General features: G+C 39.5%; 2 protein-coding genes across 2 annotated transcripts; both read left to right on the top strand.

The window, feature by feature from the left end:
* The first annotated feature begins 9,609 nt into the window (after positions 1-9,609).
* LOC114025934 (olfactory receptor 13C7-like) lies at positions 9,610-10,569 on the top strand. The gene has a single exon (XM_027839469.1). It carries the CDS (start codon positions 9,610-9,612, stop codon positions 10,567-10,569), a length of 960 nt encoding a protein of 319 aa, XP_027695270.1.
* A 6,155-nt stretch (positions 10,570-16,724) lies between these two features.
* On the top strand, positions 16,725-80,842 carry LOC114025576 (TBC1 domain family member 2A-like). Its single transcript, XM_027839059.1, has 13 exons — positions 16,725-17,372; positions 21,740-21,887; positions 31,304-31,451; positions 39,653-39,786; positions 45,579-45,772; positions 54,403-54,789; positions 60,662-60,772; positions 63,201-63,388; positions 64,638-65,114; positions 71,292-71,412; positions 74,543-74,728; positions 76,432-76,553; positions 80,272-80,842. Exons 1-13 carry the CDS (start codon positions 16,977-16,979, stop codon positions 80,471-80,473), a joined length of 2,814 nt encoding a protein of 937 aa, XP_027694860.1. The 5' UTR covers positions 16,725-16,976; the 3' UTR covers positions 80,474-80,842.
* The last annotated feature ends 26,808 nt before the right edge of the window (positions 80,843-107,650 follow it).

The following is a 107,650-nucleotide window of genomic DNA, read 5'->3' as shown; positions in this document are numbered from 1 at the left end:
GAGTTTGGAGAAAAATCAACAAAGAAAATCAGTTAGTCAAACATTTATTAAGTGTTTACTATGCGGCAGGCACTGTACTAAGTACCAGGGATACAAAGAAAGGCAAAAACATGATTTCTACCCTCAAAGTGCTCACTTTGAGGGAGTCATTTGTCCATTTGACTGAACCAGGATTCAGCATCGGGTCTCCTGATTCCGAACACAGTGCCCTTTCTCCCACTCCCTATGATGTGCTTGCTACTTCCAGACTTCTCCAGCTCTCTTCTTAAAGAAAAGATACCAAAACCTCCTCCTTCCTAGTTTCGATTTTCTTTAGCATTTCTCATTGAGATGACTATTTTCTATTACTTATGTATCTCTATGAAACAGAGCTGATCAGTCCATGCTTTTACTTTTGTGATTTTTTTGGAGATGGTAATTTCTTAAAGCAGGTAAGATTTTATCACTAGCTGCTTTGGGCAATTTCTCTCCTATGATTTTTCTGGTCATTCCTACTGTTATTCTTGTTGTATTATAGTTATGGGGAATCTAAGTAGCATAATCAGTCAGTCAATAAATAACAAATAGAGAGAGTGCTAGACTTGGACAAGTAATTTAACTTCTTTCTGTTTCAGTTTCCTATTCTATAAAATTGAGCTGATAACACCTACCTCCCAGAGTTGTTATGAGGATAAAATGAGAATATGTGTATATATATGACACTCTGCAAATTTTAAAGTGCTATATAAATGTTAAGTATTATTATTACTCTCTATGTTATTTATATTGGTACATATTCATAAGTGGTTTTCTCCCTCCACCTTCCTTTTCAGTTTAAAAGATTTTGGTTAAAATTAAGACTGCAGAAAAATACATTTTACCAACCCCTGTTTCATGTATTTTATCACTGGTCGAAAGCCCACCATTCCATTATGAAGAGAAAAAATAAGGAATAAATAAGGACCTTCTTTGGGAAATGTAACAACATGGAAATCACCCAAACACCTACTGATCTAATATTAGAAAGTACCCAATACTTATGCAAAGGCATAATAAAGCAGATGATCTCATCCACTGTTATAATTGCTACTTGCTGAACTTTGATAAGGAACAGTTTTGTCTAAAAGGATTGCTTTCACACTTATGAAATTCTCTTCCCCCTGTCTCCTGCCCTTGAAGAGGGAACATGTTCTTATTGTGATAAGAAATCTTTCCATTTGTGTTCCAAATAATTCCCTTTTCTTCATTAACTAATGCCTTTCTTTCTCTCTCTTTCCCACCTCAGTGAAATGCTTTACTTTTCTTTCCTGACTTGCTGCAGAATGATGTTTATTGCTTCTTTACTCCAAGTATTGATTATAAATGATTGATTTATTATAAATGGTTGATTATAATGATTGAATGATTATAAAAACCTAATCTCTACATCAATAATTTGAATTTTCTATAAGTATATAGCATGGTAATATATCTCTTTACTTTCAGTTTAATTTCTTATCTTTGACCCACAGTGATGGGATGGATGGTGCCCTTTGACAATTCTCCAACACCATGTTGTTGCAGACACAGTCACTTTCTCAAATCTGCAGCCTAAAGTTGACCCTATTTTAATTAGTAAATAAATATTATTTACTTTTATAATCAAATGGATTCTGGTAAGCTGACGGGAAAAGAAAACACACTCTGATAGATGTGTTAATTATTTCCTTCCTCTATACACCCCCTCTCCACCAAAAATACTCTTTCTTTCACAGGCTACAAATAAAGATGTTTACTGATTTGGAATTTGTGATAATTCATATAGGACATAGCAGAAGTTTCCTGTCATGCTCTTAACAGTCTTATCAGAGTAAGACAACTTAACTTAACAAGTTCAACTATGCTAACATAATCCTAATTGGATCTTTGGGACATTATCCCAGAAGCATAAAAAGTTCCTAAACTTTATACAATTCAATTCTGAAACTTTAAATCACTTCAGGGACCAAAAACAGTCCCAAAAAACAATGAAAGATTTAAATTGGCTTTTGGACTCAGTGGTCGATCCTTTGATGATTGCATCTGAAATATGGAACGAAATTAAACATTGAGAAGAGCGTGACATGAAGCCTTAACAATGACATGGGATGATTCCTTATTTAATCATTTACAGATCCAATATTATTTCTGCCTTGTAGCAGATTAGCAAATTTTAACTTCTCTCCAACTATTTCACTGAAAAAGGTAAGCGGGAATTTAAAGCAATAGGAATTACAAATTCTAAGTTAATGCAGTCATATTTCTAACATTCAATTCAGGCACAATTAACCTGTGAAGAACATAAACAAGAAAAGTCCAAGGAAATAATAAGTCATGTTTAGAAGTCTGGTGTATGTACCCAGTCATCTAGAAAGTGGTTCACTGTATGAAGAGAGAAAATATATAATTGTGTGGTCCTTTATTAGCCATCTCAAGTCTTGGGGATAATGTTCAAATGTTTTTTAAAAATCTATTAAAATCTACTGTGCTTATAGATTCAGATGATAGATAAGAACATAAGATGATACACAAATGATATTATCATTACATCATAATGACATATCATATCATAATATCATAAATTACATTATTATCATTACTCATTATTGTTATTGTTATTATGTTACCTCTGTGGCACTATTCTTGGAGGACTGGCTCTTTGTTGTCTCAGGCAGTGATGCAAACATGGAAAATCAAGAAAATGATTCCAGTCTTGAGTGTTCTAAACTGTTTATTCTCCCTTAGTATACAAAACTTATTTTATACTTCTATGTTTTAGGGATTTATGTTTTCATTAGTATGGATGTGGCCTCCACCAATGCAATTTACAATGTTGCAACTTAGTAGAGTCTTTAGAATTGCTGAGCTAAATAATCCATCACGTTGCATTCACCCTTGGGCTAAGTTCACCACCACCACCACCACCACCACCACACTTAGTTAAGCAAGTCTTCCAGCAACAGAAAGCCTGTAACCAGGCCCACACTGGGAGCCTCTTGAGGTATTAAAGCTAACCAAAGTTTGTGTTCTGTCTGCATAGACTTAAACACCCTACCATAATGAAGCATCTGAGTAGTATTTTGGTGGGGAACTCACTTAATAAAAATAAAAAAGAAAGCACCATGAATAAGAAACATTTCTTTTTAAAAGGCTAAATCCATGATAATACACAAAAAAAAACAGAATTAAAGAATAATCAATATGGTTTTCCATGCTCAAGTCTATCCCTACTCCAAACCATCCTCTACATAGCCACGAAGTGATTTCCCTAAAGAGCAGTTCTGACTACATCACTACTCTACTCAATAAACTCCAGTAATTTCCGATTATCTCTAAGATCAAATATAAAATCCTGTATTTGGCATTTAAAGCTCTTCACAACCTAGTCTCATCATACCTTTTCTGCCTTATTACACATTATTGTACTCCACATACTCTAGACAAATTGGCCTTCTCTCTGTTTCTCACAAATAACACTCTGTCTCCCATTTCTGAGTCTTTATACTTACGGTCCTCCATGCCTAGTATCATCATCTCCTTCTTCACCCCTTCCTCTTGGAATTCTTGGTTCCCTTCCCACCTTTTACATGAGGATTCATGTGGATACCCTGTATCCATTCACCCACCCATTCCTAGCTGTTAATATCTTTCCCACATGTTACATTTTTGTTTTGGTTTGGTTTTTATGTATTTTGTTTATACCATTATATGTATATCTTGTCTATACCATCAGAATGTAAGCTCCTTGAGGAAAGAGACTGTTTTATTTTTGAATTTGTATCCCTTGTGACTGATATAGTGCCTAGTACATAGTAGGCACTTCACAAATGCATGTCAATTGATTTATTAATAGGGGATTTTCAGCTATATTTAAAACAATAGTGAATATACTGAAGAAACATGAAACACACTGCCAATAGCATTCCTAAGCTACTGGAGAAGATTAAAATGTAATTGGGAAATATAATAAAACATAGACAACATTACATTTTAAAACTAAGTCACTATGCAGCCCCTAGGGATCCTTATGTATAGATTAGTGACCTGTGTTTCTATTTGAGTTTGACAGCACTGCTCTACTGCACAACTGGTTTGTTTATACAGGAATATCAATCATTCCAAGAATAATTTTGTCTAATTAGGTGTGGTACCACACACAAAATAATTTTTGTCTAATTGGGTATGTGATCCCTGCTTCTGGGGAAGCTGAGGGTGATGCTGATGAATCCCTTTCCCTCAGGAGCTCTGAGGAGCAGTAACGCTATAACCAATCAGGTGAGCACACTAAATCTGGCACCAACATGGTGAGTCCCAGGAAGTAGGGGGCCACCTAAGCAGGCTGCCTAAACATAGATGAAGTGGCCAGGTCAGAAACGAAATAGGTCAAAGCTTCTGTGTGGATCAGCAGTGGGATTAGGCCCACGAATGGCTGTAGCCCTTCTAGTCTGGGGAACATAAGGAGGTCTGTCTCAAAAAATAAAAATAATTTTTTTAAAAATTTTGTCTAAAATATTCCAAACACAAGTGCTTTCTTATGATTATATTATACTGAAAATAAGCAATTGTCAGAGTAAATTTTTTATTATTTTTGTTTTATTTGAGGGGGAGTTGTTTTGTTACTTATTTTTGCTTTTGTTTTTTGTTTGTTTGTTTGTTTTGGGTTATAATGGACTTTGATCACATTTATTTGAGAAACAGTTTTACCTGTTGGGTATCTCTCCATGGTGCTGGAGTTATACCATGTTGAATAATAGTGTGTCTTCAAAAAGACATTATTATCAAGAAAGAAATTACAAACAAAAATAGACACTCCTAGCAATAATGATGAAAATAACTACCTCTGAGAATATTTATTGTCATATTGATTTGTTCTTCTATTTATGTCCCCCTCCAGTCCCACCAACCTGGAAAGGCTTGAATGTTAAGTATAGAGATGGATATTTGTCTTCTATCCATAGACCACCCTAGCTAAGTGAAAATAAAGGCTCAATACCAGAAGGTTTGTCACCTGGAGATAATATGCATATGATATATGTGATATATACCTCACCTGGAGATAATATGCATATGATATATGTGATATATACCATCCATACTAAACAGACAGAGAGATAGACATATAGATCATCTTTTTTGTCCCTTGCTACTCCCGAAGAGCATCTATTACAGCATTAAGGGGTTATAATATATGTTTAGGGAGAGAATGCCCACAATGATAAAATCATGGATATTTTTAAGTACTTCAATATGGATTGGTTAAGTGACAGCCTTGTAATAATATATTTTGCTTAATATAATGAAGATGAAAATCTTAAAAATTCCCCATCTAGATTAATATTTACATAGTGTTTTTCTTTTTTACAAAGAACTTTTGCATTCCTTACCTCACTTGCTTTTTACAATAGCCCCTAGGTGGTCAGGATACAAATCATTATCCCTACTTTTCAACTCTTAAGACAGCTATTTATGGACATGATCTAACTAATAAATAAATCTTCTGTCTTCCCAGTACAAGTATCTAAGACATGATGGAGAACCATCCACAATTTGTCTCGTCTCATTAACCACTTCTGTTGAATCATAAGGGCATAGTGGAAACAATAAAGCATTGATAAGGATTACAGAATTTCTGTCACATATCTCTCATCCCCAAACTCTCTAATGTTCTCTCTAAGACCTCAGATAATTCATAGCATATCTAGCACGTAAAACATTTTCAGGAAATATATAACACAGGAATAGATACAAACAGGGAAAGCCATTATGGAACGCCATATCTGGAGGGAAAATTAAAGCAGTAAGAAATTAATAAGTACTGAAGATAAAAAAAAACAAATACTACAGAGCATGTAATATTTTTAACTGGTGATTGAAGGCAAGATGTTCAAAGAAAATAGCATATGTAGGAAGTGAACGATTTTTTAAGAGGTTGATTCCAAGAATGAGTTTCAGATTTATGAACCATAGTTTCAAATTCAGGAATGATGGGTTCTTGACCATGAATGGATTTCACCTAACAATAACTGATAAAAATTATTTGCTTGGAGGCTCGAAAATCTAATCAAATAACTTTAAATGGAAAAGGAAGGGGTGGGGACCCTGGAAAGTAGAGGTGGATTTCTTAAAGATTCATTCTGATGAGTTCAGTAGCTGTCATCAGAATGGACATGGGCAGTCACTTTGCAACTAACACAGTGAGATAGAGAAGAAGCACAGGACCCACAATCAAAGGAGACATCACAGCAAAATGGAGGTAAGAACTCTTACCACTTTCTTTGGTTTGAATATGATAATCATCTAGGTTATTTCTTCTGCAGATAGAATAATTTCTGATAGCATTTATTATTTACCCAGAACAACTTTCACATTTTCATAGAGGTTAATACACCCAATCCATTCTTAAGTGCACACAGGTGTACATGCTTGTGGGCTAGGAAAGAGGGAGATGCCTCTTCACTGTAGATTTATTGTGCAATTGATGAAAGAGAAGAGCCCTCTTTCTGAGTACTGTATTTAGGTCCCAGAGTTTGCCATTATAACAATGCCTGTTGACTAACTTGTTTAGTCTTGCTTGATAAGTCAAGAATAGTTATGTCCTTAAGACCCAGTCACAAACAAGTTAGTATTTATCAGTCAACTAACAACATCACTGAGTTCCTATGGTGTAGAGAAACTGTTCCTAGCCACTAGAGGAAAACATACAAACAAAATAAGCAGTAGATGTCACCCTTTCCCTCAAAGAGATAAAAATTATCTGTGAGTGTAGAAAGGACCAACTCCAAAGTGAACTCTACCAGGACGTATATAACTTATATTTCTGGACATCTGTAGTCTAATTTTGATGTGAAGAAAGTGGTAAGGGACTTTTAGAGTGATTGAACATAAGTGCAATTAATCTGAGAACAGAAGTGGGAAGGACAGGATGGAGGAATTGGTGAAGGACTTTTAACACTGTTGATTAGATGTTGAGATATGATTCACATTAACTTGAAGCCATCAATGAAAGAGCAGAACCATTAGTTAATATGAGGTGAACAAACTTTGCCCTAGGATGCCAGAATCAGCAGGACCAAGAAGAGAGACTGCACATTTTTCCCAGAGCATTGCTCCATACCTTGCAATCATCTACCATCCATGTACTATGCGGGACAAATGTCTCCCATTTCCTTATCTAGCCCCTGGCCACCCCTCTAACAAGGGTCCTGTCTCTTTCATGCACCTATCTAGGACTATTTTACTAGTATGCCAAAATGACTGTACCCTAATAGCAAGGATGGCTTACATTAGGCCACCAGAACTAAGAACCCATGCAATATGGTTTACCTACAATCAGCAGCATTGTAGGCACATACCAGCCTCCTCAGTAACAGTCTCCAAGTCTGTGTCTCTCTTTCCGCCAATTAATTTTGCCCCAAGTAGCCCAATTTCTAGTCATTGCTCTGTCAAGGGGAACATCATGATAAAAGCAATGTTAGATGAAAATATTTTTGTGGCTAAAAGATTGTTTGGAATTGGCAATATTGAGGCTGACTCAAAAGCTGTCATATCAGGGTAGGCAAGAAATGGTTAGAGTCTGACCTAGATTAGGGTTGGGAAAATTGAGGCCTGAGAGAATAAAAATTATGTGTGGTAATTGGGAAGGAGTGAAGTGGTGAATGTCTAGGGGGGGGAGGGGAAAGAACATGATTACCAACTCCACTTTAGACATTAGATTTTAGATATTAGAAGCATATTTGAGAAATATAGTACTGAAGGGAATGTAAGGGTCAGGTTTGGATAAGTAGACTGCTAGAGTCATTAGTAACAAGGAATGGTTCAACACTTTAGAAATAATTATTTCCTAAGGGATCAAAAGTTGAGAGAGGAGAGAAGAAAGAGATTCCTGACATAGTTAAAGGCAATTAGACAAAAAGGAGTCAGAGAGAACCAGAAGTGGGTAGTGTCACAGGCATCTCTAGCATATGACACTGTTGACCACTCTCTCCTTGACATTCTTTTCCCTTTGCTTCTGACTGGGTTCTCTTCTGATTCTACCCCTATAAGATGACTTCTCCATCCTTATGATTAGTTGATCTTCCTCTTCCCATATGAAGAATATGAGTGCCCCTAAGACCTTGTCCTTGTACTTATTTTCTTTACCTATATTCTCATCTACTCCTATAGCTTCAATCACCATCTCTATATAGATGACTTTCAAATTTATATACCTAACCCCGATCTCTCTTTGAGTTCCAAACATGTAATTCCAAGTGTCTTTTAAACACCTGAATACCCTTCTAGCACCTCAAAATCAACATGTCCCAAATTCAGCCTTTTCATCTTCCCCAAAAAAATGCCTCTCTTCCTATCTTCTCTATTTATAATGATTACACCACTATCCTCACAGTTCTGTAGACTCAAAACCTCAGAATTATCCATAGCTCTTCCATCTCACTAATACCCAGAGTCACCAAATCCAGCTAATTCTCCCTCCATAATACCTTTCAAACCTGCTCCCTCATCACTTACTTTGCCACCACCATGCTTTATTCATCTTTCTTTCTCCAGCATCTTCCATCTCTAAACCATCCTTTCTATAAGCTTCCAAAATAACCATCCTTATATATAAGTCTGACCATGTCATTTCCCTGCTGGAAAATATTTAGTGGTTTTCTGTTACCTATAGGATAAAATACAAAAGTCCTTAGCTTGGCATTTAAGACCCTACATAATGCAGATCCAATTTACCTTTCTAGTCCTGTTTCACTCCACTTTATCCTTCACATAATCTGCATTTCACCCATATTTTTCCTCACCCTGTCCCAACACGAAACATTTATAGAGATCATCCCCTATTCCTTAAATTTTCTCCCTCCACATCTCTATCTACTTGAAATCCTTGTCTTCTTCAAGTTTCAACTCAAGTACCACATCCTCTGTGAAAATCTAGAGTACACCACCCCCAACTAAAATTAATCTTACTATCTTCAAATTTTCTTTGCTTTGATCTCTCCTTGTCTTTATTACATTCCACTTCACATGATATTGGTCTGCATATTGGTTGTATATTATTTGTATATTTTGGCATTTGTTAGATTCTTGTGGGAAAGGACTGGGTTGTGAATTCCAAATTGAGAATTCATTCACTCCTCATGTCTACCTTACAGAATATCTTCCTACAAAGCTCAGCTCAAGTGCCACTATCTTATCCTGATCCTCAAGTTGCTCCCCAAGTAACTTTGGATTCCTTATATATTCATAGGCATATACATATATATAAGAATATATATGTGTATATATATATATATGTAAAATCTGCTTATCTGGGCTTATGCTGTTTTCTCCTAATAGAATGTATGTTCCTTGATAGGCACTATTTCATCTTTGGTTTTGTATCCTCAGCACCTAGCACTGTTCCTGGAACAAAGTAGGCATTTAATAAATGTCAATTGAATGAATGAGCTATTTTTCTGTTATCTATTGGCTTTATACTTTAAAAAGTTAGGGAAAACGGTAAATATAGACCCAGAAACTTCAACCTTCATCCAATTATAAAACAGTGGTGATACTGTAATTTTTAAAGAATGATATGCTTTGTGTTCTGAATTCTTGCAGGTGACAAACAGGAAATAAATGGAAGGAGTGAATCACAGCACCTATGTTACAAGATTTGTTCTCCTAGGACTTTCTGCCCATCCAAAGCTAGAGAAAAGTTTCTTTGTGCTAATCTTAGTTATGTACTTGGTAATCCTTCTGGGCAATGGTATCCTCATCGTGGTAACTATCTATGACACCCACCTCCACACACCCATGTACTTCTTCCTTGGCAACCTCTCCTTCCTGGACGTTTGCTACACATCCTCTTCTGTCCCTCTAATTCTAGACAGTTTCCTCACCCCACAGAAAACCATTTCCTTCTCTGGCTGTACAGTGCAAATGTTTCTGTCCTTTGCTATGGGAGCAACTGAGTGCGTCCTCCTGAGCATGATGGCATTTGACCGCTATGTGGCTATCTGCAACCCCCTGAGATATCCCATCATCATGAGCAAGGCTGCCTATGTGCCAATGGCAATGGGATCTTGGATAGCAGGAGCTGTCAACTCAGTTGTGCAGACATCTCTTGCAATGCAATTGCCTTTTTGTGGGGACAATGTCATCAATCATTTCACTTGTGAAATTCTAGCTGTCCTCAAATTGGCCTGTGCAGATATCATAACCAATGTGATTAGCATGGTAGTGGCAAATATGATTTTTCTAGTTATGCCAGTTCTATTCATTTTTGTTTCCTATGTTTTCATTATTTCCACCATTCTCAGGATCCCTTCTTCAGAAGGAAAACGCAAAGCTTTCTCCACCTGCTCTGCCCACCTGACGGTGGTGATTATATTCTATGGGACCATCCTCTTCATGTACACAAAACCTAAGTCCAAAGATTCTTTTGGAGCAGATAAACAACAAATAGCAGACAAGCTCATCTCCCTGTTCTATGGTGTGGTTACTCCCATGCTCAATCCCTTGATCTACAGTCTGAGGAACAAGGATGTGAAAACAGCTGTGAAAAATATGTTAACTCAAAAGTTCTTCACTGAATGAATATCATCAGATCACCGAACAAGAGAACTAGAAAGAACGTTAGAGGTCAACTAGTCCAACACACATCACCCCACCATTGATTTTTTTTTTAACAGAGGAAGAAATGAACTTGGAATAAGGGTTAGGGCAAAGGCTTTGGCACCTTGCTCCAAATCACATCATAACCAATTTGTAACAGATTCTGAACTGGAACATTAAAGATGTTTAAAAACAAAAACAAGTTCCTTGCAAGTAAGAGTTGTCTCATTCGTTGCATTTGTATCCTCAGCATCTAGTATACTGCCTGGCACATAACAGGTACTTAGTAAAGACTTGTTAATTGATTGATTTATATCTGAGACTCCAAAAAGAAAGAATTTGATATATTATTTCCCAAAAAGTTTTTATTATGCCCAACTAGAACGTAAAATAATACCATCCTTTCAAAATCCTTTACCTAGGTCACAAGAATTAGTTATAACCCATAACAAGTAGCATTTGTGCAAAATATTTGGTAGCTAAAGAGTCACATAACATCTGATTGCAGATGTTAAGTTTATGTTATTTTTTAACTCTTCTTTAGAGTAAAAAATAGTATTTTTAAAAGGAATTCCCCTAGAATGATGTTCTCTAATCAGTCACTATCTTTTTCTAGGTCAGGGGTTGGGGAGCCTGTGGCTTTGAGGCCACATATGACCTTCTAGGTCCTTGGGTGCAGCCTTTTGACCGAGTCCAACTTTTACAGAACAAATCCTTTTATTATAAGGATCTGTTCTGTGAAGTTTGGATTCAGTCAAAGGGCTGCACTTGAGGACCTAGAGGGCCACATGTGGCCTCGAGGTCACAGGTTCCCCACCTCTGTTCTAGGTGTTCTTGAGAAACTGTTACCAAACTTTTTCATTTACTTCCTACTGATATTTAACTCTGAAATTTTCAACTCCTTTTATTCATTTCCCTGACCCACATCCTTATATGTTTATAGGGCTTTGGAAAATGAGAAAGCCAGCAATAAAAAAAAGAAGGGAAGAGAAAATAGAAAAGGAGTGGGGAAATTGCCTTTTATATCTCCTGATTCTATCTCTATTCAGACTAGACAGGAAAGCCATGAGGCAGAAAATAGAAAATAGAAAAGGGGAAAATGGAGAGTCTGGTGGACACAATGTGTGCTCTTCCTTTAAAAAAAAAAAAGCAAATTTATTGATGTATTTTGTATTCATATTACAAATACTTACTGATTACCCCCACACTTGTGTAACAAAGTAAAACAATTAATCAAAATTAAGAACACAGTGAGTTCATATGAAAATGCATGAAGCCTTCCACATCTGTCATATCAGAGTCACACTTGAATCTCTATTTAAAAAAACACTTTTTTTATTATTATTTTTAGGCAATTGGGGTTAAGTGACTTGCCCAGGGTCACACAACTAGTAAGTGTCAAATGTTTAGTCTGAGGCCGGATTTGAACTTAGGTCCTCCTGACTTCAGGGCTGGTGCTCCATTCACTGCGCCGCCTAGCTGCCCCAAAATACGCTTAGTTTGATGAACAGAAATATTTTTCTCTCTATTCCTCTCCTACCTCACTCTATGGGGAAGAAAAAAACAAATTATCCTAACAAACATACATAACGAAGCAAAATAAATTCCTTCATTGCCTGTATGCATGTGTGCGTGGGAGTAAAGAGGTTTCAGACTGCATACCAAACTGAAGGTCTATAAAGCTGCTGTGCTGACTTGACTGTTACATGCCTGTGAAATTTGGACAGTCTGTCAGCACCAGAAAATTGAACCATTCCCACTTGAATTATCTTAGGAAGATTCTGAAGATTACTTGGCAAGATAAGATATCAGACATTACTGCAGAGGGAACAACTCTGAGGGGCTGGCCACATATCCCAAATGCCAAACTCACACTTACCCAAAAGACTTTTATGGAGAACTCACACAAGCAAGCATTCCCATGATGGTCAGAAAAAGCTGTACATGGACACTCTTAAGGCCACTTTGAAGAACTTTGGTATCAACTGTGAAACATGTGAAATGCTGACACAGGATCTCCCAGCATGGCGTGCCTGCATCAAATAAGGTGCTATATTCTATGAGCAAAGCAGAATCATAGAAGCACAATGGAAACACGAGATGTGCAAATCTAGAGATATCTCCATCCCAAATGTTCCAATGAACTACTTGTGCCCAAACTGGGGTAGAGCCTTCCAAACTCACATTGGACTGTTAAGTCACTGCTGAACACACTGTACCCTAACCTCAATATGATGATGTCATTGGTCTTCTTTGAAATCAAAGGATGAACATGTGTGTATGTATGTATGTATATATGCATGTATGTATGTATGTGTGTATGTATGTATATCTGTCTCATCCTCCTAAAACTATCACCTTACTACCAGGTGGGAAAGTTTCATCATCAGTCTCCTGGAATCACAGGTGGTTATTGTATTAGTCATAGTTCTTACAACTTTCAAAAGCTATTTATCTTTACAGTGTTGTTGTTATTGTACAGTTTTGCTGGTTCTTTTCATTTAATTCTTTATCAGTTCACAGAAGTCTTCAAAATTATTTGTTTTATGACATTATGCTATAACATGAATTGTTCTGATTCTACTTACTTCACTCTGCATCAATTCATACAGGTCTTTCTATGTCTCCTTGAAATCATATTATTTCCTCAGTTCTTATGGTACATTAGTACCCCCATCACATTCACCTACCACAACTTGCTCAGTCATTCCTCAATTGATGGGCATTCAACTTTAGTTTCCAAATTTTTGCCACCATAAAAAGAGCTATGATAAATATTTCTGCATGTCTAGGGTGAAATTTAGCAAGAAGGTAAACTGAGGTAATTTTTTGCACAAGATAACATTTATTAACAGGGGCATGCTGCCTGTGAATAAATGAGTCAATTGGCTTGCCTCCATTTATGCCAAAGACCCTGACCTGATGGAAAGTTCCCCTTTTATAGGTTTTGGGGAGTACAGAACAAAGAACAGAACATGTGACATCACGGAATTAGGAATAATATAATGGGTTACAAAGCTGAGGTGCAGGAAACAACATGATTGATTAGAAATTTGGTAATGGAGACTAGCAACAATTCCCTCCTTCCTTCCCCATGACTAAGAAGTGCTCATTGCTCAGATCCACCTCCGAGATTACTGATAATGCCCCAGACTTCTGGACATCAAAGCAGAGATCCTCCAAGAATAGCTTTGTGGTGGATTTATTTCCTCAATGTCTGGCTCATAGCAGGAGCTTAATAAATTCTTGTTGATTGATTGATTGGCTACACAGGTGCAGTTCCAGATATGTCCACGAGGTGACAACAAAGGATATTATAAAAGTGTCTGTTTGAATTGACCAAATGATTCAGTCATTAAAACAAATTTTTTTTAATGAAAGATTATGCATGGCACTGTGGGGACTCTATTCCTCTCTTTGAGGAAAGTACAATCTGAATTCTCAGATAAGATAGGGACATGTGAAATAAGTGAATGATTAAATTGTATATTTTTGTCATGGTCAAACCAAGCATTTTTTCAAATTGACCATCTATTAAGTCCGAGACGTTGTCATGGGGAGTGTCATGGAGATACAAAAATATAAAACAAATACCTACATTCAAGGGACATACAACCAAGTTGCGGGGTTAAAATACAGAGAAGTAAAGGGGATTTAAATAGAATTTTTAGCACTGGAAGGGACGTTAAAGACTGGAGTTCTTCTGATCCAATCTCCTCCCTTTCCATGAAGAAAGTGAGAATCTGAAAAGGAAAGTGACTAATTCTATATCACACATGGTTAGAGGAAGAACAGATTCTAGACTCCAGGTCTGAACATGATCTGGAATTGTTAAGAAACTGGTTAACTGCTGGAGTTTCATATAGGTTAAAGACAGCACTATGAAATACTGTATTAGTTATTTTTGTTGCTGTTGTTCAGTCATTTCAGTCATGCCCAACTCTTCATGACCCCATTTGGGGTTTTCTCGGCAATATTAGTTATTACTGTATTTCTAATCCTTCTGTTACATGGTAAGCCCCTGAAGGGCAGGGAACCTGTCATTTTTCTTCTTTCCATCTCTAATACCTAATTTAGGACCTTACATTTAATCTACACTTTGTGTTGAAATGAACTGGGATCAGACTAGAAACATAGGTTGGTTATAAAGGACCTGGAATGCCAAACTAAGAAACTTAAACTTCACCCCTTAAACAGTGAGTAATCATTGAACAATTCTGGGCAGGGTAGAGACATGGTCAGACTTGTGTATTAGGAAGATTAGTCTAGCAGCTATGTGAGTGAATTGAAGCAGAAAGAGACCAGTTATAGACAGGAAGCTATTACAATCATCTAGCCAGGTAGTGGTCACAAAATAAATGTTTGTGTAGGGGAATTAGTGGACTGCAAACTCACTGAGACAACTGTGTGACATTTCAACATTTGAAGTATCTTCCAACTCAATCTTGGCAGTTATGAGGCCCAGTGAATAGAGTGCCAGGCCTGGAGTAAGGAAAACTTATCTTCCTGAGTTCAAATCGGGCCTCAGATATTTCCTAGATGTGTGACCCCCGGGGCAAAGTGATTAACCCTGTTTGCCTTTGTTTCCTCATCTGTAAAAATGAGCTGGAGAAGGAAATGGCAAACCACCGCAGCTTCTTTTCTAAGAAAACCCCAAATGGGGTCATAACTGAACAACTGAACAATCAATGCAAACACATTGCAACATCTCTATAATTTCTTAGTTTTCAAGAGTTACTGTGGTCAAAAAATTCATCAACCAAGCTGAATTTTACGGGATATGAATGTAAGTCTTGGGAGATAATAATGGCAGCTGTCATTACAAAGTGCTTTAGTGTATAAAATGTTTTTATATGTTATTTGAGTCTTCTAAAAAATTCGTGTTGAAATAGATACTTTTGAGACTCATTTCACAGATGAGGAAACGAGAGGTTAAGTGACTTGCACATAATCAAACACACCACTATTGTCAGAAATAAGATTTGAACCTAGGTTTTCCTGATTCCAAAAGTGGAACTTTCTTTATTCTTTCTACCACTGTAAACTCCTTGAGAAGTGATAAACCTCTCCAAACTTAGCTAGGCTGGTGCTCAGACAAATTTACCCGGGGGAAGGGGGGGTTCAATTAACCTGACAGCTTCCTTCAAATTGTGGAGAGGGATTGTTCAACTTGGCCACGGCAGGAAAAGAACTAGGAGCCTGCCCACCAAATTGCAAAGAAGCAGATTTCAGACTGATTTGATTTTCAGCTGCCTTTGATGTACTGTCTCCAACCCAATGTAAACTCTTCGAGGGGACGGCTTTTTTTTAATTTTATTTAGATTCTCACTTAGCATAGTACCCCGTAAAGGGCAAAAGCTTAATAAACGTTTTACCTAATCTGAGGTAAGGAAAAACTTCCTAACCACCACAGCCCTCCAAAGCGGAAGGTGGCTCCTTTGGGGCGGGTGGGCTGCCTGGCCCCCGCGGGGTCTTCGAGGGGATCCGTGTTCGGATACAGGCTGGATTAATCCTCCTCCCCTAGTCCTACGACCCCGCAAATTTGTGAAATGGGGCAGTGGTTTCTCAAAGTCGCGGCTGCAACAAGATTACGACACTCTCCTGGGCCAGCCGCAGCTCCCCCTTCTCAAGGGCCGGCCACGCCCGACCGGATTAAAGGCATGCACCTCCCCAGGTCAGTCACAAGGGAAGGAGCCGCAGGTGCCCACGTGGACTCCGGAATGTTCCCCACCGAGGAAGCCGCGGCCCTGCGGACGGGGCGTGGAAAGGGACAATATTCCTTTTCTACGTTTTGTGTTCCTTCCCTTTGCGAAAAAAGGTGCGGAGAATTCGGAGTGGGAGTTGGGGGGGAGGAAGGGAGGGAGGTAAAACCGGTAAGCACCGCCCCCAGAGGGGGCTGGAAGACAGTCTCGCTTCCCTACTTCAAGTCGGCTCCTATTGGAGGAGCCGCGCGCCAGCCGCGAAGATGGCGTGGCTGCCGGCCGGAAGAGGGCGTGGCCAGGCACGCCTGGGACAGGGGAGGGGTGGGTCCGGGCAGGTTGGAGGCGGAGCCTCGCGGGGGGCGCGGCAGTCGGTGGAGCCGCGGTCGGGGTGCGCTCAGGGTTGGGGGTGAGCTTGGTGGTCTCGCAGTTGCGGCGACGGGTCCGAGGCGTCCTTCTGCGGTCCCGCTCCGCCCTGGGCCCTGTCCATCTCAGGTCACCCCGAAGCCTCCCCCCGAGCGGCGGGTCTGCGCGGGACGCCCCAACCCCCTACCTATCGGGGAAGCCCCGCCTCCGCTCCGCTGCGAGCCCCGAGGGCTAGCGGTGAATGAAGCTTGGCTCCCCGGGCGGTTCTTGGGTTCCCCCCGGCCCAGGAAAGGAGGCTGCTCCCCCTGCTTCATTAACCCCGAGATGGAGGAGGAAACCCCGAGGGAGGAAACTCCCGGCGATACTCCCTCCGAACCTGCGAGCGGGGATGACCCCAGCCCCGCGGCCGAGAAAGGTGCGGCGTCCCCGGAGGGCTCGGAGGCTGAGCTGCCCAAGCCCGGAAAAGAAGCCAGGGGCCGGGCCGCCGAGAAGCTCTGCGGGTATTTGCTTAAATTCGGAGGCAAAGGACCCATCAAGGGCTGGAAATCCCGCTGGTTCTTCTACGACGAGAAAAAGTGCCACTTGTATTACTCCAGGACTGCCCAGGATGCTAACCCCCTGGGGAGTATCGACCTTTCCACTGCTACCCTTGATTGCAGAGTGGAAGCCGAGGAGGGCACTTTTGAGATCAAAACTCCAAGTCGAGTTTTTACCTTGAAGGTAAATAGAACTGTTTTTCCTTGCTATTAGCTTGCCTTCGAGTCCTGGGTAAAATTCCACATTCAGCTGTAAGCTGTATCACCCCTTTAATTCTAGTGCCTTCCCTCTGTTGTTTACTTAGAATGTATACCTTATATGGCTTGTTTGTACCTCAATCCATAAACATTTATTAAGCGCCTACTATGAACGTAGTGGTTTGCGCGTTGTCTCCCCCATTAGACTGGGCTCCTTGGGAACTGGGGCTCTCTTTTACAGCTTTCTTTGTATCCACGGCTGTTAGCTACGGGTTTGGCACTTGGTACTTAATAACCGTTTATTGACTGATCTTGGATGTTCTGTAAAATTTGGCCTTGGGCATATGATAAAATCCGTGTCGTAGGTCAAACTTTTTACTTTTTTGAAAGGTTTGTTAACTAGAAGACTGTGCCTTTCTCTTTCTAATTAAAAGTGAGATCTTGTGGAGAAAAGGGATGGAGGTTTTTTAATCTTATCAGAAATTGGGATTCTAGTTCTTTTCTGTCTTCCTGCATTTTGTCCCTCTAGGAATGGGTGCTTCCTCTTGAGAGCCTGTGGGGAACCAAAGCTTGTTAGAGCCTTAGATTTCTTTGACTGATGGTTGTCACCGTATTTGATGTTGATTGCTTTTTCTAAACCTTCTCTGCTGCTGTTGTTTAATTTGCATAATGTCCTTCCTGGGAATAATCTGAGGAATAGTCATAGAAAGTTTGACCTACTAGGGTAGGGTGTGGTGCCTTAGGCTAAAGTGTTCAAAACTGTCATACTGAGTAAGAGGAGGCACAGATTACCTAGAACTAGGACACTAAGCACCCTCTTTAGATTGATTATTAAGTGGTACTTCAGAGTAAAGAAGTCTTGGTAACTCACATTTGTAGAGGCATTAAGGTGTACAAAGTATCCTGTGAGATGGTAGTACAAACTATAATTATTCAATAAAAATTTTTATGAGTACTTCTTCCACATATAACTTCTGTACGTTGTAATAATATTATAATATCACTATAATAATAATCTTCAAAGAGTGGCAAGGGGTGAACAATTCAGCTCCCTATTGTCAACCTTGTGATAAACCTTTTAGAAACTTATCTGGGCTGCTTCTCGGACAACAAACTTTCAGTCTGCCCCTATGCCCTGAATTCAAAGTCTTTACAGTTTGGTTTAGTACATAGCAAAGCTTGGGCTTCATTGGCTTAGCTTTCAAGAATGCTGGTTCAAGTTTAATGCTGATGTCTTCCTTACATTGATTATCTCAATTTACCCTATATATTTCTTGTTTGTACATAGTTATTTACATGATACCTTAGACAGGGACTGTTTTGTCTCTCTATCTCCATCTCCAGTAGAAGATGCATGACCGATACATAATAGGTGCTTATTAAGTGATTATTGACTGGCTCACTGGCTCACTGGCATACAATGATGAGACATCAGAGTAGGATCTCAAAAATATCATCTGAATATTATAGATAAAGCTCAGATTGTGTCTTTCCTAGAAAATGATGGAGTTTGAACCTAGGTCTTTTGATTATAGACAGTGCTGAGAATCACAATATCCAGGACTCTACTGTCCAGAATGGTAGTTCCACTGTGAACCCTGGTCATGGGATCATAAATTTAGAACTGAAAGAGACCTTAGAAGTTATCTAGTGTAGTCTAAACTCTCTCATTTTACAGAGGAGAAACCAAGGGTCAGAGTTAAATAATTTGCAAAAGGTCTCAACACCAGAGTGAGTTTCTGATCCCAGGTCTTTTGACAAGAGTAAATCCAACATTCTTTCTACTTTATCCATACTGCCTTGTGCTCAGTTCTGGGTACAATACTTCAGCAATCAATTAAACAAACATTTAAATACCAGGCTATGTTCAAGGCCCGGGACTGACTATATAATTTCCCCAGTCAAAAACCTTTCATGGTTTTCCATTTTCTATAGGATGAAATACAAAATTCTTGGCCTGGCATTTAAGGCCCTCTACGTTATAACTCTCATCCACTTTTCCAGCCTCATTTTATGCTACTCCCCATCACAAAACTTATACTCCATTTAAACTGGAGTGGAAAGACTACTTCTTCTGGAAATAGAGAACATGGGCTCAAATCCCACCTCTCAGACATTTTCTGCTTGTATGACCTTGAGCATGTCACTGAAGTTCTCTGGCCCTCAGTTTCCTCCTCTCTTAAATGAAGGCATTGGACTAGATTGCCCCAGATTTCCTTCCAGCTCGAGATCTGTGATCCTGTACTCATTCCTTCACTAACACAAACCAGTCCCCATGCACTTCTTCCTTAACTCTGCTTCTTAGGTTCATTATTTTTTTTTTTCTCAAGGAGGCAATTGGGGTTGAGTGACTTGCCCAGGATCACACAGCTAGTAAGTGTCAAGTGTCTGGTCCGAGCCCGGATTTAAACTCAGGTCCTCCTGACTCCTCTGTCCACTGTGCCACCTAGCTGCCCCCATTATCTTCTTTCAAGGTTCCACTTGGATGCCAACTCCTCTGTAAAGCCTTCGATATCCCTCCCCATCTCCACCCCCCGCAAAAGACTTATGAATGCTTTTTTCCACTTTCCATTGTATTGATGGAATAAATCCTAATAAAGCTGCCCCCAGCCCCAGTATTCTGACTTCCTTATGGGCCTCACTGAACAACAGGCATGGCCTGATGTAACCACACAGTCTAGCTTTAACCACACCACAGGTCCCCAGATTCAATCATAGGCCCCACTGAACAGCAGGCCCACTGCCCCTACCTAGCCACTGGCCCCCCTCAATATCCTAACTTCCTCATCTATGCCTCACTGCTCACTAGAACAACAGGTGTGTCCATGTGATGGGATCTCAGCTGCTGTCTCTAGTTAGCCACTGCCCCCATACCCATTCCCTGTATTTCCCATAGAAACAGCAGGTGTGTCCATGAACTCGACCACAACCATGTCATCTAATCTCAGACAGGACCCCAGTAGTCAGCTAATCAGAAAGCAGCACCACCAGTATGCCAGAGCAGGATGTGTTCCCCAAAACAATAGAAGAGACTTTCCCCAAATAGGCACCTGTGCAGTAATAGCAAAAGCTGTCCTTTAGGTGAACTTATAATGTAGAGAGGCTTATTATAATATCATTATCATATGTTAATGCCCCCCAGTGGGTTTTTCCTCTATGCATTGTGGGTAATCAAGTGTGTAGTTCCACTGAGGCTGGGACCCCTCCCCCATTACTTAATCACTTAACAAACCCCTCCTACCATTTTAATATTCATCATTTCTATTGTGTCATCAGCATCATTACACTATAAATTTGCCTGTGTTGTCTTACTAAGTTGCGGGTTCCTCTTGGAACTGAACCCGTTGGAGGTTTCATTCCCAATAAATGCCTGTACTTGTTTTGGAGGTGGTCTGACTGAATTCTTTGAGACAGTCCCACCACAGCAACCTCAACAATATGAAATCTATTGGTGAACATGTTGTCTCCTTCCAGTAGAATGTAATCTCAGGATGACAGAGACTGTTTGGTTTTGTTCTTTGTGCTACTAGTGTCAACCTAGCAGAGTGCCAGGATATGGGGAAGGAAAAGGGAAAGGGGAGGAATGCACACATACTATCTTGTAGTTACATAGCTTGGACTCTGTGCCCCATCCTCAGCTTCAGAGCATGTGACATTTCAGAACTTTATGTCTTACATTGACAAAGAAAAGCCATCACTTAACCAGTCAATTTTATAAGGACTATCTGAACTAAAAAGATTTGATATGTAAGTAATGTTTATATCTGAATCTTAAATTCTGTGAAAGAGAAAGTTTTCCATTCCTGGTAATTCTTGCATATTTTGTGTATCTCCCCAATTTCTTTTTTTGGGGGGCTGGCAGGGGCTGAAGCAATTGGGGTTAAGAAGTGACTTGCCCAGGGTCACCCAACTAGTAAATGGAAAGTATCTAAGGCCAGATTTGAACTCAGGTCCTCCTGACTCCAGGGCCAGTGCTCTATCTACTGCACCACCTACCTGCCTCTCCCTACTCTTTTTAAACATAAAATGTTAGTTCTGGCAATTCTTCAGTTGACTGGAATCTAAGCAGAAACCCTCCATTTCATACCTGTGTGACCTTGGGCAGGTCATTTAACTTTCTGGGCTTCAGTTTCTTTGTCTGTTAAAGGCTGGGATTGAACCAGCTATTCTCTGAGGTCCCTTCCAACTCCACCCCTATGATTTTTATGTTGGAATTTGAGCTATCCTGAAAAAAGGTAGTTACCATACCTTTCTCCCTTTCTTACTCCTTCCTTTAAAAAATGTAGAGATAAAACAAGAACCAACTTGCTTTACAGGAATCAAGTATTAAATCTAATTTTTGTGACTTCTTAGGCTGTCAACAAACAAACCATGATGTACTGGTTGCAGCAGCTTCAGTGGAAGCGTTGGGAGTATAACAACAGTCAGCCTGGAATCCTGGTCTCAGGGGTCACTGATGAAGCTTTGCCTGGAAATGCCTCTCCCCTGCACATCACACTAGGTATCAAAAGATAATTTTCCTTCTGTTGTGAGCCCTTGTCTTTTTACTACATTCTGCAGTTGTACTCTTTAATTGTGTTGTCGTTATGAAAATACTAGGAATTAGGAGAACTCTTGGCAGAAGAAACAGTGCCTACATTTTAAATCAAGTCAAGTCAACAAGCATTTGTTAGGTTTCTACTATAGCACTGGGATTACAAAAAAAAAAAGCAAACATAGCCCCTGCCTTCAAGGAGCTTACATTCTAATGGGAGAGACAACATGCAAATAACTATGTACAAACAAGATACATATAGGATAAATTGGAGACAGTCTAAGAGGGAAGACACTAGCATTAAGGGAAACTAGGAAAGGCTTCTTTCAGAAGGGACAATTTTAGCTGAAACTTGAAGGAAGCCAGGAGGCAGAAGTGAGGAAGGAAGGTGTATCAGACACGGAGACAGCCGTTGAAATTGTACAGAGTCCAGAGAATGAATGTCTTGTGCAAGGAGCAGCAAGGAGGTCAATTTCACCAGCTCATAATCCAATCTAATAAATGTGTATTAGTTGCCTACTATATGATAGGCACTGTGCTATACTCTACAGTTAATAAAAAGATAGTCTCTGTCCTCAAGGGGAGTATAATCTAATGGGAAGGAGAAAACAGAAAAGGAAGCAGGAAGGGGAAGAAGGAGATTTAGGGATCTCTTATTTTATGGAAAGCAGTAAGTAGATTCAGAGTGGTGTGAGTATCAAGTCCATAGCGAAGTCTGAGGGCTGAGAGGTAGTATCAATCAAGGCTTGAGTTAGCAGTGTGGTGATGAGATTAGAGGAGATGCTCTTAACATAGGAGGGGCATCTTGCTGAAACCAGGCAGAGTAGTAGAGGCAAGATGGCAGAACTCATAATAAACATGTAAATTGTATGAAGACTGGAAAGATAGGAAGGGGGCCAGGTTATGAAAGGCTTTAAAAGTCAAACAGAAGATTTATATTTGATCCTGGAGCTAATAGGGAGTCACTAAAGTTTATTGAATTAGAAGGTGGTAGCATATCACTTTAGCAGCTGAGTAGAGGGTGGATTGGTGTGGGGGGGAGGCTTGAGGCAGAGAAAACAATCAGAGGGCTATTGCAGTAGTCCAGCTGTGAGATGGAGCATCAGAGGAGAGAAGAGGCCTTATGTGAGAGATGCTACAAAGGTAGAATCAATGGGCCTTACTACTGAAGTCATCCTCTAAGTTGGTGAGAGGACATCCCCTTCCAATATGCAACAGGTTTATTAGAAAGGATAGCATCTTATCATACTCTTTGTAGAATGTGGTACATTCCGCAACAGAGCAAAGCTAACTGGCATTTATTTATAAGGACCAGCCTATGACCTTGGCATCTTTACCACCGTATTCTAGACTATTAAGAGTTTATGGATTAGAAAGGGGAAAGAAAGCATTGTTATTAACTGTTGGAGTGACAAAGTCATAGTTCCCTATATAATATTATCTTGACACTGTCAGTTTGCCCCTTGACCCATTGCTGTGTATTTAATTTTATCTTTCTGAGCTTTATAGCCATCTAGAATTAGTTGTGATTTTTCTCATTAATAAAATTGTATCTCTTTAACTCACTAGTTTGAGGCCCATCCCAGTTCATGAAATATTAGTTATTTAATGAAATGAAGGAAGTCTCAAGTCAACAAATATTTATCAAGCATTTACAATGTGCCAGACAGTGTGCTAAGCTCTGGGGAATACAAAGAAAGGCAGAAACTTATCCCTCCCTTTAAGGAGCTCACAGTATAACAGAGGAGCTCAAAATCTAATGTAGAATCATCCTTTCCCAATAGTAATTACTTTTAATTATATGTAATGAAATAATATTAAAATTACTTCATGTATGCAATTCATTAATGAATGACAATATCAATAAACATAGACATATTTAACTACCTAGAGTATTTTGACTATATTCAATGTCACATCTCATAACTTCTTAGACTCTCGGTATTACAGTAGTTGACCACTCTTCACTTATCTGGAAACTCAAGTCTTACTCCAGTTCAATCCAGATACTGATGAAAGTCTCTTAAAAATCTTTTTCAATATTTCTGTTTAATATTAGTCATTTCTTTGTCTTTTCTTCATTAATCACAGTCTTTCCAAAGTACATTGTACCTGCCAGTTCTTCAGATATTCTTCCTAGGATTCACTTCATAAAATTTCTATAAAACATGTCACAATGGGTGTTTCACATCATCTTCCTCTACATTCTTCACAGATTCCTCATAGATCATAGGTCAGAAATAAAACACACACCAATTGCCAGTAGAAACATCCCCCTTGCTTCTGTACTTTTAAAGAGACTTTTAATCTCCATAGCCTCTGAGAAATAGGTATCAGAAACAAGAGTTACACTAACAAATCTCTTATTATATACATATGGTTTTTTTAAATTTCCCTTAGCAAAAATAGAACATCTTCACTTATTCTATCTTCTTTTCTGGCCTATTACTTTTAAGTTGCCTATCATAAACCCAACAAAGAAGCCCTCCACAGTTTAACACAGAAGCTGGAAAAATTTTCTCACATCTATGTGAGAGTAAATCCCTTCTCCATGGTTCTTACATTCTTAGTTCTTACAAGAAGTATAGGAACCCTCCTAAGGGAAAAAGATATTCCAGCTCTAACAACAGAATGATACTGGACATATTATTTGTACCATGAAAGAGAATGTTCAGATAACAACATGTTATACTTATATACCTTTTTAAAATTGAGAGCCTCAGAAAGATGTACAACTTATTTCAATAGCAATAATCATGTACTTTTTATGCAAAGGGAAATTAAAATACAAAGAAATATAAATACCTTGTCCACAGTCATATAGTAAGCTAGTACAAAAGAGTTCTCAAACCCAAGTCAGTTTAAAAGCTTTTTAAGCCTTTAATTTAAGCCTATAATTAATATATTATATTTATATATGGATTTATTTTCAAAATGATTTATATATATTATCTCATTTGATACCCATAGTGTCTTTGTGAAATAGGTGAGCAAATGTTACCTCTATTTTGTAGCTAGGAAAGAGTCCAGTGCCTTAACTTTTCTAAGCCTAAGCAGATACAGCTGGAAGTACTTGATCTACCACTGGCACATAAGTCTAGGTTTTCTGACTTGACAGGCAGTACTTCTTCTAATGTGTCCACTCCTCTCATGTGGGGTTTCTACCCATGGTACAGAGTCTAGCTGCTTGATACCTGAGATGTCTGTCATATGCAAAGATGATGATGCTGCCCCATCATCAGTTGCTTTGAAGTAGCCCTGGTGAATTTGTGGTGACCTGTTTGTTCTCTCTTCCTAAACCCTTTGTGATGAAAAGTAAACATTAGTGAGATAAAAGAAGTAGCTGGGGTTAGAGGTTCAGAGTGTGGCACTGCAGCAGAGCAAAGCCAAGTGGCATTTCTAAGGACCAACCTTCTATGAAATCACTGTCAGCTTCTAATGTCCTTGAGCTGCATACATATTTGTATTTGTGCACCTTAATTCGACTCAAGGATCTTCTTACACATACGCAGGTTGACTGCATTTCCATTTGTGTAGCTCCTGCCTGCATCTCCCCCTTCGCTCAGCTAGATCGCTTAGTTGCTATGCCCAACCTCAACCTAGTACGTGCTCCGGGCTATTTCTGATGCTCACAGCAGCAGTCTTTTGGCAGCTTTTCACTGTTGCCATAAGGCCACAGTGTAATGGCATACAAATGAAAATGCTTTACAAGTTTTCACAGTTTTCAATAAATGCTGAAAACTAATTAGGGCCTCCTGACCTCAAGTGGAAAGATAAAAGAAACCTGCAAGGAAGTGTATCACCCTTTGTCTGAATTTAATTTGAAATAGGTTTTTAAAAAAACCACTTTCATGACCTTTATACAACTACTGGAAAAATGTATATGCAGTTAAACTCTTAAAACTATTTCCTGTTATGACTAAATCCAACTCACTTGAAAATTAGAAGAGAAAACTTTGTAGCTGTGTAGTATTAAATTGGTATTTAGAGCAAAAAGTCATCTAATTTTTTTGTTGGAAATCTTTCTGAAGTTTTAAATCCCTAGAGACTCATTAATAAAGATCCTTTTTACTAAAATGTCTCCCTTCCCCCATTTCCTTAACTGCCTTCTGTCCTATATTTCCAAACCTGGTTTCATTGATGTTTGCATAATGAGTTGGAGCAATTTCAGCTGATTAGAATCAGACTGGTGACAACAAGAAATCCTTGAGATAACTGAATTCCTATGTGACTTGTACTGGAAACTGACTAACCAGAAGAATCAGAATATTCTTAGTTTTCCCACTCCTTTTTCTACTTTGTTTTAACCCATACCCTTAATTTTATGTGGTATTTTACTTAGAACATCCTCATATAATTGATGTTCTATTATACAATCTCTGCACAGTATAAAGAGAGCCTATACTCTATGTTGCTTTGTCTCTTTAAGCCTGTTCATAATTATAAAACATACATTTAAGGCTTTAGAACATGTGCACAATCCCTTTTAATCTTACTTTGCATTATAACATAAAGGCATGGATCCTTTCGTTCCTCCCTGTCTCCCATGGGTCATACTCTAATACTTCATCTTGGTATGGAGGTGACACAGGGCTCTTGGCAGCCCTGCAGCAGATCACAGATTCTGTCACATCCTAAAGCTATACCACTTCAGGTATAGGTCTGGGGACAAATTAGGACAGCTAGTATCACAAGTGTCAATTAAACCCTGGTCTGCCCGCCTCCAGAATGTAGCACTCTCTCCACTAGAGCAAGAATCCCCTCTTCAGCTCCCTAACAAGTGGCTCTCCTGTACCCACTTAAAGACTTCAGATACATGGGATCTCATTTACCTTCTGAGGCTGCCCATTCCACTTTTGGTCAGTTCTGACTGTTAGAATTTTTCCTTATTTCAAGCAAAAATATGCCTCTCTAATTGTACTGCTTGTTCTCGTTCTGATCTCTAGAGCCAAATAAAACAATTCTAATCTCTTTTCCCCATGACTGCCCTTCATATATTTGAAGGCAGCTATGTCTCCCGTTAAGTCTACTTAGGAATGGAGTCAGCATGTGATGAGTGGAACAAACAAGGACCTAGAGGAGGGGAAAGCTTGGAGCATGTGTGATCTGGAAAGGTTTCATGAAGGAAGTGGAATTTGAGTGGTTATGCAATTATGGGGAATTAGTGAGATTGTCAGCTCTTACAAGTATGATACTGTGAATCTCACACACACACACACACACACACCTCTTACACTTACATATAATATATATTATATATGTATATATATACCTATACCTTATATTCAGTTCACTTAGCTTTCCAAAAACATTTTCTTCCTATAGCATAGTATCTTGAATACTTTCTTATTGCTGCTATTTAGTCCCCTTTGGGTGGATCCCCATTCATTTGCACTTAAATTGTATGTTGGCATATCTCAAGTACATACTTTCAATCTCCTGCAACTAGGAATTTATACCACTTACTTCATCTTTTTTACCTGTTTCTGGGCAAAAAAGTCATTTCCATATTTTCTTCTCTTCTCTGTATCTTGCTGTACCTCTAAGATTTATGTTGAATTTCAGGTGCCTCTATGTCATGCATGTATAAATATTCCACTGACAGTTAGGAATCAGGGGCTAGAGCTGAGAGAGAGAGAGAGAGTTCGCAGTTTAAAATAAAAGTATGTGAATCATCTACATAGGTTGAAAAATGACAATAATAATAATAACCGAAGCCATTGGAATAGATGTGATCAATGAAAGAAAGACAAGAGGTTAAGAATAAAACCTTGAGAAAATGTTTAGATAAGCTCCTTGAGATCAGGAACACTCAGCATCTCAGCACAGTAACATAACATATTGGGCATCTAATAAATGTTTGTTAAGTGAATATTGAAATGTAGGATGTGAAAGAAGGAATAATAGCCAGATGAACAGAAAGAAGCAATTACCAAAAACTTAAGGGGTTAAAGGGAGTAAAGTGAGGGAAACAAGGGGTTTGGAGGTCTTCCAGGTTCTGGTAGTAGGTTTTTACTAGAATCAGGTTTTGGGGTACTTCTAGGGGGTGCTATCAAATTTTGAATGTAATCTTAATAACAAAGAGTTCCTTCTCACCATCTATCATTTCATTCCACAGGTGTTGGATTCCTAGAGTAGTAGATATGGAGGAATGTGAAAGTATATCTAGAAGCCAGATGCATCTACTGTGCCAGTAAACATTTAGTGTCAATTAGAGTAGATCAGATGGGGGCAGAGATAAACCAGCCCTCATATTTGGTAAAATATTATCTGGTTTAGGGAAGTACTGGAAATAGAATAATTTTTTTTTCAGAAATACCATGATGATAACAGGAGAAAGTGGGAGATAAACTCCTCAATTCCTGACAGCTTATGATGAGACTCAAGGAACTTTACAGTTTTGCAGACAGTGCTAGAGATGAGCTAGGACAGTTCACAGGAGCTATTTGGGGAGATTGTGGAAGAAAATGGATTTTATGTGATTAATGGGAGTAAGACCATGACTTTAGCTTCCAAGGTACTAGAAACATGGTTGATCAGTGAAGATTCCATGGACGAATCGTAGATCTGCAACTGGAAAGGACTTAGAGATCATGTGGCCCAATCCCCTCATTTTATAGATGAAGAATCTGACCCAGAGAGTTTACGTGACTTGCCCACGGTTACTCAAATGTTGAGGAGCAGAACCAGTATTTGAGCCAGGCCTTGAAGTATGGATAGTATTTCAGAAGTCGTAAGTAGGAAAAGGGCACCCCAAGCAGAGGGTACAGAAGGAGCACTGAGGCAGTAAGTAGTGTCTGGAAGAATATAAAAGGGACAACAAGTAGTAGTTTTTCTATAGCTTAGTGTATATAAAGGGTAGTCAGAAGACTGGAAATGCAGAGAGGCATTTTTTTATGAGGATTATGAAGATTATGAAGAGCTTTGACTGACAGCCTAAAAATTTTGATTTTATTTGGTAACTAGCATGAGAAGCCATTGATGGAATTGAATGGTCAAGGAAAGAGGGGTGTGTGTGTGTGTGTGTGTGTGTGTGTGTGTTAAGATTGGGGAAACCTGAGCATTGCTGTGGTAAGATGAGAAGGAGTCAGTAGAAAGGGGGAGATTCAAGATGCAAAAAAAAAAAAAAAAAAGATGATTGATTGATAAAGCAGGAGGAAGCAGTAAAGGATAAATGCATAAGTGAAGGAGTTGGCCTTGCCAAAAAGTAGGGTCACCTCTTCCTCTGAAACTGGAGGAAGGAAAGCGGAAAAAAGGTGAAATTACTTAGGAGTTTTAAGGATATCACAAAAGATGACTGTGATCTCAGTAAGGGAAAATTATGTCATTGACTGAGCATAAAGGGTAGAGAGAAATTGCAGGCTTGAGAAGAGATTGAAAGAGATTTAGACCAAATGTGAGAATTTAGACTGTGAACTGATAAGAATAAAATAAAAGGATTTCTGAGTAACAGTGAGTGTGCAGTTGAGGTTAAAGTGTCCAGCATCTTTCCCGCAAAACCTCCTCCTCTGCCGCACTTCCTTTTTTCTGTCAAGAACACCACCATCTTCCCAGTCTCACACCCATATTTCATCTTAGGTTCCTCACTCACACTTACCCAACACGTCCAGTCTCTTGCCAAGCCTTGTTGTTTCTACCTTCACAACAAATCATAAAAATCCTTTCTTTGTGCTCATGTAGCCACCGCCCTGGTACGGATCCTCATCACCCCACACCTGGACTGCTGCAGCAGCCTGCTGCTTGGTATCCCTGCAACAAGTCTCTTCCCACTCCAGTCCATCTCACGACTGCCAAAGTGATTTTCCTAAAGCACATCTGACTGTGCCCCCCAAGTATGTGATAAAATCTAGTGGTTCCCTATTATTTCCAGGATCAAATATGAAATCCTTTGGCTTTTTTTTTGCTTAGGCAATCAAGGTTAAGTGACTTGCCCAAGGTCACACAGCTAGTAAGTGTTAAGTGTCTGAGGCTTGATTTGAACTCAGGTCCTCCTGACCCCAAGGCCGGAGCTCTATTCACTGCACCACCTGGCTGCCCCCTTTTGTTTGGCTTTTAAGGCCCTTCACAAACTGATCCCTTCCTACCTTTCCATTCTTCTCACAGTTGAATGCCCTCCACTTAGTCAACCATCCAGCTATACTATCCTTCTTCCTGTTCCTTGCACATGCCACTCCTCTCAACTCAGAACCTTTTTCTGGTTGTCTCTTGTGCTTGGAATGCTTTCCTTCCTCATCTCCACTTCCTGGCTTCCCCAGCTTCCTTCAGGATTCAGCTGAAATCCCAGCTTCTGCCAAAGGTCTTTCTTGGTCCCCTCTCCACCCCTCATGCCTCCTCTCTCTAGTCAGTCATGCCTTCCCTTTGAGATTATCTCCCATTTACACTGTATATATCTGGCGTGTACATAGTTTGTTTGCATGTTTTCTCCCCCAGTGCTATGTGAGCTTCTTGTGTTTACCTTTTTATTGTTGTTGTACCCCCAGTTCTTAGCTCAGTGTAAATAATAAATACTTGTTGACTGACAAATTTATAATAAATGAAGTTGGGTCAATTTTGAGATCTTATCTATCAACACTCAGCGGCAAAATCCAGGAAATCAAATGAAGGGGGTAAACCAGAGTTGAAGATTAGCTGCATAGGGATCAAAGAAGGTGAGAGGGACAATATAGTCTAAATTTATCACTAGGGCATTTTTGAAGTAGCTGGCCATTATTAGGTTAAGACTGTTCAGGAAGGGGATAAGTAAAGCCAAGAGGGAGGTGAAGGGAGAGGGATAGACTGGGAAAAGTTGGATTAGAGATGAGGAGGAGGGCAAGGAGTGGGTTTAGTGTGAGGGAGTTGGAGTGGTAGAGGGATAGGAGATTGTTACCTAAGGAATTTTTGAATTCAGGATTTTGGAGCATATAGTGCCACATAATGGTCAGGTCTAAAGAGTAGCTCTGCTGGTGTGTGGCTGTAGTAGAGTAGAGATAGAGCTCTTTGAAAGAGGTCAGCTAGTTTGAAGTGTAATTCCCATGAATTTTGAATTATGGGAGAATGATAGCCAGGGTAGGGAGGAGAAGAGAATTGTGAACTGGGAGCCAAAGTCATTGAGGAAAGTCAGAAAGGTAGCTATAGTTCTGAGGATTGGGGGATGTGATCTGATGGCATAAACTTTGAAGAAAGAAGCATTGTTGAGGCATGGTAGCAGTTTGGAGGTATCAGTGGGGAGCAGAGTATCCAGACCCCTGCTTCTGGCCTTGTGAATCAGAAGGAATAGGTGGATGGACAGCCTCTCAAAGGAAAGCCAGACAGATAAAAATAAGATTCAACATGAATCTAAACATGAGCTTTTCGAAGCACTGTAACATTGGGTCCATTTGTTTCACTTTTCTTTTGTTCTCTAGAATTAGATAATGCAGAAACTGATGAATTTTTCTGCCCTGTGAAAACACCAACTGGACTAGTAGGCATAGCAGCTGCTTCTCAACCTGTTCCAGAGATGCCCACTACCCTCCCGAATATTTCTCTCAAACACCTAGGAACTGAAATACAGTAAGTGTTTAGGGAATTGGGATAACTAATCTATAGATTGGTACCTTTCTTATCATTTGAAACACTCCTCCTCCAGCTCTCTCCTCCAGTAACACCCTATGGCTTACTGAAAGAAGTTTAAGCTCCTTAGACTGGGTTTGCCACAATTTAGATCTAACCTGCTCTTTCAGCCTCTCTCACACTGCTTTGTTTTATCCACCCCCTGTTCCAACAGTACTAACTACCAGAGTGCCTAGTACATAGTACCTTGCTTGCTGACCATCTGCCATTCCTTGAACACACCCTTCATTCACCCACTTCTTTGTCATTGTTCCCATGATTCCCTTCACCTGGAATTGTTGTCTCCCCCATTCTAGCTCTGTTTGTTTTACATGTCCTTCGTGCCATCTTGTTCGATACCATCTTCTCCATGATGTTTTCACTTACCCTCCCTTAACCAGAAGGAACTTTTGCTAAAATACCATAACACTTTCTACCTCTCTTACTTCACCTAACATGTATTTGTATTTATTTGTGCGTGTTTTACCTCCACTGATAGACTATAAGCTCCATGAGGGCAGAGACGACGTCTTTTTTTATCTCCCATAGCAACAAGCATATGATAGATACTTAATAAACATTTATCTGAGTGGACAAATTTATAACTTGGTAGTGCAAAGGAAGAAGGAAATGACAAACCACTCCAGTATCTTTGCCAAGAAAACATCCCGACAGAGTTGTGAAGAGTTGGACATGACTGAAAAACTGAACAGCAACAAGAAGTGTAATGCCAAGAGTGCTGGACATGGGATTAAGAAGATGTAGATTTGATAAAATATCAGATACTGACTTACAATAAGAACATGAACAAAACAATGTCTCTGAGATTCCTGTTTCCTCATCTGTAAAATGGAGATAATAGTACCTGTAGTACTCACCTTACAGGTTCTTGTGAGGATCAAATGAGATAGTTGGCCAAAGTCATATGGCAAACCTTACAATGTTTCGTGTGACAGCTAGGAATACTGTATAAAATAGAAAATAATTATAGCACCTTGTGTGGCTTAGTCGGTGAGCCAAGAGGCCTGTGTGCTGATCCTGGCTCTGCTACTAACCAGCTGTGTGCACAAAACTGTGCTGACTGGGCACACTTCACAGTTATGTTACATCATCCTAACTGGGCCCCCACTGCTCCTCTGTAATCAGTTTGTTCTCTCACTGTCCGCAATGGATGTTCCATTCTTGTCCCTCACCCTCTCAGCTTAAGGAGCTGACTCACATTTCACCAGAAACATTGAGTCCATTTCCTGAGAGCTTCCTCTTCTCCCCTTCTGCTTGCTTCGCATCACTCAGACATACTCCCCCACAGTCTGTCTTTAACCCACCTCATATGAAGAGGTGATCCTTTTTTTTTTCCCCAGACAAACCTCTCTAGGTACATCCTTCATCCATGCCATTGCCTCCCATCTTTTCCAGTGGGTTGTCTTCTCTATCATTCCCACACTCTAGTCTTCAGTCTCTTCCCTGTGTACTGGCTCCTTTCCTGCTTTCCTGCCACCTACAAATACACCCATATTGCCTCCATCCTTAGAAAACCCTCTCTTGATCCTACCATCCCATCTTCTCCTCTTCTCTGCTAAATTCCTTTAAAAAGCCACTACACTGGATGCCTCCACTTGTCTCACTGTCTTCTAAACCCCCAGCAATCTGACTTCTGACCTCAACCGAAACTGCTTTCTCAAAGTTACCTATGGTCTAACTGCCAAATCTAATGACCTTTTCTTAATCCTCAGTAGAACAAAACTTGGCCTTTACAGGCTCTTTTACAAGTTGTCTCCCATCTACTTTTTCTTAAATGTAACAACAGAAGTAACTATGCAGTGACCCTCTGATGATAAGCAGGCAGAGCAAAAAACAGAGAGATCCATAGAGGAATTCCCTGTGAATAGTGAGGTCTTCAAGACGCTTCTGTCTGTAAATGACCTTATATTGTTTGCATCAAGCTCTGAAACACTGCAGAGTCTCTTAAGAAGAGATCTGAAATTACTCAAAGGAGTTTGGCCTACCCATCCAAACAGAAAAGACCAAATGTGGGTGGAGAATGTCTTCCAAATTTCAACATGCATCTGAATGGACACCCACAGACCTTGTCCAACAGCATCTATATCTGACAATACAAATGAGCAATGAGTTCGGCCCAGAGTTGAAAAGAAGGAGAGCTGGCTAGATTGTTTGTGGAAGGGTAAAAAGTACTTTTACTGACTCTGAGCTTCTCCAGAAAGCAAAGATCCTTTTTTTCAGTATAAATACTTTACTGGTGCTACTTTGTGACAGCAAGACTTAGAACACCACTGCTTCCAAAGAACTAAACAATGATGAAGAAGGAAGAAGAAAAAAAGAAGATAATGACAAAAAGTGAATATGGAGTGGTCACCTGGTAAGAGTGAGAAATAATGGTGGATGGCGAGAATACTTGTGGTATCCTCTTTATGTTAAGAGAAATCGAAGAAGGACTCAGACATAATTTGATGGACTCTTACAGGGAGGATTCACAAGCATGGCTTGTGATTTGTGTTGTTGGAAAGAACTCTCAAGTCAATAGGTCATAGATTGGTTTGAATTTGACATTAATTCTACTATAACAGTTTGCATTTATATAAACATTTTATGAAATGAAGCTATTAAACATAGTTTATAAGAATTGTAATTTGAGGGACAGCTAGGTGGTATAGTAGATAGAGCTCCGCCCTTGGAATCAGGAGGACCTGAGTTCAAATCCAGCCTCAGACACTTGAAACTTACCAGCTGTGTGACCCTGGGCAAGTCACTTAACCCCAATTGCCTCACCAAAAAAAAAAAAACCCAAAGCAAAAACTGTAATTTGAGTAAGGCAGTTAGGTGGTACAGTGGATAGAGCATTGTGTCTAGAGTCAGGAAGACCTGAGTTCAAGTGCGGCATCAGACATTTACTAGCTATGTGACCCTGGGCAAGTCCCTTATCTCTATTTACCTCAGTTTCCTCGTCTGCACAATGAGCTAGAGAAGGAAATGGCAAACTACTTCAGTATCTTTGCTAAGACGACCCCAAATGGGATCATGAAGAGTCAGACACAACTGAAACAACTGAACAATAGCAAATTTGAGTAAATGTTTTAATTTGGCTTGAAATTCCATCTGAGTCTTGTGTTTTCATTTTTCATGAAATGAACTTTTTATCCTTTTCAGCAAAATGACTGTATTAGTCCTGCACTAAAGTGATTCATTGTGGTGTGAAAGTGAGCTTGCATTCTTAAAGGCTAAATGGGCAGAATTCCTATCAAGATGGCAAGGCTCTGAATAAAGGCCTATCAATGCAATCATAATAGCTAATAGCAATGATAGCAATAAAATAATAGCTAGCTCTTATATAGCACTTTACAGTTTGTAAAGCACTTTAAAAATATTATCTTATTTAATCTTCACCATATCCATGAAAGGTAAGTGCTGTTAATATCCCCATTTTACAGATAAGGAAACAGACATAGCCATAGGCTAAGTGACTTGCTCAGAACATACATACAGCTTCTAAGCTTGTATGATCCTGGGGATTTGAACTCACCTCTTCCTGACTACAAGTCCAGAGTTCTTTCCACTGTGCAACCAGCCTACCAAGCTTACTAGTAAAGATGTTCATCACCAAAGGGTTGGTTTCCAAATGCTTTTATTTTGGCTACATCATTCATTAAACCACCTACTAAGTTGTAGAGGGGTTGTGAGCTACATTAGTAGAAGGAATGTTGACAAAGATGAAATCATGGACTCCCAAAGAAGTATATGGTTCCTTCTCCCTCTTTTCCACTTAGTGCTATTCTTTGAGGAATCTGCCATCTCTTGGCTGGCATTAAGCCTACTCTCAGAGCCCTTGCAAAGCTCAAAATAATCAAGAAAGGAACCAAAAAGTTCATTGGACACAAGCCAGATCTGGTATGTCAAGATCACGATGAACTTGGGTAAACCAAGAGTCAGGAGTGTAAAGTTAATTGAAGAGCCAGTTCTTAATGCCCAGTGTTAGTTATGGAATCAATAAGATGACAAAACATATGCCACCCAGCTAGTCAGGAAATTTTCTTTTGGTCAGAGCTAGAAATGGCTCCTGATACCCAACCAGTCTTACTATGAGGAGATTGCTCAGTGTTTCTTCTAAAGTCACTGGGGAGAGAGCACTCGATGGGCCATCACAGTCAGCAGTCCCACATGTTAGTGCCATAAAGAAAAGGAATGATCTGCTTTATACATATTTGTTTGTATTAAATAAAGCCTCAAACTACAAAAAAAATAGTACATTACTAACCATCAATTTTTTCTTAAATTTAATGTCTCCAGTCAGACCATTTCCAATTAGACGATGTTTTTCAATTAACATCCCCTGTCATCAAAGCAGAGGAGTTCTGTTTTGAACTTGTTGAATTTGAGGTGCTTTTGGGACATCCAGAAGGAGCTATCTAGGAGGTAGCTGGATATTCAAGACCAGAACTCAAGAGAACAGACATCATTATGCTATGCTCACATGGGTTAAATTGATATGCCGAAGGTGTGATACAGCATACAGTGGCAGAGACAAAAGTGGAATCCTAATCTTGTTCTTTATTACATCATTCTAAAAGTTCGTCCTGTTTTTAATTAAATTGATAGCTTTTGCTGATGTAGACATTTCAGTGAATTGTTCATCAGTACAGCTTTCTCTGTAGTCTAATGATTCTTTTATGTTCTTTCATAACTACATGTAAAATGATGATTAATGCCAAAAGATCTTGTTTAAGTAAATCCAGCCAGGGTTACTAAGACATTTTAAAAGTGGAACTGATAAAATTAAAACATAGATCAAGAAAAGGAAGGAAATCTTTGGAGATAAAGGCAGTCACCTCCTTCTAAAGCCATTTATAGTAAGCTACAGGAAATTTGGGGCAAGAACGTAAAGGCTAAAATGCTCAGGATTTTGCAGAAATAAGAGCACTTTGTGCTCTTGCCCATATTTCCAGAGTATGTAGCTAAGCAAGAACTTATTGATTGATAAGTTTCAGCAATCTTACTATGTACATACACACAGAGACACTGCCAGGCAAACAGTCATGAATTCACACATTTATACACACAGAGTTCATAGTTAGCAAGGACAGTGTTCTTTAAGAAAATATAAAATAAAAAAATGATTAATGGAGTTGAAACCCCAGATAAATGAGGAAATGGTGAGAGATCCTAAGTGCTCTCAATGAATTACATCACCAAACCTTAGATAAACTGCAACCCAGGATGCTGAAAGAGCTTGAAAATATGATTCCTGAGCCATTGTTGTTGCTGAAATTATGGAGGGGGAGCCCTTGTGGAAGGGAATAAGCATTTATGTAGCACTTCTATGTCCCAGGCATTGCGCTAAGCACTTTACAGATATTATCTCCTTTGATCCTCACAGCAGCCTTACAAGGTAGGTGCTATCATTATCCCCATTTTACAGTTGAGGAAACTGAAGCAAACAGAAGTTAAATGACTTGCTCAGGGGCACAGAATTAGTAAGTGAAGCTGGATTTGAACTCAGGTCTTCCTGACTCCAGGCCCAGCACTACCTAACTGTCTCATAACATACATTATCATAGGAAGGTTTCATAGGATCATAGTTCTCAAGCTGGAAGGGACATCAAAGGCCATGTGATCTAACCCCTCATCCTCCAGATGAAGAAACTGAGCCCCAGAGAGATTGAGACTTGTCCAGGTTCACAGAGGTAGGATTTCAATAAAAAGGGGAATAGCAACTACTATCCAGAATGGTTTCATCAGGAACCAGTTCATCAAGAAAAGATGTGATCAGCTGGAGAGCATCCAGAAGAAGGCAAATTAGGGAAGGTCTCAACTTCATGCCATGTGACGATCAAGAGAAAAAACTGGTCGTTTAGCTTGAAGAAGAGAAGGTAGGGGTTGGGGTCATAGGGAGAAAGCATGATAGCTGTCATCAGATATTTGATGTGGCCTCTTGTGGAAGAGGGAACTGATTTACTCTGCTCTGCTTTGGAGTGCTGAACTATAGACTTGAAACTAGGTCTTTCTTATTCCAAGGCCGGTTCTCTAGGTTTTATGCCTGACTAATTTAAAATTAGAACTGTCCAAAAGTAAAACAGTCTGCCTAGAAGTAGGGAGTTCCTATCAGTAGAGGTCTTTAGGCAGAAGCTGGATTAAGATTTGTCAGGGATATTTTAAAGGGAAATTATCTTCAGTTGTAGATTGGACTAGGTTACCGCTGACAACCCTTCCAGCTCCGAGATTGTGTGATTACACCAGAGCTGTGCTCACATAGGTTGCTAGTCCTTGATGGTATCATGATGAAATGGACAGATTGAAGAATGCTCAACACTTTCTGTTGTGTGGTGGAACTTTCCAAAATAAATCAACATCAACATATTAGCCATGTCTGAAAACATATAGCTCTTTACATACTTCCCCACCATTTCTCTAGTAAGAGGCATTAAACATACATGACCATCAATCAATTGGTAACTGCCAGTTGTTTTCTTAGTCCTTAGTCCTTCTCTCTGCTTTGGTTCATGTAAGCCTTAATTTGTTCTGAATTCCTCGTATTCTTCATTTCTTACTGTGCAGTAAGATCTATTATACTTATACAGCACATTTGTTCAGTCATCCCTCTGGTTGATGGGCACCCATTTTCTTTCTTCTACCTCTTGGCTGCTACAAAAAAATGCTGCTATAAATATTTTTGAACATATGAGGCCTTTCTCTTAGTCTTAGACCTCCTTGATCTAGTGGTGCCATCACGAGGTGAAAGAGGATATACAAAGTTTAGTGACTTTCTTGAATCTAATTGGTATTTTTCAGACACCTTTCATATAATCTAGCAAATATTATTAGCACAGTCATACTTTTCCTACATTTCTTCTTATTTCAGTGGGATTGGACTTTAATTTGCTCTTGCAGTTACCTATTACATCAACATAATAAGCCATTTCAGTTATTCAGATAGCTATAATAGCTTATTAATGACAATAGCACACATATAGTGTTTTAATGTTTACACTTTCTCTCGTTTGTACTTCATAGTAACACCATAAGGTATGTGATACAGATGTTTTACTTAAGAGGATATTACAGCTCACAGGATTTAAATGACCTATCCAGGGATCACACCACTAATGAGCATGAGTAATGAGATTATAAATCCATTGCTCATTGATTCATTAATGTAGCAATTGTTTTTATTTTACTGTTCTATTATTACTAAAATTGTTGACCTGTTTTTCAATAAATCATAGGTAGCAAAGTACAGAAAACAACTTTTTTTTTAAGAGAATTCAGATCTGTGGGTTCATCAATGTAGGAAAATCCTGGTGTGGAAAATCTTTCCACCAATGATGCAGTTTGTCCTTTCATCCTTAACTAAGAGTATTAGTTTGCTTGGACATTAAGAGGTTAAGTGATTTGCCCATGTTCAGACGGATAGTGTGCATCAGGTCCTTCCCCTTCCGATCCATCCTCCACTCAGCTACCAAAGCATTTGTCGGACCACATCAGCCCTTACTCAGTGAGTTCCAGTGACTCCTTATTACCTCCAGCATCAAATTTAAAGCTTTTTACACCCTGAACCCTTCTTACTTTACAGACATAACACTTCACTTTAAATCCCCATTACATCACTTTACTCTGAGCACTCTGTGGTCCATCTACACTGGCCTCCTTGCAGTACCTTATGTTAGCTGTGCCCTATGCCTGGAATGCTCTTAATCCTCACCTCCAACTCTTATGCTCCTGGACTTTCTTTAAGACTCAGCTCAGATGCCACCTTCAGCTGGGGGGGGAGCCTTTCCCAGTCCCCTAAGCTACTATAGCTTTGCCTTCTAATATTACCTTTCACCTTTTCTGCATGTATCCCAAATATACCTATTTGTTTACATATTGTCTTGCCCATTAGAGTATAAGTTCCTTGAGAGCAAGGGACTGTTTTTGCTTTCTTTGTACCCCAGTGCTTTGCTCAGTACTCGCATATAGTAAGTACTTAGTAAATGCATGTTGACTGAGTAAAAGTGCCTTTCCATATTGATACTGTCTTTTTCTTTCACACATTTTTAAAAATATTTTTTGAATATCTACTCTATTTGTTGCATTGTTTGTTCCTACACTCAAGGATCTTGGTTAAGTTTGAGACTCACTTCACTTTCCCTTTGTTATCGTTTTGTTTCCAGAAACACAATGCATAACATCTGTAGCAACAAGCAGTCCAGGGGAAATGGCCATGTTTCCCAAGGGACTGAATCCCAGAAGTTTGGGGAAAATCAGAATGAGGAACAACATTTACAAGCAGACCCAGGACTTGCTGGTAACTCATCTCTATAACTTTCTTTTATGTGTCTGTTTCTTACCTATTTAGGTTATAAACAACACAACTTACTTTACCAGCATTATCTGGTAGTGGGTCCAAGGCAACCCACAATCAATCCATCAACAAGCAATTATTCAGGCCTTACTATATGCCAGGCATTGTGCTAAGGGCAGGGTGTACATAAAACATGACCTGTTGTGCACTTTTAGAGAACTCAAGATTTGCTTTGTTGGAACTCAGGGGGCGGAGCCAAGATGGTGGAGTGAAAGCAGTGACTTGCTTGAGCTCTCCCCCAAATCCCTCCAAATACTTGTAAAAAAAAAATGGCTCTAAACAAATTCTAAAGCAGTAGAGCCCACAAAAAGACAGAGTGAAATAAATTTCCAGCCCAAGACAACCTGGATGGCTGATCGGGAAGGTATATCATGCCGGGCTGGGAGAGGAGTGCAGTTTGGTGTGGGCACGAAGGTCGCAGCGAACCTGGAGCAGGCCTCAGAGGACTGAATCGCGGACAGCTGAGATGGTTTCCAGACTTCTCAACCCACGAACGCCAAAGACAACTCAGAAGGTCGGTGGAAAAAGTCTGTGACTGCGGTGAGAGGAGAAGCTGGGTCTCAGCCCCAAGTCCCCAGCGCTGGCCACGGCTGCCTCCTGAGCTTCTGGCCCACAGACTGAGGGGCAGTCGAGTAGCTGATCAGAGAGGGATTGCAGGTATCTCTTTGCTAGTGCTGAGGCAGGAATCTCTTGCTGTGCCCATGCTTGGATCTGGGTCACAGTTCTGAGGGGCGATTGTAGGGTAAGGATGAGTGCTGGAGTGGTGGAGCTTGTTCTATCTGTGGAGAGGAAACACCTCGCCCTGTATCATCCACCTTGGAAGAACTGAAAACTTACAGGTCCCTAGAAGTATCTCTTGAAACAGCTGTACAAACCCCCAAAGCTTGGGACAGTACACTCTCCACATTGGAAGCAGACTTTTACCTTAACAAAGAGTTTAAAACTCAAGTAATTGGCCAGGGATCATGAGTAAGCAGCGCAAAAAGAGTCAGACTATATTATCTTACTTTGGTGACAAAGAAGATCAAAACATACAACCAGAAGAAGACAACAAAGTCAAAGCTCCTATATCCAAAACCTCTAAGAAAAATATGAATCAGTCCCAGGCCTTGGAAGAGCGCAAAAGGGATTTTGAGAAGCAAGTAAGAGAAGTAGAGGAAAAAAATGGGAAGAGAAATGAGAGTGATGCAAGAAAATCACAAAAAACAAGTCAACAGCTTGCTAAAGGAGACCCAAAAAAATACTGAAGAAAATAACACCTTAAAAAATAGCCTAACCCAAATGGCAAAAGAAGTCCAAAAAGCCAATGAGGAGAAGAATGCCCTAAAAAGCAAAATTGGCCAAATGGAAAAGGAAGTCCAAAAGATTAGTGAAGAAAATACTTCCTTAAAAATTAGAATAGAGCAATTGGAAGCTAGTGACTTTATGAGAAATCAAGACATTGTAAAACAAATCCAAAAGAATGAAAAATTAGAAAACAATGTGAAATTTCTTGTTGGAAAAACAACTGACCTGGAAAATAGATCCAGGAGAGAGAATTTAAAAATTATTGGACTATCTGAAAGCCATGATTGAAAAAAGAGCCTAGACATCATCTTTCAAGAAATGATCAAGGAAAACTGCCCTGATATTTTAGAACCCGAGGGCAAAATAGAAATGGAAAAAATCCACCAATCTCCTCCTGAAAGAGATCCCCAAAGGAAAACTCCTAGGAATATTGTAGCCAAATTCCAGAGTTCCCAGGTCAAGGAGAAAATATTACAAGCAGCCAGAAAGAAACAATTCAAGTATTGTGGAAACACAATCAGGATAACACAAGATTTAGCAGCTTCTACATTAAGGGACCGCAGGGCATGGAATATAATATTCTGGAGGGCAAAGGAGATAGGATTACAACCAAGAATCACGTACCCAGCAAAACTGAGTATAATCCTTCAGGGTAAAAAATGGTCATTCAGTGAAATAGAGGACTTTCAAGCATTGTTGACGAAACGACCAGAGCTGAATAGAAAATCTGACTTTCCAATATAAGACTCAAGTGGAACATGAAGAGGTAAACAGGAAAGAGAAGTCATAAGAGACTTATTAAGGTTGAACTGTTTACATTCCTATATGGAAAGATGATATTTGTAACTCATGAGACCTTTGTCACTATTAGGGTAGTTGGAGGGAAAAAATTATTTGTATGTATGTATGTATATAGATAGATAGATAGATAGAGGGCACAGGGTAAGTTGAAGATGAAGGGGTCATATCTGGAGAATAAAATTAAGGGGTGAGAGAGGATTATACTAGGAGAAGGATAGGGAGAGGTAGAACAGGGTAAATTATCTCACAAAAAAAAAACAGAAAAGAAAAGGCTTTTATAGTGGAGGGGAAACGGGGGAAGGTGAGAGGGAATGAGTGAATCTTATTCTCATAGGATTTGACTTAAGGAGGGAATAACATACACACTCAATTGGATGTGGAAATCTGTCTCACTCTATAGGAAAATGGGGGGAAGGGGACAAGAGAGTAGGGGGATGATAGAAAGGAGGGCAGATTGGGAAAGGGAGTAATCAGAAGCAAACACTTCTGAGGAGGGACAGGGTCAAAAGAAAGAATAGAATAAATGGGCGGGCAGGATAGGATTAAGGGAAATAGAGTTAGCTTTTCACAGCATGTCTACTATGGAAGTGTTTTGCATAATTGTGCAGGTATAACCTATATTGAGTTGCTTGCCTTTTCAATGAGGGTGGGTGGAGGAAGGGACAAAATTTGGAACCCAAAGTTTTAAAAATACATGTTTAAAAAAAAATGCTTTCACATGCAACAGGGAAATAAGAAATACAGGAAATGGGGTGCAGAAATCTATCCCGCCCTACAGGAAAATAGAAGGGGAAGGGGATAAGAGAAGGGTGGGAGAGATAGAAGGGAAGGCAGACTAGGGGAAGGGGTATTTAGAATGCATGCCATCTTGGGGTGGGGAGAGGGTGAGATGGGGTGAAAATTTGGAACTCAAAATCTTGTGGAAGTAAATGTTGAAAACTAAAAATAAATAAATTTATTAACAAAAAAAAGAAATTAAAAAAAAAGATTTGCTTTGTTGTTAATCAGTTAAGAAACAGCTCAGTTTTTTTCTGTCAGTCTCCCAGGTTACTTTGGACTCTGTCCAAAAGATCTCAATGTGGTTTATTGTTATTATTTTAAATAGAATTTTGTTTTTTCCAATTACATGTAAGATAGTTTTTGACATTCATTTTTTATGAGATTTTGAGTTGCAAATTTTTCTTCTTCCCTCAGTGTATTTTTAATAATCATCAAGGTTAGTTAAATCCTTTATTTGGATATTAAGAAAAGAATAAAGAGTGCTCTTTTCAGGGAGATGGAGTGATTTAAAATGAGATTTATTTGAAGATAGGGAGATGAACTGAGTGACTTTTATGTATCTATTGAAGTCCAAAGATTTAATGACTTATTAGTCAGAATGTGGGTTACTGAGACCCTTCAGTAGAGGTAAGAGGGCTTAGTTTACTTCATTTTATTCTATTCATTTTTTTTTTATTGTGAGGCTGAGCCGCCCTATTTCTCCCAGACTTGAAGTACACTGGCTACTCTTGGTCCCCATTATGCTACTGATCACAGAAGCTTTAACCTACTCCATTTCTGCCTTGAGACTATTCACCCCTCTCCAGTGGTTCCCCATATTAGTGCCTCACTTAGTGGGGACACCTGATTGGCTTTAGCTCTACTATAGCTCAGAACTCCTAAGCACAAGCAACCCATCAGCCTCAGACTCCCCAGCAGCAGAGATTATAGGTGTGCACTACCATGCCCAGCAGGTGTATAACAGTTTTAAGCTTAAAATAAAACTGAGGGTAAGATAAAGACTGTTGAGGTTATATAAGGTCCTAGACATCACAGAAAAACCTTTGACACGTGGGTTCTATTGCCTATGTTATAGAGAAATTTCAGTGCTTCCAGGATCTTAATAGCGTTTATAAACATTGATTCATTCACCATCCTAATACCCAAGGGGAGTTTAGATCCATTTCTTTCTCAGTGAGATCACTAGCTGCCTCTCAGATAACAGTTTATATATAAGAAGACTATGATCAAATACATAGCATTTATAATCATTATTAAAGGAAAGTTACTAGATAGTCATGTTACATCTCCAGCCTGATTTCATAATATCCTCGCCCGCAATTTTCTTGCCCACGTGGCCTGACAAGAGAGTTCTTCAGAGTGCTTGGTACATAGTAGGGTCCTATTAAATACCTGTGGATTGATCACCTGATCGATTGTGTACTTTTGCAGTCCAAGAGATAGCAACAACAGGAGTGGGGTAGAACAGAGTACACAGAAGAGGTAGACGCATGCTTGTCCATATGGCCAGAGAGCAGGGGTTTAGAACTGTGGTCTTAAGTCTGTGAAAGGAAGAAAGATTTCCTAAGCAGCATGTGCCCAGAATGTAGCCTTCTGGCAGAGAAGGAAGATTTCTTGGGCAATGCCAGTTTGGGGAGTAGCCTCAAGAATGAGCTTCCCTTTTAACAGAAAAAGTTAAGCCAAACCAGCTGACAAAATGACCATGCTTGACGATGAATACAACATTCTACGTCAGTAGTCTCTTAGTTGTCTAAGGAAAGGAGGGAGGTACTTGTCCTCAGTCTCTTCTCCAAGTCCAAGATTGGCCATGACAGTTTGCCCCACAAGGTGGTCTTGTATCTATTTTACATGTGTTATTTTGTGCCTGTATATCCGTGCCTATGTCTCTCCATGAGTAGGAAAGTACCTTTCACAAGGACAGAGTTCAAACAAAGGATAGAAGCAGATCACAGAACACAAAATGGACAGTTTTGATACATAAAATTAAAAAGTTAAATTTTTAAGGTGATTTTGTGTATCACAGAGGTGAGAGGGACATTAAAGATTATTTAGTGCAGCCTCTTCATTCTAGAAATGAAGACACTGAGCCCCACAGGTAGGAAATGATTTGCCCCAGCCCCATAGATACTTTTTAAGGTCACTGTCATTGAGAATGACAACCTCCTTTCACATGAAACACTGATTGGTAAAATACCATAGCAGACAAGATTTTGGTCTAATTTATGAGTCTAAAAAAATACGGTTTTTTTATGTTCTTATGAATATGTTTTAATCACGCAGTAGTAGAGGTCAGCTTGACTCTTTGAGATTACACTTAACGTTTAACAGTTTTTCAGATAGTTTTTCAAAACCGCAGAAATTCTGTTTGGCTTGCAAATTTTACGTTTCTCATATTTTTCAGTCTTCCCTTCTCTTTTCTTCTCATTTCCAGCTTTTCCTTCCCTCTATATGATTAGATAAAGAAACTGTCAGATCTGTCTAAAGCAGATATATACATGGGTCCCTGCACAGACTCATATGAACCTAGGAGACTTTTTTTTTTTTAAATAGAGAGGCAGAGACTTTTTTAGCCTTTTAAATTTACTGGCATTATGTTTAGCTTTTGAAAATAAAAGTCTTTTTGTTGAGTGTTCAGTGAAGATAGAGAATATCTGGTTACTATCTTTCACTCAATCTTTTATATATGAGAATACTGTGATTAAGTCAGTCCTGGGGCTTTTCACAAATAAAATCATCCCAATTACTTCAGTCCTTCCTTCTTAGTATCTGACATTTCAAATAATCTGTTACCTTTCCTTAACCTCATAACAGATTTTCTGCTTTACCCTAATAATATTGCTAACTTCTGAATTTCCCCTCTTCAACAGGAAAAGAAATAGAGGAATATTCAAGATCTACACAGAAGTTGGGTCTGACAGCAAATTTCATTCAGAAAGCCAGAAAGCAGAACAGTAACTTCCATATCTTTACTGAAGGCCTATGTGAAAAACATGTTCAGGAAAAAGTTGGGGCCCTTCAGCAGCAGGTTCTGACTCTTACAGAGGATTTAAAGTCTCAAAAGGTAAGTATTGGCTCCATAAATGTCTTCTGGTATATTTATCACCTTTTAACTTGGTCACCAACAAGTAAGTTCATTACAACAATTTGGGAAGAACAATCATCCCTTTCCCTTGTCTCTTTCTTTGCCTAGAATTCTGTCTCTTGTCTCCATACATATTGAATTCCTACCCAGCCTTTATAACCCAGTTCCAAGGCGATCATTTCCATGAAGACTATATTGTTTTTCTTCCCAGTCAGTTCTGACTTTCCCTCACATAACTTTATTTTGTAACCATCTAACTCACATCTTGCTTGGAAGGTTATAATAGTGCCATGTATAATATATTACAATTAATGGTGTCTCTGTTCTATCTCCTGGCCAGACTTTAAGTTACATGAAGACAGTGACTGTTTGTTCATACTGAGTATCTTCTTTATCACCTAGCACAATGCTTTGTGTACTGGGGGCACTTAGTAAATATTTATCCCATGAATGAATGAATTCATCCAAATGGAGAAGGAAATCATTCTAAATTATTTTAAAATCTGATTTCTAGAATATTTGAAAAATTATGGAGTGTGTTAATAGTTTTAGGAATATGCAGTTAATCAATCACCAAGTATTTATTAAACACCAACTTTGTGCCAGGCACTGTGAGAGATGCTGGGAAGACAAATGCATTAAACTAAACAATCCCTACTCAAAAGGAGATTATATTCTAATGAAGGAGAACTTAACTAAAAGGTGTTGTCAAGGAGAGGTACTTTTCAGGAACTGCTTTAATAAGCAAAGCAGCCTTATATCCTTATAGAAACCCCTGATGCAATAATACCTGGGATATTGCTTACAGCTCTAATCACCAACCTGCAAGAGAATCATAACAGAACTAGGAAAGAAAGCAACTTAAAAAGGTCAAAGTATCCTAATAAGATTGTGATATTTTCACCGTGAAAAAAGAAAAGTAGAGTTGTAAGTGTAGCATGTAAAAATCACAAAGGTACAGGGACAGACTTCTCCATCAAATCTTGGAATTTGAGAACTAGGGGCAACTCCTTGGAAACTGAAGGAAGTAGTTTTAAGACAAAAACATCTGTGAGTAGAGAGTCAGTAATTTTTTTTCTAATTTTCATAAAATGTACCTCTATTATTCCATTTTCTACATATTCTCATTGCTAAGTGTGAATATGTAATGCTCATAGTTTCTGCAAAGTAAAGTTGACTTCGGTTCACTTCAGTTTTCTTCTCCCTCTGCCAAAGTCTCCTCCCAGAGCCTCAGTGTGGCCTGAAGGTTCTCACAGCATCTGACTGTGGAGTGTTACTCATCTTTACAATATAAAGCTGGCCTCAACTAATTTTGTATGTCTGAAGACATGCTTACATTAAGTATGTTTTTCACAACTTCTCATCTGCTACAAAGCCAGTAATAGATAGATGGAAATTGTTATCTCCAAGGTAATATACAGGCTGAAGATGAAAATAGTTCAACACACAGAGATCTTAGGTAAATTAATGGTGATTTACATGTAGCATGTTGTGAAGGGAAAATTATATCCCAAACAAGACAAAATACTGGATAGTCCATGGGGTCCAACTCAATTTAGCATTTCTTGTGTTTATATGTAAAAATTCTTTGTAATTAGCATATCACCCTTGTATTGTCAATAAGTGCTCATAAAATGCTTGAAATTTTTTTCTCTTAACTAGGTAAGCATATCTCATTTATATTATTATTTTTCTTAAATCTTTTTTTATAGATTATTCAAAAATATGCTTTAATGCTAGCCTAAATGTGTCTAAATTGTCACAGACTCTGACAGTGATGGAGTCCGAAACTTTGCATGAGGGAAATTTGCCTGGCCTCAGAGCATACAGAGAGATCACTAATATAATAAAGGAATCACCTGCTCTCTTTACACTCTGTCTAAAATGCTAGAAAAAAATCTGTGTTGTGAACTGAGTAACAGTGCTGCATTCCAGCAAGTACTAAGTCCTATGGCAAGTGCTCAGAATAAAAAGACAAAAATAGGAGTCCCTGCCTTTGAGGTTCTTACCTTTTCCTGAAGGGAATACCCCATACATCGACAATAACTGGAAAGAGAAGGGAATCACTAGCAACTGGAGGGCCAAAACAAGCTTCCTCTAAGAGGTGGCTAGCCCTCGTGAACCTTGTGTAGAGCAGGGATTCCAGGGACAGGGAATGGAACAGTCAGATTGGACAAAGGCCTGGAGGCAGGAGATGAAATACTAATAAGGGGAACGGCAAGTAGACCAGTTGGGCAGAACAGTGTGCACAAGGGACAGTTGTATGAAATAAGGCTGAAAAGATATGGTGCAAGCCATACCTCCTCTATACCTTTGTCTTCTAAAAAAAATACCATTTGTTATGTGACATGACTGTCTGAGAAGAGGAAGGTAAGGAATACTGGGGGAAACTGGTGATATAAAAAACAAATGATATCAATAAAAACTTATTTTAAAAAAGGTGCTGTTTGGCAGATGAGGAGCAAGATTGAGGGGAAAAAAGCTGAGGAGTACACTTTTGGACATGTTAGATTTGAGGTACGGACATCCTGTTGAGATGGTCAAAAAGTAGATGGAAGCAGAGAATTATGGAGAAGGTTTGGGGGTATCTTCGTAGGGGTGATCATTGAAATAGGAACAGAAGGCCAGAGACCAAATGAGTGTTATATGCAAATCAAGTTACACCTCACTGCATCTAAAGATGTTAAATAGCTGAGGAGAGAAAACTAAAAAGAAGACACAGTGGCTTTTATGCTACCTGTGGCAGCCGGTGGAACAAGGGATGGAATGCTGGGCCTAAAGACAGGAAAGACCTGAGTTCAAGTTCTGCCTTAGACACTTACCTGTGACCCTAGGCAAGTCAAAACCTCTGCCTCAGTTTCCTTATCTGTAAAATGAGGATAATACTCGCCCTTACCTCCCAAGCTTGTTGTGAGGATAAAATGAGATATTTATAAAGTACTTTGCAAACCTTTAGCGCTATTGTTGCTGTTAGCATCATTATCATCATCTCAGAGCTCTTTTTCTTCTACCACGTCAGGGGAAAGGAACAAAGAAATGAAGACCATTGTTTTAATTAGTGGTTAAATTAGGGGGTTTTGTTTTGTTTCTAAGAAGTATACTATGCCTGTGGTATCCAGGCTGATTTGAGGAGGAGTTTGAAGTTTATGAAAACAGTTAGTAGCTCTTGCAATAATCAGGTCAGAGGTAATAAAGACCTAAACAGTCCTTGCCTGGTCAGAATATAGCCTGAATTCAAATTTGCCAGCCTTATTATTTGATATTGAATTGGACTTGTTCCATGGTCATTTCATGTATGTATGTGTTACTTCCGACACAAAACTATCAGCTTTTCAAGATAAAGAAATTATTGTTGTTCAGTCGTTTCAGTTGTGTCCAACTCTTCATGACCCCATTTGGGATTTTCCTGGCAAAGATACTGGAGTGGTTTGCCATTTCCTTCTCCAGCTCATTTTACAGATGAGGAAACAGGCAAACTAAGTTAAGTGACTTGCCCAGGATCAAATAGAGAGTGAATGTCTGTGACTAGATTTGAACTCAGGTCTTCCTGACTCCAGGCCCAGCATTCTATCCACTGTGCCACCTAGCTATCCCTTAGAAATAACTTGTGCTCCAAGTAGACACTCAATAAATGCTCATTGAACAAATGAATTCTTGTTATATGACTAGCGTTTTCTATATCAAGAATCTGACAGTACATTGGCTACTGTAGACATTTTTAATGATAATGCTAAAAAGGAACAGACTTCTCTGGAGTCCAGTGGATACAAAGTTGATGTTTTTAATACGAATACTCAAATCACCAAGAGAATAGAAATCATACCTGTCCCTGACTTCCATCTGTTTAGGCATATGGAAAGCTTTTGTGGTTCTATTGGACATATGTCAACTGAAGGAAATAATTAAACCAACCACGTATGCTGCCTAGAGAAAAAACATGAATTAACATATGGTTCAGGATATGGATCATCCAGTTATAATGTAGTTCATTGGAGACTACATCTGTTAGGAAATAAGATGAGGTAGTCACTCAGTCTTATTACATTGACATAGTACTTTCAAAGTCATGATTCAGTTGCCTGCTCTACCCTACATAGACAAATGAAATTCAGGATTTCTAGGAATGTATGTTACAGGAGTTCTCTATATTGCATTCAAATCAGGGATGTTTGTAAGTGAATTTGCCCTCAAAGTGATATACGCTTCACGGACAGGAACTGGATATCCTAGATTGTATTACACAACTAATCTTTGTTCCTTTTTTCTTTTAATTTTGTTCTCTCTACTGAAATAACTTGAAAAACTGTCATTTTTTATCATACACAGAGATCTGCATATTTCTGTAATATATGTGTGGTATTTTAACAGTTGACTACCTTCTAGCATGGGCATTTTCCCCCAGTCCTTCCTGTAAATTAATTGACTTTGAGTAAATGATTTGAAGTCAGAGTACTTTGGTTCAAATCCTGCCCCATTCACCTATGTGACCTTCAGCCAGTTTCTTTACTTCTCTTGGGCTTCGATTTTCTCATGTGTAAAAAAAGTCCAACTTGGACGAGGTGAACTCTCAGCCTCATACCTCTAAATCTGTGCTCCTTTAATCCTATAAAAATACTGAACAGTGTTTTTCACTCAAACTTTTTTCTGTCTTGGTAATGTATATTTTTATATCAGTAATTTTTTAAGGTTAGAGCATTTATTTTCATTTTAAAACTCTAAACTGAATACCTTTAGGAGACATTCCTTCTTCTTTATTTCCTTTTGCATGCTCTTGTTGAGAGCTCAGATTTGTTTTAAATTAAATCAGAAAATAAGAAGCTACTAAACGGTTACATTTTTAGAATTTTTTAGCTGCATAGGGCATTTTTCCCAAGATTCCTTCTGTGGCATCAGATGTTACCTGCTTATTGTGTTTAGAGGAGGGACTCTGAAATAGTCTGCTTTCTGCCAGTTCTTGCTATGAGGCAAGCACAAATTTGCCTCTGCAAGGCTTATTCAAACTCTGGGCTTAGCTAAGGGACCAAATATCTTTTCTTAATGAATTCCTTTTCCTGCCATATTCTGATTGACAGTACTATTTCAGGATCTGCTGGAAGTTTAATCACTGTCGGCGTGCCAGTAAAAAGAGTAACAAAAACAAACAAGTCCTTACCAAGCATAAAAACAAACATTCTTACCCTGATTTTTATTGAGTTCAGAAGATTTTGAGGGTGGTGAAACTGCCACCTAATCAGATTGCTTCAGTTACTAGGAAACTGTGACCAGAATTTACACATTACCAAGCCATATAAGATGACAAAGCTGCCCTTTCCATTTCCTGAATAAGAGGTTCTCCAGAATTATATTTAAAGTAGGAAACTTAAAGTTCTTGTTTTGTGTAATTAACTCTCGTGGTAGGAAAAGGATATGGTCCTCCTAATTCTTAGGACCCTTAGGAATTCAGGTCTCCCCTGATTTACAGTCCAACATTCTGTCCTGTATTTCACAGTCAGGTGATAACAACTACACAGAACTCTAGTCCCAACTTGGCAGTACTTAAGATTCAGTCAGCCTTAAAGATCTCTAAGAAAGGATATTTCTGCCATTTTTTTTCGTTACAATACTTTACATACTATGTCCTGGTCTCAGTGCTCTGACATTGCACTGGTTGTCGCTGCTGCGCCCAAGAAACCGCAATCAGGATCTCACAAGCCCTAGACTGTGATATTCCAAAAGGCAAAAGAGATGGGTGTACAACCAAGAGTAACTGACCTATGAACCCCAGTATAAGGGCGAGGGACATTTCGTGGACTAGTGAGAGGACTTATAATCATTTCTGTTTAAAAAAAAAAGAAGAAAACCTGTGTTTTAAAGAACTTTAAAGTACAGACTCACGAGTCAAGAGAAACTAAGAAAGCTGTATGTATTTGCACAAAAGGCTACATGATGATATAGTGCTAACATTTAAAAGGGAGAGAAGAAGCAAATATCCCTTCAGACCCTTAATGTCTTCAAAGGGGTAATGGGGGAATTAAATAAGAAAAATGTAAAAAAAAGAAAAGAAAAGAAAGAAAAAACAGGGTTTGGTTTTTTATTTCTCTTGGTTTTTAATGGAGAAGGGGAGGTAAAGATGATACCCAGAAAAACAGCACCATTGAAATATTTTTTTTTAATTCTCAGAAGAGAGTAGAACAAAGTTAAGAAGGAAGCACAAATAAGGAGAACAGTTTTGTTTTTGTTTTTTTCCTTTTAAGGCAGTTGGGGTTAAGTGACTTGCCCAGTGTCACACAGCTAGTATGTGTCAAGTGTCTGAGGGGATATTTGCTTCTTCTCTCCCTTTTAAATGTTAGCACTATATCATCATGTAGCCTTTTGTGCAAATTAATACAACTTTCTTAGTTTCTCTTGACTCTTGAGTCTGTACTTTAAAGTTCTTTAAAACACAGGTTTTCTATTTTTTTTAAACAGAAATGATTATAAGTCCTCTCACTAGTCTTCCTGACTCCAGGGCCAGTGCTCTATCCACTGTACCACCTAGCTGCCTCTAAGGAGAACAGTTTTGAAAGTAATATGTAGAACTTACTATATACTTTTTATTTTAAAGCAGACAGCATGAAATGGAAATTCACAGTATTATATAGAACCTTGTTCTTCTAGATATATGGAAATGTTCCTTTTTAATGTTTAAATTCAGAATAAAAAGGTTTTTTAAATATATTGAAATTAATGTGGTAATTTAAATTAGGTAGCTGGTCATATTTTCTTCCAGGACTATACAGTTTTAGGGACTTAAAGACCTAGACCTAGAAAAAGTTTATCTGGGATATTCAGTGCTTAGCCTTCATGGAGAGAACAATGGGGAAGTATTTCTATCTTAACAGGCTAGAAATAGTACCTGGCTAGGAAATAAAAGGAAGTAATCAGATATTTCTAAACTGACAATTTTTAATTAAACCTTAATTAAGGATTGGTTAACTTTAAATCAAATAGGTTACAAAGATGTTTAATGACATGTATCCTACCTTCAAGGAGCTTATACTCTAATTGGGAAAATAAGGATAGAGCCAAGTTAAAGAGTAGACTTGTGATTTCATTTATAAAGGGAACTTCCAGATGAGGAAACTCCTTCTATCAGTGCAGGTAGGCACCTTTTCTTCACTTTATTTTTAGGCTAAGAGAGTTGCCTACAGCACCAAGAGATTAAGTGATTTGTCCAGGGCAGTAAAGTTGATGTGTCAGAGGTGGCCTTTGGAATCCCCATCTACCAGGGTCTGAAGTGAGCTCTCTATCCACTATACCACTAAGATACACAGCAAAAACAATTAACAATGCAAGGTAGCATATACGAAGTGCCAAATAAATGGTACAGAAAATTCATGCTTTAGAAATTCAGAAGAGGTTATTATGACTATGGGCTGGGGTACTGAGAGGGGGCTTCATGAAGGAGATTAGTCTTAATCTGTTCCCTAAAGATAAATGGAATCCATAGAGGACAATGGAAGGCATTCCAAGCAAAGGAAACGTGAGAAAGAGGCATGAGTTTTTATATTCGGGAGAGGTAAGTAGCACAAATAACTCTCCTAATCTCTTCTTTGGTGTTCATTAAGACCCTCAGTAATCTGGTACTCTTTATACAAATATATATATTTATGTTTACATATATATGTGTGTGTTTTCAGCCAGTCAATAATATCATGTCTACCTTCCCTGCCATTTCTTCTTTGTTAGCTGGTTCATTTAGTCATGGCTCTTTCACTAACTAGCTATGAAGTCCTCATTTCAATCAGTGAGTGAGCCACATAATTTTTGATGGACTCAGTTTCTTCATTTGTAAGTAATCTCTGACATCCTATCAAGCTCTGAAGTCCTGTGACAGTGACTTAAACAATCATCTAGCTCATTTCTCTGACTACAGAGTTTTTCAAACTAACTGCAACTGATAACAGTGAAATAGGAGAAATATTTACTGGTCAGAAAGTTCTGGTAAGGAGATGGAGGGAAGGTGGAACTTGAGTAGGAGAACTGTCTCTTCCATTACACTGTGGGCTCCTTGAGAACAGAGGCGGTTTTGTTTTTTTTTCTCCGTATACCCGACATAGCACAGTGCTTCATACATAGTAATTGCTTAATAAGTGCTTGCTGCCTTCTTTTAAAAACATATTAGATGGCTAGATTTCTCTATTTTATTTTTAATTTTATTTTAATTTTCATTTTAATCTAATATTTTTAACTTTTAATTTATTTTTTTAATTTTATGTTTATTTTTAATATAACCAGTGAGAGTCATCTTGAGATGAGTAACCATTTACTGATTGAAATTAGATATTTCAGAAATGGACTTGAGCACAGGGGAGAAAAATAAGGACTTAATTGATAGAATTGGGGAATAGGGTGGGAATTGGACTATAAGACATGAGTGTTATATGAGGTCCAGGTTCTGAGCAAAGCCTAGGTCAAGGCTGACTAGATCCTTATCTCCTGAGCAACTGGTTTCTAATTCCTCATGTTTCCTGTGCAGCTCCAGTTTTATTTTCATGCCCCCTACCTTGTCTGGATTGGGGCGGGGGGGTTATGGCAGAAGACGATTAACAAGAGGTTTGATTTGATTTGAATTTTTTTTTACCTGTCAGGAACTTGTGAAGATTCTGCATAAAGCTCTTGAAGCAGCCCAGCAGGAAAAACGGGCCTGTAGCACATACCTCACAGCCACTGAAGATAGAGACCGTCTTGAGCTGGTTCGGCACAAAGTGAGACAAATTGCTGAGCTGAGAAAGCATGTGGAGAGCCTCCAACAGGACAAGAAAGCCCTTGAGGATACTCTGGGCCTGAGGGAGGAGCACATTAAGGAACTCCAACAGCATGTGCAGCTGTTAATGGACAAGAACCATGCCAAGCAACAGGTTATCTTCAAGCTGATGGAGAAAGTGACCAAGAATTTCATGGACCCCTCAAAGGCAGCCGATGGGCTGGACTCTGGGACCTTCCTAAATCCTCATGAAAAGGTTGAGCATTTGAAGGTATGTAGAACTGCCTTACAACCCAACTACAACAGTCCCCAGCATTTCCCAGCCTGTCATATTCAATTTGCCCCATTAGTTTTTTTTACTGATCACAGATACAATGTGATGATTCCTGGATATTCTTGGGTTATATATTAAATACAGTAAAGCATCAGCTAATTCACATCTCTTAGAGAGTGAATTATTCTCAATAACTGAGTTTTTCAAGTAGTTAAAGACCTTTTCTTTAAATGGAGAAACTTTTTTATTAGCTTTTTAAAAAATCTTTCTAAAATCTACTGTATATTTCCCTGCCTTCTTAGAATATACTTAGAACTTATTAAAAAAAAAAAAAAGAGGGGCAGCTAGGTGGTACAGTGGATAGAGCGCTTGCCCTGGAGTCAGGAAGACCTGAGTTCAAATCTGACCTCATACACTTGACACTTAGTAGCTGTGTGATCCTGGGCAAGTCACTTAACCCCATTGCCTAGTGCCCCCTCCTCCCCCAAAAGAAAACTTATAAAAAGGAATATACTGCACAGAATTTTTTTTTCTAAATTAAAATATAGTGACTATTGTGAACTTCAGTTATTATACCATGTGATAAAAATGGCTTGAATGTTAGCTTTTCCCTGTATATAGGGTGTCCCAAAGGTCCTAGGGCAGTTTTAAGGTTTAGTATCTTAAAACTGTCCTAGAACCTTTGGGGCACCCCTGTATGATGAATGTTTCCCCACACTACTAAACTCCACTGACTGGCAATGTTCATGTCACATTGATGTACTTTGGGGCTCACTGTTTACCCCTGGATGGAGAAAGTTTGAGAGGAGGAAGTTTAATATGAAAAGAAGTTTGTTAATGATAGAAATGGATCCCAGAAGACAAAATGACAAGGAAGGACAGAGTAGCATAGGAAGGGAAGGGCAGAGATGGATGGGGCTAGAATGCAGGGGGTGGTAGGCAAAAGGAGTTTTTGCCTAGGAAGACGGTAATGGAATCACATGGATAAGAATAGGAGGAAATGGGGTTTACTAGCAGAGTATCATTTGACTCAAGCTCCCACCCTTAAAGGTCCTGTGATCTTTCAAACACCAACCAAGGAGGAAAATTAGATTAGGTTTCTGAATTGGTAAATACTGGGTGATTGGGCATATGGGAACGTGACTAAACCCAGCATCAGTTCCTTAGTCACTACAACACCCTCCCAGTGTCTGAGCAAGAGTCAGAACAGAACTTTCTAGCTCCTGAATACAGTGAAGAGTCCAGAGAATAGGTGCTGGGGCAAGAGGCTTGGTGGGAGAGGATGGGTATCCCTGTCTGCTTGGGTGTGCGCTGATAATGGAGGATGTTGTTGCAGTGACTGAGGTCAAGAGTAGGTATAGCCTCCACCCCTGGCAATATAGTCACTGAGGAAGGAAGAGGCCTTCATACTAATCCCCTGAGCACCCACTCAGTGATAACCAAAGGCAGCAGAGTAGCAGCACTGGGAGAAGAATGGGGTGGTGCAATGGGAGACATACTGACCCTGGAGTTCCAATTTTAGCTCTGGAGCTCTGCCATAAGGTTACCCATATGCAGGGATGTACTTATAAATGTTTAACAACCGGCGGGGGGCAGGGGGAGTTATGCACAACACACTTTAAGTTTAATCTGCATTCTTAACATTTTCTCAATCACATTCTTAAGTATAGGCAGTCAACCAAACAATAAACCAAGCACTGATTTGTAGCATTGGTTGATTTCCAAGGTGTAAATATTTACACTGAAAATTTAACAATTGACTCTCACAAGTTGGTCCAAGCCAGTTCCAGCATAACCCTTCCCAAATGGCCTTAGTCAAGTGATGTCACCTTTTTAGCCCTTATTTTTAAGTCAGAACCTGGATTCAAATCCTACCCTCTGACACTCTCTGTGTGACCTTGGACAAGTCACCCAACCTCCCTGGGCCTATCTATAAAATGAGAAAGTTGTACTAGATGAACTTGGAGCTTTGATTCTAAGATGGCTTTACTTTGGCCACTTAACGGGCTTCTTGTTGTGGAGGGGATTCTTATTCAATGGGGTCGGATTATTGTCTGATTATCCCTTCCCACTCTGAGATTCTGTAAGCTGTGGTTCCTGGTTCCCACCTGTGGCCATGCTCAATTACCACTGTATATGATTATCAGCATGTATGACCTCCAGTGCTGATCTCATCCCTCTTGTTTTTCTTCTTTCCTATCTCTTCTGTTTCCTGTAACTTCTCCTGTGCTTCTCAGCTTTCATGTAAGAAGCCTGGCTTTTTATAGACATCAGCAGCCAATCAGAATACTCCTTTCCTTCTGCCCAGAAAACCAACCAATCACAAGAGCATCAGGTATAATAAGGATCTTCAAGTCTCTAAGGGTTCTCTAGAGTTGCCTCTTAGCTGCTCGACAAGTTTTTTCGGTGGAGTGTTGCTGGGAGAAGGAGGGGAAACTATTATATTATAGAAGGCTGAGGATTCCAAGGATGCTGATCCCTGGTTATTCAAATTTTTACTATTTGAACAGGTAGCCCATGACTCTGAATAAAACCATGCATGCAAACAAGACCCTACACCTGCCATTGTGGGAAGTGAATGAGAAAATATGAAGCTTTGAAAGACTCAGGGACCTCAAAAAGGGAGAAAGGAAAGCATGGGATGGAATGGAGGAGGAAAAGGCATGAAGCTGATCCCAGAAGACTTCCAGAAAGGGCTGGCCTGATTATGGAGTAGGCCTTTTGTTTAAAAGTATCCTCCAACAGCAAGTTAGGGTTTAAAGTTACAGTTAGAAATTTTGCCATTTTTCAGACTTTAGTCTCTTATTGTAACAGATAGCCATGAAAAGACCCAGATGTCTGAATTTGCTTAAGTACGAACCTCTGTACTTCATAATTAAGGTCACCTAGTTAAGCAAAATCTTCTCTTCCTTTGGCTGTTGGAGATGGCATTTTAAAAGTAGCCAACTAGCCAGCTCTCGCTCTGCCTCAGGGATCTCTGGGAAATAATTAAAGGAAATAGACTTTGTGTGGAATCTAAAACGTTACCACCACCACCACCACCACCACCACCACCACCACCACCACCACCACCACCACCACCACCACCACCGCCACCCCCCCCCCATTCATTCATCCACTGAACAATTGATTTGTTAATCAGTAATTTGTGTGGAATACTGAGCACGGTATTCAACTATCCAATATGCAAAGATAAGATCCTTTTGATCCTATCAGTCTTCTGTCCCACTGGGCCTTTTGGGAAGCTTGATCTGTTTCCTAAAGTCTCTCCCTTGCTTTGAGCCTCCTCTCAGCAGTGAAGAATATAAATGGTAGGCGGGAAATAGACAAAGCGGCAAGTTTCTCACAAGCCCCACCCTCACCCTGATCCCTTCACCTTCTTATATCATCACTTCCCCAGAATTCTATTTCTACTCCTTGTGGTTGTATGGACCGTTAGAACAAGAAAAACATGACTATTTATGCTAGATATAATAAAAGCAGTTGTGCAAACTATTTCTGGGTAAGTCGTCACCAACTTCATGACACTTCAGGTCATGGTGGTAGTGATGATTGTTATTATTGCGCCTTGAATTATCATTCAGAGATATAGAGTCAAAGTTCCCATACAAATAATGACCAAGCTTGAGGCTTAGCTTATAAAAATCTGACATAAGGCATTGTACTTTTATAATAAACGCAGTCCGTTTTGGTTTGGAGCTTCAAGCAAATCTGATGGTTAGTATTGGAACCAAGTTTCAGCAGATATCAACATTGGAAGAGCTCACTGGTTTTTTAGCCATCTCAGGTTTGTAAACTCTTTGAAAGTATTCCCGTCAGATAATTTGAAGTAAAACCTTTTTTCCAATAGTGAAACTTGCAGTAGAACCTTTCTAGCAACATAGGTTTTCAGTGGATAACTGAAAGTGACTTAAAATAGACTTCAAAATAATAGAAGTGAAACCTAAAATATATTAGTAAAAAAAATTCCCCAAACCTTTCAAACACTTGAAAATTAAAATATATCCATTTCATCAGGTCCTTTTACCTGTTCTCTTACATTCTTTCCTGAGCAGGTATTTAAGAGCAAAGACCAATACATGTAACATTCTATTCCAGTAACCTTTAATTTAGTTTAAGAATAGGCTGAACCCTCCCCTTTCAAAAGCATCTTTTAGGAAGATAACAGAGCAACTGTTCCCACTATTTTCAAGAATCTTTTGACATAGTTCTTCTCTTACTGCTTAGAGACTTGCTCTTTAACAGTGGTCAATAACCAAATGGCACTGCTTCTCCTAAGATACTGTCTAAGGCAGAGACATCCTTACGGGACAGTGAAGACTACTTGTGACCTCATTTCAGCCTTCCAAAAAAATCTTTCCCCTCCTACTGATTGATGCCTGAGATTTCATTGCTAGAATTTCTTTTTTTTTTTTTTTTTTTTTACATTAAGCCTTTGATCTCTGTTAAATGCAAATATTTCTGGGAGGGCATGACATTTGCCATCACTTATAAGTTTGGGTTTATAAGCCTAGCTTTATAAAGGCTCTTCTTTTCTTAGGCACCATACCATGCAGTTAAGGCAGGCAGCAGCCTCAGGGTAAATAATAGAAAGGAGATTTAAGGGAATTACCTTGGGACCTGCTTTTGGCCCTAGGCAGTTGCACATTGTTATCAGTGGCTAGGATGAAGACAGAGATGGCCTGCTTAACCCTTTTGCAATTGATGCAAAGCTGGCAAGGAGAGCTAACTTGGTGGAATGGTAGTCAGGATCCAAAAGGAGTGCTAGATCAAACAATAACAGGGACAGATGTAAAGTCCTACATTTGGGTTTAAAAAGAATCATTGCCTAAGTATAGATTGGCAAAGGAATGACACAATAATAATTCATTTCAAAATGATCTGGAGTTCTTAGTGGATTGCAAACTCAGTATGAATCAGCAGTACAAATTGGCATTGGTCATGCTCTTAATGCAGCCAAAGATCATATCATCTCCTGGGGTTGCCTTGTACTTCTGATTCGTACTGAGTTTGCAATCCACAAAAATATTGTCAGTCAATTTGTTAAGAATTTGTTAAGTGCCTACTGTGAACCAGGCACCATGTTAAGCCTTGGGAACGTAAAGAAAGAACCTGATGGTTCTAATGGGAGAAGTAGTAGAAATTCTACAACCCTGTATTTAGGTCAGGGAACCTGAATTCAAATCCTGGTTTCATTACTGCATATGACACGATTTTGGGAAGTCACTTTAGGCCTCAGTGCCTGTTCTGTAAAATTAAGGGATTGAATTAGAAGCTATCTATAATCCCTTCTAAGCTGTAGTTTTATGAGTAAGGTATTCCACACTTTAAAACAATATTTATAGATGTACATGAGAGAAAGCATTGAACAACACTTGTTGATTTAACTTAAGTGAAGATAATCAAGATTTAACAATTTAAATACTAGTATTATGGCTAAGTAAGTTGTCATCCAAATCAGTGATTTTTAAGGAAATTGATTTTTTTGTGAATTGGAAATTCAAAGAGTTCATTAGCCTCTAACAAATCCAAAAGAAAACTACAAATATAGTTGATGAGAGATTGTCAGCTGATTAGTTTAGAACGGGGTGAGGAACCCGTGGCCTTAAAGGGGAAAGGGGAAAAAAAAAGCTTTACCTTATAACAAGAAACAGCAAAAAGTTCAGAGACTGGGATGATGACAATGTTTTGGGCTGGGCATTAAACGTAATGTTAGTGAGCTTAATTACTACTGAACTAAAGAGTGAGGAGTTTGTTAAAAAGGTGACAAACCTTTAAAAAATTGGGATATGGTATCAGAGTTTGACTGTCCATGTGGTTGTTAGATATTTACAGCTTCATTAAATAGCCAAAACACCTTTCCTTCCAGGATGACATAGAAGCCTATAGGACCCAGAACCAGTTCCTGAACTCTGAAATCCACCAGGTCACAAAGATATGGAGAAATGCTGCTGAGAAGGAGAAAGTCCTTTTGATGAAAGTAAGAGTAACATAGTCCTCCAGGCAGCTTCCAATTGTCCTGTCACCCTAAGAGCCTCCCTCTGTTCCTGAGCTGCGATTGATCCTTCCCCTTCAGTAATATCCTCGCCTTCCCCCTTGCTTTCCAGATCACCTTGCAAAGTTTGCCTGCGTTCTCTGTTCCGTTGCTACAGCTTTCTCTTTGATTCCTAAAAACTACTCACTGCAAAATTCTAACATTAGAGGGCGTCATATAGATGATGAGACAGCAAAGGAGACAGAGAAGAAGCAGTCAGACTGATAGGAGAAGAACCGGGAAAGAATCAGGGAACAGAAACTTAGAAAGGAGAAAGTGTCCAGGAAAAGACTTTGCTCAGCGGTGTCTGAGGCCAGAGAGACCTCGACGTGGGAATCTCTTGTGCCGAACTATGAATGCATGTGTCTAGGGTTTTACTTTGTTGTTGCTGTTGTTGTTTTGCTTAGTAGGAGGAATGGTAAGGGTATATTAATTTTTTATAACTTAATGAAAGCCAAGGAGTTTGATAACATAAATTTGTAGTTTTTAAAGTCAGCATCATTGTGTAACTTCCTTCAGCTCCATTGAGCAGTATGGCAGTAGGTTTGATCAAGGCCAAAATTAGAGGTAATTCAGGGCTAGAATCTTGCAAGAAATGAGCAACTTTGGGACAAAGGACTGAAGAGAAAAGCATAGAGATGAATTTGTTAATTATAGGGTCAAGATTGGCAAAGAAAGAAAGTGAAGTCAAAGCAGTGGCAATGGGGGCAGCTAGGTCGCGCAGTGGATAAAGCACCGGCCCTAGAGTCAGGAGGACCTGAGTTCAAAACCAGCCTCAGACACTTGACACTTACTAGCTGTGTGACCCTGGGCAAGTCAATTAACCCTATGGCCTAGCCAAAAAAACAAAACAAAGCAGTGGCAATGGCCTGAGAACATCCTGAGGGATTGAGGGATAAGATGTAGTGAGGGGGAAAGTAGTTTTAGGAGGATTAAGATATAGAGAAAGAGGAATGTCAGAGTTTTTGTTTTGTCTTGTTTTTTATTAGGAAAGTAGAACATTTATGGGTAATGGTGAAATCCAGACTGTGACTGTATCCACATGTGGGATTGAGATGGAGTAGAGCAGTGTCATGGGATTTGAGGAAATTGAGAAACTAAGAGATGAGGGTGCTTGTGAAAGCATCAGCGTGAATGTTAGAGGCCTCTAGTGAAGAGCAGGCATTGAGGTGGAGAGGAAAAAGTTAGCCAAAGGCTGAACTCCTTGAGAAAGGAGGGAGAATCACTTGGGTGCCAGTAGACAATATCTGCCATGATCTGTATAAAATGGAAAAAAAAAGTTTTAATGGATTTTCACTGATATCTTTTGTTTTTACATCACCTAGCCGTAAATTTTAATAATATTTTTAATTAAAATGTTAATTATCTCAACAGGACTTCAGTGACAATAGACAAAGGCAGTCCAGGAAAGGCCGAGTACAGGAACTAAAGTGCAGAGGATCTCTTTTGCCTCCATCAAAAACAAAATCTGCTGTCTGACTTTTAAAGCCCTTCATAATCTGGCCCCCTGCTACCTTTGCAGTTTTCTTACACCTTCCTCTCTACCTTGTATACTGCATTCCAGGGACTCAGGCCCCCTTGCCGCTCCTTTCACGAGGTACTCCTTCTAACTCCAGGCGTTTTCACGAATTTCCCTCCTTGCCTTCAGCTCTGTTGCTGCTCATCTCCACCTCTGGGCTTCCCTGGCTTCCTTCAAGACTCAGCTCAAATCCCACCTTCTGCAAGAAGTCTTTCCCAGCCCCTCTGTGATTATCTGCAGCTTATACTGTGGATATATCTTGTTTGTTATATAGTTGTTTGTATGTTGTTTCCCCCATTAGATTGTGAGGACCTTCAAGCAGTTAATGCTTGTTGATTTAACTTGAGTGAAGATAATCAAGAAAATTTAACAATATTTAGATATTAGTGTTATGGCTAGGTAAGTTGTCATCCAAATCAGTAATTTTAAGGAAATTGATATTTTTGTGAATTGAGAATTCAAAGAATTCATTAGTCTCTAACAAATCCAAAGAAAACTACAAGTATAGTTGATGAGAGATATTCAGCTGGTTAGTTTAGAACAGGGGTGGGGAGCCTGTGGCCTTCTAGGTCCTGAAGTGTGGCCTTTGGACTGAATTCAAATTTTACAAAACCAATTTGGATTTGGTCAGAAGGCCGCACTTCAGGACCGAGAAGGTCACAGGTTCCCCACGCCTGGTTTAGAAAATTGATAACATGTAGCCTACTATCAGAGCACATTTTAACATAGTACTGGAGTGTTGGGTTAAGAAGCAAACTACTTGAGGTTTGCAGTTGCCTATTTTTGATCTGAACTCCAAATACAACACCCCTGACCTTCCTTTTGCATAATCTCCTTTGTCACCTTCCCCTCCAGTGTGCGTATCTCCAAGCAAAGAATTGTCAAATTGAAAGCAAATACCTCACTGTATTGCGGAAGCTACAGGACACATTGCCCAGTGAGGACAGTGAATATGGGGAGATGTTAAAGAAACTGGTTCATGAAGCTCTACAGTGGGATGTAAAGGAAGGAGCAGCAGACTCCATGAAATTGAATCCTATCAGGTGAGGAGGTTTGCCTGTGAGAGTTGTACTCTGCTCCTACCTGTCTTTGTATCTTGGAAATCCCTTTGGTCCTTTACTGACTAATTCTACACAACAAATGAGACAAATCCTACCCCAAGACCCGAGGTAGGCTTTGACGAAGGCAGACTTTTCAGTGGTAGAATCTAGGTAGAATCTAGGAAATCTTATTTGAAGAGCTCCTCAGCCTCTGCCTAACAAATAAACCTGGAAGAAAATAATAGTACAGAAGCCAGAGGAGTTAGTGTTAGGGATGGGCTGAGGATAGAACTTGACAGAGAACTAGTATTAGCCGCTGCCCTTCCATATCTAAGATTGAAGGTGTCAAATGGATAGATATTAGAACTCTAATAATATACCCAGAAGTGTTATCAGTGGCATCTGATCTAGTATTAAAAAGAATTTCACAGCAATACATTTTTTTTTCTAAAGATAAGCAGAAATTTATTGGACATGGTTAGTAGATATACATATTGTAGGGCACGTGTCAAGCAAAAGACAGGCCTGGCCTCTGATTTGAATTTTAGCCAGGTTCAGGGTCCTAATCTTTTCCATAAGCCCTGGGTTGGCAACACTGCCCATAGGGAAGCAGTGAGGTACAATGGAATGATCCCTGGCTCTGGACTCCCATCTCCCCTCTGACACTGCCTATGGGACATGGATACATCACCTTCCCTCTGTGAGCTTGAGTTTTCTCATCTGCAAAATGAAAAGGTTGGACTTCAAGGTTTCTGAGGGCTCTTCCAGCTCTGGATCTGTGATCCTATAGGCAATGAAAGAGCTCCCTGTAGCCTCTGATAATAATACTGTATGTTGAGATAGGATTGCATGTAAACCTGGAGAACCATAGATCTGAAAGAAATCTTAGAACACAGAACACTGAGTCTTAGAAATGGAAGGAACTATAGAATGTCAAAATTAGAGAGATCCTTGGAGATCATCTCATCCAGCCCACTTATTCTACAGAGAAAGAAATGAAGGCTGTAATAAGAATTCCACTACCCTCTACATAACCTTTAGTGATAAGTCCATGGGCACAGACAATTAATAAATGTATTTGTTCCTTGTCTGGCCCTGAAGACAAGCTTGGATATGGAAGTAGGACTAGTTGCGCTCCTAAGCCATGAAAATCATTGAGTTAAAGTTCTTCTGTTCTTTGTCTTTTGAAATATCTGTGAATATAGTCCTACCTCTATAATGATACACTGCCAACTTTGTGTCTTCTTGACAGTGAATATGATGACTACGGATTCATGACTGTCCCTGATTATGAAGTTGAGGACTTAAAACTTCTGGCAAAAATCCAGGCTCTAGAGATAAGATCTAATAATCTCTTGAACCATGAGGCAGTAGAGAAACCCCTCCGTGAGAAATGGAATAGTATTGGAGAACTTATGCCATCTGCAGACCTGAAGCATCTGATCCGGAGTGGCATTCCTCCTGAGCACCGCCAGCGGGTCTGGAAGTGGATGATAAGCCTCCGGGTCAGGCCTATCCAAGCACCTAACCATTATGACTTACTGCTCAAAAAGTGTGAAACCATGGAGCACCCAGCCTTTCGGCAGATTGAGCTAGACTTGAATCGCACCTTAATTAACAACAAGCACTTTACAAGCCCCTCTTCTAAATTTATCTCCAAACTCCGGAGAATACTACTTGCATTCTCCTGGCAGAACCCTACCATTGGCTATTGTCAAGGGCTGAACAGGTGAGCTTATTTGCCCACAAATACTGGTAAGCCCCAAAACACACAGCTCTGTTGAGTTGTACTACTTGGTGCCTCAATTCATAAAAATGTGAAAAATTAATAAGTGCTTTTAATAAGAACTCTGAATTCTGACCGATAGTGACTTGAGGGCCTTCACAGTCTCTAGGCATTCTCAACATCTTTTGTGTGACTCAAGAATCCTACTAATTAAGGGCAGCTAGGTGGCGCAGTGGATAGAGCACAGGCCCTGAAGTCGGGAGGACCTGAGTTCAAATCCGGCCCCAGACCAAACACTTGACATGTACTAGCTGTGTGACCTTAGTCAAGTCACTTAACCCCGATTGCCTCACAAAAAAAAAAAAAAAAGAATCCTACTAATTATCTCAAGGAAGTTTGCAAAATTTTTCTCCAGACAGAATTAGCTTAAAATCATTAGCTTCAAAATTAGCTTTAAAATTTGATATGCCATTCAAGGGTTTTCATAAGAAGGATGCCATGCATCAAAATAAAAGGATTATCATAGTTCCCAAAGTTCATCACTATACTGGATGGAGTAATTACTTCTTTTCATGGTGTATGCTTCAAGGAAGCAAAATGCAGAGATGAGTGATCTTTGTTCTACAACCTTAGGTGGTCATGAGGCAGCATTGTACAGTGGGCAGAATCTTGGACTGGAAATCAGAAGACCTAGCTTGGAATACCACTTAAAACATCTTAATACCACCGCTACTTAATAGCTATATACTCATGGGCAAATCATTTTACTGTCAACTTCTGTTTCCTAATCTTTGAAATCAGATTATTAACATCTGTAGAATCTATTTCATAGAGTGGTTGTGAGACTCGATACAGAAAGTGCTTTATAAAACTTAAAGCAATATATAATTGTCTGTAATAAGTCTCAGTTGGATTAAACTTGATCTGTTTGGGTTTTTTTTTTTTTCATGTCACTAATCTTACTGCTGAAATTTTTCAACTTAGTAAGTCTTCCTGAAGGCTTAGGTAACTGTTGATAGGACTTCATACTTCGTTAGGATAAAAATATCCTGACCAGTTTTTCTTTCTCTCCCTCTATTGTCTAGTGGGTTGAAACTAATTGTATGATTCTCTTTCTTAAACTTGAATGTGGAAGGGAATTTAGGAATCATAAAACCTAACCTTGTTATACAGATGAGGAAAATGAGATCCAGAGAAACAGTGACTTACCCAGTTCAGCAACCCAATTAAATCAACCAGTATTTGTTGAAGACCAGCTCCGCGCCCAGCACAGTTAGGTGCTTTGAAGTGCTGCAGAAGAAGCATGTGATGCAGTCCTTACGTCCAGGACCATATTATAGCATTGGGGGAAAAAAAAGATTAAGAGATGTGAAGCAATTAGAGAACAGCATGAAATAGTAGATAATGGTGTTCATGTAACCAGGTTTCAAAATGGGCATAGATTTAGATCTGGAAAGTCCCTTAGAAGTCATCAGATCCAACCCCCTAATTTTACAAATGAGGGAACTGTAGGCTAGAGAGGGAAAGTGATTTGCCCAGGAGAACTCAAGTAGATCAGAGCCTAAGCTGCCTAGTTCAGCACTCTATCTAGTGTATCATGTATCAAGTTCTGTAAATGGTCTTTTGGCAGGAGGAAGGGGCAGGGGTAGGGCATTGATGTTGACCCTGGTCAACATCATCTAGGTAGTACAGTAGATAGAGGCCTCAACTTGGAATCAGAAAGACCTGAATTCAAATCCTGCCTCTGGCCTTTAATAGCTCTTTGACCCTAGGAAGTCATTTAATGTCTCTCAGCCTCAGTTTCCTCGTCTGTAAAAGTGGGGATAATAATAGCAGCTACCTCACAGAGTTATTGTGAGCATCAAATGAGGTAATATGTAAAGCACTATGTAAATAATCATTATTTTTATTGTCATTACCACAGTTATTGGAGAAGGTTTTGTGGCAAAGGTGGGGTTCAAGATTGACCTTTTAAAAATAGGTAGGATTGGCAAAAGATGGGGAAGGACATTCTGTAAAAGAAAAACAGCATAAACGAAGCTACAAAAAGCAAGAAATAAACACGTAAAATATAAGGACAGTGAGGGCATTAGTCTGACCTGCAGCAGAGGTTTTATGTTGAAGAATAAAGTAAAATAAGGTCGACTAGAAAAGGTAGGGCCAGATGATAGAAGCCTTGAGTGCCAGGCTAACGTATGTAACTTTGATCCAGTGAGTATTCACTGTAGCCATTAACAGCAAAGAAAACACCCCTCTACAGAGGGGTGGAGAACTGGCGGTAGTGAGCCCAGTTAAAAGCCAGTCCAGACATAAGCTCATAGACATAAGTCCTAGACAAGACAGGGTATTGGCAGTGGATGTGGGGAATAAGAGACAAATTGGCAGGTGGTGGATGGCAGGGCTTGCCAACTGGAGAGACTATGAGGGTCCCTCCCAAGCTTTTGAGCTTGGTGATAATGGTGACAGAAAAAAAGGAAATTGCAAAGGATTTCAGCCTACTATGATTCTCTTTTGTGGAAAGTAAGAAAGGATTGTTACTCTTTTGCCAGAGATTTGAATTCGTTAATACTTATAAGGGCTCTTTTTTATCTGCTTCCTTTGGCAAGAATTGTTTTGTTTATTAGATTTGGAATTACTCAGTTTGCCTTCCTTACCCAGTAAGTTCAAATTATAAATTTAGTTGGCATGGCCCAGGAAAGCTCTGTCTAAGGAGATGGCTCATATTTGTTATCTTATCATTTTCCACTATAGTCTACTATATGGTTCCAGAAGTAATAAAGAAATAGGATAGATTCTTCTTGCACTCAGTCATTCAGTAAGTATTTATTGCTTGCCTGCAATTCACAGTGTTTCTCTTTCTTCAGAAAAGAGGTAGAGGCAACAGCAGGGCAAAAATTTTAAAAGTTGTAAAAAGCAAAAATAAAAGTGAGAATAATGGAAAGTGACACAAGTTTATATCCAGATTTTATGCTGCTCTATGTAGTTTTCCAAATTATATTTTCACTTTAATTTTCTGTACAGATATAGACAATTCTTATTTAAGTATTCATAATAACACTTTAATAGAGTAGTTTTTAAATAGAAAAAAAAAACATGTTCCAGTATGGGAACATATTAATTATCTTGGAGACAACAGTTATTCGTGCCTGGAATAAAGCTGCTCTTTGGGTGGATAGTAGTGTAACTGGCACCACCTAGTGGCCGCTACCAGAATCATTCACTTAGGATTTCAAAGCTGACTTCCTTGGTCTTTTGAGGATGGAGGGGTAGGGTAGGGAGTAATAGCTAATATACATCATCTTCATTATAATAACTAACATTATATAGCCCCTGCTTTGTGCCAGGCATTGTGCTAAGTGCTTTACATATATTATCTCATTTGATATCCCCAATTTACAGTTGATGAAACAGAGGCAAATAGAGCTTATGTGACTTGCCCAAGGTCACCCAGCTAATGTCTAAAACCTGATTTGAACTCAGCTCCAGGCCTGCACTGCACCACCTCACTGCCTAGTTTCAAGTGTCCCATGTCCAAGGCTGCTTTTTGGCCATCATTTGCATATATAGCACCTTTGTTCTTTTTCACTTGTGGTCTGTTAACAATCACTGATGAGTGGATTTGCTTCCATCACACCTTCAGTCTCCTAGTGCCTTACACACCTGCTCCCTTGACCAGGATTCCTCTGCTGGGAAACTGCCTTTGTTATCAGCTCTGAGACAGTTGCAGAATAGTGGCAGTGTGATCTTTTTTTCCTCTTGCTTTGTCTGTAGCCCCATCTCTCTTGGAAAGTTTCCTGTGTAAATCTCAAACTCTTAGCCCGTTATATATACCTTAAAGGCAGTATTATGTAATAGAAGGTGTATTGGAAGTAGACTCAATCCCAGTACTGCCACTAGCTATCTTTGTGGCCTCAGTTTCATGTCTGTAAAATTGAGAGGTTGGATTAGATGATCTTTAATGTAAATGTAAAATAAAGTCAAGGAAGCTGCATGATACAGTGGAAAGCGTGCTGTTTTTGGAATCAGAGGACTCAAGTTCAAATTCATGGTCTGCTGCTTGATACCTTTGTGACCTTAGGCCAACCATTTAATCTCTCTGAACCTTATCTTCCTCTGTAAAATGAAAGAGTTGACAAACTTGATGGTCTCTAAGGTTCTTCATAGCCCATAATCTACAATTATATGATCCTACCCTTTAACCCCCAAATTCTAAGGGAATAAGGAAATAATAGGAAACTGACAAATCCTTTCCTGAAATCCAGGTGCACTGTGTCTATGGCATCCTTCTGATTTGCTGTTTGTAGGATTTTAGATCCTATGATCTATATAGATATGGCCAAAAGAGAGGCCCCTGGAGACTTGAAATCATTTCAATCATCTAGTAAATAAACATGCATTCTTGTGCTCTCTTGCTATCTCTTCACCATCATTGGACTTCAATTCCCTTTTTACTCTTATTTATTCCCTTTTGAATCAGGGAACCATTCCCCTCAGCTGAACACGACAGAAACAAACTAGGTTGTAAGTAGTTTGACTTTCTCCTTCTCATCTGTTAACATTACAATTTCATCCAAGCGGTTGGTCTGCCCTTTCCACTTCCTAATTACTCCCAATGGAGTTCTATATCTTTTTTTTTCTATTCTTAGGAGTTTTACAAGCCTTAGCTCACTTTGGCTTTTAATCTCCCTGACCCTGTTTTTACAGGTTACGGCTACTGTCTTGTACTCATCCTAGGTTATGTACTACCACTTCCCCTGTTTAGCATGTTTTAAAAAATATAAATTATCACTAGAAGAATTAAGAATTGTCTCATTTTCCTCCAAAACTAAACATCCTAGTCAGGTTTACACTGGCAGAAATCTGCAGATATCTCTGTAGTCAATTTTCCAAACTTGCCAAGTAGTTTTGACCAAAAAAAGTTTTTTTCTTGTTTTTGACTTAAATTGCCTGGAGATACATATATATATATATATATATATATATATGTTTATTTATGTGAATAGATATATATAAACCTTCGTTTGACTTTGGTTATATATTTCTGGCCTCCAAAACAGTTACCACAAACCTATAGTGCACAAATACTAAACAATGAGTAAAGTGTCCCTATCATTTTCCAAGTAACCCCTGGTCAGAGACCAGCTTAAGAGTGTTAACCCTATATAGAAATCTATCCTGCCCAACAGGAAAATTGAAGGGGAAGGGGATAAGAGAAGGGGGAGAGAGATGGAAAGGAGGACAGATTAGGAGAAGGGGTATTCAGAATGCATGACATCTTGGAGTGGGGGGAGGAACAAGATGGGGACAAAATTTTGAAATCAAAATCTTGTGGAAGTGAATGTTGAAAACTAAAAATAAATTATTTTTAAAAAAAGAAATGGAGACTGAGAGAGATTAAGTGATTTGCCTTGCTTAGAGAAATGGAAAGTATCTAAGGTAGGATTTGATCCCAGGCAGTCCATGTTTCCTCTTACTGAAGTTTTCCTAAATCTTGTGGGAGATGATGTGAATACAAAAATCTTGGAAAGTGCTTATGTGGGTCTATTTGGCAAACAGATAATGTAGACATAGAAACATGAATCAGAGATGATCTGGTGTAACACAAAAGCACTGATCATGGAGCTGGAAGACCAGAGATCTAGGCCTTTCTCCACCATTTACTAGCAATGTGACCTTGAGAAGACTACCTCACCTAAATAAATTTCAGTTCTTTCCTTTTCATTACCCAACTCCAGTGGAATCATGGGGGAAAAAATGCTTTGTAAACTCTAAAGAAATATGGGACAGCTAAGTGGTATAGTAGAGTGTAGGCTTCAGTCAGGAAGACCTGAATTTAAGTCCCGCCTCAAATACTGCCCATCTGATTGACCCTGGCAAGTCAATTATCCTCTCGTCCCTCAGTTTCATCATCAATAAAACAAGGATAGTAATAATAATTCATAGGGCTATTTTGAAGGTCAAATGAATTAACATGTGTAAAGCAACTTGAAAACATTAAAGCACTATATAAGTTTTTTTTAAAAAGAGTGTTAACCCTAACAATGCTGCATAACCAGGGCATAACTAACATTTTCTCCTTTTTTTGCCCAAAGGAAAGTGACCTCTTTTGCTCCAGATTGTATCCTGGGGACCACTGCTTTTATTTTTAACATACAGTATCTGTGTTTTGTCATGATATAGATTGGCAGCCATTGCCCTGTTGATTCTAGAAGAGGAAGAAAGCGCTTTCTGGTGCCTAGTTTGTATTGTTGAGACCATAATGCCTGCGGAATACTACAGTAAAACGTTAATAGCATCTCAGGTGAGTAAGGAGGTCTTAATGATGCATATTCAACTGAAACTGAACAGGTAAATTGTTCTACCTTTCTTGTTTGGGACCACAGAGTATTGGACACGGCAGGCCCTTTAGTCCTCTGCAGTATCCTTGGCTTTGGAAATTGTGTCCTCAGGCATCTGCCTCCAGTAGGAATCTATATCATTTGCCCCAGAGACTTCCCAAAACCCTCCCCAGGTCTCTCAGACAAAAGGTAGTGGTTATTAGGACTTGCTAGAAAAGATATGGGGCGCTAGGTGATGCCATAGTGCACAGAGCTCTGGGCTGGAGTCTAGAAGGTTCATCTTTCTGAGTTTAAATCTGGCCTCAGACACTCATTGCTGGGCAAGTCACTTAACCCTGTTTGCCTCAGTTTCCTCATCTGTAAAATGAGCTGGAGAAGGAAATGGCAAACCTCTCCAGTGTCTTTACCAAGAAAACCCCAAATGGGGTCACAAAGAGTCAGACACAGATGAAAATGACTGAACAACAACTGAAAAGATATGAAACATTTGGGGAAAAGGGGAGGATTGACATATATATACAAAAAGCATCACCAATTCAAAGTCAAATTGAAGTAATATTTTAAAGAGTAATCCCACTAAAAATCATTTACTGTAAGCAACTGAAATAGACCTCCTCTGTAGGAGAAGACAGATTGATCCAGAAAATCCAACTGCCATCTCTTACTGCTCACTAACCAAGAGACTTCTGGTTAGAAGTTAGAAAATGGTAAGGAAAAGAATGGCTGAGCTCCATCAGTAAAGAGACATAGGACACTTGGTGCTGTTGCCCCCCCTTTTTTCACTCGAGAGATGTGAATTTCCCTGCATTTCTAGAGAATGGGGTGAGGTAGAGAGAAGGATCCATAAATACCTGCCTCAGCTAGAAGGAAAACAAACTTGATTTTTACCTACAGGCTTTGATTTTATGATAGAAATTTCCTAAATCTCAGAAGTCAGTTATCCAACACATCACCCAGTACTCTCAAAAATTGGTTTAAAAAAAAAAGATCCAAAAGATCTCTGACACCATAGAAAGGACCATTGACTAACTTTTCAAAAGATTTTAGTCTATTAAATTATTTTCTTTGATCCTGATAACTACTGATACAGTAGTTAGCATAGATATTACATTCCCCATTTTACAGATGAAGAAACTGAGGGTTGAAAAGCTTACGTGATTGCTCCAAGGTTATGCAGATAGAAGCAAGTGGTCAATGCAGTCCTGAAACCCCATCTTCTGACCCAAGAACAGTGCTCCTTCTACTGCTGTCTTGTCTTGTGGTTCTCTCTCACCTCTTTCTCTGTGTATCTCTCCATACCTCTCACTCATTCCCCCTCACCTTCTTTTATCTGATACCCTTTCATTTTCCTTCTCTGTAATTCAAACCACTCATAAATTTAAAGTTTTATATTTTTCTCCCAAAAAAATGTGTTGACTTTTATTTTTGTGTTATGTATAATTGATTTTTTTCTCCTATGGGCCATTCGCCCTCAGTGGAAAAAGATATAGAGACTTCAGTTTTCAACCTATCTATTCCTTTGCCATCTGCCTATTTCATAGGTTAGTATGAGCATTAAAAAATTACTGCTTGAACTCCACAAGTGAATGGCCTGAAAAGCCATATGAAAATGCAAAATTCACCTAAACTACTAAATTCCCATAGATCAGGTATTCTGTTTTGTTTATCTTCCTGATCACACTGGACCTAGCTCATCCCCGAGCATTTCTGTGGGAGTTCAATGAATGTTTATTGGATGAATATACTGTGCACCAATCTGTAAATAAATGAGCATCAATAGTCCCTCACAAAAAGAAATAACAGACAGAATACAGAAGTGCTAAATGTTACATGGCTCATCTAATATAATAAAAACTGTTCTGTTCTGTTCCAGTTTTTTGTTAGTGACTTGTACAGAAACACAGGTGGCATGCTTATTAGATCTGGAAATGTCCTGAAGCTGCAAGAGGTTCCTAATGCATTGGATGATTCCATAGAGATCCAAAGAGATCTCACTGGCCCTGGAACTAGCAGCTGAATATGTAACATGAAATTTAATAGGAGTAAATGTGGAGTCTCATCCTTGGGTTCACAAAATAACCATAGCTGAATAAGCTGGAGGACACATGATAGATCACAGTTGGGGGAAATAAAAGGAACATTGGGATTTTAATGGGCAAGCACTCTCCGTGTGCAACAACACATGGGCACATAGAAACTGTCTATAAAGGGGTCAGAGTGCAAGTGTAGAGGGGTTGTTATGTCAGGATACTTCTTTCTTCTTATTTCAAAAGGTTTTATTGAGGTGACTGCTCCCTCTAGAGGTGCATGGAGACATGCCTTGGTAGGGGATCCTTTTTTCAATGTGGAGGCCATGAAGTTCAGCATCTGGGAGCCAACCTTCTGTCCTCACTATATTTAACTAGTCTGGTCCTCGAGTGACAAATACATTCTCCATCATCAGACCTTGATTCAAATCATTTTCAGCCTGGCTAGGACCTTCTAGAACTTGTACCCTAGTCACATGGTCTTTAAGAGCCTCCATACTAAAGAGATGTCAGAGGAGGATATTAGCGAGAAAGAAGGACCTAGTAGTTATGAATGCTATGCATAGATTGTGAAATCTTAACACCACTAGGAGTCTTCAGGGATAACCCTACATATTCATTTGGCCTAGGCTACATGTCCTAATTGACAATCAATTAAAGCTGACCCTGACATCTTAACACTAAGTTGTTTGGTCTCTGACATCTGATATGTCCTACAGTACATACGGCCAACAGTTGGATTACCTCACCGTTTCAGCTAACCAAAAACCTTCCTGTTTTCAAAAGCTTCCCTTTAGAAAGCTAAATAACCAGACATATCTAAAAAAAATAATAAACTCACTGCTTTGGAAGTCCATTCATCCAGCAGGCACATTGCCTGTGCACAAAGGGAAGTTTCTGCTTTGGGTAGGTGTTATCACCTCTGAAGAGCCTGCCTGCTCTGAGATATTGTGATTCTTTGAAGAGCCTACTGTGAATTCTGAACACCATCAAAGGAACAATACAGCTAGCAGGGCCTTTCCTGGGTTATGAGAGACAAGTAACATAGCTTTTTGGTTCACTCCAGGTAGATCAAAGGGTTCTCCAAGATTTTTTATCAGAGAAGCTTCCTAGGTTGATGGCCCACTTGGAGCAGCACAAAATCGACCTGTCACTGATCACCTTCAACTGGTTCCTTGTGATTTTTGTGGACAGCCTTATCAGCGACATATTGCTCAGAGTCTGGGATGCCTTCCTGTATGAAGGAATTAAGGTAGGAGTTGCTCTCCCTTGCCAGCTCTGGCTTTAGGGGTTTCCTCAATCCAGTGAGCAATAATGACAGAATTATTTCATTCATTCCCTGGTCTAGTGCCTGCTCACTTCATCCTGTACTTGTTTTCCCTAGAAACTATTTCTAAGAAGTATTTTATGTGCCAACTGGTATGACTTATTTCATAAAGCAACTGAATTTTCCCTGTTCTGCATTCCACTGATATAGCAAGAAAGCCATTCCACTATTCCTAAAAGCCAGATATATTCAGTTTTCCCTGAATTGACCAGGTGAAAGAAAGTATGAAGATTAGGCAACTAGCATTCTTTCTTACCTGCAAGGGCCTGCAAGAGTACCTTTAAAATGATAGATGAAACAAGACAGTGTTCTTTTCCATGGGGTCAGTGCTCTGAATAGACTGAACAGGCAGCCATCTTCGTGTTATGAGGTGATGGATTCTCCATTGCCCTAGAATGCTATCATTTTCTGCTTGCTGTGGTTTTGCTCTGTTTCTAGCCTGCAGTTCCCACACCATTAAGTTACTTGTCTGAATTAGGCCCCGAAGGAGGGAACACTATCCACTGAGTTATCTAGTAGAAGAGAACAGGGAAGATCCTTGGAGAAAGTAGTATCCCTCTATCCTTTCATTAGCATATGTTAGTTTCTTAGTCTTGTTAATTGCCAACTTATTATAACATGGAGAGTCAATTCCCAAAGATGAGATAGACACAGGACAAGGAAAGGCAAGCATCACCTCAGTCTTGAGCTCTGAAAGGATGGAGCATGAGGTTCTGCCCAGATAATAGAAGCAGATGGAGTGACCCGAGGCTGTGCCTGTAGCCAGAGGGGACAGCAGGAGAGCATTGAACCAGGAAGATCTCACTGGCCAATGGGTGTCTAAGGAATGATCTGTGGGAGGCAGAAAGGGAGAGAAGAAAAATTTTAGCTCTCCTTTCTTCTCCCCCCCAAAATCCTGAGCTCACCTGCTCAAAGTAAATGGGGTTTTGACCCTTAGTGTCATATTTTCCTGGCTGTGTCTTATAATAGTTAGAAAAGTAATAGCTCACGTTTGTATATATAATAGCTAGCATTTATATAGTGCTTTAAGGTTTTCAAAGCTCTTTACAAATATTATCTCATTTTATCCAGCATTTCAAATATAGATTTCCTAGTTACAAAATGTTTTCTTCACTTTCCACACCACCCTTGTAAATAGGTAGTACAAGAGTTATTTTACAGATGAGAAAACTGAGGCTCAGAAAGGTAAGTAATGGATGTCAGAGCCAGAACTTAAACCTGAGTCTTAAAAACGCGTCTAGTGCTTGTTTTCCCCACCAGACAGTGGTACTAAGGTTAACTGAAAGGACTAAAGAAGATGCATCAAAGGAAAGAGTTTATTTTTAAAGCTGACTTATGGCCTTTGATCTAGCTATTTTCAGCTCATCTCTTTGGCTTCCTTAACCCAAAGAAATGATATTGTGGGGACCTAGGCTGTTTGGAAGGGGAGATTTAAAGCCAAGGGAAGCCTTTAGAGATCTTCTTGTCACTCCACTCAGGCAGTTTCTTCTCCGTATCTATGTAGTGCCTATCTGTGGCCTAGTAGGTACAACTTGCTTACAAAGCCATACATAAGATTGTTCTATTAAGTATTTCCCTGTACTTGTATGTCACTGATATTTCCTAAGACACATTTGAACCCATTTCAGGTGATATTCCGATATGCCCTTGCCATATTTAAGTACAATGAAGAAGCAATACTAAGGATCCACGACACTCTTGAGATCTACCAGTATCTTCGATTCTTCACCAAAACAATATGCAATGGCCGGTAAGGACTTTAATGTTAATATTTAGATAAGTATTTGTCAGACACCTGCTCTGAGCCCAGCACTGTGCTGGGAGCTATGGGCAGCCCCAAATATATCCCTGCCCCTAAAGAGTTTCCTTTGTAGTTGGAAACACAAGAGTTTAAAAAAAAAAAACGTGAAACAAGAAATATAGGTGCTGAAAACACATGTGCTAAAATATCATGGTGTAGTTTATGAGTGCTGTAGTTTGGGGAAATTTGGAACCAGATTTTGGAGAGCCAAGAAAGTCAGAAGCTGAAGCTTAGCCTCAATTAATCTGCTTTGCTAAAGATAGTTTAGATTTTATGTCATAGGAAATTGGGAGCCATTATAGGCTCTTGAGCAGGCCAATGGCACGTGAAATGAAAGTGATATGCAATATTGATTGAAGGGATTAGAGACTACAGTCAATATCCAGGCCTTCCATAAACCATTCCAACCAATTAGTGTGTACCTTCCCTTTACATCAGTGATAAAATGGCCACGAGAACCTCTAAGACTAGATAAAGAATGGGTCTATATGCCCACAGTCAGACTCTGCCCACCAAAGACAACAACCATTTTTTTTAAATTAAGGACCCTAAGAATGGCTGGCTAAGTGACTCCTTCCTGTCCAAAAACGTTGTGTTCAAACAACTTTATAACCTCCCTCATGTTGCCCCAAGGCCCAGAAAGAGCCTGTGAGGTATGAGCCTTCAGAGTTCATAAAAGCAGGCCACTGGGCAAATGAGATTTGAAAGGAAGTCTTTTAGACACACTGATGTATTGTTGTAAGCAGATCTGTGAATTGGTCCAACCATTCTGGAAAAAAATTGGGAATTATGTTTTAAAAATGACTAAAATGTCCATACACTATGACACAGGAATCCCACTGCTAATCACATACCTCAAGACAGCCAAAATAGAAAGGTCCAATACATGCCAAAATATTTATAACAGCATTCTTTGCATTAGCAAAGTACTGGAAACAAAGTCGATGCCCATCATTTGGAGAACGGCTACAAAAATTTTGGTACATGAATGTGATGGGATATGACTGCAACCTAAGAAGCTATAAATGTGAATGAAGAATACAGAGAGGCAAGCAAAGATTTGATGAATGAATGCAACGTAAAGTAAGCAGAACCAGAAAGGCAGTAAACTGAATGACCACAACAATGTTAACATAAAATTAACAAAAAAGTTAGAATTGAACACTGCGATTAATAATGACTAGGCCGGACCTCCAAGATGAGAAAGGAGAATACACACCTTTCTTTGCTGGAGTTGGGTTTAGGAGGAGTGTGGGGAGGCTGCTATAGCTATGGAACATTACATAGATGGTTGACCTTGATTGATGTATTTAGTTTTGCTGAACTGACTTTTTCCCCCTTTGTTTTAAAGGGTGACTGGGGGAAGGAGGGAGAAGAATATATTGGAAATAAAATGAAGGTGATGTTCTTTATACAGAGCATTCTGCCTGCATCTCTGTGCTCTTTGCATAGTCCTCTCCCCACCCCCATATCTGGACTCTCCTCCCTCCTCTCCCCAATCTGGCTCCTCCAGAAGCTCAGCTTAAGAGCTGTCTCCTATATGAGGCCATTTCTGATTTCCACCACACACACACACACACACACACACACACACACACACACACACACACACACACACACACACACACACACACACACACACACACACACCAATCTTTCAGTATCTACCCTCAAAAAAACTACTCCTGATTCTCCCCCTGGCAGCTGTTGGTGCATACCCTGAAAAATCTACTTTGTGTTTACCTTCTATCAGCATGGCATAGCAAATAGAATACTGGCCTCAAAGCCAGGAAAATCTGGCTTCACGCCCCACATACTGTGTGAGTCTGGGCAAATCCTGTAACCTCTCAGCACTATAGGCAATTGTGGACATGTAAATTGTAGCAGACATGCCAACCTGCACTGGGAAAAGACATTTCCTCACCTGGGAGTTTTCTGTCCCGGTGAAGTCACGGGTGCAGGCCTTATCCCCAGGCCTAGTAGCTCCTTATAGGGACAAACTATTTCTCCTGCTAGAATCTGAGCTGCTGGAGGTCACTGACTAGTTCACTTTTGTCTTCGTATATCCTGGACCTAACACAGTGCCTCTGTGTGCTGTGGTTGCTAAAAAAGCCGGTGCATAGCCTTGGACCACAGGTTCTGAACTGTAGTTACAGAATTTGTTCTTCAAGTGTTTCTGCAGCCCCAATCTCTCTCCTGACTTCTAGTGTTGCATCCCCTACCTCCAGTGTCCCATAGACCGGGGCTTCTTGAACTCTTTCCATTCCAACCCCTTCAGTGCTTCTTAAACTCACTGTGTCCAAAACTGAACTCATCATCTTTCCCCCAAAACTCTCCTTTCTTCTTAATGTCTCTGTAACTGTCAAGGACATTACATCCTAAGTATTATCCTCCACTCTTCACTCCCACCCCTACATCTAAACTGTTGCTAAGTCTTATCAGTTGTCCCTTTGTAACATCTCTCACACATGTCCCTCTTCTCTCGTCTGCCACCGTCACCACCCCAGTGAAGGTCCTCGTCACCTTGACGATTGCCATAGCCTGCTGCGTGGTCTTCCTTTCTTGACTCCCCCAACCCTCATCCAGTTCATCCTCTACCCAGCTACCAAAGTTATCTTCCTAAAGTACAGATCTGACCATGTCACCCTTCCCCACCTATTTAATAAACTGCAGAGGCTCCCTATTACCTCCACGATCAAATGTAAAATGCTCTGTTTGACTTTTAAACCCCTTCCAACCTTTCCAGTCTTCTTACACTTTACTTTCCTCATCTGCTGTGATCCAGTGAGCTCTTTGCTGATCCTTGAACAAGCCACTCTTATCTCCTGACTCTGGGAATCTTCACGGGCTGTGCCCCACACTTGGAGAGCTCTCTCCTCTTCTCTGCCTCCTGGATTCCATCAAGTCTCAGCAGAAATCCCACTGTCTGCAAGAAATCTTACCCAGTCCTCCTTAATGTTAGTGCTCTTCTTCTGAGACTATCCCAAATTTTTCCTGTATTTATCTTGTTTGTACATAGTTGTACCACCACCACTACCAACACTACCACCATCACCATCACTACCACTGCTGCCACCACCACTACCACCTGGAATGTGAGGTCCTCGAGGGCAGGGGCTGTTTTTGCCTTTCTTTGTATCCCCAGCACTTAGCACAATGCCTGATACATAGTAGTCACTTAATAAATGCTCATTGACCAACTGACTGGAGAAACTTTCCAGAAAGTTCTTTAATGTTCATTTCATGGCATGAAAGCTATAAGCTTGTTTAGACTAATGATCAGTCACAAAGCTCTGCTGAAAAAGACCCACTCCATTCCTTCTGTTTGTGCCAGGCTGGTCTGCCATTGCATTTTCCAGCTTTCTATGTTGACGCCCACCTTGTTAGGGGCTGTGCTTCAGGGAACATCTGTGTAGGGAGAAGTGTCCACACCTGAGTTCACACTACAACCCAAAACAATCTACATACAGTGAGAGTCTAACATGTCATGGTTGATGTTTAATGAAGGTGTTCATCCTGTCACGAGTTTTATTAATTTGTTAGCACAAGCTTAAGTGATTTCCTTTTGTTTACCATCACCATTCATATGAAAAATGTTCAGACCTTGTCCTGTCTTTTCAGATTGGCTAACTAATCAGTCTTACCCCTCCCTCTCTCTTCTCCACAGTAAACTGATGAATATTGCTTTCAATGACATGAACCCCTTTCCCATGAAGCAACTCAGAAATCGGCGGGCCATGCACAGGGAAAAGCTGGAGACTGAAATGCAGGAGCTGGAGCACATCAAAGCAGAATTCCTGAAAGAGAGGTCCTTGCAGGGAAGCAAGTCACTGGAAGGCTGTGTAAGTGAGGATGAGGAAGAGGCCTAGCTAGAGCTCCCTGATCCACTCATCTTCTGCCTTGGCGGTTTGGGGAATTGTCAGGTTGTTTGGGTTTTTGCCTTTTTCTTTCTCAAAGCTCTCTATGATTTTCTAACCAAAAATGCATCTAAAAAGGAGTAAATAGCACCAAAGGAGGGATGAGGATGAGACCTTTCAAATCCAGGGGGATTTCTGGAAAGATTATCTCCCATGTGGCCCAGCCCTGTGTTTGCTGCAGCCCTCTCTTTTCTGCCTCCCTCTTACCTCAGTTTCATCCTCCTCAGCCCCAGTGGAGCAGCTGCTACTACTCACAGGTTGTTGTTTGTCCTTCATTCTGGAAGAGGACCATGACATCAGGGAGATGATAGTATGAATTGCAAGTAAATTAGATTTAAGTGAAGGAGGGCTGTGCAAAGTCACCAGCCTCACTTTCTCCTCTGGAGCCATCTGAGTCCATTGGCCAGATGTGGATCAGGACTGGAGATGGCCCGGATGCAGTGGGAGACCTTGGCCTTTTTTTAGCTAATGCCTTTGCCAGGTCTCAGTGTGTCTGTGGCAACACCCATTCAGTGATTAAGGCTAGATTGGAGATTAGGCAATAAAAGAGAGGAGACAGCCAAGAATGACACTATGGGTACTAACTTGGGCATCCTAGAGGACCATGGTTTTTAAAGAGCTATAAATAAATGCTAGCTGTTATTATTGTACCTTGCAATTGTTATTGTTTTAAACTAGTAGACCTGCTTTCATCATCCAGTTAAGCATGTGTCCTGGCTTCATCTCCCTATGTTTACTCAATACCCAGAGTAGAGATACCAGGAAATACCACCTTACTGAAGCCCTGTCTTAACTGTACTCTTGTTCCATGCCCACTTCTGAGGACTTGAAAGTGATGTGGGCTTTGTGGGAGACAGTGTGTTCAATGACAGGTAAAGCATGTCTTCCCCCCTCCCCCCTTCAGCTACAAAGTTATTTTTAATGTGAAATGAAAGGATTTTATACATTTGTCCTTATGCAAAGCTAGTCAGGTAACCTGCTTGTTACATCTACTATGATATGTCTGTTTTGATTTTTGCAGTTTAAAAGCTTCAAGTGATGGTTAAACAATCCCTTGCCTTCTTAAAAACTGATTTCTCTTTGGAGAGGAGAAATACGAGCTGATTTGCAGTTACATGTTTAATAAAGAAGCCCACCTAATGCACACAGCTCACCAGAATGAAACTGGATGATAGATTTTATTTGAAAATATTGCTACTTCAGTTTTCCTTTTTCTCTGTCCAGGAAAGGTCACTGTGAAATTGTTGGCTGGGATATGTTTTCTGCTCCCTTCAAGTAATATCAAAATCATACTAATGATCTATGTTCAGAATATTGTGGCCCAAATCTCTCAATCTAGTCCATATTGCTCCTCTTAGCCAAGACATTGTTACAGTCCATTCTAGTCATGAAGCTAAGCCATTGACTATAGGAGCCAGAGTCTCCTTTGCTAAGTATTTTCTTAGGTTGGAAGGGAAATGGGGTGTGGTGAGGAGGGAGAGGGGATTAGCATCACATATCAGAACCAGGAAATAGTCAGTTGTCTATAGTTCTCCATCCAGACTGGCTTCTCACTCCTGGCTGTTCTATAACTTCACCCTCAGAGGCAGATGAATGCTTGAGTGTACCCCAAGCATCTTCTGTTGCTTGGGAGCTTTTAGGCACAGTTGAACTTTCCAGGAAATGATTCATTTGAAAAGCCCCTCCTGTCTAAGTATTCACTGACCTATTGCTCTCATTACACTTAAGAGCATTATAGGAATTGGGGTACCCTCTTCGGGAAGAGTCATACATGGCAGACACTGATCACACTGATTCAATCAGTAGAGACCCCCCCCCACACACACACACCCTTACCTTTGTGGGCAGCATACTACCAGTGGAAAAACTCCCAGGGGCAGGCATAAGACCTTGAGGAGATTGCTTCACCTCTGAGCCTCAGTTAAATGTTCTGTTCAGTCTGGTAAATGGGGTTAACAATGCTGCCCTGCCTACCTCACAGGGTTGTTGTGAGGAACAGATGAAATGACAGATGCACACCATAACTAGAGTGTTTGTGATGCAGCCGAGGGCCTGGCTAGTTAAGAATGGTTTGGCTGATATTTTGCCCTCCTAACCCATCCACCTAAAACAAAAATTAGAGAAACTTATCCTGACTTTCTTACCTCCCTAGGTAAGGTGGGCTTGTGTTCTCTAATTGTTGAACTGACTCTGCCTATAGATTCTCATAGAATCGCTGGTAAATTTGTCTCTGGAATTCCCAATGCACTTTGTAATCTTGAGCTGAAAAACTCAGTAACAGCACAAAGTACCCAGGATATGATGTAACCATTGGAAAGTCTCACAAAGAACTGGCAAGAGCCTCGTGAGGTGGCAGTGGAATTTTTTATTCCAGTAAATCACTTGAACATATAAATCGATGCATGTAGTCTAGAGACTTCTGATACTTATTTTCTGCAGAACAGACTTACAGAGAGACAGCAAGTGGGTCATGCATAGACCATTTGTTGCCAAAAAGTAGAATGCTTTCCCCAGAATTTGGAAGCAACTTCCAGTATTAAAAAATAAACTGTGCAATGTGACCTTCTACATACTATAAAATCATAGGCCCGAAAGGGTCTTTTAAAGGTTCTCTTGTTCTGTCCATAGGTAAGACTGCACAGAAATTATCTTAGATGGAGTATTTCTGAAAAATTAAAAAGATATTTTACTCTGGCTTAAAACAGTACTCATATAATAATGATTATTAATTTATCTGTCAATCACTTAAGTGTCTATGGAGCACTATAATACATTCTGGGGAGAATACAAATATAATGGAAATTTTTATGATAAAATACATCATATCTCCTGGTTAAATTTTAAGTGCATCCAGTCAGGGATTTTGTCCTATTTAATCTTTGTATCTTCACCAGCACCTGGAATAGTCCTCTTCACAGAGTAGAAATATAATAATTATTTGTTTAGGTTGAAGGTATAGCTCCTATCTTCCAAATGGAGCTCACGTTCTAGCTGAGGTATGTCATAGGCTCACAAACGTACACTAACCATATAATAGTTAATCAGCAAGTACAAATGTAGAAAAAAATATACATTTATTACTTCTTCAAAAAATCTGTAATTTTATCATTATGGGCACTCTCTTCATTAACATGGATTAACCCTTCCTTCCACGTTGAGTTGCTAATATCAAGAAAAGCCCTCGGCCAGCCTTTTGGGGATGTATCTCTGCACTTAGTGAGCCTTGGCCTAGGACATTAATCCATCACCAGCTCCATTCGGATTCAAGGATTTTCTAGCTTTGTAGGAGCTGCCAAGCTATGTGGAGGATACCTTTTTCTTTGACTCTATTTTTGTATTTAGCAGACTTAAAGAAAACCATTCACGTGTTCGATGTTTTAAAAACTGATTTGTGTATAGCTCTTTACACCAAATGTTTACATTACACATTAGAGTTTAAAAGTGGGGAGTTACAGTATTTATATCACAAAATAAATAAAGCATAGCAATTGTTTTCATGATCCCTTGTGTTTATATTCACCACAAACAATGATAAAGTACCTTGTAAAATAAAATGGAACATATTTTGTGACAATTCTACTATTAAAAATAACTCTTCAATTTATTTTATTTTGCATGTGAGGTAAACTGTTCTTTTTTATACTGCTGTGTCTCCTGGAAATTCTGCCTAGTGGTGTTATATGGCCGTGCCCATCCTGCCTTTTGGAGATCTCAGCAGTAATGATGCAAAGGGGAACAATCGCTCTTCAGCCATACTTTTGGAAAATGTAGCTGTGAGATTAACTCTTGTGCTTGGATGTATCCATCTCAAGGCATCATATTTGAAGGGTTGCTCAACAAGTACTGGATGGACGAGGTTTTCTCTCTGCCCAGCTAGAGGCTGAACATCAGTCTCCAAGATGGTTGTAGGGCAAGTTTCTGTCAATCAGCGCTGCCCTCCAGTAAAACTTGGACGTGCTGGAGTCACAAGCATAGGGAAACACAGGAGTCAGTTCCTGTCACAACCAAGGAGCAGGCTGAGCACTAGGACCTCTGGTGGGTTGCTTGTAGTTTTTAGCTACAAGTGTTCTAATTCCTCATAATTTGATTGGTGGTTTTAATATTTTTCCATTGGTGATCTGTCCTATTCCAGGGTTCACACAATGCTTGTCGTTTACTACATCATACTGCACAAGTGCTTAGCTTATTGAAAAACGACTTAGTCAAAACTACTCAGTCACAAAATGGAGTTAATTATCCTAACTACACCTCCTCATCTTTAAAAGATTCCTTCCCCAATTCTCATTGTTGTGGGGTAGCTGGAAAAAAGAAGTGATTGTTTGAAATTCTTCAAGGAGGTATTTAGGGATATCACAGAGTAGGACCCGTATCTGCTATGAGAGATTGTTGGAGGCCACCTGTGTGCTGAGTGGCCCAGAGCAGAGATGAGGAAGTAGAATTTAATCAAATGAGATAGTATTTGTAAAGTACTTAGCATGGTACCTGGCACATGTTAAGTTCTATATAAATACTTCTTTAAAAAAGAAAAAAGGTGCAATGAATGTTTTAGCAGAAGATCAAAAAGCAGGAAACAGGAGGACCCCCACCACCACCACAGTCTTCTCTCCACTCACATAGCCACCAACCCAGTTCAGACCCTCATGTAACTTCCTGGACAATTTGCAGTCATGTTCTATTTGGGGACCCTACTTCCACCCTCGCCACTCCAAGCCGTCCTCCACACAGCTGCCAAGTGATGTTGTAAAGCACAGTTCAGACTTGTCACTCCACTGCTCAGGAAGCTCAAAGGGCCCCCTCTTGCCTCTTGAATAAAACCTTAAGTCCTCTGTTTGGCTTTTAAAATTTTTCTCTTTTTCAATGAATTTAATGAACAATAAACATGAATGTATCAATATATAAACAAAAAGAATTATATGTGAAATAGTTTTTTTCAAGTATATATCAAATATATTGTGGTTGTGGTTTGTCCTTCCTTCTCAAAGAGGACCATGGCATCAGGAAAATGATGCCATGACTTGCAAGTGAATTGGATTTAAGTGAGGCAGGGCTGTGCAAAGTCACCAGCCTCATGTTCTCCTCTGGAGCCATCTGAGTCCAGTGGCCAGATGTGGATCAGGACAACTGGAGATGGCCCAGGATGCAGTGGGAGACCTTGGCCTTTTTAAGCTAAGTTCTTTCTGAATTCTCACTTTGATTGAGGCAACACCCATTCAGTGATTAGGACTATTTAAGAAGTGAGCCAAGAAATGACCCCATTAATCAAAAAAAAAAAAAAATCAAACTGGGAAGGGAAGACCCTCAGGGTTTCTGGCCAAAAGAGAAACAATTACTATTTACATTCACTCTGAGCCATCTGGCCCAATTAGTAACCATTAATTGGTGCTTGGGTGGAGCCCTATAGTTGGCCAATTAATTCAACCCAGAGTGAATTGCGTTTAAGGCATGGTCTTTAAGAAAGAAATCTAGCCAGTAAACCCCAAGATACCTAGGTAGGTTTCAGTCTTCAAAATTTACCTTCCTTTGAGCAGAGCACCCTCAGGTGAGGGCATTGAAGTATATCAGGAGAACCCTGGGAAGCCGAAATTTGGGCAGTGGGGTTGTGGGCAGTGGTCAACATAGACGTTTCCTTGGTCCAGAGACCTCATTGCTTAGAGAAAGAACAGATGTAATTCCTATATTAATATCCATTCCCTATTCCCTGGATTGCCATGGCTGCTTCCAGGCCAAAGTAGCTCCTACCTCAACCCTGATCCTGAAGCTTAATGAGGTCAGTGCCTCCTTGCCAGATCTCAAGATGGCCAGCAATCCCAGCCAGTCTAGCTGCCTGTTGCCTGATCCCTGACTCATACTTGCAGATCAGCTTCTGAATCCTGTTTCATGATTCCAGTACAATTGACCATGTGTGACCCCTTCAACTTGATATAGTTAACAGTTCCTGCTTTTCTCACTGAATACACTTTAAAGTGATGCTGTAAATTCAGAAGAGCCTTGACTGCCCTAAGCATATACTATATAACAAGAGGGTTCTATTGATATCTAAAAAGTAAATTTTATAAATATCTTTTATCTTCATGTCAGTCATTTTCCCCAAAATACTCCCCCATAAAACCATCCCTTATGACAAAGAAAAATAGTTAAACAAAAACATTCAACAAGGAAACTACGTCTGGCAATGTATACAACATTTAGACCTAGTGGTCCCCCAACTTCTCTGCATAAAGGACAAGATAGCCTTCATTATCTGTTCTCCAGGACAACTTGGTTTTCCACTTCCTTTTAATTTAGGTCATTGTGGTCATTGTGTATGGTTTTTGGTTCTACCTTCATTTTGCATTTATTGGTTCATACAAATCTACCCATGTATTTTCTCAGTTCTTTTTTGACATTTCTTACGACACAATAACATTCTATTACATACCACATTACATTCTATTAGGTACCACCTTTATACAGCCATTCCCCAATTGATGGGTACCTACTTTGTTTCCTGATAGTTAGGTGGCACAATCAGAGCACTGGTCCTGGAGTCAGGAAAACCTGAGTTCAAATCCAGCCTCAGAAATTTACTAGCTGTGTGACCCTGGGCAAGTCGCTTAACTTTTCTCTGCCTTAGTTTCCTTAACTATAAAATAGGAATAATAATAGCACCTGCTTCCTAGGGTTATGCTAGCAATTCATTGTTACTATCATCCTTATCAGAGAGGGAGGATGTACCATATTTCACCGCATACTCATCACAGATTTTATTGCAATTTTTTTTGCAAAAAAGTGGGGTGCAACCATTATGTGAAGCTTTTAAAAATTTGTGCCAGTATTACTTCAAAATCATTTATTACTAAACTGTCTTTGGTATAAGATTAGGATGCACAGAATATACATTTAAATGAATATATATTTAAATTGAATACTGACAGTGTATGTGCACTGAGAATTCTAGGCTCACAGTTCACAGTGTGTGAGAGATAAACACGTATCCATATACCACTAGTGAATACGTTGCTCTTATGTTTATCTCTTAAGCAATGTGACGAACAGAATTATACTATGCAACGATTATATGATGAAAAGTTATAAACCAATTTTTGGACTGAAAAAATAGGGTGCAACGATTATGCAGTGGTGATGATTATGTGGTGAAATATGGTATAAAGTTCTAGACCTGGTTTCTTCCCTAATTAGCTCTATGAACGTCAACAAATCACTTTCCCTTTTGGCATTAACAGTTTCCTGGTTTATTAAATGGGGGATCATTGATTTGAGCACTTACTATTGCAAAGAGCATTATACTAGGAACTATGGAGATAAAAAGATGATTTATTTTTTTTCCTCAAGAAACTCATAGCCTAGTAGGGAGGATACAACTCAGGACTAGATATGGTATGTGGTGTATTGGTAAATATTTAACAACTGGTTCTCCAAAAAAAAATTATACCCTACACATTTTTCAGTTTTTTGATCTATATTATTAATGTTTTCTCTGTCACTTTCTGATGATTTGCTGATTTTTCAAGATGAAATGCTTATACTGAAATTTTAATGATTTGCTCTTGTGAGTCAGCTCAAGCTGGCTCCAACATACGCCTGCCAGTACACAAATAAATATTATACAAGATTTATATACTGCTTTGGGGCAGCTAGGTGAGTTCAAATCTGACTTCAGACACCTAATAGCTATGTGACCCTGCCAAGTCACTTAACCTTGTTTGCCTCAGTTTCCTCATCTGTAAAATGAACTGGAGAAGAAAATGATAAACCACTCCAGAACCTTTGCTCAAAAAATGCCAAATGGGGTCATGAAGAGTCAGACACAACTGGACAACAAGAAGTGACTTGCCCAGGGTCACATGGATAGAAAGTGTCAGAGGCCAGATTTGAAATTGAATGTTCCTGGCTCCAAGCCCAGGGCTCAAATCTACTATATCGCCTAACAACACTTCTGGCTGGGGCAAGATATGGAGATTCAGCCTTTAAAAAATAAATAAATAAAGACAAAGGGAAATTTCCCATAGAGACAAAAATTATTTGCTGAAGTCCCTTTTGTAGCAGCAAAGAACTGGAAAAAGAAAAGTGGTTGTCTGCAGATTGAATCAACAAATTGCTATATTATTGCACTGGAAGAAATTATGACTATGAAGAATTCAGAGAAACTTAAGAAAACCAGCATGAGCTAATGAAGGGAGAAGTAACAAGAAAAGAGAAACAATTTGCATAATGGCCTCCATAATGTGAAGGAAAACAACATTGGAAGACCAGAATGTTCATAAGGGCAATGTGATTGTTCCCTTCTTTGTTAAATTTAACATACATAGCTGTGTGAGCCTGGGCAAGTCACTTAACCCCATTGCCTAGCCAAAAAAAATTAACATACACTTAACCTGGATGTAACAGAAGTTCATATGTAATCATCCTTTTTTGCTCATCTTTGTATAGTGGAATGTGTGTGCTTGTTGGCAATTGTTAAGTTCATAACAGAAAAAAAAATTTAGGGGGAAAAAATGCTTCAGAACTCTGCACAATTCAGTGACTGTTCGTGACTTAAAGAAGATTCAGAGCAGAGAAGGCCCCTGCCTCTCAACAGAGAATGGTGAACCATGGGTGCACAATGAGTCCTATGCTGCCAGATGTAGCCAGTGGATGGATTTGTTTTCCTTAGCTATAAATCTTTGTTACAAAGAAAGGTTGTGCTAGGGGAGGCAATATTCTTGGAAAATGACAACAATATTTAAAGAAAAAAAACCAGCAATGAAACATTTTTTTAATATTTCACAGATACCATTACAGCACTCAGTCTTTCAGTTTAAATATATGACTTCACATTCCAGTCATACATGGACTTTATTATGTCTTTTATGATGATTCTTGCATTTTTGCCCACCAAACATACACTGACAGTAACTATGTGAAATATAGATGTGTGCATCAAACCCATATATATGTATATACATCTCGCCTATGAATGTATAATCTTGAGGATTAACACAGTTCCTTGCACACTACTGTTGTTCAGTCATTCAGTCATATCCGACTCTTTGTGACTCCATTTGGGGTTTTCTTGGGAAAGATACTGAAGTAGTTTGCCATTTCCTTCTCCAGTGAATTAAGGCAAACAGAGGTTAAGTGACTTTTCCAGAGTCACACAGCTAGTGAATGTCTGAGGCTGGATTTGAACTTGAGTCTTCCTGACTCCAGGCCCAGTGTTCCATGCACTGAGACACCTAGTTGACTCCTCGTGCCATACACATAGAAAGTACTTAATAAATGTTGATTGAGACTGTAATAAAATGAGTTGTTGATACTGATAAGCCATTGAGGCCTAGTGGTTAGTTTTAAAAGTTGATTAAACACAAACTTTAAAAACCCAACAATCTTTGGACTAAAATTAATGATTTGTTGAATGAGTGTAGGAGAGAGGAGCAAAACAAATAAATGTTAGCCCATGACCTGCAATAAATTCAGCTGGAGTAAGGCCCAAAGAACACCAGATGGCATTTCACTCACGCTAATAAAAATGGAAAATGAGTTACTGCGGCGCTGGCATTGAACATTGTTGGCCATTACTGAGCTCTTCTGTCATTCGTGCCTATTATTAACACTGATGGGTCTGGACTCCCTGAAGGAAATGCAGGGAAAGAGATGCTCCATAAGACTCACCTTGGCACTGGAGAGTCTCAGCTTTAATGAGCACCTATATATCCGTTCTATGTGTCTATGCTGTGCTGGATAGTGGCAGCTGAGCAAAGTTAGCTCCAGGGTCACATTGTTTAAAGAATCCCCCTCAGAACAGAAGCTTCTTGAAGGCAGGGTCAACTTCATTCTTGTCTTGGCATCCCCAGCACTTAGACCAGTGCCATACGCATTGCTGTTATTGTTGTTCAGTCGTTTCAGTTGTGTCTGACTCTTCATGACCCCACTTGGGATTTTCTTGGCAAAGATACTGGAGGGGTTTGCCATTTCCTTCTCCAGCTCATTTTACAGATAAGGAAACTGAGGCTAACAGAGTTAAGTGACTTGCCCAGGGTCGCACAGCTAGTAAGTGTCTGAGGCCAGATTTGAACTCAGGAAGATGAGTCTTCCTGAATCCAGGACCATCACGCTATCTACTGAGCCACCTACCTGCCCCTGCCTTACATATAGTAGCCACTTAAATATATGTTTGTTAAATCGAACTAAATCTTTATAAACACATCAGCAGCAACGTCATAGTATTTATCTATTATTTTAAAGTCTACAAAGCACTTTACAAATATTTCTTCACTTTTTTCCTCACAATAATCCTAGGAGGTAGTTGCTATCCCCTTTTTACAGATGAGGAAACTGAAGTAGACAAAGGTTTAAGTGACTTGCCCAGGGTTTGAGGCTGGATTTGAACTCAGGTCTTCAGACTCCAGGTCCAGTGCTCTTTCCACAGAGCCACCTAACTGCCAAATGAGAAACACTGGATGAAGTGATCTTTTAGTGGCCTTTTGTTCCACCTCATAAAACACTTTAAAAAAAAAATAATCAACAAACAGTAAGCAAAGTAAAATCCTATTCTCTACACCTTCCAATCGTGTGACTGCAAGCTACAGAAAATACTATTTCCACTGAATTGGGGTCCTGGAGAAAGGAACACAACCTCAGTAACTGGGCCCACTCCGTATATGTGGGATGTAATCTCATTTCGGCTCTTCTTGCTGTAAGGCAATCCTTTTATTGTTGTTGTTGTTGTTGTTGAGTTGTGTCTGACTCTTTGTGACTCCATGGACCATAGCACGCCAATACTGTCCATGGGGTTTTCTTGGCAAAGGTACTGGAGTAGGTTGCCATTTCCTTCTCTGGTAGATTAAGGTAAACAGAGGTTAAGTGATTTGCCCAGGGTCACACAGCTAGTAAGTATCTGAGGTCAAATTTGAACTCAGGTCTTCCTGACTCCAGGCCAAGGGCTCTGTCCACGGAGGCATCCAGCTGCCCCAAGGCAATACTTTTACTGTCCCCTAATTGACTTTCCACATGCCGGACAGCTAACCCCTCTCGCCTCCCACACCAACCTTCTTTCCTTTTCCTCTGCTGGAGACCTGAAGAATTAGAAGCACTTTTCCCAATACTCCCCTTTTCTCTCCTTTGAAAACATGGGCCTTTTCTCCAAGGCCAGTCCAATTTGAACCCTTGATCATATCTCCTCCCATTTCCTCCAGGTCCTTGCCCCAGCCCCTTCAATTTCTTCCTCTAATCGTCCCCTTCTCCCTATCTACTGATTGCTTGTTTGCGACCTACAAATATACCCAGTATCCCCTATTCTTGAAAAACTTCCACTCGGCGGTATCTCAAGCTTTTCCATAATATCATTCCTCCTTTTCATAACAATTCTTAGGAAGGCTTCATTCCTTGCCTCTATTTTTCTCTCACTTCTCAACCTCTTGTAATCTGGCTCAGCTGTGGGAGGTTCTGGAGAATACAAAAATGAAAATGAAACAGTCCTTGTCCTCAAGGAGCTTACGTTCAAAGATGTGATAGAGATATGACTATGGATATAGACATGGATGCAGATATAGATATGGATGTGGATATAGGTATAGATATGGATATAGAAATGGAAATGGATATGGATGTGGATACAGATATAGATATGGATGTAGAAATGGGTATAGATATGAATATGGATATGGGTACAGATATAGAAATGGGTATAGATATGAATATAGATATGGATGTGGATATAGAGATAGAGATATGACAAATAAAGACACGGTGATTTAGCAGAGGAACCACTAGAAACTAGGAAGAATCAGAAAAAGCCTGATGTAGATGATGACATTTGAGCCGAACTCTGAAAGAAACTAGGGAGGTAACTAGGTGTCTTAGGGGATAAAGGGCTGGGCCTAGGGTCAGGAAAACCTGAGTTCAAATCCAGCCTCAGACACTTACTAGCTGTGTGACCCTGGGCAAGTCACTTAACCTCTGTTTACCTTAATTCAATGAAGAAGGAAATGGCAAACCATTCTAGTATCTTCGCCAAGAAAATGCCATAGACAGAATGGGCCTGTTATGGTCCACTGGGGTCATGAAGAGTCAGACAGGAATGAACAATCATAAAGACAACAAAGGGATTCTAGGAAGCACAGAGGAGGAGAGAGTGCATTTCAGGTATGCAGAGTAGTCTGGCCCAAGGGACAAAAATGGGAGATGGAATGTCCTGTGTGAGGAATAGTCAGAAGGCCAGCTGTACTAGACTGTAGAATACATGAAGAGGAGTAATATCTGATAAGGATGGGAAATCGGGTTAGAGCCAGGTTGTGATGGGCTTTAAATATCCTGCCAGACAGAGGAGTTTGTGTTTGACCTGAGAGGTTAATAAGGAGACACTGGGGTTTCTTGAGCAGGAGAGTGACCTGGTCAGATCTATGCCTTAGTAATAGCCCTTTGACAGTTGTGTAGAGGATAGATTAGAGAAAGAAGATTTAGAACTGGGAAGGGCCTTAGAAGCCACCTAGTCTAATGCCTTCATTTTAGAAAGGAGGAAACATAACCCTACAGAGGTTATATGAACAAAGTGTCTGCAGCCATTTAGTTCAATTGTTTAAAGAGAAGTAATGTCATGTGAGTCAGAAAGACCCAAGTTCAAATCCTGCCTTAAACACTTACTAGCTGTGTGACCCTGGGCAAGTCATTTACCCTGTTTGCTTCACTTTCCTCATCTATTAAAGAACTGGAGAAGGAAATGGCAAATCACTCCAATATCTTTGCCAAGGAAACCCCAAATGGGGTCACGGAGATGGACATGATTGAATGACTCAACAGCATCATGTAAGGAAGACCTTTGTCACTCAGGAAGACCTGAATTCAAATCCTTCCTCAGACACTTACTAGCTGTGTGACCCTGGGCAAGTCACTTAACTTTGTCTTGGAAGCAGTTTGGTGGCTCAGCGGATAGAGTACTGGGCCTAGAGTAGGGAAGATCTAAGTTCAAATTCAGCCTCAGACGTGTAGTAGCTATGTGACCCTGGACAAGTCACTTAATTTTGTTTGCCTTAATCCACTGGAAAAGGAAATGGCAAACTGCTCTAGTATTATTGCCAAGAAAACCCCATACAGTATCACAAAGAGTCGGACGTGACTGAACAATTGAACAATAAGAAGTGTTACGTAGGAGAAGAAAAATGAACTGGGTTTAATCCTGGCTCTGACACTCAATTGTATGCCTTTGAATATGACACTTCACTTTGACTCTCAGTTTTTCCATCTGTATAATGGTAACAATACCTACTTTAGCTACCTTACAGGGTTGTTGCAGGGATCACAATTGATCATGTATGTAAAAGTACTTCGTAAATAGTAAAGGGCTCTTATTATTAGATTATTAGGTAGTGACGCTAATGAGGCCACACAAAAGGTTTGAGGTCCCATAGACTGTTAACCCCTTTGTTTAATCTCCAGACCCCAGATCACATGTTCTCCTCTGGCATGACAGCAGAACAATTTTGGTACCATGCAAAGGGTTAATGGCACAATTAGATTTTTAAAAGCTAAATTCAACTGAGGGAAGTAGGGCAAGAAATTCCAAGACACATGGTCTCATCAGGAAGATGCTCTGGGACATTGGCCTGTGGAGGGAGGCAGAGACCTTAGGACAATAACGTGAGAGGCAAAGAACCCAGGACATTCAGAGGCGATTGCTGGACAAAGGAGGAGCTCATCTGGAATGCTTAAAAAAAAAAAATGCCAGCACTATCAGAATCCTTTAAATTGTCCTGGGGGCAAAAGCCTTGATCTCTCCTACCCTAGTTATAGCTCTGCTGGACTGTCAGCTGGTCAGTCAACAAGCATTTCCTGAAACTGTGCTAAGCCCAAAAAAAGGTAAAAACAAAAATAGTCCCTGCCCTCAAGGAACTTACATTCTAATGGGAGAGACAACAGTAAATAACTAGACACATATAAGATGTATACAGGGTAAAGAGAAGGTAATCTAAAAGGAGGAGGCATTAAAAGAGAGGCCTAAAAAAGGTGTCCTAGAGAAGGTGGGCATTGAGCTGTCTTGAAGGATGCTAAAAAACTAAAAAAAAGGAGGTATGAGGCAGAACATTCCAAGCATGAGTGACAAATATGATTTATTGTTTCCTAGCCCAATATCCCAAACAAGGGGTGGGTGCTGCCTGGAAGAGAACCCACTTGTCCTTCCCTACCTTTTCTGCCTTGGGTTGTATGAGGGAAGAGGTGGGGCCGTGTCAACAGAAGAAAAGGTAAAATCTTATTAAAATTGGAATCATAGCCAAGATAGCCACAGATCAACAAATGTCTTGAGGGTGAGGAGCAGCTTATCCTAGCCCTAGCCAGAGGTTCCAGACTAAATAGGCACCAGAATAAGGCTTAGGTTACAAAGTAACAAGGAAAATAACAGGGGGCAGAGCCCAAAATTGAAAGGCAGAGATTACTGAGCTATGGCCGCCTTCAACATTGGATTTCTCATTCACCTGCACAAAAGCTCAGCCTTTTAAGTTGGTGGGTACTGTGCTAGACATATCTCTCCATCCCTTTCAACAGCTGTTATTGGAGAGAAGGGCAAATACTTTGATCCCCAAGGAGGACAGAACCAAAGAGCATGGGTGGGTCATACCTATAGTCAAGTGAACAAGAATTTTTTTTTTTAAGTGAAAAAACTGCTCTTTGATCTCCATTTAGAGTCTCTCAGTTCTTTATCTGGATGTGCATAGCATTTTCCCTCTTGAGTCCTTTGTACTTGTCTTGGATGATTGTGTTGCTGAGAAGAACTAAGTCATTCATAGTTGATCATCATACAGTGTTGCTGTTACTGTGTACAATGTTTTGCTGGTTCTTCTCATTTCACTTTGCATCAGTTCATATAAGTGTTTCCACGTTTTTCTGAAACCATCCGGCTCATCGTTTATTGTAGCACAATAGTATTCCATTACATTCATATACCACAACTTGTTCAACCATTCCCCAACTGATGGGTATCCCCTCAAATTCCAATATTTTGCCAGCATGAAAAGAGCCGCTGTAAATATTTTTGCACATGTAGGTCATAAAAAAGGTTCCCTGTTTTATGGTTCCCTATTAGGTCTATTTTTTTAAAGCTTCCCTACTAGGTCTGTATTCCAAAGAGATCATAAAAAAGGTTCCCTCCCTAGTAGTGGTATTGCTTTGGTTGCTCTTTGGGCATATGAACAAGCATTTATTAAGCACCTCCTATATGCCAGGCACCATGCCAAGCACTGGGGATACAGAGAAAAGTAAACAGTCCCTGACCTCAAGGAGTTTGCAATCTAATGGGGGAGATGACATGTAAACAACTATGTACAAACAGTACATACAGCAAAAATTGGAGGTGATCTTCAGGGAAGGCACTAGCATCAATGGAGGCCTAGAAGAATCTTCCCATTCCACCAAACTGGAAAAATTACTCAAAACACATTTTGCACCATATTGATAATGGGTACATATTATCATTCCACTACATTATTATTAACCAAGGAACCCTGAAACTCAAGACAAGCCCTTCTGTAGGACTCAGTTTCCTCAGCTGCAAAATGAAGGGTTCAAATCATTGGTCTTTAAGGTCTGTTCCAGTTTTCATGAGCTATAATTCTATGACAGCACATTAGGTCCTAAAAATAGCAAGGTAACGCTTGGTTTTCTCAAGATATTTTACATTTCTGGTGTTAGCTCACTGCCCCTTTATAGGTCTAGATTTGCAAAGTTGGCATGTGTGAGGCTATTTCCCCATTGGAGCTACACCTGCAATTAGGATAAACTTCCACTATGTGAGCTGTGGTACCTGAGTCATCATCATATGGCCTAAAGGGTTGTTTCCCAAAAATGTGATTGAGTCTAATATTCTATAGCACATTTCTCCCAATTATGCTGTTTCTCTCAGGAGGAAAAATAACCCTTTCCTGAAATGAATTACTAATATTACCTACTCACTAATTACCAGTATTATCATTCATCAAAATATCCATCATTTCATTGATATAAGTACCCCTTCCACTAACCCAGATCTCAGACCTCTCTACCAGAGGTTCTTAATCCTTTTGGTATTAGGGACTGAAAGTCTAGTGAAGTCTCTGGAATAAATTCTCAGAATAAATGTTCTTAAATGCCTAAAACAAAATAGACAGGATTGCAAAGAAGATCAATTATAATGAAATAAAATTATATATCTATATCTATATATCTATATGTGTATGTGTATATACTATATATATATTTTTTTATTTAAATATACAGACCCCCCCCCAATTAAGAACTTCTGACTTAGAGAGTATCTATTTTTTTAAGGGCACGCCCATTCTTCAAAGCCAAGTTAGCCTGATTCCATCAACCTTTTAGAAAACTTCTTTAGGCCTGGTACAAAGATGACCTCTAATGCTTCCAAACTTGATGAGGAAATTCAGTTATACTTTCTTCCTAGCCCTTGCTAAACCCTCTCTACTAGATACTCTCTCTGTGTCTCTTTGCATGAGAGGGAAACTGGCTTTTTGCCCCACATATAGGGGGAGAAGAGATCAAGAGTCACTTTATCTCTCAGCCTCAGTTTTCTCCTCTTTAAATGAGGGTGCTACCCCACCTGCCCCCACAGAAATAAAAGCTGAAGAGATTTTAGGCTATGTTGAGACACATAGTGCTCAGAATGAAAAAGGTATGTCTGCACTGCCCAGGTCAGAAAGAGCACCTGGATTACTGTGTTCACTGGGTGCCACATTTTAGAAGGATATTGACAAACCAGGGTACACTCAGAAGAAGGTAATGAGGATATCGAGGAGATCCCAAACCAAACACCACGAGCATCAACGAACAGAATATTTTGCCTGAGGAAGAAAAGGCTTAGGGGCAGAGGTCTGATGGTCAGTATTTAACAACCAGTTCTCTGAAAATGCATGACACACTTTTAAGTTTAATCTGCATTTTTAACTTTTTCTCCATCACTTTCTTAGGTGGAAGAAATCAACAAAACAATCAACGAAGCCCAGATTTCTAGCATTGACCAAATTCCATGGTGTAAATGCTCATGTTGAAAATTTAACAATCAGCTCTCCGGAAGCCAGAATGAGCTGGCTCAAGCACACCCCTTGCTAAAAGGGGACATGACAGCTAACTTCAAAAATCTGAAGGGTTCTAGTATTCGGGATATGTGGGGCCTTTCAGCCTCTTAGAACTTCAGTCTCTTCATCAGTAAAATGAAAAGGTTTGCCTAACTGATGGCTTCTAAGGTCATGAGTCTTGTCCTACTTATCCCACATGGCTTTTGGGAGCCTTAAATTAGATGAGGATCAAATTAAATTCATACACGTGAAAGTACTTTGAAAGTACTTCATAATGCCTGATACAAAATTAAGGTATTATTATAGCTAACTTAATTACTATTGACGATAATAATAAAAATAGTAACAACCACAACATGCAGGCTTCCTTGCAGTTTTATAGCCTGACTTCTGACAGAGAACACTAACATAGTCTTATTTTTTTCTTAAAGGACCTGAGACCTTTTTTCCTTCAGAATATTTAAAAGACCAACTCAACCAGTATATAGCTTTCAGCCATACTGATATGATTGTTTTTCATAGGGTTTTTGTAGGGGCAAGGGTGGGGAGAGGCAGAAGCAAAAGCTAGTATCAGAAAAAGGGGTTCAGAAAGAAGCATGTTGATGTTGCCCCCAACCCAGCAGGCAAGATGTCTGGGTTGGAGCCCTCTTTTTACCCTTCTTCTGACTACTCTGTACAGTAGCGCAATGAGAGAGACATTGCCTGAGCACCTTGGGTCCTGGGAAGGGGCAGAAGTGAACGATGAGGAGGATATTAGGTGATAATTGACAGAAGACAAAGAGACTTTCTGATTTTTTTTTCTCTTTGGGTCCCAGAAAAGGTGTTTTCTAAAATGGAAAGTGTTTTCTTGTTTTCACATGAAAGCTCTTTATATGAGGCACTATTATTTTTTAAATAGGGTCATGTGTCCATTACAATAATTTTTTTCTAAACTTATATCACTTTATGGGAGGGAGGGAGGGAGAGAGGGAGGGAGGATAACTGGAAAAAAAATTTTTTTTAATTTTGAAGTGATTTATTTTAAATTACCTCAGAAGTCAAGTGGTTAGCCACACAAAAACCCCACAATACAGAGTAAGACATAAATATGAACCAAACTCCTAGTGTACAATGTAAAATGCATCTTCACATCCTTTAATGAAAATACTAATTTGTGTCCACTCCATCGATGAAAGGAATTGATGGAGTTGAGAATGCAAGAGACACAAGGTCAAGGCAAGCAGAATAGGTATCTAAATGTGTTCAGATAAGCATTCCTCCTAACTTTAGTTCAATTTTAAGCTTTAATACAGTGCCCCCATAAATGTGTGACATTTGGTGTTTTTTGATATATACTGATTGCTAGTAGAACATATTGATTATCCTTATTATTTAACTTCATTTTGCTAGAAATGAGACGGTAGATGTGCCTCTGGGACAGACTGTGTCAAAGTAGGAGGAAATAAGAGGCCTTCCCTCTTAGCCAAAGCCTCTTTTCTCCATCACCAATTGATGACTTGACAGTAGGCCTCAATAAAGGGTAACATGAATTGGCAGCATGGGGTACTATAAGTATGATTTGATTTATGTACAAAAAGTTGATGAGGTAAAATTGAGGAAGACCTTTTCTGACTCTTACTCAGAACTTTAAAATATCAACATTGTGGACAAAGAGTTTTCCATTGCCCTGGAATGAGTATGCAATATTTGGGAATTCCATTCAATTCAACATTGGCAGCAGGTGGTGCTGGAGAGCTAGGCTGCCAGTCATTCACTTTGGAGCCATTGGAAAGACTGAACCATGTTTGTAAAACTCATCCCCTCTCCACTTTTCATGAGTGGAGCTTCCCAATAGCTCACTCTCCTTTAGGGGCCTAGCTCCCCTTTCTAAGGAACTCACCTGTAGGGACACACGGCTAATTTTGCAAAACCTGGCAAAATTACTAATGTCAGCAAAAAAAGATAGTGAAAAGATGATGTTCACTTTGCTTCCTGGAAGCCTACTAATTTCACTAATTTGCAATTATTTTTAGGAGTATTTGAATCCTGAATGTAAATGCCAGGCTTGTAACAAGGGTGGGGAACCTGTAGCCTTGAGGCCACATGTGGCCCTCTAGGTCCTCAAGTGTGGCCCTTTGACTGAATCCAAACTTCACAGAATAAATCCCCTTAATAAAAGGATTTGTTCTGTAAAACTTGGACTCAGTCAAAAAGCCACACTTGAGGACCTAGAACGCCACATAGGGCCTTGAGGCCGCAGGTTCCCCACCCCTGGCCCATTCTCCCACTTTGTCTGAACTCTCAGGTTAACTCCTGTTGGTCAAAGATTTTGTCTCACTGGAATAAAGAATGTGTTCTCTGTCTGTGTCTGTCTCTCCTTTCCCCCCTCTCTGTCTCTGTCTCTGTCTCTCTCTCTCTCTCTTTTCTTTCTCCCTCTTTCTCTCTCCGTCTCCCTTTCTCAGTCTCTGTCTCCCTCCTCTCCTCTCTCTGTCTCTCTTCTTTCTGTGTGTCTCACTTTAAGACAAGTAAAATGTACACACAGCTGAGCATTTCTGGTCAATAGGTTTTATAGCATGTAAATGAAATTCAAATTGAAAACAATAGATAAGGAACAAACAAAAAAAAAAGCTTGTCTACCTGGCTAACCAGAAAAGGGACAAGTGATTTTACAAGAAAGAGGAAGGGTCATTGGATCAGCCCAGTCTTTTTGGCCAGCTAATGGTTATAGTGAAGGCAAAGAGTAGGTTTAGGATGAGCAAGAGAGTAGTAGAGCTGAAACTGACCTTAGAGATTATATGTTAAATGGAGTTCAGTTACCAGAGGGAGGGAAAAAGCATTTATTAAACAGCTACAATGAGCCAGCCACTGTGCTGATTGCTTTAGAAATATTATCTCATTTGGCTTTCACAACAACCCTAGGGAGTAGGTGCTCTTATTTTCATCCCTATTTTGAAGTTGAGGAAACTGAGGCAGAGAGAGGTGACTTGCCCAGGGTCACAAAGCCCATAAGTGTCTGAGGCCAGCTTTAAACTGAGGTCTTCTTGACACAAGGCCTAGTATTCTATCCAATATGCCACCTCTCTGCCTCTAAGCAACATAGTAAAAGGGAGAGAACATGGGAGCCAGAAGGCATCATGGTCCTGTGGAAAGAATGGTGGGTCTAGAATCAGTAGAACTGAATTTGAATTTCAGCACCGCTACCCACTACCTGTGTGAGTCTAGGTGAGCTAGATGACCTCTGGTCCTCATTTTCCACATCTCTAAAACAAGAGATTGGACTGGATGATACCGAAGGTCCCTTTTAGCTCTAAAACTCTATGATGCTTATGGGGCTTTGACAGGCAGACGGGGAAGAGAGCAGATCTTGGAGTCAGAAACAAGGCCTCTGACCCATGTGGCTGTGTGACCCTTATCTTGCTCAGAACAATGCCATCAAACCATTTTCTAACCATGTCCAAATCATCTTCATCCTCCTCTCACCAGAACTCATACTCTGCCCCTGGGACTCTAAGTGAGTTTTTGCCTCCTCTCCTATCTCTCTCCTTTATGTGTTCCCTCAGTAGAACATAAGTTACTTGAGATCAAAACTTACTTGTATTTGTATTCGTATTCTCAGCCCTTAGCAAGTGCCTGTCACATACTAAGTTCTGAATAAATACTTTTTCATTCATTCATTAATTCACTTAATCTCTCAGTACTCCCCAGGTAACTAACTATATGAATTGCAGAACAGGTGCTCATTTGTATTGGTAGAGGTGGGAGTGTTGAGAGTTCCCACCACTAATGAAATTGCATGTTGTTTCTCTCCCCCCACCCCAACCCATTTCCCCCCTCCCAGGGGACTTCAGGTGAAAGGATTTTCTAGGAGACCTTAGGTTTTTGCTAATGGTGGTTTTTTGCTGGTTTCATATACAATCTCCTTTTTCTATTCTTCCTTGTACAAGGAAATGTCCATTTTGTGGATGTCTGTCAAGTTCAAAAAATTAAAATTAAAATCCTGTAAAAAAATATCTCTAGTGAGGTGAAACCCATCACTCCTTAAAGAAGCCCATTCCACTTATGGATAGCTCTGATTGTTAGAAAATTTATCTTGAAAGTGGGATTGTTGAGTATCCTGGCAGATGAGTTCAAGAGGACTTTTAGAACAAGGCCCTTGCTAGGGTGCCTTTTTACTGACTAATCTCCCACTGGCCTTTGAGAATACCTTCCTAGACTAGCCTTTTATCCTAAAATAAAAATGCAAGATAGGCTTTCCTTTCTAATTTGACAACCAAACTGGATTACATAGAAGGCTGTCCCTATTGATTAGATGGACACTGTCCAGAGACCAAATACAGGCCTGGAAACCAGGAAGCAATTTTTGCACTAGGACTAAATAAGTTCTATAGAAGAATACCTGAGGTTCTGGTTTTTCTAAGGGCGCTTCTACATAGGTCAGTGTTGTATAAGGAAATAAAGAGAAAATAATTTGAGAGAGAAAAAAAAAGTGAGAATGGGTGGCCACACGATCTCCACTAGGAGAATGGGATCAAATCTTATAGGGTATTTTGGAGCAGATTATTGAACAGTATATTTTTGGATAGATTATTATACAAATAGTTGGCGAGCATGTAGATAAGAAACAGATGATTGCTAGTAGTCAGCACAAGTTTCCAAAGAACAAATCATGTTAAACTGAACTGATTTCTAAGGTTACTTTTGGTTCTAAAATAATAAAATTCTGCCATGGAATGATTTTTACAAATAAGGTTAACTGAACTTATTGACCAAGGGATTGACGTAGACACATATGCCTGAATTTCAGCAAGACTTTTGACAAAGTCTCTATTGGGAGGTTTAAAAAAATGTTTCAAATAGTTAATTTCATAAATACAGAAGTCAGGAGACTTAACCTAATGGTAGTTCAGGTGAATAAGATCTGGTGGTTTTTACCACAAGCTTAAAACTAAGCTTCTTCTAATCTTCTTTAGAGATAATATAAGCAAAAGATTTAGGGAGCAAGAGTGTAGAGAAAGAAGGCTAAGAATAGAATCTTGAGGATCACCAACATTAAGAAGTGAGGAAGAGGAAGAGGAGTCAGTCAGGGAAATGGAGGAGGAGGAGAAGAAGAAGAAACTGGAGAGGGTGAAAACATAGATGCCAAGAGCCACTAGGGGCTGGGAGGGGCAGGAGGAGATTGATCAACCATGTCAAATACTGCAGAAAGGTGGAGAATGACTGAGGAAAGGATATTGGACTGATAGGAAGGCCATTGGTAACCTTTGAGTGATAGAGACAGAGCATTAGCAAGGAGAGAAGAGAGAAAAAAATTTGTGATGGATGGGGATCATTGTCAAATCCTCACTGCAGTCTGGATAGCATCATTATCCTTTGGAGTGGTAACATCAGAGACATTTTTCAATCACCAATTGTCTTCTCAGACTCTTCCTCTCTAGGCTTCTCTTTTGACTCTCTGGACTGTCATGGCACTATATATATTACATAGAATATTTTTGTGTTTTTCTGATACTTATGTAGGACGTAGTATCTAGAGAGGGAGACTGAGGTTTTTCATTGGCCAGTTTAAAGTGACAAGACAAATGGAACTTTTCTGCTCTCAGATATGGAAAGTGACAACAGTATTGTAGGGATAGAGAACAATAACCTTGCTTCCTTAGCTTACCTTTTGTTCTGATTCAAATTCATGAGCACACGAAGCCAAAGACGGTCTTTGGAAAATCTAACTTTAAATTAGTTGTCTGTAATGAGGGCTCTGATGCCCACTCCCCCTGTGGTGACTAAGGCCCATCAACAATAAAGAAGTATCAAGGAGATCTGGCCATTCTTTTCACCTCTCTCACCTAGGTTTCCTGTGTGAAGATACCTGATTTTCCCAGTTATGAATGCCTGGTGATTCCTTAATTTCCTTTCTGCCATGCCTACTTTGTGCACATGGTATATCCCCCAATAGGAATACTTGAATCCTTGAGGTTATGGACTGTTTGGTTTTTGTGCTTACATGCCCAGCATTTAATACATGCTTTTTGAATTTAATTAAATAAGCTTATAGGATTCATTTCTATTATGTATTACTCAGATGTTTTCTAGCAAGTTTTTACTAACTGGGTTTAATTAGGTCATTTTACCTCTCTGAGATTTAGTTCAATGAAGGAGACAAATTAGAATATCTCTTGCTGTTCAGTTGTTTCTTAGTCGTGTCTGATTCTTTGTGACCCCATTTGGGGTTTTCTTGGAAAAGACACTGGAGTGAAAAGACACTGAAAATGGTTTGCCATTTTCTTCTCCAGCTTATTTTAAAGATGAGGAAACTGAGGCAAACAGGGTTAAGTGACTTGCCTAGGGTCACACAGCTAGTAAGTGTCTAAAGCCAGATTTGAACTCGTGAAAATGAGTCTTCCTGACTCCAGGCCTAGTACTCTATCCACTGTGCCACCTAGCTTTCTAAGGTCTTTTTAATCACTAATATGCTATTAAATCAGACCTTCTGTAATCTACAATCTTTTCTCCAACCTTTATGTTATTCCCATTCCCTATAACTCAAGCAGCAAGAGTGTAAGACTTGAGAATTCCAACCAGTGCATGATTAGCCATAATTCCAGAGAACTGATGATGAAACATGCTAACCAAACAGTCTGGGTATTTGTTTTACTTGACTATGCATATTTGTTAAGAAAAAAAATGGGGGGGGGCTTTCTCTCTCTCTCTCTCTCTCTCTCTTTCTTTTTTATTCTCTTTTTCCTTTTCCAAGGGAAGAAGAATAAAGGGAGAATAATTATAGGGTGATTAAAAAAAGAAAGAAAAGAGGGCAATCAAGGTATCTTTTGTTAAGAATGCAAAGAACAGAAGGAAGGACAGAATAAAGCACAGACAAGTAGGACAATTTTGAACACTACAAGTTGAATTTACTTAAAAAGAAAAGCAAGCTATTCATAACAGACATCTGCAATTTCATGTATAATTCTCATTTTTGTTCTACTATGTAGATGAAAATGGACATTTTATTTGGTGCTCATTAAATACAGAATTAATTTTTTAAGCAAGATTATGATGAGAGATATGTATTTAAACACATTGAGTCAGTTGCCTTTCTCTCCATTTCATTCTTATAGCACTTAACTCCCAACACAATTCTGGGAATGTGGTAGGAGCTTGATAAAGGTTTATTGAATTAAATGCTTATTGAATCAGTCCCCTTGCTTGACCTGAAATAGAATGGAGAGAATGAACATGAGTTTGCATGGGGATTCTTGTTTGAATGATCCAACAGTCTGAAAAGTTTATGTGAAACTGCGAGCTCAATGTTAGCCAACAGTGTGACATTTAGCTATGTTAAAGAGGCAAGGCATGGCAGAAAAAGAGAGATGATGGTCCCTTTGTGGACTTTGCTCTGTCATATCATATCTCATATAATCTGGACAGCACATCTTAGGATGGACACTGAGAAGTTGCAAAGGTTCCAAAGGAAGATGATCAGAATAATAAGTATACTAAGACCATGTCAAATGAGCAGTAGTTGAAGGAGCTTCAAGAACCTAAAGAAGAGAAGCTTAGGTAGGGACATGATAACAGTCATCAAGTATTTCATGGGCTGTCATGAAGATCAAGGATTAGATACGTCCTACTTGGCCTCAGAAAGTGGAACTAGGAGCAATGATTAGTAATTGGAATGAAATAGATTTAGGCTCAATGTAAGGGAAAATTGCCTAACAAGGTTATCAAAAAATGAAATGAGTTGCCTTGGGATATAGTGGGTTCACTCCCAATTAGAAGCCACACATTTGTTGGGTATGACGGAGAGGGGATGAATAAGACAAGATGGCTTCTGGAATTCCCTCCAAATCTGAAATTCTGTGATGCTTCTTTAGCTTCAAGACTATAGCTGACATCAGGATAATTCCTGCAAAACTTTGCTGAATCGGAAGGAGAGTGAAAGAACAAAGAAAGGCAGGGATTCAGACATAAGGAAAAGCCTCTCATTTAGCACAGGGACTATTGATTCATTTTGGGGATTCTTTTTTTTTTTTTTTTTTGAGAACCTCTTCCCTCACTCCTCCATTCTCTATTCTGGCTCCCTCCACCGCCATCTGTTCTGTTCACAGGAAGACTGAAACTAGCCTTGGGAAAGACATACTCAGAGCTCTCAAAGATGCCACTGCCAGTATTCAGGGGCATGTCAGGAGAAGCTGCAATTCCCAATTAAAACAATCGTATAGAGTAGCTGGAAAGGATATGGACTCCTTCAAACGGGGCATGTCTTTGGGATGTCTGTCTAGAGCACTCCAGCTCTACTAATAAAAGACTTTCTTACCCCTCTTCCTCTTACTTCTTTGATAGTCCCAGAGTACGTCCAATCCTGACAACTATCAGAGTAGGAAATGTGGCAATTGGCCCTTCTTCCTACACTTAGCTCCTCTGACAGTCATTAAAGGAAGTTGATTGGCTCTGCCCATAAGCACTTTTCTGATCTTAAAACACTACATAAATTTGTTATTGTTGTGTTATTATCATTACTTATTATTTCTCAATGTAAGTGGAGTTGACAGATAATGCCATTTGAGGAGTTATGAAAAGCCTTGTTCTAAAACCCCCTTGAACTAACTAGTCTGTCATGATACCCATTTTTGAATTAAACTTTCTAACAATTATCTCTAATTTATCCTATCTATGTCTTATTTGCATGTAGTTATTTGCATATTATCTCCCCTATTAGATTGTGAGCTCCTTGAAAGCAGGGACTGTCTTTTATCTTTCTTTGTATCCCCAGGGCCCAGCATGTATTAGGCACTTAATATATTCTTGTTGACTGAATAATTGACATTTCCACCAAGGAGTGAGAATCATGTTTCATCAGTCTTCTGCAGTCATAGGTGGTCATTGCATTGATAAGAAACTTTAAATCTTTGGAAGTTGTTTTTCTTTACAATGATATGATAATTGCATATATTTCATTCTAGTTCTACTCACTTCATTCCTGCATTAGTTTAGGCAAGTTTTTCTAGAATTCTCTGAATCTGTGCTTTTTATCATTTCTTGTAGTACAATAATATTCCATTATACTCATACATAATTTGTTCAGCCATTCCCCAACTGATAGCCACACCCTTAGTTTCCAGTTGTTTGTTACAATAAAAATTCACTGGAGATATTTCAGCAAAGGTTAGATGCCCTCTGACTGATATATTATAGAGGGGATTCTTTGACATGGATTAGACTAGATGTCCTCTGAGGTTCCTTCTAACTGAAATTCTGTGATTCTATGTGAACTTAGAGAGCTTTGAGCTTGGGTCATTGTGCTTCTGGAAGGTCCCTTTAGTACCTACATGTTACCTGGGGAGGATAAGGATAACACATTAACCTTTTGGTAACCAATGTTCTCTTCAACACCTTAGAATCAATTGATTGGCCAAATTGGTGTACCTTGACAAGTTGAGAATAAGAAAATAGGACAAAAAACAGGTTAAGTATAGACAATGGGAAAGGGGACATCAAGAAATTCAATTTAGCAAGCACAGTGCTTCCTGCATGCTTGATAAATATTTATCGAATTAAATTGAATTGACTATACTGGATAGGCCTTTGCAACATGACTAGAAAATTCCCTCCAGGCTGATACTGATCTATTAACCAACAACACTGGGCACAGCTCACCAACCTTTGACTCTTCCTATCGGTACTATCATCTAGCCTGCATCTCTCTACATTGTCGTCAAACTAAAGAGATTTTATCAGATTCCTTGCTGAAATTAAGATACACTCCACTGATAACATTTCCTTCATCTACCAGCCTAATAACCTCATCCTAAAATAAAATGAAGTCAATTTGCTTTGGTTTGTTCTTAGTTTCAGTAGGAAATACTTTTGGCCAATACTATACATTGTTTTGTTTGATATTACTAATCAGTCATCAAATAGAGTAATCTCTAGGGTTATATTCATCAAGCAATTTTGTATAAACAACATGTCCATGAGAAATGCCTGGTTGAAAGAGACACCTTACAGATGAATTTTATTCTACTGAGTCAAATGCCTTTTTTTTTAGTAATCAACAAACAACAAATGCAATAGGGTCCAAATTGCTTTCTAGAATAACTGGACCAATTCACATTTCCAC

This window comes from Vombatus ursinus, unplaced genomic scaffold, assembly GCF_900497805.2.
Source record: "Vombatus ursinus unplaced genomic scaffold, bare-nosed wombat genome assembly UNPS02014832.1, whole genome shotgun sequence".
Classification (NCBI taxonomy): domain Eukaryota; kingdom Metazoa; phylum Chordata; class Mammalia; order Diprotodontia; family Vombatidae; genus Vombatus; species Vombatus ursinus.
The sequence above is the reverse complement of the archived record's forward strand: the minus strand, read 5'-3'. Positions and strand labels throughout refer to the sequence as shown.

Bases quoted from the DNA above. Each gene is read 5' to 3' on its own strand.
- LOC114025576 (XM_027839059.1), top strand. From the start codon at position 16,977: ATGGAGGAGGAAACCCCGAGGGAGGAAACTCCCGGCGATACTCCCTCC. The intron at 17,373-21,739 runs GTAAATAGAACT...GTGACTTCTTAG, and splicing joins GTCGAGTTTTTACCTTGAAG to GCTGTCAACAAACAAACCAT. The intron at 39,787-45,578 runs GTAACTCATCTC...CCTCTTCAACAG, and splicing joins AGCAGACCCAGGACTTGCTG to GAAAAGAAATAGAGGAATAT.
- LOC114025934 (XM_027839469.1), top strand. From the start codon at position 9,610: ATGGAAGGAGTGAATCACAGCACCTATGTTACAAGATTTGTTCTCCTA.